General features: G+C 52.0%; 4 protein-coding genes and 1 long non-coding RNA gene across 13 annotated transcripts; 3 read left to right on the forward strand and 2 right to left on the reverse strand.

The window, feature by feature from the left end:
• Positions 1 to 6496: 6496 nt before the first annotated feature.
• LOC144724668 (uncharacterized) lies at positions 6497 to 42112 on the reverse strand. 2 transcript variants are annotated; one of them, XM_078603969.1, is made up of 14 exons: positions 41929 to 42112; positions 34393 to 34473; positions 32810 to 32864; positions 31044 to 31138; positions 25951 to 26046; positions 24318 to 24425; positions 22566 to 22651; positions 21875 to 21950; positions 21392 to 21486; positions 19157 to 19715; positions 18327 to 18458; positions 12358 to 13296; positions 10475 to 10576; positions 6497 to 9636 (listed from the first exon to the last, which is right to left on the reverse strand). In XM_078603969.1, exons 1-14 carry the CDS (start codon positions 42001 to 42003, stop codon positions 9526 to 9528), a joined length of 2610 nt encoding a protein of 869 aa, XP_078460095.1. In that variant the 5' UTR covers positions 42004 to 42112; the 3' UTR covers positions 6497 to 9525. The 2 variants fall into 2 exon arrangements, with proteins under 2 accessions (XP_078460095.1, XP_078460094.1); XM_078603968.1 differs by having other exon boundaries at positions 12358 to 13299.
• Positions 24326 to 47590, forward strand: LOC144724669 (uncharacterized). The gene is made up of 3 exons (XR_013586552.1): positions 24326 to 24470; positions 45103 to 45203; positions 46118 to 47590. It is a non-coding gene; the product is annotated as an uncharacterized LOC144724669 (long non-coding RNA).
• A 5097-nt stretch (positions 47591 to 52687) lies between these two features.
• On the forward strand, positions 52688 to 76569 carry LOC144724672 (uncharacterized). 4 transcript variants are annotated; one of them, XR_013586553.1, is made up of 11 exons: positions 52688 to 53264; positions 56760 to 56851; positions 57885 to 58074; positions 59933 to 60021; positions 62216 to 62618; positions 63966 to 64243; positions 65373 to 65900; positions 66446 to 66548; positions 67857 to 68100; positions 69074 to 69807; positions 73109 to 76569. XR_013586553.1 is itself a non-coding variant. In XM_078603975.1 (10 exons), exons 2-10 carry the CDS (start codon positions 56807 to 56809, stop codon positions 69732 to 69734), a joined length of 2541 nt encoding a protein of 846 aa, XP_078460101.1. In that variant the 5' UTR covers positions 52688 to 53264; positions 56760 to 56806; the 3' UTR covers positions 69735 to 72276. The 4 variants fall into 4 exon arrangements, 3 of the variants coding, with proteins under 3 accessions (XP_078460101.1, XP_078460103.1, XP_078460102.1); XM_078603975.1 differs by lacking the exon at positions 73109 to 76569 and having other exon boundaries at positions 69074 to 72276; XM_078603977.1 differs by lacking the exon at positions 73109 to 76569 and having other exon boundaries at positions 52689 to 53264; positions 65373 to 65660; positions 69074 to 72276.
• Positions 76205 to 97381, forward strand: LOC144724670 (uncharacterized). 5 transcript variants are annotated; one of them, XM_078603970.1, is made up of 16 exons: positions 76205 to 78746; positions 80518 to 80562; positions 81240 to 81953; positions 82716 to 82898; positions 83469 to 83614; positions 84913 to 85083; positions 85512 to 85701; positions 86933 to 86989; positions 87414 to 87515; positions 89040 to 89117; positions 89952 to 90068; positions 90911 to 91042; positions 92362 to 92555; positions 92653 to 92909; positions 94192 to 94498; positions 94993 to 97381. In XM_078603970.1, exons 1-16 carry the CDS (start codon positions 77167 to 77169, stop codon positions 96012 to 96014), a joined length of 5295 nt encoding a protein of 1764 aa, XP_078460096.1. In that variant the 5' UTR covers positions 76205 to 77166; the 3' UTR covers positions 96015 to 97381. The 5 variants fall into 5 exon arrangements, with proteins under 5 accessions (XP_078460096.1, XP_078460097.1, XP_078460098.1 ...); XM_078603971.1 differs by having other exon boundaries at positions 83469 to 83608; XM_078603972.1 differs by having other exon boundaries at positions 81255 to 81953.
• A 16367-nt stretch (positions 97382 to 113748) lies between these two features.
• LOC144724673 (tubulin alpha-1A chain-like) lies at positions 113749 to 125694 on the reverse strand. Its single transcript, XM_078603978.1, has 6 exons — positions 125544 to 125694; positions 120575 to 120797; positions 118989 to 119137; positions 117131 to 117283; positions 115843 to 116534; positions 113749 to 114013 (listed from the first exon to the last, which is right to left on the reverse strand). Exons 1-6 carry the CDS (start codon positions 125544 to 125546, stop codon positions 113878 to 113880), a joined length of 1356 nt encoding a protein of 451 aa, XP_078460104.1. The 5' UTR covers positions 125547 to 125694; the 3' UTR covers positions 113749 to 113877.
• Between the last annotated feature and the right edge of the window lie 6440 nt (positions 125695 to 132134).

Consider the following 132134-nt stretch of genomic DNA (forward strand, 5'->3'; position numbering starts at 1 on the left):
ACGGGCACACGCGGGGGGGGTGCGTGGGTGGGTGGCCAGCGCCACGCCCGGCCGTCTTTGTCTCCCGAGTGGCGATGCTTTTTTTTTTTTACGCATCGCACCAGGTACTCATTTGAGGCTGAGTCGATCTAGGGGAGGCCCAGGACCGGTTCAAATGTTTGGCCACTGCTATTGGTCGCGAGCGGGAATCGAACTCGGGGTCTCGCCGGGTTCGTAGCACGTCGCGCGAAAGCGTCGCGCCACCGCTCCCCAGCACTTTGTTTGTATCACAACCACGACGACCACCACCAGAGCCACCAATCACCACCAAATTATCAGCTGCACCGCCACCACCGCCATCTCCAAGTTCACCACCACCACCACTACCAGTGAGCACCTCTCCCCCAGCTCCCACCACCAACCACAACAACCAATGCAACCACAACTCCTGCGTTCCATTCAGCCGCAACAACTTCGCCTGTTCCCCTCCGGCCAAAGGCACCTCCGCTGCCCGTGAAGATGAGTGGCCGCTAAACGCGCCGCGGAACGAGATGCCACATTGGCATCACGGACACAGCCAACCTCCGCCCCCCCCCCCCCCGGGGGCTGTCTGTATGGATGAGGGTTAATGGTGCACGATACCAGCGGTTGTCAACATCGGCCTCTGTGTAGGAGGAGGCTCGTGAAGGACGCTGCTGCTGCTGCTGGGCAGTTGGAGGCAGTCGCCCCTCCAGCAACAACGGAGGGCAGCAGAGGAGCGACGCTCACAACAACGAGCTGGGCGCAGGGCGTATAAAGCACAGCTAAGTTGGCACAGTAGGGGGTATGTGTGGTGCATCGGCCAGTCATCTCAATCAGCCTACCCATGGCACCTGCTGGGTCTGTCGCGTGGCCACCTGCCAGCGGGCATTCGACACTTCACGTGGCCTTAAAGTGCACATAGCCTGGCACAAGCGCCGTGGTTACATTACCGCAAACTTAGTGGCGAATGGCGGTTGTTGTTGTTGGTGGTGGTGGTGCACGGTGCTGTGTGCTGCGAGGGTGGGGGGTTAGGGTGCTGGGGGGATTGTTAGGGGGCTGGGGAAGAGTACGGTGGCGAGATGTTAACTCCCTCGCCTGGTATGCAGGAGGTCATGGGTTTGATCCCGACTCTGACGCCTGCTGTATATATGGAGTTTGTGTCTCTCTCGCTCTCTCCCCGTGGTCACCGTGGATTTTTCTCCGGGTCCTCCGGTTTTCCCCTCCACATTTGGAACCAACATCACGCGTTTAGAGTTTTTGGTTACTGCTATACATTTCCGCGTGATAAGCACACTTCGTTGAAATAGCATTTGTGGCCAAGTTGCTTCTTACCTGGTAAAATAAAATCATTGAGTTTACGTAATTTAGGTGATGAGAGGGGCGTGGGAGTGCAGGGTCATTCAACATCATCAGCAGCAGCATCAGCAGTATCAACATCAGCAACAGCAGAACCCGCGGGAGGAATTGGCCGCGCAGATAAAAGCATGAGCCCACTCTATTGACCATTGACCCCGTCGGCTACTAACCCGTCAGGTGACCCATTGATATAACAAGTTGGACCACCACCTCCTACCATTGGCTAAGTCATCAATGTACATCGTACAAGATTCACCACCAACCCATTAAAATACAATTCGCCCATCAGATAACGAAAGCATTACAATGACAGATCAACCGTAACCTGGGCAATATTTTGGTTCGTTAATCCACCGCTGGACGAAGGCCCTATCCCCGCGCCGTGCGGGACGTGGGGATTATTATGTTTTTGTCATACTTCACCACTCTGGTCAGTACGGATCGGTGAAGAATCGGAGCATAAAACGATTGATTTTGCTACACGAACCCTCTGCTGCCCATAAAGTTCACCTGCAGCAGCCGATAGCACCTGCGATACACGGCTAGTCGCCTGTGCAAGCCCGGTCCAATCACCTGGAATGTATTCGTATGCTGTACGGGATCTCAGAAGATAAGCAGGCGTTTGAGCCTGCAAATTATAATTCAGCGAAGCCACGGGCCACTAAATTAAGGTACCGATTTCTGTTCGAGATAAGCCACCAAACTATAGGAATCGACGTGGGGCTTCGGTTGAAGTAACCCCCCCAAACTCGGACCCAAACAACTCACCATCCAGCCACGTTTAACCAAACATTCAAGCGCTCACCCACCCAACCGGCCATCCAACCATTCACCAAACCAACCGCTCAGACATTGAATCACTCAATTAACCAGCCAGCCACACTAAATCAACCCAATAACCTACCAGCAAGCTACTCACCCACCCAACCAGTAAAACAACCCACCACTCACCCAGCCAACCAACCACTCACCCACCCAACCCACCACTCACCCACCAAACCAACCACTCACCCACCAAACCAACCACTCACCCACCCACCCAGCCACTCAGCCACCAAACCAGCCACTCACCCACCCAACCACTCACCCAAACAACCACTAAAATAACCAACCACTCACCCACCCAACCACTCAACCACCAAACCAACCACTCACCCACCCACCCAACCACTCATCCACCCACCCAACCACTCACCCAACCAATCACTCACCCACCGAACCACTCACCCAACCAACCACTCACCCACCCAACCACTCACCCAACCAATCACTCACCCACCGAACCACTCACCCACCCAACCACTCACCCACCCAACCACTCACCCAAACAACCAGTCAGCCAACAACGAATTCATCCAGCCACCCCACCCATCTCAACCGTCAACCAGCCACTCGCCCGTCCACCACCGGCATACATCGACTCGCTCTCCGATCCGACGACTTTTCTCCCATCCACCTCCCCCTTTCACACGAACCCCTCGACCCAACCCGACCCAGTCCTAGCCGAGCCGAGCCGAGCCACGCTAGAGCCAAACCGAGTCGCGCTAGAGCCGAGCCGAGCCACGCTAGAGCCGAGCCGTGCTAGAGTCGAGCCGAGCCGAGCCGAGCCGTGCTAGAGTCGAGCCAATCCGAGCCGCGCTAGAGCCGAGCCGAGCGGAGCCGCGCTAGAGCCGAGCCGTGCTAGAGTCGAGCCGAGCCGATCCGAGCCGCGCTAGAGCCGAGCCGAGCCGCGCTAGAGCCGAGCCGAGCCGTGCTAGAGTCGAGCCAATCCGAGCCGTGCTAGAGCCGAGCCGAGCCGCGCTAGAGCCGAGCCGAGCCGCGCTAGGGCTTCACCTGGCGAAGCGGCCGGTGCCGGACGTGCACCTGCGAAGAGCGCCCAGAGCCCGATGAGTGCTCCCCTTGTCCACCTCATCACGACTCCTCCACCTCCTCCTCTTCTTCACCTGATGATGCTCGTCTGACTGGCAGTGGTGATGCTGCTGCTGCTGCTTGTTGCTGATGCTGCTTGCTGATGATGGTAATGCAGATGATGATAATACTGCTCGCGCAACTGAAGGTAATGCTGATGATGATGCTGCTGCTCTTTTATGCCGATGCTACTGCTGCTGGTGATGTGATGTTGGTATTGCTACTGCTGATGCTACTGATTCTGATGCTACTGCTGCTGATGCTAAGGCTGCTGCTGCTACTGACGATGACACCGACGCTGCCGCTGATGATGCAGCAGCTGATGCCGATTCCGCTGACAATGGAGCGATTATTGCCTAGACGGGGTGGAGCGAGAGCGCCTATTGTTTGCTGGACGGTGATGGTGGTGGTGGGGGCACTGTGATGCTGTCGATGTGGTCGACGATGGAGGTGAACGTATGCTCTGCCCTGTTTGTGTGTCTCTCTCTCTCTCCTCCTCCTCCTCTCTGAGAGCACAGAGAGCAGCCGCCGGGAGAGACAGCGGAGAAATGGGAGACGGAGTGGAGTGGTGGGGGGGGGGTTGGTTTGGAGGAGGGGGGGAGGGGTAGCGATGGTGATGATGTTGGGGGCTGGGATGGGAGTGGGGAGCCGAGAGGTCCGGAGAGGTGGGGGGGGCACTGGGTGGGGATGGCGTGAAATTGAGGATGACGGCATCGGAGTGTTATGTGACGCCCCTGCCTCTGGTGATGTCATAGTTCAGTGGTTGCACTCTGTGTGGTGACGTCATGGTTCTCAATGCTCGAGTCAATATTCACAGCGCCAGAGCAGCATGCCGTGGTGTGTGTGTGTATGTCACGTTGAACTTCTTTCGCACCGGTAGTTACGATGCAGGTGAGACTCGCCGAGTCTCAGGGCTCGCTTTCAGGAGACTCCTGCGCCATTGGGGTGTCTAGCCAATGTTTGTGGGGGTTTTTTTTAATGTAACAGCAGTGCCGCATTAAGTTAGTGCGGGGCCTGTAACATATGTTATAAAGGGGCCCTACAATTTAAAAAAGCACTAATATTAAAACACAAATTTTGAAATTTACATAATAAAGTAATTGTATTTTGTCATTTTGCTGTACAGCCGGATAATACGACCAATCGCTAACCTTAAACACCCAGCCGTTCATAAAAGTTGAAGGCGGTATAGTACTATAGTAATAGAGCAAGTGCAGAATCACTGAACCGGAATTGATAGCTTGAAAGCATTTAGCGCGGGGGCCCGGAGCATATGTAGCTACTACACATGTAGCTGCTACATTATTGCCTAGACGGGGTAGCTGCTACATGTGTAGTTACTACACGTGTTGTAGCTACTACATGTGTAGCTACTACATATGTAGCTACTTGTGCTACTGGGATAATGCGGCACTGCGTGTAACGGCTCGGACGACGATGTGATCGGAGCCACTTGATTGGGACACGGCCACGACACGGGGCCCTTGGGCTACGTCCTTGCCTGCAGCTCGTCACCTCCCCCCCCAGCCCCCCCCCCAATCTGGAACCTACTTGTCCTTGTGTGTTGTTTTTCTTCCTTAGCCCAATCCCAGCCGTTCCCCTCTAAGAGACCCGCTCTGTTTTCCGCTTAACCGCGTTCTAAACGTATTCCTCCAATCCCTTTAAAAGTCTGCCTACCGACCAATCACCGCGGAGGCGCCTTTCGACTAAATCGGAGACCTTTGTTAATTTTCAAAAATTTATTTGAAAATAGCCTATTGGATTTTGGGGTAATTTTTCAGTCATTGCATTCGCACCAGAGTGCGAACCCGGTGACCCAAGTTCGATTCCCGCTCACGGCCTACACCAGTGATGATTATCTGAACCGGTCCCGGTCCTGGGCCTCCCCTAGGTCGACTCGGCCTCAAATGAGTACCTGGTGCGGTGTGTAAACATCGCCACTGGGGAGACAAAGGCGGTCGGGCGTGGTGCTGGCCACCCACCCCCTCGTGCGCCGTGCCGGCCTTCATATGTGCTGCTCGCTAACAGCACTTGCCCCTACAGTCTGTTACAGTCTGTTACAGTCGGTCACAGGCTATACGGGGGATCTTTGTCTTTGGTGTGCAAACGTTTGCACTTGTTCCGGTGTGGAACACGAGCAGCGGAGTTGAGAGCGATCACCTCCAGCTGCGACCGGGACAGCACCGAGTCTCAACCCACAGGGCCGTTCCATCGTGGGGGGCTCTTCAAGCAAGGTTCCGCGTTGTTGGCATTCGGCGGCTGACGGCGAGTAGCCGAGTGGATGATGATGATGAAAACATCGGGTGTTCTGGGCGGGCTATAAAGCTGCAAGGTGGCTCGCAAAAGCACACGAATGCCAAAAACCAAAGTGCAAACCACCAACATGCACGCTTGTCAATAACAGCGTGGCCTTCAGAGGAGAGCAGATAAATCATCGGCGACGTCCGGGGGGGGGCAATGTGTGCCTGCTGTACTGCCAACGCCGCAGCGTCGCCAAATCGTTTGGCTAAAATTTGCAGCCCAGCGTTTGGTGGCATTGTTACCCCGCCCCGCTCTCCCCCCACCCCCCCCCCCAATATTATCCGTCCATCTTCGTCGAGACTCCGGCCCGACTCTGGCGCGAGTGAGCCGACTCAAAGCCACGCGCGCGAACTAGAGTCGGGTCCGAGCCATACGGCGCCAGTCAGCTCCGTCTATGAGCCTCCTCCTCCTCCGTCTTTGGGAGCTGCTGAGCGGCCAGAGCGGAACCCGAGCCACTCTTTAGAGGTCACGCCCGAGCCACTCTTTAGAGGTCACGCCGAAGCCACTCTTTAGAGCCACTCTTTAGAGGTCACGCCCGAGCCACTCTTTAGAGGTCACGCCCGAGCCACTCTTTAGAGGTCACGCCGAAGCCACTCTTTAGAGGTCACGCCAGAGCCACTCTTTAGAGGTCACGCCCGAGCCACTCGTTAAAGGTCACGCCCGAGCCACACTTTAGAGGTCACGCCCGAGCTACTCTTTAGAGGTCACGCCGAAGCCACTCTTTAGAGGTCACGTCGGTGCCACTCTTTAGAGGTCACGCCCGAGCCACTCTTTAGAGGTCACGCCCGAGCCGAGAGCTGTGTCTTAAGAACGCGGCCCAGATCCAAAACTCAGGTGTTCGGATCTAGGGAGCCGGTCAGAGTCATGGGTGTGACTCGACTCTGTGACGTTGTAACGGCATTTTTTTTTTAAATCAAACGCACAAAAACAATTGACGCTTGGTTTTATTATTATTTATATTTAAAAAAAATTGCATTAAAATGGTTGTTCATTATTATTGCCGATGGAAAGAGTTCGTCGCAAATCAAAACATTTCACATTTCAAGAAAATGTTGACGTTCATTTGTTGTTAAGGTTTTGAGTGGAAGTCGCCAAATGTCCACTGCAGTCCGAGGCACCATCGCTGATCGGCATCTTCACATTGAACTCCCGCGACCACACCAATCATCACCACCACCATCACTTTGGTCGTCATCATCATCATCATCACTCGTATTAATCATCACTACCAACAATCGTGTTAATCGTTAGTTGTATAATCAACATCTCTTACATTGGTAATCGTCATGAGCATCACGATCATCATAATCATGTCATTATTGCTATCTTGTTAGTAATCACCACGATCATGTCATCATCTAACATTGGACATCTTTGTGATCACCATCACCACGATCATGTCATCATGATCTCACATTGGTCATCATCATCGTCGTCGCCACCACGACATCGTTCTCATATTGTCACCATCGTCATCACCACCGTCACCTTTATAATCAGTAGTCAGTAACTCAAGGGAATGAGGCGTTGCTAGCTCAGCAGAATCACTGAACACGAGGAGGATGAGACTCATAGCCGGGCCTCACCGCGTGTTGGGGTAGGGGGGGGCAAAGACCACCCCCTCCCTTCCCCACCCAACCCCTCCCTCCCTCTATGCTGCTGTGCCCCCTGGCGGCAGAGCGGATAAGAGTCGTCGAACACGAATTCACATTCGCCACCCAGCGGCGTGGATTTAGGGTTGTTGGATCAAGGGGTTAAGATTGGGATAATGCGGGAACGGGGGTTCGTGCGAGGGTGACGGTTCGGACCATGTGATGATCAGGGCTGGTACAAGGGTTCGCCGTTAGAGCGAGGGTTTGGGTTATTTGGGTTGGGTTTTTGGGTGAGAGTTTAAATTATGGTTAAATTACGGACATGATTAGCGCAGATGGTTATGTGTAAGGACTGCAGTTATGATTTGGGAAATGGCTACGATTGGGGAATATTGTTTAGAGAGAGAATGAGGGTTTATGGTTAAAGTAAATATTTGAGTTAGGGTTATGATTACCGTTGCTATTCGGATTTGGATGAGACGGACGGTTAGGTTTCGGGTTAAGCTGAGGATTTAGGTTTAGGGTGGGCATTGGGCAGCATTCTGCTTTGTCGGTGACCCGGAGCCAATGGTGGAAATTCCACAGTACTTTGGCAGGGTTCGTTGTCACCATAAGACGTCTTATTCATTGCGAGCACATTTATTAATACTTCCAGTTTTCGCGACCAAGCACAGCCGTTCCCCATAAAATACAAATTTAAAAAAACAATACATTTTACATTAAACTATAACCTGACAATCACATTCATGACAATCATATTTCGTGAGTACAATCCCAGGCCACTAATCAACTTCCCCCCCTACCACCATTACTGCACTCCCCTCCCATGCAGCCTCCCATGTACCTAACGAATGCCAGCACGGCGCGCGAGGCGATGGTGTGATCGGAATCGCTGCTGGCCACCTTTGTCTCCCCAGGTGCTGATGTTCCAGACGCCTCGCCAGGCGCTCATTGAAGGCTGGAGTTGACTTGCAGGAGACCCGGGGATAAGTTGAGACGTCGCTCGTGACTAATATTGTCCGAGGGCGGGATTTCGAACTCGGGCGTTCTGCTTTTTTTTTCGCACAGCTTGCAAAGCGCTGCACCGCCAGGGCTTCAATTTAGGCGGAAAATATTTCCACACCCGTCGGACCACCGCCAATATTCACCATCTCCCTGGCTGCTAGTCACGTGCCACTTACTCCAGTCAACGAGCTGCCCGGGTAACATTCGGTGAGAAATTATGCACTGGCTCCACCTCTACCACCAAACAGAAACCATCAGGCATACGGATAGGCGGAGAGGCGGAGAGGGGAGAGAGGGGATGGAGAGAGGCATGGAGATACAAGGGGGAGACGTGGGAGTTGGGGAGGGAAATGGAGAGAGACAGGGGGAGATGAAGAGAGACAGGGCGAGATGAAGAGAGACAGGGCGAGATGGAGAGAGACAGGGGGAGATGGAGAGAGACAGGGGGAGATGGAGAGAGACAGGGGGAGATGGAGAGAGACAGGGGGAGATGGAGAGAGACAGGGGGAGATGAAGAGAGACAGGGCGAGATGGAGAGAGACAGGGGGAGATGGAGAGAGACAGGGGGAGATGGAGAGAGACAGGGGGAGATGAAGAGAGACAGGGCGAGATGGAGAGAGACAGGGGGAGATGGAGAGAGACAGGGCGAGATGGAGAGAGACAGGGGGAGATGAAGAGAGACAGGACGAGATGGAGAGAGACAGGGCGAGATGGAGAGAGACAGGGGGAGATGGAGAGAGACAGGGGAAGATGAAGAGAGACAGGGGGAGATGGAGAGAGACAGGGGGAGATGAAGAGAGACAGGGGGAGATGGAGAGAGACAGGGGGAGATGAAGAGAGACAGGGAGAGATGGAGAGAGACAGGGGGAGATGGAAAGAGACAGGGGGAGATGGAGAGAGACAGGGGGAGATGAAGAGAGACAGGGGGAGATGGAGAGAGACAGGGGAAGATGAAGAGAGGCAGGGGGAGATGAAGAGAGACAGGGCGAGATGAAGAGAGACAAGGGGAGATGGAGAGAGACAGGGGGAGATGGAGAGAGACAGGGGGAGATGAAGAGAGACAGGGGGAGATGAAGAGAGACCGGGGGAGATGGAGAGAGACAGGGGAAGATGAAGAGAGGCAGGGGGAGATGAAGAGAGACAGGGGGAGATGGAGAGAGACAGGGGGAGATGGAGAGAGACAGGGGGAGATGGAGAGAGACAGGGGGAGATGGAGAGAGACAGGAGGAGATGGAGAGAGACAGGGCGAGATGGAGAGAGACAGGGCGAGATGGAGAGAGACAGGAGGAGATGGAGAGAGACAGGGGGAGATGGAGAGAGACAGGGGGAGATGGAGAGAGACAGGGGAACGAGGTGGATGGGCTCAGGGCAAAATGTGAGTGGTGAAGTTTTGTGGGAAGACCCCGGAGTGGCCGAGCACGGTTCGATGCTGGGTCCAGGCCGCCTCCCGCATGCCCAGCAGCCAGCCGTCGTCCTGCAGGGGTCACGGGTCATGCGAGGTCATGGTCATGAGAGGTCAGTGGTTACAATCGTTTTTTTAATTTTTTACCAGGTAAGTTCCCGCTAAGCCACGTAGCTCTCTTTCAGAAGCGACCCCGGCCACCACAAATGATAGCTCAACGAAGTGGCTCATCACGCGGAGAACGTATAAGCAGCCAAATACCGTAAGCACGTATTTCCAAACGCGTGTGTTCTCTGACCGAGCGATCCCAGGTGTGTACGTGCGCGCTCACACGCAAGCTCAGGTGTGTACACTCCGCCGCAGACGAGTTAACGACGTGGACCCAAAATGCTCCCCGGTGGGCACACGAGTATTTTTCACGTCCGCGTTCGTAATCTTCCCGCGTTCGTAATCTTCCCAGCCGTACCGCCGCTTCAACAGCCGCGTCACCACAGCAATGCCCGGCTGGTGCGTTCCCCGCGTTATTATTGCTTTTGTTTAATTATTATAATTTAATACGAATTTTCTTTTTCCCAGGAAAGGCTCGTCGCGTCCCAGCGTTTTCTGTGCGCCGTTTGCCCCCCAATTGAGCGATCGGCGAGCAACTCGGAAGAGATGTAACGGCGGCACACGAAGGCCCGCACTATTTGCCGAATGACGCTGCGCTTTGTAGGGGGACGGGAGCATGTTCGCACGGTTGGCGCCACGCAGCGGCTATTCACCAGGGCGGCCTGCCAATGCCTGCCTCTGCACCTCCACGTGGCTGTGTGCCCGTGCGGGACTTACCGCGTGTGTGCCTGGGTGGGCGTGGGCCCCTCCCCCACCCCCTCCACCCATGGGCCCTCCCCCCCCTCGTGTGTGAGCTGCCCACCTGCTCGTGGCCGTGCGTGTAGTCGAGCACCAGGAGGACGTCACCCTCCAGGAAGCTCAGCTCGTCCGTGTCGGCGGCCTCGTAGTCGTGGCTCGCGCACACCTGGCGCAGGTGAGGGCAGCGGGCAGGGCCAGGAGAGTATAAGGGGAGAGTGTTGTGTGAGAGTGTGAGAGAGTGTGTGAGAGTGTGAGAGTGTGTGAGAGTGTGTGAGAGTGTGTGAGAGTGTGAGTGTGAGAGTGTGTGAGTGTGTGTGAGTGTGTGAGAGTGTGTGAGAGTGTGAGAGTGTGTGAGTGTGTGTGAGTGTGTGAGAGTGTGTGAGAGTGTGTGAGAGTGTGTGAGAGTGTGTGAGTGTGTGTGAGTGTGTGAGTGTGTGTGAGTGTGTGAGAGTGTGTGAGAGTGTGTGAGAGTGTGTGAGTGTGTGAGAGTGTGTGAGAGTGTGTGAGAGTGAGAGAGTGTGTGAGAGTGTGTGAGAGTGTGAGAGTGTGTGAGAGTGTGTGAGAGTGTGAGTGTGAGAGTGTGTGAGTGTGTGTGAGTGTGTGAGAGTGTGTGAGAGTGTGAGAGTGTGTGAGTGTGTGTGAGTGTGTGAGAGTGTGTGAGAGTGTGTGAGTGTGTGAGAGTGTGTGAGTGTGTGTGAGTGTGTGTGAGTGTGTGAGAGTGTGTGAGAGTGTGTGAGAGTGTGTGAGTGTGTGAGAGTGTGTGAGAGTGTGTGAGAGTGAGAGAGTGTGTGAGAGAGTGTGTGAGTGTGTGAGAGTGTGTGAGTGTGTGTGACCGTGTGAGAGCGTGTGAGAGTGTGTGAGTGTGTGTGAGTGTGTGAGTTTGTGTGAGTTTGTGTCGGGCGTGGTGCTGGCCACCTACCCCCTCGTGTGCCACCGGGCCGGCCTTCATAGGTGCTACTCGCAAACAGCACTTGCCCCAACAGTCTGTTGAGGCTAAATGGGCGATCTTTGTCTTTGTGGTGCTGGCCACCCCTCCCCCCTACCCTAGTGTGCCGTGCCGGCCTTCATAGGTGCTGCTACTCGTTAACAGCACTTGCCCCAACAGTCTGTTGAGACTATACAGGGGATCTTTGTGTTTGGGGAGCGGTGGTGCAGCGGTTAGCATGCTGCGCTATGAACCCGGTTACCCGAGTTAATTTCCCGCTCACTGCTCCCAACACCAGTGACAATTGAATCCTTCCTGGGCCTCCCCAAGGTCGACTCAGCCTCAAATTAGTACCTGGTGCGGTGTGGAAAACATCGCCGCTAGGGAGACAAAAGCGGCCGGGCGTAGTGTTAGCCACCCACCCCCTCGTGTGGAGTGCCTGCCTTAATAGGTGCTCGCTAACAGCACTTGCCCCAAAAGTCTGTTAAGGCTACACGGGGGATCTTTCTGTGCGTGGAGTGGTTGTTGAGAGCGCACTGCGCTACGGTGTCCGGCGACCTCGGTTTGATTCTCAGTGCCACGGCGAACATCAGCGGTGACATCTGAACCAGTCCCGGGCCTCCCCCTAGCTCGACTCAGCCTCAAATGAACACCTGGTGCGGTGTGTCAACATCGTCAAAGCATCCCCCTGCTGTGATGTGCAAGACGTCAGTACCCGGGCATGATGCTCGCCGCACATCCAACCACGGGACCACCCCTACCACCTTAATAGGCGCTCGCTAATCTCGCCAGGGCCATACCACGTGGAGTGCGCGCGAGACCTCAGAAGCTGTAGCCAAGGGGGTGGCCCAGCCTGGACATCGCTTGGATGAGCGACCAGCAGGGGGCAGTGCAGAAACAGAAATTGTTGCAGCGCTTTATTGTACTGCACTCCTATGCTCTCCCGCCTAACAGCCCACCACTGATCGGCGTGGTGAAGTATAGTCAAATAACCCTTGGGGGGGGGGGGGGGGGTGGAATACCTTGAAAAGATATCCGGGTGGCAAGCTGAGATTCGCGGCATCTCCTTTCCTCTCGCTGGTGACATCGCCATCACCTCCACCCGTGTCTCCGTCGCTCCCTCCTCTGTGCTGCCCTTGATCGGGATCCCGAGCGGCGTCATCTTGAACCCCGACCGTCGTCGCTTGGAAATCCGCGGAAGCCGCCTCTGCGACGGCCACGGAAGTGGGGGCCGCGGCGCTCGGCGCGCCCTCGGAAGCCGTGCCGGCCAACCTCGAGAAATCCCCGGAAGCTTCTTGAGCCACAACGTCTTGCCCGGGGACATCATCGGCAGCTGTTTTAGCCACGCTGCCTCGTCCCGGGATATCGTCGGAAGCCGCACTGGGGACACGGGGCTCTGAAGTTGCACCGGTCGCTTCGGAAGCATCCACGGAAAGCGGTTTAGGTTCTCCAGAGACATCCTGGGAAGCAGATTTATCTTGGAGAGAGACATCCTCCGAAGCCGATTTAGTTTCTCCAGACAAATCCTCGGAATCCGCGGGGGTGACGACAGAGAAATCCGTGGAAGCAGGTCTATCTTCCCCAGAGACATCCGTGGAAGCAGGTCCATGTTCCCCAGAGACATCCGTGGAAGCAGGCCCATCTTCCCCAGAGAAATCCGTGGAAGCAGGTCTATCTTCCCCAGAGACATCCGTGGAAGCAGGTCCAACTTCCCCAGAAACATCCGTGGAAGCAGGCCCATGTTCCCCAGAGACATCCGCGGAAGCAGGCCCATGTTGCCCAGAGAAATCCGTGGAAGCAGGCCCATGTTCCCCAGACACATCCGTGGAAGCAGATCCATCTTCCCCAAAGACATCCGCGGAAGCCAATTTCGGCCCTCTGCATTCATCCGCGGATGCTGCGTTTGCGTTCTCCGCTCCGTTGTGCGTGGCGTTGGGCGCGTTGGGTCTGGTCGCGTCTCCCTGCTAACCGCACGACAGCAGCAACAACAACAAACGCAAGATCACGAGCTGATGCAGAACGTTAGAACTGTTACCGTACTTACAGATCGTGCCGCCACGTCAGTCAGGCTCAGCCCCGAACCTGTGGCCCGGTGTCAAGAGAGCGATGGCAAATATTTCCCCGCTCGAGTCTCAGGGCTCCTTATCAGGAGGATGTTGCCACATCGTTTGGCCAGGAATGCCATTAATGGGAGTTGGAGGAACCAGGCAGACAGCCCCAGCACGCATACGATGCGGAGTGGGGGGTAACGTGCAAAGCTCCGTACAGATGGATTCAGGAATTGCTGTACCGCCATCTACTGGCCACCTCGCAGGCCTGTGTTCAGGAGGAGGAGGGTGGTGGTGGTCGTGGTGTCATCTCCGCCTCAACAAAGGGCGTGTGCACGTACTTGAAAATGGCAGCAACATTTACAACAACGCAACAACCACAACAACACTTACAACAACCACAACATTTACCACCACAACAACAGACTGGTCAACGTGATTGCCATCATGTAATATGGATTGTCATCATCATTACTATCACATTGGTTATCATAATTATTGTCTTCATCGTTATGAAATCATGACAATATTGTCATCATCACTATCATATTGTCATCACCGTCATCACTACAATTTCATTTTCACGTATGCACCGTATGTTGAACTTCTTTCGCACCGTACGTGGCCAACCGTGCTAATCGAAGGACATTTTTGCGTCATCATCGCCATCGCTATCGGAGCCGCATTCGCGCTCGGACGCCGCTTACCCAGAGTGACTTCACCGACGACCGAATCGGTGCGAGCTGCAGTTCACAGCCACAACGCAGCCCCCTCTCGTACCACCCCCCCACCACCCCCCCACCATCCCCCCACCACCCCAGGTCACGACCGCCACGAACTATCGCCGATCCGGCCGCGTGGCGCTGCAGACGATTTTCCCTTTGCGGTTTCATTAGTCGGGTGAAGCGGCCTTCCGCTATCGACAATGGGACCCCCCACCCCCCCCCCGGGTCTTATCGCATCGCCGCAGGCGCATCAGCGCGCACCCGCCGGGAGACACGGGGCTTGGGCCATGACGGTTCAGTGGCTTCTGAGCAGACGCGCCGCGTACACTCCTAATACACAGGTGCAGACAAAGATCCCCCGCGCAGCCTCGGCAGACTGCTGGGGCAAGTGCTGTCGGCGAGAAGCACCTACGACGGCCGGCACGGCACACGTGGGGGTGCTACGCCCGGCAGGCGATGTTCTACTCCACACCGTGCCGGGTACTCATTTGAGGCTGAGTCGACCTAGAGGAGGCCAGTACCGGTTCAGATAATCGTCACCGGTGTTTGCCGCGAGCGGGTTTGTAGCGCCCTGGGCTAACCGCTACATTTCCGCTCCCTACAGCCAGACACACATACACGATATAGAGACAAAGATCCCCCGTATAGCCTCAACAGACACTGGGGCAAGTGCTGTTCGCGAGTAGCACCTATGACGGTGAACATGGCACACGAAGGGGGGCCAGCACCACGCCCGGCCGCCTTTGTCTCCCCAATACTGCTGCTTATGCACAGCACCAGCTACTAATTTGAGGCCGAGTCGACCTAGAGGAGGCCAGTACCGGTTCAGATAATCGTCACCGGTGTTTGCCGCGAGCGGGTTTGTAGCGCCCTGGGCTAACCGCTACATTTCCGCTCCCTACAGCCAGACACACATACACGATATAGAGACAAAGATCCCCCGTATAGCCTCAACAGACACTGGGGCAAGTGCTGTTCGCGAGTAGCACCTATGACGGTGAACATGGCACACGAAGGGGGGCCAGCACCACGCCCGGCCGCCTTTGTCTCCCCAATACTGCTGCTTATGCACAGCACCAGCTACTAATTTGAGGCCGAGTCGACCTAGGGGGAGGCCCAGGACCGGTTCAGATAATCGTCACTGGTGTTGGCCATGAATCGGGCTCGTAGCACAGCGCGCTAACCGCTGCACTACCGCTCCCCCGCAGATGGAGAAACGCACACAAACACTGAATCGTGTGAAGAGACGCACAGATATCCACAGAGACCCATCAACAAAAAACGAGCACACACGCGGACCCAGTCGCGGACACACACCCGCACTTAAAGAAGCACAATATGAGTTACACACACAGAGTCACACACACAACAGAGTACAATAGAGTCACACACACAATAGAGTACAATAGAGTTACACACACAATAGAGTCACACACACAATAGAGATATACAATAGAGTTACACACACAATAGAGACACACAATAGAGTTACACACACAATAGAGTTACACAATAGTTGCACAATAGTCACACACACAATCGAGTTACACATAGCGCCGGATTAAGGCGCGGGGGGCTTTAGGGGCCGAAGCCCAGGGACCCCCCGCCAGCTGGAGGGGCCTCCAGAGATTCAGTGAAAAGTTATTTCATCTGTGAATGCCGAATTTTATTTGTTGTTAGCCTTGTAAAAAATCTATTTTACTTTTCTTTTGAAAATATTACTGCGGGGCCCTCACAGTGCCTGTAACCCAGGGGCCTACACAATCTTAATCCGGCCCTGACTACACACACAGAGTAGAGTTACGCACAATAGTGTCACACACACAACAGAGTTACACACGCAGACGGAAACAAAGATCCCCCGTATAGCCTTTAACAGACTGTTGGGTCAAGTGCTGTTAAGCGAATGGCATCCTACGAAGGCTACCGGCACGGACACACCAGCCCTTGCAGGCCAGCACCACGGCCGATGTTTACCACACACCACACCAGGTACAGGTACTGATTTGAGGCAGAGTCGACCTAGGGGAGGGCCAGGACCCGTTCTTACGACGACGACGATGATGACCGATGAGGCTTATCCCGTCACCCGCAGGGAATTGAGCAAAAGCATCGGACGTGAAAATGTTGCGGGCGGAACGAAACGTGAAAGGGTGACACCACCGGCCTATATAACACGATCCACTTTCCTGTGATGATTATATTCTTCTTATTGCAACCGCGGCGCAAGAGTCAAATTGCCGGCGCCTCGCTCTGCCGCTCGAGCAAGCTAATGAGAGTAGCAACAAAAAATATGTAAGTCACCGTTCATCGACACCTTCTTTAAATAATCACGGTCACAACAGCAACACTAATAGCAATCTCGGCAACTGTGGACTCACAATGATGACAACCACACGCATCATCCTTCATTATCCAGCAGTGGATTGACATCACGCGTTTTACATTTAAATAAGTAATCGTGTCCGGGGGTGTTTGTAGTAATTGAGGATTTGGCAGAGCAATGGACGAACCCTGCTGGCAGATTAACCCGGAGTTTCTTATCGGACTCGCTCAGCCGAACGTGGGCCCCGGCTGCGCTTTTCTTTTTTCTCGCTTGGACACGGGGAGCGGTGGCGCAACGGTTGGGCACACCGCACCACTAATCCCAGCCATCGCCACCAGAGCTCACGTTCCCTGCGGCTGCAGCGGACGGGAGCAATCGGCTCAATCGGAGACATCACAGTCGTTCCCACACCTCCACAAGGGTGGAGTTGGTGTGTGCCTGTGCGTGCGCGGGCAGCGCTAGTCTCGTGTGCCACAGCGGCCTTCATAGGTGCTGGCTAACAGCACTTGCCCAAACAGTCTGTAAAGGCTTCACTGGGGATCTTTATCTTGTGTTTGTGTGGGAGCGGTGGTGTAGCGGTTAGCGCGCTGGCAATACGAATCTGGCGACCCGGGTTCGATTCCCGCTCACGGCCAACACCGGTGACGATTATTTGAACCGGTCCTGGGCCTCCCCTAGGTGGACTCGGCCTCAAATGAATATGCGGTGTGTAAACATCGCCACTGGGGAGACAAAGGCGGCCGGGCGTGGTGCTGGCCACCCACGCCCCTCGTGTGCCATGCCGGCCTTCATAGGTGCTGGCTAACAGCACTTGCCCTAACAATCTGTAAAGGCTACACGGGGGATCTTTGTCTGTGTCTTGTGTGTGCACGTCGCGACCGAAACCGCAGTCCCTGGAGGCGAGAGGCGTTTCCTGTTTTGTTGGCTCCAACTTTGTTTCTTGTTCAAAATACTGTAGCGCTTGCAACAGCAAGAGTAATAATATTAATAATACATTAACACAACAAACGAACACACAACATTCAAGAGAAGTGCCTGTTGGCGCTCGCTCCGTGATTTGCAATTTGCATCTTCGGGGACAAATCACGATCAATGTGTCACCGTGGCCCTCGCTGTCGATGTTACCGCTAGACTATTGTTTTATTTTACCAGTGAAGGCGCCGCTGAGGTCTACACAGCCACATGTGATAGCTCAACGAGGAGGCTTATCGCGTGGAAATTGACAGCAGCCAAATAATGCAAAGGCACGTTTCTGAGTGTGGAGGGGGGAAAAACCGGAGAACCTGGAGAAAAACAAGCCACACGCGACCCACGGGGAGAATATGCAAACTCCAAATATACAGGTGTCAGGATCGGCATCTAGCCCACGGCCTCCTGTGTTCATAATCAAGGTTTCTGGGTGAGATCGCATAAGTATAAATGTGTCGTAACGACGTTTCGCTGGTCATTACATCGAGTGATTGCATCCAGCATCATCAGGCGAATCTGGCAAATCGCCCGATGATGCTGGATGTCATTACCAGCGAAACGTCGTACTCCTCAAATTGTAAATGTCGTGGATTTATTCTCCAACACACCGGTGGGCTGTAGTAGCAACTAATTGGCGCGTTGTTTACGTGACAAACCTTACTAGCAATGTCGGGTGGTGGAGGGTTACGACACATTTATACTTACGCGATCTACCCCAAAAACCTAAATTATGAATAATATTAGTCGCGAAAGCCTACCACGTGCTAAACCGACCTCCCTCCTGCACACCAGGCGAGGTAGTTAACATCTCGCCACCGCGAGACTGCTCCGGCCGCTTTGCCCCGATCGCACCTCCCAACGCACCGCGGCCGTGCGCTCACCGCTGACAAAGTCCGCGGTGTGTGGTGAGGGTGAGCACTCACCGGGTGAGCGGCGGCGGCGGCGGCGGCGGCGGCCTCCCCGTTGGGCGCCCCCCCCCAGGCAGCGTCGCCCGCGCCGTGCACCACCAGGGATCTCCTGGGCGGGGGTCGTGCTGGAGGGGTCTTCTTATCCCCCTGCCACACGCGCGCGGTGTGGAGGGCGCAGCGTCGCAAAGCCGAACGTCGCAATATCCGCCCCCCCCCCGGCAGTTAACCGCACGGCGCACACCGTGGTTTGTCCGCCGTGTGACTCTCATCCCGACGGCGTTACGTTTCCGCTCGCTAAAATATTGAGCCGACTTGCACCTGCGCCGCACTCTTTCCGGCACCGCTCGCTCTCACGTTACATCCGCGCCGTTTCATTTTAATTTGACGACCGTTAAATACTTGAGCGTTGTGCGAATATTCCTTAAGGACTCTGTGACTCATTCTCCGCAAAATATCGATGTTGTTGCTGCTGCTGCTGAGCTCACGCACCACGGATCTCCCGCATAAAAATACCCCAGGCAACTGGCTCAATGGGACCATTATTCGTGTAACAAATCAAAATAAACTTCATTCCCACACACACACACGTAGGAAGGTGTTCCTCATCTCGCGAATATATCAGAACCGCTCCTGGGCCTCCCCTAGGTCGACTCAGCCTCAAATGAGTACCTGGGGCAGTGTGTAAACATCGCAACTGGGGAGACAAAGGAGACCGGGGGTGGTGTTGGCCACCCACCCCCTCGTGTGCCGTGGAGGCCTTCATAGATGCTCGCTATCAGCACTTGCCCCAACAGACCGTTGGGGCTATACGGGGGATCTTTGTCTTTGTTGATTTTTTTTTTTACCTGGATGACTGTCGATGATGTGGACCACCTTGGACGAGGAACGGGAATGGCTGCGGGGGGCTCCGTCGTGGGGGTCTCCATCGGGGTCTCTGTGGGGGTCTCTGTAGGGGTCTCTGTGGGGGTCTCTGTGGGGGTCTCTGTGGGGGTCTCTGTGGGGGTCTCTGTGGGGGTCTCTGTGGGGGTCTCTGTGGGGGTCTCTGTAGGGGGCACGATGGGGGTCCCTGTGGGGGTCTCTGTGGGGGGCATCGTGTGGGGCCGTGTGGGGGGTCGTGTGGGGGTTCCTGTGGGGGTCCCTGTGGGGGTATCTGTAGGGGGCACGATGGGGGTCCCTGTGGGAGTCTCTGCGGGGGGCATCGTGTGGGGCCGTGTGGGGGGCCGTGTGGGGGTCTCTGTGGGGGTCCCTGCGGGGGTCTCTGTGGGGGTCCCTGTGGGGGTCCCAGTGGGGGTTGCTGTGGACGTGTCTCTGTGAGAGGGGTTCCGCTGGGGACGCAGCGGGGGGGTCTGCCCCCCAGGACTCAGGGCTTCCTTCAGGGATCCCTGAGACCTCCTGTTGGATTCCCTGTGCACAACAACAACATCAACAGCATCAACAACATCATCAGCATCATCATCAGCATCATCAGCATCAGCATCAACAACATCATCGCATCATCAGCATCAACATCATCATTAGCATCATCATCAGCAGCATCAACAGCATCAACAACATCATCATCAGCATCATCATCATCAGCATCAACAGCATCAACAACGTCATTGCATCATCAGCATCAACATCAGCATCAGCATCATGAACAACATCATCAGCATCAATAGCATCAACAACATCATCAGCATCAGGATCACTCCACCGCCTAAATAGCAGCAGCAGCACCTCGGTTTGGCTAACCATCAAACAAAGACGGTGGTCACCGCATCGCGCAGCTCTTTCAGATGCGCTTCCGCGGCCGTCTGGAACGCTCTTCCTTCCGATATTAGGAAGCCACTTGGGCTTTGCACTTTTAAATAATCTAGACCGAAAATGTATTTCTTCAGAACTGCATTAAGTGTTTAGTTTGTTGTCCTTCCCCCGCACCTCCGATTAGCACGGTTGGCTACGTCCGACGCGGTATAAGTCCAACACACAATACACGCACCCTCATTACGATTCCATTGTAGGAGTATCATCGTCATTATTGGATTCCCGAACCATCATACCCCATCATCATCCACCGCTGTGGACTCCGCTCCATTGCATCATCATCACTCATCACTCAATTGTAATCATAACCAACATCTCAATACATTTGTAGATAACACTGTGGGGGCCGTAAAAGGAATATATCTGTGCGTTCTGTATACACGAAGGCAGTGTTTTTTGACGAATGTGTTGCGTTGCTGTTGTTAACTGTGCTTGTGTACCACCACCGACGTAGCAGCAGCAATCACGAAATACGTTATCATCGTCGTTATCAGCGGTCATCATCGTCTGTGACACACCACCATCGTCCATCACTCAATATCCTAATCATCCACAACATCAACAATGTCAATAGCAGCAGCAGCAGCACACATATCAGCATCGTCAACCACCGGATCAATATCTGTCTGTGAGGGCACGGGGGGGGGGTCTATCAGTGAGTCACTGTGCTCCTGTGTGTATGTGTTGGTGTGTGTTGGTGTGTGTGTGTGTTGGTGTGTGTGTGTGTGTTGGTGTGTGTGTGTTGGTGTGTGTGTTGGTGTGTGTGTGTTGGTGTGTGTGTGTTGGTGTGTGTGTGTTGGTGTGTGTGTGTTGGTGTGTGTGTTGGTGTGTGTGTGTTGATGTGTGTGTTGGTGTGTGTGTGTGTTGGTGTGTGTGTGTGTTGGTGTGTATGTGTTGGTGTGTGTGTGTTGGTGTGTTGGTGTGTGTGTGTTGGTGTGTGTGTGTGTGTGTTGGTGTGTGTGTGTTGGTGTGTGTGTTGGTGTGTGTGTGTGTTGGTGTGTGTGTGTTGGTGTGTGTGTGTGTTGGTGTGTGTGTGTGTTGGTGTGTGTGTGTGTTGGTGTGTGTTGGTGTGTTGGTGTGTGTTGGTGTGTGTGTGTGTTGGTGTGTGTGTGTTGGTGTGTGTGTTGGTGTGTGTTGGTGTGTGTGTTGGTGTGTGTGTGTGTTGGTGTGTGTGTGTGTTGGTGTGTGTGTGTTGGTGTGTGTTGGTGTGTGTGTTGGTGTGTGTGTTGGTGTGTGTGTGTGTGTTGGTGTGTGTGTTGGTGTGTGTGCATTACCCTGAGGGTGCAGGGCGAGGCGGGCGCGTGTTGACTTGTGACACGTGGTGCTGACGACACGCCTTGTGCATCACCTCGTACAGCTGCTTACTCAGCTACAAAGACAAAAACAAAGATCCCCCCTGTAACCTTTTAACAGACTGTTGGGGCAAGAGCAACTTTGACAAACTGAGCTAAACACACACACAACCACGGACACACACACACAGAGACACACACATGGACACAACCACGGACACACACACACGGAAATATACAAAGAAATGCATGCACAGACGCACAGATACAGACAGCGATGAGCACAATCATACTCAGAGTGCAGGGATGATGAAGATGATGCAATGGAGTGACAGGTGATGATTATTTATGTACTATGATGATGACTATAAAATGGTATTAATATTAGGCAATAGAGTGATGGCGATGGTGATTACAGTGATGACAACGATGACGATGATTATGATGCGGATGATTGCCTCCTACCTTGCTCAGCTCTGTATACACATTCTCTTCCACTCCAGCCATGCTTTGCAGAGTGTTCACGTACACACTGACACGACTGCAAAGACAAAGGCAAACACCCCCCCCGTGTAGCCTTAACAGACTGTTGGGGCAAGTGCTGTGAGCGTGCCGACATCGCACGCGAGGAGGTGGGTGGCCAGCACCACCCCAGCCGCCTTTGTCTCCTTAGTGGCATACAACAACAACAACCGCCATTCGCCACTAAGTGTTGGTGATGTCACCACAGTGCTTGTGCCAGGCTATGTGCACGTTAAGACCACGTGAAGTGTCAAACGCCCGCTGGCAGGAGGTCACACGGGACAGACCCAGATGCCACGGCTCGACTGACTGAGATGACTGAGATGACTGGCTGATGCACCACCTGTGCCCCCTACTGTGCCAACTTGCTGTGCTTTAACCACCCGGCGCTCCGCTCGTTGTGAGCGTCGCTCCTCCGCCCTCCGTTGTTGCTGGAGGGCAACTGCCTCCAACTGCCCAGTAGCAGCGTCCTTCACGAGCCTCTTCCACAGAGGCCGATCTTGACACCGCTGGTACCAGTCATCGGCAAGTTAGTGGCACACACACACACACGCGCGTATGCGGGCGGGAACGGGAAAGGGGTCGTAGGGTCACAGCGCGTCAGGGAGAGGATGATCGTGGCGGTTGTGCCCACCTGGTAAACAACGCCGGCAGCTCGTCCTGGAGCTCCGAGTTGATCTCCTCGAAGACTCGCTGGGTCTTCTGCAAGTCCTCCTCAGCCTGGAACGAGCAACAGCAGTGCAACTCGTCACGAGGGTCAAGGCAAAGGGCGCAGCCCTGCAACTGCTCGCTTGAGCAGCGGCTGGCGGAAGAGCGTCCCGCTTGGAGGCAGCTCTGGAGATCCCCCTCCAGACGGCACTTTGGCCTGCTCCTCCAGACATTTTTGAAGAGGTGGGAGTTACCCACACTTTACCCCACTGCACGCGGCCGGCCGATCGAGTGTTGGTTGAACCCAATTACACGCTGCGTGGATGGGGGGGGGGTATTTAATGAACTTGCACCATCGTGCTGTTAGCGAGCACCTATTAAGGCCGGCACGGCGCACGAGGGCGTGAGTGGCCAGCACCACGCCCAGCCGCTTTTGTCCCGCAATCCTGATGTTCACTCATTTAAGGCCGAATCGACCTAGGGGAGGCGCAGGACCGGTTCAGATAATCGTCACTGGTGTTGGTGGCCGTGAGCGGGAATCGAACCCGGGTCACGGGGTATGTCGCGCGGCGCACTCGCCGCTGCATCGCTGCACTACCGCTCCCCCTGCGTCATACACGGACAGACGCACAGAACACCAGGAACTTGTGAATGTCGTGGCATGCCGTGGTCTATCTCGTGTCTATCTCGTGTCTACCCCCTGTGAATGCGACACATGGCACCAGATGCACATCTTGCCAAAGCTGCCAACGATTAGCACGGTTGGCTACGTACAGTGCGAAAGAAGTTCAACATACATACAAAGTCCATCTCCTTGGCATTTTAGACAAACATATCCCTGTCTGTTTATATGTTCGTACAATCGGCAACCTACATCTGTTTAATGTTGCTGTACCTCAACTTATTATTGTGCTATTATCGGCCTGCAAATAATCCGCCGCGAGCCAACTTACACTTACAGGGACTATTAGTATTTAACACCGATTTATATTTTATCGCAAGGTGTTTAATTTCTCACGCGAAACAGTTGACTTTGTTGTGTTTCACTATTCGCCTCATTGCTGCAACTTTAAATCGCTCTCCTTCTTGTCACTTCTTTGACCCAGGGTCGCTTCACTCGAACGCGACCCCTCCCGGCCATGCGTCCTTACCTGGCGATGCGAATAAAACGCAAAACCTAAAACTGACCTCGCTCGTTCGCTCGCTCACTCACTCTCTCGCCGTCTCGACCGTTGACCCACTCACCCACCAACGGCGATGTCATCGTCGGCGCCGGTGGCGGTTAGAGTCGCGCCGGCAAGCTTTGCGAATGCCTTTATTTGTTCATAATGAAGGTTTCTTGGGTTGGATCGTGTAATATTAAACGTGCCGTTAACCCCGCCACCACGCGACACAATTAGTAAGGTTTGTCACATGTAAAAAAAAGTGCGAGTTAGTTACTACTTCAGCACACCGGTGTGTTGGAGAGTAAACCCGCAAGATTTACAATTTTACTCTCCAACACATCGGTGTGCTGAACTAGTAAGTAATTGGCACGTTTTGTTTACGTGACAAAGCTTACTAATGGGCCGTGCCGGGCGGTAGTGGGTTAACGACATATTTACATTTACCTGACCTAACCCCAAAAAAAAATACCTTTATCACAAATAATATTGTTTCGCGAAAGCCTACTGCGTGTTAAACCGTTTTGTTTGTTCGTAAATGTTTCACCGAGGCGCCCCCTCCCCCCCCCCCCCACCTTAGATATCTTGGCTTCGTCGCGCTTCTTGCCGGCCTGCAGGGCCTGCAGGTGATGCCGGGCCCCGTCCACATCCACCAGCTTGCGCGCCCGTTTCGACATCCTGGCCTAAGCCGCACGCAAACACCGAGGGAGACGCCCGTGCCAAGCCCGGTAAGCCAGCCCCCTCTAACCGGCCAAACGGAAGCTGCTTTGAGCGTGCGGTGGCTGGGCACGCGCGACACGTGACCCAGCCAACGCAGCCTCGCCCGCCGGAGGAGCTCGCCGATGGGACGGTGTCCAGATCGTTGGAGAATCTGCGAGCTCCTCGTGCGGTAATCCAGTCTGGTTTAACCCAGGATGTCTCCAGCCGCCACACGGGTTCCTCAAAAAGGGTGTCGCGCATTTCGCAAGCGCAGATAAGAGAGGGCATAATTGTTGCCGAATAATTTCGGAGCTTCGCCACACAGCTTCCTCATCGGCGTTGCAGTGTCGCCGGCGAGACGGTGCCGCCCCGCCGATTGAGAAAAAGACAAAACCGGCGCTGGGTGATGGGCTCACTGCCCATGTATGGGGAAACTCCACCACCCCCCTCTCTACAAGCACACTCCGTTACTCATGGAGAGCCGAGGGGTCGGAATGTCGAATGCCACAAAGTGTCCAGCCAGGTGATTTGTTTTGGTGGGGCTGGTGGTAAGGGTCCATCTCTTAGCGGTGCACTCCAGGTTCGGAAAACAAAGTCTGCAACGGCTTTTCAGAGCGAGCAGTAATTTACCGGCTCATCAGCACACATAGGACGGTTCATCAGTAAGGGAGCCATCCTGCGACTGCACCCGGGCATCGATCAGCCTCCCACTGTACCCGTGCCAGATGGAAATTCCATTGGCAGAGCCATGGAAAGCTTCTTTAACTGTGGTTGGAAAAAAACAAGTTAAATAGTCCAGGGGCCAGAGGACATCCTTGTCGCACCCCAAGGCAAACAGAGAATGGCTCCGACTCCCAGAAGAAAATCAATGATCATGCGCAGCACTCACTCACGCACACATTCTCACACATACAGCCATACACACGTGCTGCCTCTCTCTCGCTCTCACACATACACACACACACAAAGACAAAGATTCCATGTATAGCCTTAGCAGACTGTTGGAGCAAGTGCTGTTTGCGAGTATCTATGGAAACCAGCACGGCACACGAGGGGGTGGGTGGGTGGCCAACACCACGGCCGGCCGCCTTTGTCTCCCTAGCGGTGATGTTTACGCACCGCATCAGGTACTAATTTGAGGCTGAGTCGACCTAGGGGGAAGACCATGACCGGTTGAGATAATCATCACCGACGTTGGTCGTGGTGTGGTGGTGGTGCGCTAACCGCTGCACCACCGCTCCCAGCGCACCGCCTGATGTGGAGGGACAGATACTCTAAACTATTTTTTTATTTTACCGGGTAAAGGCCCACCGAGCTATATAGATTTTTTTTTTCAGAAGCGACCAGTAGCCAACACTCTTAAACAAACTCTCTCTAGATGAGTGAGGGCAGCATAGCGTGTATCCACTCATAGTCATCATTACGCAACTAGAGTTCATGCATTGCTCGATACGACGCGAGGGAGAAGCGGTGGGAAGGCCGCGGGCGCACATGGACAAGGCTTGGCACCTTGACGTCGCCGAAGGGAGCCTGGTGGGTCTCCAGAGCGGGCAGGGTCTGGTCCCAGAGCTTCTGGTGGTAGTCCTCCCATAGCAGCTCCGTGGTCTGCGCGCAGAGACGAGATCATCGTCATAATCATCGTCATCGTCACCATCGCTGATGGGTTTTTTTGTTTGGTCAATACAGACGGGATTCCTTGCAAAAGGTCGAACATCTTAACACAACCGGTTTTACTGGTAGGAACCCACTGGTTCCACCAGCCCACAGGGGATTATTGTGTCTGTCCGTCCGTCGTGCAGGGAGGGGCTGGATGGGGAGGGAGGGGCTTGGTGGGGAGGGGAGGGTGGGGAGGGGCTGGCTGGCTGGGGAGGGTGGGGCTGGGTGGGGAGGGGAGGGGAGGGTGGAGAGGGGCTGGGTGGGGAGGGTGGAGAGGGGCTAGGTGGGGAGGGTGGGGAGGGGCTGGGTGGGGAGGGTGGGGCTAGGTGGGGGGTGGGAGGGCTGGGGCTGGGTGGGGAGGGGCTGGTCACCCTGTGGTGCCCTTATAAAACTCAACGTTTAACCTACTCACGCCGGCTTGTGCCCGCCCTCACAGTCGGGCATATTTGCGGAATACACCACGCCACCATTGACCCTGATCATTGACCGAGCAACCCAACGTTCCTACCAGCTCCCTCCGCAGGAATGTGTTATTGCCAGAAAGGATAAAACCTATTCTTATATCGTCAATCTTGATTTGTTCAAGGCTAGCCTATCGCTAATCTCAGAGAGGATAAGACTGCTCCGTTTTGAACTTGATCATTTAGCGGGTTCAGCAGTTCCACTGCTGGATTATTTTTTCCGCCTGAGGACGACCCGCTTGTGTTGCGATCGAAACGTCGTGGTGTTTTTCTAGCCACGTGACTTTACCGAAAGAACCAAAGAGGATGTTCTTATATTGTCGTCGGTCATCGTCGTCATCGTCCTTATCGTCGCCATGCCCTGGCTATCACCGCGGGGTGTATTCAACGTACGAACATGACGCGCCGTCCGCTTAATAACCAGGCTACAGTCTACATTATAGACTGCCAGTACACTCACTCTGATTAAAAACCAGGCTACAGTCTACATTATAGACTGCCAGTACACTCACTCTGATTAAGAACCAGGCTACAGTCTACATTATAGACTGCCAGTACACTCACTCTGATTAAAAACCAGGCTACAGTCTACATTATAGACTGCCAGTACACTCACTCTGATTAAAAACCAGGCTACAGTCTACATTATAGACTGCCAGTACACTCACTCTGATTAAGAACCAGGCTACAGTCTACATTATAGACTGCCAGTACACTCACTCTGATTAAGAACCAGGCTACAGTCTACATTATAGACTGCCAGTACACTCACTCTGATTAAGAACCAGGCTACAGTCTACATTATAGACTGCCAGTACACTCACTCTGATTAAGAACCAGGCTACAGTCTACATTATAGACTGCCAGTACACTCACTCTGATTAAGAACCAGGCTACAGTCTACATTATAGACTGCCAGTACACTCACTCTGATTAAGAACCAGGCTACAGTCTACATTATAGACTGCCAGTACACTCACTCTGATTAAGAACCAGGCTACAGTCTACATTATAGACTGCCAGTACACTCACTCTGATTAAGAACCAGGCTACAGTCTACATTATAGACTGCCAGTACACTCACTCTGATTAAGAACCAGGCTACAGTCTACATTATAGACTGCCAGTACACTCACTCTGATTAAGAACCAGGCTACAGTCTACATTATAGACTGCCAGTACACTCACTCTGATTAAGAACCAGGCTACAGTCTACATTATAGACTGCCAGTACACTCACTCTGATTAAGAACCAGGCTACAGTCTACAATATAGACTGCCAGTACACTCACTCTGATTAAGAACCAGGCTACAGTCTACATTATAGACTGCCAGTACACTCACTCTGATTAAGAACCAGGCTACAGTCTACATTATAGACTGCCAGTACACTCACTCTGATTAAGAACCAGGCTACAGTCTACATTATAGACTGCCAGTACACTCACTCTGATTAAGAACCAGGCTACAGTCTACATTATAGACTGCCAGTACACTCACTCTGATTAAGAACCAGGCTACAGTCTACATTATAGACTGCCAGTACACTCACTCTGATTAAGAACCAGGCTACAGTCTACATTATAGACTGCCAGTACACTCACTCTGATTAAGAACCAGGCTACAGTCTACATTATAGACTGCCAGTACACTCACTCTGATTAAGAACCAGGCTACAGTCTACATTATAGACTGCCAGTACACTCACTCTGATTAAGAACCAGGCTACAGTCTACATTATAGACTGCCAGTACACTCACTCTGATTAAGAACCAGGCTACAGTCTACATTATAGACTGCCAGTACACTCACTCTGATTAAGAACCAGGCTACAGTCTACATTATAGACTGCCAGTACACTCACTCTGATTAAGAACCAGGCTACAGTCTACATTATAGACTGCCAGTACACTCACTCTGATTAAGAACCAGGCTACAGTCTACATTATAGACTGCCAGTACACTCACTCTGATTAAGAACCAGGCTACAGTCTACATTATAGACTGCCAGTACACTCACTCTGATTAAGAACCAGGCTACAGTCTACATTATAGACTGCCAGTACACTCACTCTGATTAAGAACCAGGCTACAGTCTACATTATAGACTGCCAGTACACTCACTCTGATTAAGAACCAGGCTACAGTCTACATTATAGACTGCCAGTACACTCACTCTGATTAAGAACCAGGCTACAGTCTACATTATAGACTGCCAGTACACTCACTCTGATTAAGAACCAGGCTACAGTCTACATTATAGACTGCCAGTACACTCACTCTGATTAAGAACCAGGCTACAGTCTACATTATAGACTGCCAGTACACTCACTCTGATTAAGAACCAGGCTACAGTCTACATTATAGACTGCCAGTACACTCACTCTGATTAAGAACCAGGCTACAGTCTACATTATAGACTGCCAGTACACTCACTCTGATTAAGAACCAGGCTACAGTCTACATTATAGACTGCCAGTACACTCACTCTGATTAAGAACCAGGCTACAGTCTACATTATAGACTGCCAGTACACTCACTCTGATTAAGAACCAGGCTACAGTCTACATTATAGACTGCCAGTACACTCACTCTGATTAAGAACCAGGCTACAGTCTACATTATAGACTGCCAGTACACTCACTCTGATTAAGAACCAGGCTACAGTCTACATTATAGACTGCCAGTACACTCACTCTGATTAAGAACCAGGCTACAGTCTACATTATAGACTGCCAGTACACTCACTCTGATTAAGAACCAGGCTACAGTCTACATTATAGACTGCCAGTACACTCACTCTGATTAAGAACCAGGCTACAGTCTACATTATAGACTGCCAGTACACTCACTCTGATTAAGAACCAGGCTACAGTCTACATTATAGACTGCCAGTACACTCACTCTGATTAAGAACCAGGCTACAGTCTACATTATAGACTGCCAGTACACTCACTCTGATTAAGAACCAGGCTACAGTCTACATTATAGACTGCCAGTACACTCACTCTGATTAAGAACCAGGCTACAGTCTACATTATAGACTGCCAGTACACTCACTCTGATTAAGAACCAGGCTACAGTCTACATTATAGACTGCCAGTACACTCACTCTGATTAAGAACCAGGCTACAGTCTACATTATAGACTGCCAGTACACTCACTCTGATTAAGAACCAGGCTACAGTCTACATTATAGACTGCCAGTACACTCACTCTGATTAAGAACCAGGCTACAGTCTACATTATAGACTGCCAGTACACTCACTCTGATTAAGAACCAGGCTACAGTCTACATTATAGACTGCCAGTACACTCACTCTGATTAAGAACCAGGCTACAGTCTACATTATAGACTGCCAGTACACTCACTCTGATTAAGAACCAGGCTACAGTCTACATTATAGACTGCCAGTACACTCACTCTGATTAAGAACCAGGCTACAGTCTACATTATAGACTGCCAGTACACTCACTCTGATTAAGAACCAGGCTACAGTCTACATTATAGACTGCCAGTACACTCACTCTGATTAAGAACCAGGCTACAGTCTACATTATAGACTGCCAGTACACTCACTCTGATTAAGAACCAGGTTACAGTCTACATTATAGACTGCCAGTACACTCACTCTGATTAAGAACCAGGCTACAGTCTACATTATAGACTGCCAGTACACTCACTCTGATTAAGAACCAGGCTACAGTCTACATTATAGACTGCCAGTACACTCACTCTGATTAAGAACCAGGCTACAGTCTACATTATAGACTGCCAGTACACTCACTCTGATTAAGAACCAGGCTACAGTCTACATTATAGACTGCCAGTACACTCACTCTGATTAAGAAGGCTACAGTTTACATTAATTTTTTTTATTTACTGTATTTATTTTTTTATTATCTATGTGACTTTACCGAAAGAACCAAAGAACATGAATTCCTGCAGTCACGAAAGTTTTAAGTCAAAAGACAGAAATGTAACCCAGGTTACCGGATTCATAGCGCAATGCGCCAGCTACCACACTGGCACTGTTTAAAAAAATGAACAGCATTTGAGGTATGTGCAATGTCAAAGGAACGGACTTTACAAGATAAACTTTTGCTCTTCGAAACACAAATTCTGGGAACCTCATGGCAGGGCACGTAAACAACTTGGACATTTGTAACAGGAAAGTGCTGAAGGTTAGCGACCGAGTAAAAGATTGAGAGTGGTGGTGGTGGTGGTGATACTGTAAGAGCGGTCCTTGAGGCGTGTGTCATCTGTAACAAGGCGAAGTAGACCTTAATCCAGATGAGAGTGGTGGCTGAAAGAGTGCAAGATCGAACCTTCAAAGGTCAAGCGTCAACGTGACAACAAGCACGGCATCCGGCCGAAGGAAGCAAGCAACTGCGGGGCGCGGTGACATCATCATTGGAATGGCCGCGATGACCTTTTGACCTTGACCTGATGAATTTGCTCAAGTGGCGGTGCGCTCCGCATACCTCGGCGATCCTGCTGAGTGTTTCCCGCTCGGGCCAATCCTCCTCGCTCAGCAGCAGCAGCGACTCCCAGAGACGGCCGCTCGATTCGTGCAGAGCTGCGCGCACATCGCACACACGCACGCGGACCGTCGACTTGCACGGAGACTCATCGACTTGGACAGAGACCCCTCGACTTGCAAAGAAGCCCATCGACTTGGATAGAGACCCATCGACTTGCATAGCGACTCATCGACTTGCATAGAGACCTATCGACTTGCAAAGAAGCCCATCGACTTGCATAAAGACCCATCGACTCGCATCGAGGCTCATCAACTTTCACAGAGACCCATCGACTTGCACAGAGACCCATCGACTTGCAAAGAAGCCCATCGACTCGCATGGAGACTCATCGACTTGCACAGAGACCCATCGACTTGCATAGAGACCTATCGACTTGCACAGAGACCTATCGACTTGCACAAACCCATCGATTTGCATAGAGACCCATTGATTTGCACAGAGACTCACAGACTTATATAGAAACCCAAATACCCCTCTTCCACTGGCACATCCGAACCGAGCCAGTGCAGCATCCTCACGGGACGGGTTTTGCCGTGCTGAGCCTGAGCCAAAACAGTGTGATGCTGGCCTCGCCAAGAAATCGGATTCTGGATCGGGGGGGGGGGCAAGCAGGGCCAGGGTGCGGTGCTGATGTCGCGTTCGCTTAGCGTGCCGCCAGTCGGTAAAACTCGAACGCTTTGATGGAAAGGCGTCGATTGCATCAACAGTGAACCCTAAGAATCCCCGCCTGGCTCGTTGCGAGCTCCTTGTAAAAGTGAAACAGCGATTTCCTCTGTTCGCTGTGACTTTTGCAGACCAGCGATGACTGCCTGGCTGCGTGAGAACCCCACTCACAGAGGCGTTGGTGTGCGTGTGCTTGTGTGTTGCCACGGTGGGGGGCACAGGTGGTGCATCTGCCAGTCATCTCGGTCAGTCAACCCATGGCACCTGGGTCTGTCCCATGACGTCCTGCCAACTGGCGTTCGACACTTCACGTGGCCTCAAAGTGCACCTAGCCTGGCACAGGCGCCGTGGTGACGTCACCGCCATTTAGTGGCGAGTGGCGTTGGTTGTTGTTGTGTTATGGGGAACACCTGGTGCGGTGTGTAAACATCGCCACTAGGGAGACAAAGGCGGCCTTCACAGGTACTCGCTAACAGCACTTGCCCCAAAAGTCTGCATGAGCTCAACGGCCACTCCCGGTGACGATTATCTGAACCGGTCCTCGGCACCCCCTAGGTCGACTCAGCCTCAAATGAGTGCCGAGTGTAGTGTTTGATCATCAACACTGGAGAGACAAAGGAGGCCGGGCGTGGTGCTAGCCACCAACAACCTCGTGTGCCCATGTACCAGGCCTTCATAGGTCCCTGTTGAAGGCTACGTGAGGGGGGTGGGAATCTGTGCATTTGTTCGTGAATGCGAGCTGCCCCGAGTCATGGAGGCGAAGCAGGCTTGAGCCGCATGGGGGCGAGTGCTCGGGGTATGGTGTGGCATCCCAAACGGATTCCATTGCCGTGCAGAGTTTTGCGAGCAGTTTTTTTTTCGCTTACTTATCCGGGCACTCCGGTTTCTTCCCATATGAGGCCACACAATTGATAACGGAATTGAGCAAACAGGGGAATGCAGGACCCTCGCGAGAGAAAGAGAGAGAGTCTTCAGACTCAGTAGATACATTGAGGGCATTGTGATTATTATTATGATGCCGGTCATGTGTTTCATCATCTCACCTTTGATAGAGGCCAGGTAAGCCCGGAGGTCCCTGCTCAGTCTGCTGCTCTCTGTCTGCAATGGACCACAGCATCAGGACGTGCTCATAAAATGTCCTCTTGCCTGGAAACTCGGAGAAATTGCTTGTGTACGTATTCCCGTGTGTGTACGTATTCCCGTGTGTGTACGTTTGTGTGTCTTTGTGGGGGGTGAGGGAGGGGGTAGTGCAGCGGTTAGCACCCTGCACTACGAACCCGGCGTCCTGAGTTTGATTCTCACTCACGGCCAACACCCAGTGACGATTATCTGAACCGGTCCTGGGCCTCATCTAGATCGACTCAGCCTCAAATGAGTGCCTGGTGCGGTGTGTAAACATCGCCACTAGAGAGACTAAGGCGGCCGGGCGTGGTGCTGGCCACGCACCCCCTCGTGTGCCGTGCCGGCCTTCATAGGTGCCCGCTAGCAGCACTTGCCATAACAGTCTGTTCGAGGTTATTCTAGAGATCTTCTGTTTGTGTGTGTGTGTGCATGCGAGCAGTTAGTGCGCTGTGCTACGTACAAACCCACAGACCCACATTTGTTTCCTGGCCATGGCCATTGCTAACATCGGTGACCCTCAATCAGCAGTGGATCACCAAATGGTTGGTACGGCACTTGTCCATGTGCAGTGACATAGACTCGGTCACGTAGCAGCATAGTGCTGGCTGCTCGCAGGGAAGGGGATCTGCAGCTTACAGCAGCCCTGGCTGACAGCAGGTCACGTGATAGACCAGAGAGGGGTCTAGGGGAAGGGTCACGGAAGGGGCACATCGAGAACCCGCTGGTAGGTTCCAGAAGAGGGCGTGGCCGGGGGCGGAGCCAGCAGGCCACGCTGGCAGTATAAGAGGGGCCCCGGGAGGGGAGCTCGGGGCTGTCGTGTGGAGTGGGGGGATCCCCGTCGTGCTGCCGGAGTCTTCACCATCTCTGTGTCGTCAGTCAGGCAGTCTACCAGCTGTCCTGACTGAGAGCCGTAGTTACCAAGTGTTACTGTCAGGCCATGCTAATAAACAAGAGTGCCTCCTACTCTTAGTGTTTCTGAGTCAGTCACTACGCATGCGACCAGCTCAACGTCTCCGCCCATTCGATGCCACCATTGTTGACATTCATCACAACGCTCAAGGTAGTCTTTTGAGGCTGAGTTTACCTAGGCGAGGCTCAGACACATTGACAACAGTCGCCGTTGATCACGAAGTCACGGAGATGTCACGACGGCGTTGTGCCAGGCTAGGTACACTTTGAAGCCATTGTGTGAATTATCAAAGGCTCGCTGGCAGGAGGTCACGGGACAAACCCAGGTGCCATGGGTTGACTGACTGGGATGACTGCCAAATGCACCGCCTGGGCTCCCCACTGTGCCAACTTTCCGCCTTTTAGCCGCCCGGCGCTCCGCTCGTTGTTGTGAGCGCCGCTTCTCTGCCCTCCGTTGTTGCCGGAGGGCGGCTGCCTCCGACCGCTCGGCAGCAGCGTCCTTCACGAGCCTCCTCCACAGAGGCCAATGTTGTCTGACACCGCCGGTGCCGGCCATCGGCGAGTCCCAATCACGCACTCACACACACACGGTTACCTGTTGTTGTGCAAAGTTCTGTGCCAGCTGCTCAAACTGCTCGTCCCTGGTCTCGTCGGCCTTGCCAAGTCTTTGTAAAACCTTCCACCGGGGGGGGGGGGGGGGGGGTGAAACATGATAGGTTATTAGGAGAGTGGTGACTGAGAGCCACGATTGAGAGATTTATGCTCGAAAGGCGTGCACCAGGGGTGATTGAGTGGTGGTGAGATGTGGAGTGGTGGTGGCACGCGGAGTGGTGGTGGATGGAGTGATGTGGTACAGGAGGACGTGGAGCTGAGTGGACTTGCCAATGACTTGTACAAGCGGTGTCAAGATCGGCCTTTGTGGAAGAGGCTCGTGAAGGATGCTACTGGGCAGTTGGAGGCAGTCGACCTCCAACAACAATGGAGGGCGAAGGAGCGACGCTCACAACAACGTGCGGAGCGCCGGGTGGCTAAAGTACAGCAAGTTGGCACAGTAGGGGGCACAGGTGGTGCATCAGCCAGTCGTCTCAATCAGTCAACCCTTGGCACCTGGGTCTGCCCCGTGACTTCCTACCAGCGGGCGTTCGACACTACACTTCACGTGGCCTCAAGGTGCACATGGCCTGGCACAAGCGTCGTGGTGACGTCACCGCCACTTAGTGGCGAATGGCGGTTGGTGGTGGATGTGGTGGTGGATGTGGTGGTGGATGTGGTGGTGGATGTGGTGGTGGTGGTTAATAGTGAGTAATGGTGGTACAATGTGCAGCGGTGGCGAGTGGCGTGGTTGGTAAGTGGCGAATGATGCGAACTGGGTGGCGAGTGGTGGTGAGTGATGTCAGACAGTTGGTGACATCATCGGCTGTGGATTGTGAGCGGTGCTGTTAGTGGTTAGCACAATCCACGGGTGGCAAATATATAACCCGAGTTGTGAGTTATAAGCGTCAGACGCTGGCGAACATCGGTTGCGGCTAGTGTGGGCAGTGAGCGGTGAGCAGTGGCCCTGGCGTCCAGTGCTGTTTGCTGTGGTCACGACAGGTGGTGGTACGATAACCACTGCGGCCTGCAACACAGTCTACAATTGTGGCGCCACGGTGGCTAGGAGATGTTAACTACCTCGCCTGGTATGCAGGAGGTCGTGGGTTCGAGCCAGACCCTGACGCCTGCTGTGTATTTGGAGTTTGCGTGTCTCTCTCTCTCTCATCATCATCACGGTGGCTAGGAGATGTTAACTGCCTCGTCTGGTATGCAGGAGGTCGTGGGTTCGATCCAGATCCTGACACATGCTGTATATTTGGAGTTTGCGTTTCTCTCTCTCTCATCATCATCACGGTGGCTAGGAGATGTTAACTGCCTCGTCTGGTATGCAGGAGGTCGTGGGTTCGATCCCGACCCTGACGCCTGCTGTATATTTGGAGTTTGCGTGTCTCTCTCTCTCATCATCATCACGGTGGCTAGGAGATGTTAACTACCTCGCCTGGTATGCAGGAGGTCGTGGGTTCGATCCCGACCCTGACGCCTGCTGTGTATTTGGAGTTTGCGTGTCTCTCTCTCTCATCATCATCACGGTGGCTAGGAGATGTTAACTACCTCGCCTGGTATGCAGGAGGTCGTGGGTTCGATCCCGACCCTGACGCCTGCTGTATATTTGGAGTTTGCGTGTCTCTCTCTCTCTCATCATCATCACGGTGGCTAGGAGATGTTAACTACCTCGCCTGGTATGCAGGAGGTCGTGGGTTCGATCCCGACCCTGACGCCTGCTGTATATTTGGAGTTTGCGTGTCTCTCTCTCATCATCATCACGGTGGCTATGAGATGTTAACTACCTCGCCTGGTATGCAGGAGGTCGTGGGTTCGATCCCGACCCTGACGCCTGCTGTGTATTTGGAGTTTGCGTGTCTCTCTCTCTCATCATCATCACGGTGGCTAGGAGATGTTAACTACCTCGCCTGGTATGCAGGAGGTCGTGGGTTCGATCCCGACCCTGACGCCTGCTGTATATTTGGAGTTTGCGTGTCTCTCTCTCTCATCATCATCACGGTGGCTAGGAGATGTTAACTACCTCGCCTGGTATGCAGGAGGTCGTGGGTTCGATCCCGACCCTGACGCCTGCTGTATATTTGGAGTTTGCGTGTCTCTCTCTCATCATCATCACGGTGGCTATGAGATGTTAACTACCTCGCCTGGTATGCAGGAGGTCGTGGGTTCGATCCCGACCCTGACGCCTGCTGTATATTTGGAGTTTGCGTGTCTCTCTCTCATAATCATCATCACGGTGGCTAGGAGATGTTAACTACCTCGCCTGGTATGCAGGAGGTCGTGGGTTCGAGCCAGACCCTGACGCCTGCTGTGTATTTGGAGTTTGCGTGTCTCTCTCTCTCATCATCATCACGGTCGCTAGGAGATGTTAACTACCTCGCCTGGTATGCAGGAGGTCGTGGGTTCGATCCAAACCCTGACGCTTTCTGTATATTCAGAGTTTGCGTGTCTCTCTCTCATCATCATCACGGTGGCTAGGAGATGTTAACTACCTCGCCTGGTATGCTGGAGGTCGTGGGTTAGATCCAGACCCTGACACCTGCTGCTGTATATTTGGAGTTTGCATGTTTCTCTCCCCGTGCTCACGTGGATTTTTCTCCGGGTCTTCCGATTATTCTCTCCACATTTTGAAACACGCGTTTAGAGCAATCCGGCTGCTATAAATTTCCACGTGATAAGCCACTCCGTTGAGCCATCACTTGTGGTGGCCAGGTCGCTTCTGAAAAAGAGCTACATAGCTCAGTGGGCCTTACCTGATAAAATAAAAACATTAAAAGTTAAGTTTAGTGCTTTGCTCAGGCCCTTTCCTCACGCAGGAATGTGTGTGTGTGTTTTCTGGCCTTGAACCACCGCTCTTATTAAATCCTCCACCCCATGCGGTGTGCCGGGCCGTGCTGACTCGGCTAGTTGGAACGACCGACTCAAAAATGAAGATAACAAACGCCCATTGTTGATGCCCACTCCCAACGACTTTGGCCGTCTGAATCATCATTTATCGTCACGACCCACATCGTTCGGCGGCCCATATCGCGACCGCCCACAGCATCACGGGAGGCAGGGTGCAGCAGGGTGAGCATTTAAAGATAATCGCCCGGCAAGGGAGTGACGACCCAATCCCGCACCGCTTTGAGACACGAAACGTAGCGTCGGCAACACGCCGCGGGCAAACGAGAATTAACAAAATTGAAGAAATAAAACTGAAGGTGGGCTGGTAATTGAGAGACTACACTCTCTCTCGTTTGAATCGAGCAACTTTGAAATTTGTGCATTTCAGGATTGTGGTGGTGGGGGGGGGGTTGCTAAAACGCAACGCAATAAGAACACAACGACATAACAACGACGATAAACACCACCGCTCCATCAACCAAATAATCGCCGGCCCGCGAACGAACCGCGGTGCAGTGAAAGAATGTGTGAGTTGACTCGCTGCCAAGTCGGCAAAATTCATGGCATGCGGATAGCCACAGGGCCAGCAAGCTCTGACCCCCCCTCTCTCCCTCCCCATCTCTCCCTCTCTCCCACTCTCCCTCCCCATCTCTCCCTCTCGCCCACTCTCCCTCCTCATCTCTCCCTCTCGCCCACTCTCGCTTGTCATCTCCACCACTCTCCATCCCCATCTTCCGCTACCTCTCCCACTCTCCCTCCGCATCCCTCTATCTCTCCCCACTCTCTCCCTTCCAATCGCTCCCACTCACCCCTCCCCATCTCTCCCTCTCGCCCACTCTCCCTCCCTATCTCTCCTTCTCGCCCACTCTCGCTTGTCATCTCCACCACTCTCCATCCCCATCTTCCGCTACCTCTCCCACTCTCCCTCCGCATCCCTCCATCTCTCCCCACTCTCTCCCTTCCAATCGCTCCCACTCACCCCTCCCCATCTCTCCCTCTCGCCCACTCTCCCTCCCCATCTCTCCTTCTCGCCCACTCTCGCTTGTCATCTCCACCACTCTCCATCCCCATCTTCCGCTACCTCTCCCACTCTCCCTCCGCATCCCTCCATCTCTCCCCACTCTCTCCCTTCCAATCGCTCCCACTCACCCCTCCCCATCTCTCTCTCTCTCTCTCCATCCCCACCCCCCTCTCTCTCGCTCTCTGGGCGCAGTGTTTTTGCTTTGGTACTGCCAGAAGCCAGAAGCTAGGGCCCCATCCTTTCGTGTCAATCACGCCCATTCGCCACGCTCGCCTCTGAATGGTTTATTTATTATTATTTTTAGGGAGAGGCGCCCGGAACAAGGAATTTATTTACGAGAAATTCAAGTTACAGTTCTGTCCAGTGGACTGCGAAAAGACTTGCCCCACCCCCGTGTCATAAGAATGTGGAATTTCCAGAACGTACATACAGGTAAAGCAACAGTTGTTGCCCGATCTGATGGAATACGAATATACTTGCCAACGTCGTAGGAATGTGGAATTGCTACAAACGTTACTGCATGGAATTCAGCACCTTTTCATGTCTCATGGACTTTGAAAAATACTGGCTCTGTCATAGGAATGTGGAATTTCCAGCAATGGCTTAGGGCGGCCAACGTAGATTATTTACCCTCCCTCCCACGCCGCCCGTTTAAGCTGGGAGACAATTACAATACTTAAAGGCGCTGCCCTGCAATTGCGTCCTCACATCACTGGCGGTGGAAGGGCCTCCATCAGAGGGCGCTCGAGAGGGCTCCTTGGGGAGATATTTGGCCTACTCTTTCGCGTTGGGCAGGTGTCTTGGAAGAGGTCGTAGTTACCCACACTTTGCCGCACCACACGCGGCGTGCCGATCGACTGACTGTGGCGGTTCTCCCATTCATGCCGCTCATTCGACTGCCGCGCCGGGAAATCGAACAGGCACCCCCTCGTTTAAAAAGAAAAATACATTTATATAGGCGACATTTCGGGCTATAGCCCTTATTCCTTGTACATTTTTAAACAGGAATCGGAAAAATATATGTAGCTTTGGCTGATGAAAAAAGTTGTGATGCATTGTTCTGTCTCTCTGGGCGATCCAGCTAAGTAAGGGTGGTGGTTGGTGAGCCATCTCTTTTTGGAGTTGTGTAATGGAAATTCCACGTGTCTCTGGGCGGGGACAGTAGGCCCAGCCTGACCACAATGCTCCATGAACTAGACGCGGAAACAGAAGCACATTTACACACACACAGGATGTGTGACCACCCAATGACATCACAATCATACAATGACAACGTTGATGACACACACACCCCACATATCTATACAAAATGCATAGACGTGTGTGTGTGTGCGTCCACATGTACACATGATTCCTACATATGCCCATCGTATACGTGCTAGCAACCATATATACAAACCCCCCTCGCCCCCTCCAACACACACACCAACACACACAAACGCAAAGATAGCCTTAACAGACTGTAGAGGCAAGTGCTGTTAGCAAGCACTTATGAAGGCCGGACGGGTACACGAGGGGGTGGGTGGCCAGCACCACGCCCAACCGCCTTTGTCTCCCCAGTGGCGATGTTTACACACCGCACCAGGTACTAATTTTGAGGCTGAGTCGACCTCGGGGAGGCCCAGTTCCAGTTCAGATATTCGTCGCTGTTATTGGTCGTGAGTGGGAATGAAACTCGGGTCACCGGGTTCGAAGCGCAGTGCGCACTGATACACAAAGACAAAGATCCTCCATATAGCCTTGAACTGTTATCTTTGAAATGTTGGGGCAAGTACTGTTAGCGAGCACCTATGAAGGCCAGCACGGCACAAGAGGGGATGGGTGGCCAGCACCACGCCCGGCCGCCTTTGTCTCCCGAGTGGCGATGTCTATGCACCACACCTGCTTACTCATTTGAGGCTGAGTCAACCTAGGGGAGGAGGCCCATGACCGGTTCAGATATAATCGAACTCGGGTCGCCGGGTTCGTAGCGCAGCGCGCTAACCACTACACTACCGCTCCCCACACACACAAACACACATACACCGCCACCACACACACACACAAAACAAGCAAACTCACAAACACACAGAGACACACGTAAACACACTGTTGCCCTCACCTATACATACCCAAACAAACACACACACACACGTGTATCTGTCCAAACTACACCCACACACACAACATGAGGACAAAGTCCCCCATAGAGCCCACAAAGACTGTTGGGCCAAGTGTTAGTTAAGATCGGAACGGGGCACGAGACGGTGGCGTGGTTGCCACCGCGCTCGGCCGCCTTTGTCTCCCCGGTGCTGATGTGTTCACGCCGCAGCAGGTAACTCGTTTGAGGTCGAATCGATCTAAGGGAGGCCCAGAACTGGTTCAGAATTCAACTCAGGCGCGCTGTGTTGGTCGGCAGCACAGCTGACTCCTGGCGCGCCACCCGCCCCCGTCCAAGCTTTAATCTCTCACAAGCACCCGAGTCACATTCACACATTCACACGTACGTGTGTGTGTGTGTGCAATCAACTAGTCACGAACTCAACCACCCACATACCCTTCAACTACCCATACACACACACAGCAGGGAGCAGTTTTTACTTGCATTCACCAACCCATGCAGAGGCACCCACAACCACTTACCCAACTTATCCATGCCCTTACCCACTAATCCACCTACCACTCAACTATCGACCCATCCAACTATCTGCCCATCCAACTATCTGCCCATTCAACTATCTCCCATCCAACTATCGACCCATCCAACTATCTGCCCATCCAACTATCTGCCCATCCAACTATCTGCCCATTCAACTATCGACCCATCCAAATATCTACCCATCCAACTATCTACCCATCCAACTATTTGCCCATCCAACTATCTACCCATCCAACTATCTGCCCATCCAACTATCTCCCATCCAACTATCGACCCATCCAACTATCTGCCCATCCAACTATCGACCCATCCAACTATCTGCCCATCCAACTATCTCCCATCCAACTATCAACCCATCCAACTATCTGCCCATCCAACTATCGACCCATCCAACTATCTGCCCATCCAACTATCTACCCATCCAAATATCTACCCATCCAACTATCTGCCCATCCAACTATCTACCCATCCAACTATCTGCCCATCCAACTATCTGCCCATCCAACTATCTGCCCATCCAACTATCTGCCCATCCAACTATCTACCCATCCAAATATCTACCCATCCAACTATCTGCCAATCCAACTATCTGCCCATTCAACTATCGACCCATCCAACTATCGACCCATCCAACTATCTGCCCATCCAACTATCTACCCATACAACTATCTACCCATCCAACTATCTGCCCATCCAACTATCTGCCCATCCAACTATCTGCCCATCCAACTATCTGCCCATCCAACTATCTACCCATCCAAATATCTACCCATCCAACTATCTGCCCATCCAACTATCTGCCCATTCAACTATCGACCCATCCAACTATCGACCCATCCAACTATCTACCCATACAACTATCGACCCATACAACTATCTACCCCATCCACTTACCCAGCTACCCATTCATCCGTCCAACCACACATCCACCCACCTAACCACCCACCCACCCAGCTAATCCACAAACTCGGCGGCGACCCACCGTCGCCTACCTTCTCGTGAGCACGACTCCAGTGCTTGTGCACGTTCCTGGCGAAGAGAGCAGCGCGCGGGGACCCCTCCGCCATGGCGAGCAGACGCGCCGCTGAGACAGCTGCTGCTGCTGAAGCTGCTCGCCTCTGCCGCCTGCGCTAGAGAAGAGGGGGAGGCGTCTTGGTGGTGGGATGGGTGGACCGTGGGGAGGGCGGTGGAGGCAGGAACAGCGTTTCCTCGAAACGGCCAACACCACCACGAACCACACACGCTCCTCCCCACGCGTGCACTCACACCCCCTCGAACGATGCTGCTACTTCCTCCCAATCACCCTCCACTTCCACCAGCCACTACCAACCCTCCACTTCCACCCTCCACTGCCACCACCACCACCATACCCACCAGCCACTACCACCGCTAGAACCACCCACCAACACCTCACCCACCACCTTATCCACCCACCATCATCACACTCACCACCATATCCACCCACCACTATACCCACCAACACCCCACCCACCACCATATCCACCCACCACCATACCCACCCACCACCATACCCACCCACCACCATACCCACCCACCAACACTCCACCCACCACCATACTCACCCACCAACACCCCACCCACCACTATACCCACCAACACCCCATCCACCAACACCCCACCCATCACCATATCCACCCACCACCATATCCACCCACCACCATATCCACCCACCACCATACCCACCCACCAACACTCCACCCACCACCATACCCACCCACCAACACTCCACCCACCAACACCCCACCCACCAACATCACACCCACCACCATACCCACCACCATACCCACCAACACCCCACCCATCACCATATCCACCCACCACCATATCCACCCACCACCATACCCACCCACCAACACTCCACCACCATACCCACCCACCAACACTCCACCCACCACCATACTCACCCACCAACACCCCACCCACCACTATACCCACCAACACCCCATCCACCAACACTCCACCCACCACCATACCCACCCACCATCATCACACTCACCACCATACCCACCCACCGACACCCCACCCACCACCATACCCACCCACCAACACCCCACCCACCACCATACCCACCCACCAACACCCCACCCACTACCATACCCACCCACCAACCCTCCACCCGCCCACCACCATACCCACCACCATACCCACCAACACCCCACCCACCAACACTCCACCCACCCATCACCATACCCACCCACCAACACCCCACCCACCACCATACCCACCCACCAACACCCCACCCACCACCATACCCACCAACACCCCACCCACCACCATACCCACCCACCAACACCCCACCCACCACCATACCCACCCACCAACACCCCACCCACCACCATTCCCACCCACCAACACCCCACCCACTACCATATCCACCCACCAACACTTCACCCACCAGCATATCCACCCACCAACACTCCAGACACCACTATACCCTCCCACCGTTCTGTGTGGAGTGTGTTTGTTGTGTGGAGTGTGTATGTTGTGTGGAGTGTGTATGTGTGAAGTCTGTATGTTGTATGGAGTATGTTGTGTGGAATGTGTATGTTCTGTGTGGAGTGTGTATGTGTGTATGTTCTGTGTGGAGTGTGTATGTATGTATGTTCTTCCGCTGTTCTGCAAACCCGGCGACCCGAGTTCGATTCTGGCTCACGACCAATAACAGTGAACCGTTACTGGACTTCCCCTTGGACGACTCATCGATGCGTGAACATCGCCACGAGGGAGACAAAGGCGGCCGGGCGTGGTACCGGCCACCCACCCCTCTTGTTCCGTGCCGGCCTTCATAGGCGCTACTCGCTAACAGCACTTTCCCCAAGAGTATGTGAAGGCTATACGGGGAATCTTTGCCTTTGTTGAATGTGTATGTTCTCTCCCTGTTCTGCGTGAGTTTCCACCGGGTTCCCCGGTTTCCTCTTATAGCAAAAAAACCCAATGTGACGGATGTTTGGTCAATAGAAGTGCAGAACTAAATACTCAGATTACTCATCTGGAATTGTACATCGCAACGTCTCCTCGCCCTCCTCCTCCTGCGAGACCTTGGCAGGAGCCTCCTGACAAAGAGCCTTGAGACTCAGCGAGGCTTTCTTGAGAGAGAAAAAAACGACGTGTAAGCAAATAACTAAAGATATATATGATACAAACGGGTAAATGTTTAACTCTCGTTTATTATAACCATATTTTTAGTTCACCGTCTTAACCAAATGGGGTACAGTGTTATATGTGCCATACAAAAAAAGATAAAGGAGCAGCCCTGCAAATTGACTTGGTCACCCCAAGCCAATTAGCACGGCTGGCTACGTACGGAGCGAAATAATTTCAACATACATGAAAATGAAATGATAGTGATGATGGTGATGATGGTGGTGATAATATGATAGTGATGACAATATTATTGTTATGGCAATATGATTCCATGATGATGACGTCACCACGACGCTTGTGCCAGGCTATGTGCACCTTGAGGCCACGTGAACGCCCGCTGGCAGGAGGTCACGGGGCAGACCCAGGTGCCACGGCTCGACTGACTGAGATGACCAATTCGATAGTAATGACACCTACGTTGACCAGTATAGACGGCTATGACACACCCACTCGCGGAAGCCATAGATAACTCTTGTGGAGGGTAATTTGGCCTACTCTTCCACGTTGGTCAGACGTCTTGGACGAGGTGTGAGCAGGGCCGGATTAAGCTAGTGCGGGACCCGTGGCATATGTTATTAATGTGCCCTACAAACACGTAAATATGAAAACACACACATTTTTAACTTGCCTATTAAAGTAATTGTATTTTTTTCATTTGCTATACAGCCAGATAATACGACAAATCGCTAACCTTAAACACCCAGGTCGTTCAAAAAGTTGAAGATGGTATAGTACTATAGTAATAGAGCAAGTGCAGAATCACTGAACCGGAATTTATAGCTTGAAAGCATTTAGCGCGGGGCCCTTGAAAGTGCGGGGTCCGTAGCATTTGTAGCTACTTGTGCTACAAGGGTCATCCGGTACTGCGTGTGAGTGCCCACACTTTAGCCCATCGCACGAGACGTGCTGATCGACGTTACCGTGATGTCACCACGCTTCGGTATGTTGCTGGGGGGAGACAAAGGCGGAAGTGTTAAGGACAATGGCCGTGTTTTCAACAGGCGCGCGCCGGGAGATAGAACCGGTGGACCTCTGTGTCGTGTGCCAACCATTAACAACAACACCACGGAATCAGCCAATGTGCCGCTCCTTTATAATCAAGGTAAGGCACATGCACCGCCCGTTTGTCGATCCACTGCTGGATGAAAGCCTAATGTCGGATCGTGGAGGGCACAACGGTGGCTCGGAGATGTTAACTCCCTCGCCTGGTGTGCAGGAAGTCGTGGGTTCGAACCCGACCGTGACGCCTGCTGCTGTATATTTGGAGTTTGCGTGTCTCTCTCTGCCCGTGGTCGCGCGGTTTTTTTTCTCCGGATCCTCTGGTTTTTCCCTCCACATTTAGAAAATGCGTTTAGAGTTTTTGACTACAATACATTTCCGCACGAACACATTCCTACGGAGGGAGCTGGTAGGAACGTTGAGTTGCTCGGTCAATGGCCAGGGTCAACGGCGGCGTGGTGTATTCCGCAAATATGGCCGACTGTGAGGGCGGGCACAAGCCGGCGTGAGTAGGTTAAACGTTGAGTTTTATAAGGGCACCACGAGGTGACCAGCCCCTCCCCACCCAGCCCCACCCCTCCCACCCCCCACCCAGCCCTCCCCACCCTCCCCACCCAGCCCCTCCCCACCCTCCCCACCCAGCCCCTCCCCTCCCTCCCCACCCAGCCCCTCCCCACCCTCCCCACCCAGCCCCTCCCTCCCCACCCAGCCCCTCCCTGCACGACGGACGGACGGACACAAGAATCCCCTGTGGGCTGGTGTAACCAGGAGGTTCCTACCAGTATAAGCCATTCCTTGAGCTGTCATTTGGGGTGGCCAGGTCGCTTCTGAAAAAAATCTACGTAGCTCGGTGGGGCCTTAGCTGCTAACATTTTTATTTTTTTAATAAACCGTTGCATCCCTTTTGCAGCGTGGGTCGGTGGCTGTTGTTTTGTCAGGCGAGGGGAGGGAAACGTTTCGATTTCATTGCCATTGAGGAAAGGGAAATGCGTGACATTTTCCGTTTGTCACCAGCAGGCGTCACTGGAGGCGAAATTTAACAGCCCCCAGGACGGACGTAACGCTTCGAAGAACAACAACAGAATTTTTACTTTTTTTTACTTTTAAACAACTTTTATTGCCGACAGCAGCAACAGCACTGGAAGCGATTCCGATACGAAATATACAGTCACCAGCAAACAAATAACAAACGCTGTACATCCACGCTTTGTGGCGCTAAATGCGCCGCGCTCAACACAAAAGAAAAGTCACGTGGTGGTGGTCACAGAAGGCTCAACGCACTCGTCAATAACACGATCCAAGCTCCAACCTGCTCAGCTTCCGAAATGGAGACGAGATCGGGTGCATATTCGGTCATGTGGACGACATTTTCAGAATAAATCAATTTTATAACAGTTCTTTCGTTTCTCAGTCCGCTTGCATGTTGAGTAGAGTGGTCCAGACCTTCTTTCCCTGGCGACAGACTACTACACTATACACTACTACACAATACACTACACTATTATACACTACTACATCATACACAACTATACACAGACCCTAGCTCTTCCTGGGGAATTCCCAGGCGTTCCCAGGCCAGTTTACATTGCAGTATACATTACAGTAGACCTCGAAAATCAGATAAAGCCTCCCATAAAACACGTGACCTTTGTGGCCACTCCGACTGAATCCCTCTCCCCGCCGCCCACTGTGAAAACAGTCGCTGCTCTCCCTGACCCTGTGCTCCCATTTCTCTATTCCTTTTCCATCATTTTCCTCTCATTTCCCATTCGTTCTCTTCTCTCTTCCCCACAACCGCCCCCATACATTGCATCCTTGACTCTACGACCTTGCCGTGGCGTGCCACTGCTACAAAGTTGCGAGCGATTGCAACCAACATTCCCAAAACCCATTCGATATCGCGCATTCTGAACCGGCACGAAACATGATTACACTGTATTTATGATTGTGCATTCGCTAACATTGTTGCAGAAGTCAAGGCGCAATTGGTGACCTTGATTAGACGCTCTCAGCGCGGATGTATTGTGATTGGAACGCCGAGCATGTAATTGCCTACTTGCTTCGTCAAATGTGTTGTCGTTCACCAATTGCAATTAAAGTTCACCACGGTATCCGCCACTAATGAGCTATGAAACACAAGGCGGTGTGAGTGCTGCCACGATGGTTATAATCTCGTAATTTATATTTTATTTTTCTACCCAGCAAAGGATCCCCGTGTACCTCAGGAGGGTGCGAAAACGTTGGGATGTTTGGCTAATTCCATTCAGGGTTGTGTTGCAGAGAAAATGTAACAAATACACATGCGAAAGAATAATTTACATACATTCGCAATTCCACTGCTGGATGAAGGTCACACCCGGACGCCTTGCAGTGCGAATAATGAAACCAACTTGAACACGATTTTGATTTAAAGCTTTCGTGACTGCAGGGATTCATACTCTTGGTTCTTTCGGTAAAGTCACGTAGAAGGGAAATAATAAAGTAATAATAAAAAGAAGAATAAAATAAAATATTGTTTTATATTTTTATTATTTTTCCGCCTGAGACGACCGCTTTTGTTGCGATCGAAACGTCGTGATATTTTTTTTTTCATTTTTTTTTCTACCTACGTGACTTTACCGAAAGAACCAAAGAGTATGTATGTAATTAGTACTTATGTAGTGACATAGCGCTGTTGGACAGCAGCAGCGACTGCACGTGGGCACTTAGCGCACACGCCGCTGAGCATACACGCGGGTGTGCCGGCAGGGCGGAGGAACTGGGGCAAGGGTCACGGTAGACCTCGTGGGGAAGCCCCTGGAACCCTCTGGAGGCTAGGGCGGAGCCAAGCCGCGCCGAGGAGAATAAAAGCAGCGGAGAGCAAGAGCTCCGGGCTGCCGGTTCTGGGAGTGGACTCGTCTCGTCGTCGTCACCGCACTCGTCGCTGCCGCCTTCGCCCGGGCATTGCGCGGCCGGACAGTGGTTGGCTGTCCCGGTCGACGCCGTCGGTGCAATGCGGGCAGCGTCGTGTCGGGGACGGGTCATGCGGCAGCGGGGTCGTGTGTGAGAGAGAGGGGGGGGGGGGGGGGGCCGAGTGGTGGCGTGAGCTCGGCAACAACGGCAACGAATAAAGAGGGCAGAGCGGTGCCCAGAGTTCGCAAACGGGTTTTGATTCCTTACCCATACCCGGCCACACCAGGGTCGCAAATGGGTACCCATACCCGTACCCGGCCTACCCGTACCCGGCTGGGTACGGGTACCCGTTCCCTACCCGTACCCGTACCCTACCCGAAATGAGTGACAAACGGTTACTCACCAGTGACTCACGGCCTACCCGTACCCGGATGCACCAGGGTCGCAAACGGGTACCCGTACCCGTACCTGGCCGGGTAGCTGGGTATCGGGTAGGGTACGGGTATCGGGTACCCGGTTGCGACCTCTGGCGGTGCCTTCCTGCAACCACCTCGTCTCCGGCTGATTGTGTGTGCGATGTACGCCACCTGCATGCACAGACGACACTACACTTATATACGTCATTTTGTATTTATTTGAGTGACTTGCTTACCTTAACTACTGTTTGTTGTTGCAACTTGCTGACCCACCACCTACCGGACATCTATGCAAAAGAGCTTCATAGCTCATCGGATTCCTCCAGTCTCATTCAAATATATGTCGATCCTCTGCTGGAAAAAGGCCTCTGGGACCGTCCATAAATGATGTCACGCGATTTTGGCCGATTTTTGACCCCCCCTCCCCCCCTCGTCGCACGGCATCACAAAAAGTCAGACCCCCCTCAAATATGACGTCACAAAGCTCTGCCCCCCCCCCCCCCCTTAAAACCATATTTCCATTTTAAAAATAAAACATGCTTCAAATCACTTTTAACTATTGTCATTGTATTTAATGTGGCGCTGCACTCTGATGTTGTAGAAGAAAACATGTATTAAACAGGTGTTGGAAAGCTGAAATTTAGCATAAAATTCACTTGAGAAGATTCATCGTCTAACTAAAACTGCAGATGTTCAGAATATTATATTGAAATTCTCTTACAATTATCAAATATTAAAAGTAATTATGACTATAAAAAATACTTGAAACTTTGTAGTAAGCAAAATGGAGAGTCCAATTATAACAATCACATTTTCATTCCACAGAATGAAACGCCCTGGTAGAATCATTAGAATCAAAATGTTTAATAACAATCATTCAAAAAATGTACAAAATGTATGCTTCTCCATTCTCCCATGGAGAAGCAAAATGCTCCTTCATGGAATAAAAAATACAATTATTTTTTTGCGCGTAAAATACTAAATCGTGCACACGATATACTGAATCGTGAGCGGTTTACACATTCTTTTTTAAAATTTCCATAAGGGAACTCCGTAGTTAAATCAAAGATCCTAAATGGTTCAATTCAGTCACTCCTTGTTCATAGTCAAGTTCAAGTTCATTTATTAGGTATAGCCCTGTGAGCCATTCAGCTCTTGAATCGGGTGCAACCGCAACAAACAAAAAACAAAAACATGAACAAAAAACATCTTAAAGTGAATATGTGACTAAGTGCAAACAGAAAATCCAAGAAAAGACAGCAAAATATTGCAGAAAAAACACCGTACACCAACGCTGTGTGCAAAAATCCCAGTGGGATGCAAGTCAAACAACAACAACCACAAGACAGCTTAGATTAAGGCCATCAGTCTAACTCTGTACTACAACAAACAAACATGGCTAAACCAATACACTTTTCGAAATCACCAAAATAAAGCCATGAAAGCAATGAAAAAGCAATCATAGGAACTGTGACAGAATTTTCACAATAAATGGCATAGACAATGGCGAAAAGAAACCTGACGCCATTTTCTAGGTACAAAGAACAAAAATTTCACGGAGGAATAATTAATCATGGAGGACGCGTTAGCTATTGGACGCTTGCCGAATGACGTATATTTAGTAGGTACTCCATGATTATCCCTCCATGCTCAAAAATGGCCGTTTGATATCTTAGTGTTGTTATAACAATTATATTTAATTAAGTAGAACGTGTTGTTTATATTTCTTTAAAGTTGCGCATTTTTACGTGACGTCACGTTTCTCAAACCCCCCTCGTCACACATCGTCACAAATGTCTGACCCTCCCTCCCCCCTAGGTGAGTGACGTCATTTATGGACGGCCCCTCTCCCCACACGGTGTCGTTCATCAAGAGTTTGTTTCACCATACTCAAGCACGCGGGATTAGGTTGGCAGGCGAGTGGTTAGCACTGATGTTAGCAGTGGCCCGGATTCGAACTCAAGATTTTCCGAGTACGTAGTGCAGTGCACTAACCACTGCGCCACCGCTCCCCCTAAATACTGGACACATAAGATTAGGATGTGCAAGTTGATTTGCTGATTAAGTGTTTAGGAATTATTTAATACTGATTCAACCCATGTATATGTATGAGGATGAGCTCATGTATTTATAAGCATAATTTTACATATAATGTATATGCATTATATGTTAATGTTCTTAATACTTCAATACAGCCCAATGCAATTATGGTAATATCTTACTAGTGCCTTGTGCAGTACACTACTGTAGTTCGCATCAGTAGCAGCTATGATTTATTCTATCCACTGCTGTGTTCTCAGGTGAGCTGGATGAAGACTATATTTTTTGTAGCCAAAACATTGATCCATATTGAACCTATATTTAACCTATAGTGAACCTCAATTGAACCTATATTGAGCATACAACATAAAACAATGGGGTTTTTGTAGCCAAAACTTTGATCCATATTTATTCTCGGGTTCAGCCAAGTGGTAGTTTTATGCCATAATTATCGTAATCCAACCTTCCACCACCTGCCAAGACTGTCAAGATTACAATATTATTATTTATACGTGGCTAATGTATTGATAATCAAATTCCCACCATGCCATCAACCAATTACCAAAAAATTAGTAATTTAGACATTTATTTGTAGCTTGGGCCTTCTGTCTGAGACCTTACAACCATTCACTGGCAAGACCACCTCAGCTGTACTTAACTCAGCTCACTTGGTATCGTTAATTAAGGACATCTCACTATCTCCAGGTGATTTGCTCGATAGTTTTCGATGTAGCCTCTTTGTTTACCAAAGTTCCTGTGCCTTACACCATTGCAATCATTGAAGACTTGGTCCAACATCGACTGAATGCTGATGTACCAGCCCTGAAGAGACACTGCCTCACCAACACTTACTTCACCTGGAATGGAACTTTGTACAAACAAGTTGAAGATACCCCAATGGGTTCTCCCTTATCTCCAGTTGTAGCCAATGTTTTCATGTAAAAATTTGAGACAGATGCCATCCAGGCATCCACCCTACGTCCGTCCTTGTGGAAGAGGTACATAGATGACACGTTCGTCATTTGGCCACATGGCCGACCAGCTCTGAACCAATTCCTCAACCACATCAATTCCATACACTGAGCCATCAAATTAACCATGGAGGTAGAAAAGGATGGCAAGCTACCATTCTTGAATGTTTTAATCAAAAGGAGACCAGATGGCTTAATGGGACACTGTGTCTACAGGAAAGCCACCCATACGGATGCATATCTAAAACCTGACTCCTACCACGATCCTTCCCAGAAAAATTCCCTCATCAAAACTCTACACCATAGAGCTCAATGTATTGACGACTACCATCACCTAGCGAGTGAACTGAAACACGTACACCAAGCTCTCAAGATGAATGGATATTCAGACTGCACAATCCGTAAAGCTCTCACCCCAACCGTTGGGAAAGAACCATCTGAGGACCGAATCAAAACCATCACCTTGCCATACAGAGCAGGGGGTTACCAAAAAGATCTCCAAAATCATGACCAAACACAAGATCCAGGTTCGATTTAACACAGTACATAAAATTCGCGATCTGATCCCATCTGTGAAGGATGTGATCCCTGACATGCAATACCCCGGCGTCTACAAACTAAGCTGTGTCTGCGGCAGTAGTTACATTGGGGAAACTAAGCGACATGTCTCGGACCGTGTTCGTGAACATAAGGCAGATATGAAACACGGCAGGACCAATACCTCGGCCGTGGCTGATCATTGTTTTAATGCGGTGGGCTCACACGAAATTGATTTCTCTAAGACGAAGGTACTTTGAAAACCCACTGGCTATCAACAAAGATTCGTTCATGAAGCCATCCACACATAACAGACACAACTTCAATCGAGAAGATGGGTAAAAACTGAGCAATCATTGGAAGGATAGTATCAACCAATTTAAGTCATAACTGGCTGTGACGTTCCCATCCAACCACCTTCTGATGTCAGTTGTTATTTTCGGCCCTCTGATTTCACATTAACAGGTTAAATTTTCCACACTAACACAGCCACCGAGCTCGACGTTGCTGCTCTGCGATCTACCATTAACATGCTAATTTCTCACATTTACATAGCCACCTCTGCGCCCTTGTCGTGGTCACCCTCCGATCTCCCATTAACATGCTAATTTATCACATTAACATCGCAACCTTCGCGACCTCGTGGGGGCCGCTCTCCGATCTTACATTAACATGCTAATTTCTCACATTAACATAACTAGCCCCGCCCATTTCTTTTATGACCCATGGGCTACACCCATTTTAACCTTTAAAACATTCTTCATCAGCTTTCCCCTTCTTTTTTTCCTGATGACGATCGCTTGTGTTGTGATGGAAACGTCTTAGTTTTTTTTCTTATTTTTTTGTTATTTTCTTTCAACCTATTTACGTGACTTTACCGAAAGACCCAAAGAATATGAATTCCTGCAGTCGCGAAAGCTTCAAGTCTAGGGTTATGAATCCTCACACATAAAGAAAAAAGTCTTGCGTAGTCGTCCCTATCGGTAAAAAGTTGTGGAGCTCCCAGGATGCGGGGAAGCACCACCACCAACCACCCCGTCTCGTCTCAACGCTGTCTCCCCGCTCACTCGAGTGATGAGCGGCGGTGTTGTGGGGGGTAGCCCAACCGCTCGCTCGCTCGCTCTATTTAAAGAGGAGATAATACGAATCGAGGTGGGGTGGTTGAGAGAGAAGTGGGGGGAGAGAGAGAGAGAAAAACCCCAACGCGGCGGAGGAGCGAAGACGGGAAGAGAGCGAGCGACATTTAACAACAACAAACCGCACGCGGACATCGAACGGGGCTACCGACGAGTGGCGAAACACAACAAGGTGGGGTGAGGGGGGGGTAAAGAAGACGAAAATAAAAAAGCGCGCGCTGTCGGGATTTATGAAAAATGATAATTCTGTTATCTTATTAACATAATTTATCAATGTATGAAGCGCCTCGGCACGTTAATTGTGCCGCCGCGTATTTCCGGTAGAATGGGGCCCAGGTCTCCTCGGGCCCCCATGCGTCGCCTGGCGGTCGCTGCCGCTCTTGGAGCAGCATCCTCCGGCGGAGCGGTCAGGCAAGGCGCCGGCCTTTGCCGATTCCGCGAACCCCCACCCCCACGGCTAAGTGTGGTCTTGCCCGTTGAGGCGCGCCGTGTCCGGCCGGGGTGCTCAGGAAAGGGTCGGGGGTTGGGCTCGCGAGAACGAATTGGCCCGGCCTTGTTTATGTAGCGTGCAACCCGGGGAATATATTTGTTAATTGCTTTGCGATTTGTTATGAATGTCGATGCTATTTGAGCATTTGTATGCGGTGTTTTAGATTCACGTGTTGTTTTGATAGCTTGATCGAAGTTTGTGGATTTTTGAGCGGGATTATGGAGCCGATGGCTCAACGAGCGGCCTAGAAGCAAGTGAATATTTTGGGTGATGTTTATTTAGAATTAACGGTTAAATAATGTAATGGTTCTACGAAATTAAGACATTTCTGAAGGTATACCACAGTATGTAATATCACCGTTTGCATTGGTATCCGCGCAGCTGCAAGATGTTTTGCACTGTCGCATTGTTTATTCGGTAAAACTCGCGCCTTCGCAAAACAAGCGAATGCTTTTTTTTAAAGACATTGTTTTTAAGTAATTTATTCTCATCCGTTGCATACGTTTCACAGTTTACAACGCTGTAGTGTTGGCAATAAAGGCGCAACATGTGGCAATATAATCATTATTGGCTAAATATATCTATTACCTACACAGTACAGTATTGTACGTCACTGTATTGGATTTTTAAAATTGCCAGTTCATGAGTGAAACAGACCTCGTTATTATGATATAAAGGCTCAGTAGTGACGAATTTCCTCTCAATATCTGACGAAACAGGCTTCGATAGCGTTTGTTTATTGGCACTTCAACGAATCGACATGTGCGGCGTGTGTTAAGCAATCAGCAATTAGCAAGCGGCACAAATGCCTTACAATTTATATCAGTAAAAAAAAAATCTGTATTCTGCAAGTGGCAAACCCCGGAGGCCGATTCGAAACAAAAACGACTTGAGTGCCTTTGCACGTTGTTTAAGACAAGAGTTGCCGGGGTTGAGTGGTGTTTAGTCAAATTACTTCCCCCACCACTCCAATGTTGTTGCGAGAATTGAGGAGCCCATTTGGGATTTACTGCAGCTCTGTGAGATTTGTTCTCGTGATCACATCAAGACTATTAATGGTCTTTAAATATATATATACAGATTTTTGTTTGTTTCAGCTATGACTGATGCACAATGCCATTTTTCAGAAATGTTAAGTTGGGAGATTGACACTTCTGCCCCTTTCACTGTGCGCGGTGACATGTCCTAGCGAAATTATACAGGTGTGTCACGGTTAGAACCCAGCGACCGCCCTGATAATTATTACAGCAAGGGTGCAATAGTCAAAACAATACGCGCCGTCTACTTTATTACAGTGGACGCTAAGTCCTTGACTTCATTCGCAAAAGTTAGGCCATTGTGTGCCGCCGTCAGGGTGCGAACGTGAACATTTACCTGCAAAATACTCAATTTGGATTTTACGGTAACATTGCCCTCGACTGCAACAACTGCTCCCAGACTATGTCTGTGAACCGTAGCACCATTTCAGTGATAGCCTTGCATGATTGGAGTGGTGCGAATACCGTCTGTGCACGTGATCTCGTGATTGATTTGATCAGCCTCATTTGATTTTCAAGTTCACGATCAAGTGAAGCTCAAAGCAGTTTGTGCAAAACGTATGTTATTCGGTCATGAAAATGAGCTTTATTGGTCAGAATTGTATCAAAACTCTGGCACGTATAAATGTCTTTGTAAACGTGACAATCTTGTTAGATGGAGGTGGGTTAATGACAATAACAAAACGACCACGTGGCCTAACCAAAAAAACAAATATGTAAGTTTAACACGTAGGCTTTCGCAATCAATATCCATAATATATTATTTTAATGGTTATGTCGGGGCCCAATTTACATTTCAAGTCAAATAAAGTCAATCTGTGCACAGACTAAAACAAGCCTCATCTATAATAGAGGTATGTTGGGTTATATCGCGTAAATATAAATGTGTCGTTAAACCCGACACCACCCGGCACAGCCAATGAGTAAGGTTTGACACGTAAAAAAACATGCTAATTTGTTACTAGTACAGCACACTGGAGTGTTGGAGATTATACCCACAACATTTATAACTCGAGTACGACGTTTCGCCAATAATTACAACTAGCATCATCAGGCGACAGCCAGAATTGTGGAGAAATCCTCCTGTTTAGTTCTGAGAGGGATAAATGTGATGACGTCAATCATTTAGCTAATCGGTTATGAAGGCCGGGGGGGGGGGCAATGCCATTTAGAGAAATATTTGTTTTACCATTCTGATAGCTACAGGCTTATTGCTTCTTGGAAGCGAATTATCAAGTAATACACTGTTTAACTGCATTAGCTGTGAGCAGACAATAACAGGTATTGTGATTTATTGCACCCAAAAACGGTAGGATGTGCATGTATGGCGTGCATGCATAATGTGCATGCATAATGTATGTACATCGCGCATGCGCGGTGTGCATGTACATTATGTAAATTGATTACCATATGAATAACCCAACCAGTAAAGGATATGCATTGTAATTTATATGCATACATTAACCCCCCCCCCCTTCTGACCTTCGCACCTGATTGGCTCACAAGTGACAGCATCACATTTATCCCTCTTAGACCGAAAGAGGAATTGTAAATGTTGTGGCTTTACTCTCTAACACACCGATGTGCTGTACTAGTAGCGAATTGGCATGTTTTGTTTACGTGACAAACCTGACTAATTGGCTGTCGGGTGGTGGCGGATTTAACAACACAATTATATTTACGTGATCTAACACACAACACCTCGATTATGGATAACATTTGGAACATCGCATTGGCGAATATGGATCATTGCAAATGAAAAAGCAATGTAAACTCAGTGTCTACAACATCTACATGACATTCAAAGGTGGGTGTAAAATATAATGCCACAGCATAATAAGCAGGCATGTGAGGCAAAACAACAAGTCAAAACCGGCTCAGTAGCGTACGCGCGAAGGTACTAATCCTAAGAGTCTGCAACCACACTGTTGATGAACCTCAACAAGCCGAAACCAATTCAGACTTGGATGCTGCCTAGAAGCACTAGTCCAGAAGACCCATAGACTGATGTAAAATGTTCCGTGATATATTGGTGATGCTGCTCCAACCGTCGTCCGTGAACCCTATTTCCTCCGAGGCCCTTGCCTGTGTATTACTGTGTTAATAACACCGAGGTTGTGTTTGTTTGTCTGGTGTACAGGGAGTCTGCTTGGTGGCCTCAGCAAACAGTGGGGCCTCAGTCTGACAATGGAGCTGCTTGCAGGTGTCACCATAGCCGATCATGGTGGGCGGGTGAGTGTCCGCGCACAATTGATAAAAACATTTTTCATACAATCGGTATTTGCAACATTCTTATAGCTTAAGGCTGTCGCGAAGTTGCTATGTTTCACAGTCAGCAGTAGTATTACAGTGGGGGCGATGTTGCTGTGTAATCCAAATTTTATTAATTTGCAGGTAATTTGGTAAATTTGGATCGTGACGCCAGCACACAATGACTTCACGAGATCTCTATTGTCCACCGTGAAGCAGATGGTCCATATTTTACGGGTAATATACCCTCATTAATAACTAGGGCGGCCAGTCAGATTTAATCTCCAAAGCTCGGCAGCGAGTAGTGAGTGTTGCTGGGCCACTTGACCTCCCCAAAAATTGTCGTCGAAGGTTGGATTCAGACCCCTGGACGTGCAGAGTACAGTAGATTAGCACTCCATCGCCTTAACCACTCGGCCACCTCGTCTGCATATTCTCAGATTAACGTGATCCATTGTAATTTATATGACTACATTAACCCCCCTTTAATCTATTTAAAACTCTCCGATCTTACATTAACATGCTAATTTATTACATTAACATCACTAGCCCCCCCCCTTCGTTTATATGCCTTGGGCTACACCCATTTTAAACCTTTAAAACAGACTGCCTTAATCAGTTTTCCCCCTCTTTTTTTACTCCTGATGACGATCACGTGTGTTGTGATCGAAACGTCGTAGTTTTTTGTTTATTTTATTTTATTAATTTGAACCTATCTACGTGGCTTTACCAAAAGACCCAAAGAATACTGTAGTAACTAATTAGCACGTTTTGTTTACGTGACGAACCTTACTAATTGGCTGTGTCGGGTGGTGGTGGGTTTAGCGACACATTTATATTTTCGCGATCTAACCTAAAAAACACATTTATCATGGATAATATTGGTCGCGAAAGCTTTCGTGTTACATTCACATGGCATGCTGATGGCAGGAGTACAATATACGCTTTGATATTTCGCCATTGCTCTTTGCCAAACTTCTCGCGTAGTGAAAGTGACACTCGGTGACCCTGGCAGGAGGTGCTGATGTGCGGAGATCAGTCGGACCCCGTGGCTCAGACGTTTGGGGACGACGTGACGGACGGCGAGAAGGACGCAGGGGACATGACCATGGAGGTGGTCGAGGAGGAGGCGGGCGCCATCGAGACGGAGGAAGCGCACGGTCCAGTGGACGGCGGAGACACGACGATGTTGATGAGTAAAGAAGGTATGGAAGCTCTTACGACAATGCACTTGTAAGCCAACTAGGGTTTCCACTTTGGAGGGGGGTAAAAACGGGACGTGTCATGGGAAGAAGAATACCTCACAATACCAAACGAGGGCAGAACTACATTTAAATGCGTTGTCTTGAGTGGTGCATTATTATGCAGCTGACAAAAAGTGGGATATTCAATGTCTTGGGAACAATTATAGATTGTCTAGGACAGCCACATTAATATGAGGACGTACTGGGAAAACCAGGACAAGTGGAAACCTTAAAGCTAACTCTACTTTTAAACAGGATAGTTTCACAATTATGCAGCTTGGTTGGCTTCTGCAAATAATTTTGTTGCAAGGTCTGGATATGAGGTAGTCAACTCACATTTCCAGGGTGAAGACGGAGGGATTTCCCTGATTAAAAAAATCACTGATAATGTAGAACACATAAAGTAGCTGATAAAAAAACACATACAGTACTAAAAACACACATAATGTAACTCATATTGGCCAAACATCCCAATGCTGAAGAATTACCTGCAAATGCATTGAAATTACACACAACTACATCACCTTAAACTGTGAAAACTGGGCAGGACCCTCCTGAAAAAAAGTCTTGAGACTCGGTGAGGCTTTTCAGGGTAGAGAAGCATAATCATAAAATAATTTTTGCGTATTATTGCTTACCTCTGTAGAATGAATGGTGGTTAAGTCATGGAATGTCTCATCCGTTTGTAGTGCTTCTTAAAGTAATTGAGTCACGAGTTATGAGTAACTATTACTAGGAGTGTGCATAAATAGGGCACGCATCAGCGTGAAATACCTTAATTTATATTTTTCATTTATTTATTCGCATGGATGATTAATTCGCAACCGCATAAATCTACCCACGGATAACCGAGCACGAGCTGTAGCTTGACATGTGGCGATGCATTCGCCAGGTGAGGTATGCCGTGCATCTGTCTTAAGATGCTGCTCACTGCTGCGTTGCCACACTCCACTCCCTCTTGTTGAGTGGAGCTTAAGCTGAGCCTCAATTAAAATCATCATCTTCATCATCATCTTCTTACACTCTATCTTTTTGGCGAGCCTTGCTGCCCAGCCTCACCCTGTTATCATTATCCCATTATTGATGTGGCTGTCTAATGGGTTTCGTGCGCGATGGGTTTTGTCCTCGTTGTGCAATTAAGAGGTAAGCATCTGGGTAATTACAGAACAGTGGCCGGAAATGTGATAATTACAAATGAGTGGACGACCGAATGAATTCCTTTTATTGGGATAATTACGTCTTGATTCATGAGAGCGATAAAAATTAAATAAAAAATACTCTTATTTGTATGCGGTTTCAAGCCGCTTCAATGTAATTTGTTGGTTTGTTTGCGCAAGCACGTGTGATGGGATGCCACAGTCCAGAGCACCCGCTAAAGTGGAAATGGCTTCATGAAGCTGCTGTGCTAATGAGACCATGCATGACCTCGGAAAATTTTACAGGTGAACTCTAATTTCTTCAAAATTAAGTGATGACCGAATCCATTTCCATTCCTTTTTGGAGATATTATGCCATGGCCTGCTTCCAACAGAAAATAGTATAAACGCATGCGGCAAGGGGCATTAACTTCCTGTTATCTCGTACGGCGGGAAGGTGATCAATGACGTTTCTACGTTCATGGTGGCGTGGATGAGCCAGTGGACAGCATCAGGCTGAATCTCTTTGCAGCGAATGATCGAAGCAGGCAGTGACGTTACTTTGGTACATGCTTTAAGATTGCCGACTGTAGTTGGACTGTGCGCTCGTATACATTTTTCATCAAGTGTAGGAGACGTGAGGCAAGTGTGGTGATTGTGCATTTGTACGTGTGTTTTGGCAGAGTCTCAGGGAAACCTACAGGAAGCCACCAGAGCTGTCGTCGAGATTGGCAAGGCAAACCACGTGCCTGGAAATGCAGGCGCAACACAGGTGTGAGCGGCGAGCGTGTCAGCCGTGTGCATGTGTGTGCCCCAGAACGGGGAGCGGTGGCCCACCTGTTCACGTGTGTGCACTATGATCCTCACATTCTGCGCACGTTTCCTGGCCATGGATAACATCAGCGGCGAGTGATATATAAACATTTCCTGGCCCTCTTCTAGGTTGATTTGGCATTAAATGAGTACTTGATCCCTGTGTCTATTCATTAGTGTTGGTTGCAATGCTGGCCACATTTCACCTCATCGTGTGCGGTGCTCCCCAACAGCACTTGTCGCAACACGTTGTAAGTTTAAACACGGGATCATCACATTTTTGGACCCGCCTGTGTGTTTCTGTCTCACCAGGCGAGTTTGCCAGTGATTGTATGGCGACAATCACGAGTAAGATCCTCCCTTGGGACAACCTTGTCTTAAGGAGATTACTTGGCGGGTGTGTGTTGAGTCACCATCAGTAACGGAGACCAATGTGCTTGAGCATGTGTTGTTCCGGTTCAGTTGCTCCCGCGGTTTATTTGCTAGCCTGATACAAGGTGCTCTATAATCTTGATCACGCTTGTTGAAAAAAATATGAAAAATAACAGACAGCCGTTTATCAATCCAACAGTGAAGGCCTCCCCTCTAGACAAAGTCGATTATGCAAGTGTGTTTATATGCTATCATTCACCGTACTGGTCAGTGCAAGTTGATGGAGAGTTAGGACCCAGGACCAGTTCAGATATCGTTCACTGCTGATGTGAACTGTGATAAGGAATTAAATTCAGGTGACTCTGGGTTCACAGTGCAGTGCTCTATCCACTACATCTCCATCGCAAAATTACTTTTAAAGTTTATGTAATCCTACGCTGAACTTCCACAATATTTTTGCAGGTGTTGCCCTAACCTCTTTAAATGCAAAAATGACTGCGCATGAACCGCAATTGTCAGGTGTGACTAATTGCAATTTACACTTTCTGAGAACATCAGTGGTCCGCAATTACTTGATCTCATTATTGCGAGGGGGGTCGCTATCACACCTGTTGCACATTGTCAAGCAGCTGAATCTGCGGCTCATTATATTTTTACTGGCAAGGTGAGAAAATAATTACACTCAGTTGTACCGATATATCCCCATAATAGAGGTTTTTTTTGGGTCAGATCACGTAAATATAAATGTGGCGTTAAAACCCGCCACCACCCATAACGATAAATAATACTGCCCTTAATCCAATACATATTTATCGACTCTCAACTATTTTTCACAAGGGTCCTGCATTGGGATTGTTTAGCCAATTCTTTTAAGGAGTGTTTGGTATGTGTTAGGAAACCGGAGTGCCCAGCGAATAATTTACCATGCATAAGAGAGGATTAACATTCATAGCTCAACATAAATGACCGAATTTACTGCTGTACAGCCGTCTCCTGGATGCCTTCTGTCCCTTGTACAGCGTGTGGTATTCTCCCATCCAAACACTAACCAGGCTGAAAATCCTACTTGGCTTCCATGGTCCGGATTACAATCATCGTAATTCTCTCCGATGTGTTTACCGGTTGTATTGCACGTTATTCGGCACGATGGCCGACGTTTTGCTCGACGTGCTGATGTGAGCTTCTTTGGAAAAAATGATTAGAGTAGCATTTCTGGCTGCTGCTGGTGGTGTTGCTGGTGTGCCCTGTTCTTGAGGCTGTTCGGCTTAGCTTTATGACATGAAGCCGGTTAATTGAGCGAAACGTCGGGCATCATGCCGAACAACGTGTGATACACAACCCGAGCACACGCCACGGAGCAATACAGCTCAATCCCAAACACCTACACAGCGATATCATAGTAATGCTGTGGTGGCGAGATGTTACCTACCTCGCCTGGTATACAGGAGGTCATGGGTTCGATCACGACCCTGACACCTGTTTAGTTGGAGTTTGCATGTCTCCCTCCCCGCGGTCACATGGTTTTTCTCCGAGTCTTCCGGTTTCCCCCCCCCCACATTTAGAATCAACATGTGTTTAAGAGTATTTGGCTGCTATAAATATCCACGTGATAAGCCAGTTCATTGGGCTATCATTTGTGACCAGGTCGCTTCTGAAGAAAGAGCTACATAGCTCAGTGGGCCTTAGCTGGTAAAACATAGTCTAGTTTTATAGTTTAACATGGTCGTTGCTCACTCGTTTTCATTGTTCGCTGCCATCGTCGTTTGCGTTTGTGCCGACAGATAATTTTGAGTCAGGCGCTGGGCCAAACGCTGGGGCAGACGGTGTCTGCAGGGATGATGGCCCAGCCTGGAGGTCAGCCCTTCCTTATCCCCATCAGCCTGGCAGGGCAGCTGGGTGGCTCCCAGCAGAGCCTGCTGTTCACGCTCCCATCCGGGGGGCTCGGCGATGCCGCGACAGCAGGAGGCGGAGCAGTTGGCGGCACGAGTGGCGGCGGTGGTGCTGCACCCATGTGGTGGCAGCTGCTGGGTGCCGGGGGATCCGGTGTTCAGGGTGCCTTGATGGGCACCGGCAACGCCGGCGGTTTGGCGGCCAGTGCGCTGAATCTGGCCGGGATTCAGACGCTGGGGATGACAACGGGTGGGGGAGGGGGGCTGGTGGTGCTGCCCCTACAAACGCTGCAGGGTGCGTGCGTTTGTTTTTGTTGTTTAGATAACTCAATTCAGTCCGTTGTCCAACAAGCTGGTACAAGCCCATCCTACGTACAGGGTGATTTAGTTATTTTGCTAAGCTGCTTTTATCTTTAAAACTATCAAGAACCCTGAAGCCCGATTAGGGTTCATCCTCAACTGACCGATCAATTATTTACATTGGGTTCTTGAAAATCAAGCTTTGTCCACCAGATGGGACAACCACTCATTGAGATTACCACAGGGAACCATTTCATTACAGATTTTGTGACGTAGGTAAAAAATTACAGGTATATGCAATCAAAACCAAACGTCCCTGGTTACTCTGAGTAAAAAAGAGTCCTTTATTATAAAAGCCCGGCGTTCCGTTTGTCCGTCCTTTTGCCCGTCAACTAAATTACAAGAGCCTTTCAGAAGGCCTGAATCAAAAAGCTATAGAAAGTGGACCCCTCGACAGATGTCGGGGTACAAAGTTTATCCAAAAATTGTCGACCGCCCCCAAAATGTTTTTTTTTTATTTTGTAGGCAAATATAACTACACACCCTACGTATAATAGAGTCCTGATTTCTTTTGTAGGCAGGAGCTATAGTAAGGCCCGCCGCAATTCTGGTTACTTAAATAAACACTGTGATGGGTAATTGGGTCAAAAAACGTACGTTTCTACGGGTAAAGATTAGAATGTCGTGGGGTAGTGGTTCGTGCACTGCGCTACAAAGCCAACAAACTGAGTTAAATTCCAAGCCACGGCTCACGTCAATGGCAAGGGACATCTGAGCTCGTCCTGGGAACCCCACCTCACTGCCCCCGCCCCCTTCACCAGCATGGTGAAGTATGGTCAACCCCCATGACCAACATGGTGTGGAGAAGCCTTTGTCCAGCATTGGACTGAAAGGTTTGTTCATTATATTTAATAACTCCTTTCGTTTATTGAGGCAAGACTGAATCTGAAGATGTCTGTTATAGTCCTTACACTGGGATGTTTGGACAATTCAATGAGCGAGTGTTTCAAATGCGAGAGGGAACCGTGGAAAGCCAGAGCAATTGACGTCACACAGTTGGATGGGTTGCACAAATCTACTTGCTCTGCTGCCACATGCTGGCCACTTCGCTGCCCAACACGTATGGGAGTTTCACAAACGCGCACATGATCCGCCATTTGATTAGCACGGTTAGCTACGTACGGTTGCGAAATAAGTTTAACTTACATACGCACAACCGGGGGCTTCCACAATAAGGGATTACGGGCATGCGCCGCTGCTAGCGGGACGATTATCATTGATGTCAAGTTACTCCTCTCGGCTGTCTCCCAACGCCATCTGCTGTTCGTTGTCGCCACTACAGCTCCGACCATCGTCGGCTCGCAGATGCAGCAGGTGCAGCAGATGCAGCAGGTGCAACAGTTCCATCAGGTGCAACAAATGCAGCAGGTGCAGCATGTGCAGCAAGTGCAGCATGTGCAGCAAGTGCAGCATGTGCAGCATGTGCAGCAAGTGCAGCAAGTGCAAGCTGTTCAACAGGTGCAAGCCGTGCAACAGGTGATGGCACAGCAGGCCTGCCCCAAGCAGACTGCGCAAAAGGGCCCAGCACTGCCCACCGCCAGCCGCACAGGCCCCCTACAAGTAAGTGGACTTGCATAGCAGGTGGATATTGTGCTCAGAGGAGACTTCATCATCACCAGCCATGGTCAGTCCGCTGCTGGTTGAACGCCTCTGCAGGCCACCACCATCTCCCATCTCGCGGATCTGACTTGTGTTCGTGACTCGTCGCGTGAATTTTGTGCGCATTGTAAATCTGACATTTGTGATGCCGGGATAATATCAGCGGCGAGTAATATCAGAATCGGTCATGGGCCTCGCCTCATCAATTCAGCCCAACGTGTACTTTGTGTGGTCTACAAACATCAGCACTGGAGAGACAAAGGCAGCCGGGTGTAGTATGGGCCAGACCACTCCCTTGTGCATGCAGTGTGCGTCAGCAGCATTTTCCCCAAGTCTGTTAATTATAAATTATTCATTCAAAACGAAGGTTTTCCTAGCCAGTGCAATGATTCAAGTTTGTTTTTTGGGTTCTGCCACAGTAGTTTTATGCCCACATTCTTGTTCACCCGACAAGATTGCCGCGTTTACAAAGACGTCATTATTATTTTTACGTGGCCGATGTATTGACGATCAAATTCTGACCGATTTGAAGCTCCTTCTCGCTGTTGGCTTATGACTTTCCTTGACTGAATTTTACGTCGACGTATGGCGACATTTCGCTCAGATTGCTCTTGCACTTCACCAGGGAGAGAATTCGTGCTTCGAGTGAGAGGCTGCTGCATCCGGCTGTACTCAGGTACTAGCCGTGACGTAACCAACTACCAGAGAATGAGTCATTTCCATTTGTAAATTGGACCTGGCTACTTTTAACGTCAATTATTTCACACAACTGCAAAGAAATCCATTTCATAAATGGCGTTTACTTAATATCTTCGTAAACATGTCAATCTTTTTGAGTGGTGGAGGGTTAATAACAAAAGCTTGGGCATGAAACTACTACGGATATTTTATGAGTTTTAAATTTGAATACCTGGGATACATTGCTTTATTTTAAACTAAAAGTCTTGTATTTCACAAACTGTATTGAGCATTCATGTAAATGTATTTTATGTGAAGGACTCTGAGACACCTTTACTGATGCGAACTTCGCTATGCAAATAAAGATTGGTTTATTCGTAACGACTGCACGGGGATCTTTGTCTCTTTGCAGCAGGCAGTGAGCATCATCCCGCTCATGAGCTTGCCTCCCCAGACGACCCCACAGCCGGTGCCGGCACCGCCAGCACCCTGCCAACTGCAGACGGCCACGCCGCAGATCGTCACCAACGCCCAGGGTCAGGTGGTCGGCGTCCTCATCGGCAACCAGCTCATGCCCATCGCCGGTCCCGGCACTCAGCTGATACAGCCCACGTCTCACTTCCTCCCCATGGACCCCGGCGGACAGCTCTATGCCACCACGGCCGCCGCCAACTCCACGCCGGCGCCCGCAAGCAACCAGGTGGCGACGCCGAAGTACAGCGTCGTCGGCAACCAGTTGATAACGGCGGGCGAGCAGCTGCTGGAGGGTGTGAGCTCGCCGACGCAGATAGCCCTGTCGCCGGTAAAGGTGGCGCAGAAGGCGGGCGGCTGCGCGAGCGTGACGTCGCCTCTGAAGATTGTCACGGCGTCGCCGGTTGGCGCGGCGGAGAAGCCGGCCAAGGCCATTAGGAACGTCCCTATACTCAAGCGCAGCAAGCAGGTAGCGGATGTCGGGTCCATTGCGGGCAGGGGTGGGAATATTTATCTCGCAGCGTGCCAATGAGCGGTAACTTGCTGACGATTGCGCTTTCAAGTGACGGCAACAGAAACGCCAGCGGAGTCTTATGGTCAAACGACGCCACGGTGAATCGCGCTCGCATGCATTCGTGTGTGAGTGTTTTATCTGCTAGATACTAAAAAATTATAGTTAACCGTATTTTGTCAATCATCTACTGGATGAAGGCTTCCCCGACGAGATGGTACACATGGAACAGGTAGTAAAAACTAAACAATCATATAAAAGAGGTTTACATTAGAAACAGTACAGAGGAGACAGGACAGACAGACAGGGACAAAATAATCTATTCTTGAAACTAATTCATCCCAACGTTGTGGGTGGTCAATCTTTGCATGGATGAATAATGTGTAAGAGCTTGATTCATATTTCACCAGTGGAGACCGGTAGACACGGTGATGGTGACCAGACATCATTGTCTCCCATGTGGAAACCTCCCCTACACCACCCCCGCTGCCCCATCCCTGCAGACGGCGCAGTGCAGCTTGCTCCTTGCGCAGCCCAACGGAATCACCCCCACCCAGACGGCTGGCCAGGGGGCGCCAGCAGTCATCAGCGTGAACCTCTCTGCCGGTTGGTGCACATCTTGACATTTTGCTTTTACTGCATTCTTCCAACTCTCCCCTCTCATCTCACTCTACTCTCCTCCACGGTGGCGAGATGTTAACTACCTCACCTGGTGATAATTGTTTTTTTACCCTTTTATCTGGCAACAAAACTGACACCTTTTTTACAAGGAGTCATGTTTGCATTGACCACAATACCTGCGTTCGGAATGCAAACAAAAAACACAACTCTGATAATGTATGCACTGTCCTTGAAATTGATTGGTCCACACCCGAGACAGCAATACAAAAAACACGATTGGAGTCCAAGATATAGGAAAGGAAAACAAATCGATGTAAAGCTTTCATGACTGCAGGGGGTTCTTTCGGTAAAGTCACGTAGAAGGGAAATAATAAAATAATAAAATTAAAACATAAAATACAATTCTCACGATGTTACGTGACTTTACCGAAAGAACCAAGAAGATGAAAACAAATCGCTTAAGAAAATATATAAATAAAACTGAGGTATGAGACTTATTTTTCAGTTAAGAATCAAACCCAGGGCCTTGTTGCTGTGAGGCACGAGTGTTACCACTGTGCCACCCTGCCGCCCCAATATCAACGATGGGAGTTCAAATCCCGGTTGCGGGTGAACTCGGGGCCCTTCATCCCCCGATGTTTTGTACAGCCTTGTGTCAATCCACTGCTGGACGAAGGCTTCTCCACACCGGGTCATTCAAGGAAGTTCTTTGACCATACTTCACCATGCTGGTCAGTGTGGACGGGTGAAGTTATGGCGCCTCAGGACCAGTTCAGATGTCACTCGCCACTGGTGTTAGCCGCGGCCGGGAACTCCGTTTTAGAGGCTTAAAGCGAAGTGCGCCAACCTGTTGTGCCACCACTCCACCTCGGCTATAAATTATATTGATTTTAAATTAGGTTGAAGTTAGCTTCATGACAGAAATCTTGCTTGATATTGGTTTGATTAACTATTTTATATATGTGGAAACACAGAAAGGCATTGTCCTTCTGTATTCTCTTACTTAATATTCTCTGTAGCAATGCATAATGAGTTGGTTCATCATCAGTTTTTCGGATCAGGCCACGTAACGATCTAGCCAAGACCCTCCGCCGCCCGACAATGGCCAAACAACTTGAATTGGTCACGTGTACAAGCGTTTCAACGTGCCAATTCCCATCGTTTGAGCTTCAGACGGTAAATCGGACGTAAAATTCTGACAGCCAAATGTAAAGAATAAGAAACGGCGTTGTGCTTCAGGCATTAAATGGGGGTGTTTTCTGGGTATCCTGCGAACGTCGGTTTCTGCATCAGCGGAAGAGCGCCCGGGCAGTGGCGTCGGCCTCGGCAGCGGCGCCTGCGGTGCCGGCGGCGGCGGCGGCGGCGCTAGCGGCGGCGGAGTTCTGGACCTGAGCGAGGCCGTGGACCTGGAAGAGATCCGCGAGTTCGCCAAGGTGTTCAAGCTGCGCCGCCTGGCGCTGGGCCTCACGCAGACGCAGGTGGGGCAAGCGCTGAGCGCCGCCGAGGGGCCCGCCTACAGCCAGTCGGCCATCTGCAGGTACGCGGCGAAAACCAGGAGCGCTCGCCGTCTCGTTTAGTCATTTTTGGCCGTGCAAACGTTTATAGTCGTCGATAAACATGAAAGGGAGGTTTAAATGTTTCATTGCTTTTTTTATGCTTTAATATCATCGTCGTCCATGATCAATCCGCTTCCAGATGAAGCCCTTCCTCGAGTAGATAACATCACTCACAGTTATGCAATGTAACGTTCTTCCATATGTGGCATTAGACGTTTTGGTTTTGCGAATCATGAATGTCGACATGAAGCCAGAAGTGCCATTATTGCACGGGATGTGCTTCTCCTCGTGAGGACATCCACTGTCCTCAAATCTCACTCCACCACATCCTTCCATCTCACCATCATTCTTAGCTTTATCTACTTCCGCCCCCTGCATCACAAAGCTTCAGTTTGAACTCCATACGTTGCCTCCAAGCGCCCACCCCGTTCCTCACATCGTTGCCTCCCAGCCACAGCCCGCCCACACACTCACCATGGCCCCTCCCCTCCCTCCATCCCCCGCGACTATATAATTCCTCGTCACAGCCATCTCTTAGACACACTTAAGCGGTTGTGCTTTCGCTACGTTGTCCCCACCTGAAGAAGGATGCTTGTCTTACGCCCGAAACGTCGTGATTTAATTTAGTTTTCATTTATTTTATTTTTACCTACGTGACTTTAACGAAAAAACCAAAGAGTATTCTGCTCCTAATCTCCATAGCCCTTCTACTCTATGGATGTAAGTTTAGGCATTTATATTCATAATGGATGTGTGGCTTGGCTACACGGCAGTTCTCTAATCCATTTGTTCCTCTTTTCCATTTCTCAATGTAATTCCAAAACATTTTTCGTTTTTGTCACGACTTGTTTTGTTAATGACCACGTTTCTGAACCGTGTACATCACTCGTGTTAGATAATAACTTGCAAAAAACTATTCTCGGGTGCCTATCCCGCCCGCTGATCCCTCGGCAGGTTTGAGAAGCTGGACCTGACGCCCAAGAGCGCGCAGAAGATGCGCCCCATCTTGGAGCGTTGGATGGGCGAGGCGGAGGCGCGGCACCGCATGGGCACGCATACGCTCACCGACTTCATCGGCAGCGAGCCGTCCAAGCGGCGCAAGCGGCGCACGTCCTTCACGCAGGAGGCGCTCGCCATCCTCAACACGCACTTCGACGTGGGCATGCACCCGACGAGCGCCGAGATGACGCAGATCGCCGAGCAGCTGGGCTACGACCGCGAGGTCGTGCGCATCTGGTTTTGCAACAAGCGCCAGGCGCTCAAGAACACCATCAAGCAGATCAAGCACCACCAGCACATCCAGCAGAGTTTCGCCGCCAGCGCGCAGGCAGTGGCTGTTAGTGCCGCAGCCCCCGCGACCTCCGTCGTCACTGCCACCACCGCGGCCATGGACACGTCCAACGTAGAGCAGGTCTTGGTGATGGTGCAGGCAGAACATGACGCCGGCGATGCCACCGCCGACACCGCCGACACCAAGGCCGGCGCGGGGCGTGGTACGAACGAGACAGAAACGTTGGGGGACGCAAGCGCGATGGAGGGGCCCGTGGATGGCGGCGGTGCTGGTGAGGAGGTCTCGGCCGAAGCTCTGATGAGGGCGCTGGGCAAGGTGGTGTGAGAGGGCGAGGAGCGCTGACGCGGTGTGGCAGCAGCATGGCTTCCGTGTTCTGGCGCTCGCCGCTCCACCACTGGCGAGTTCAACTCGTGTTACCGGGCGGTGCCGCGTTTAGTCTGTTTTTAAACAGGAACTAGTGAGAAGTGGTGTGTGCCATTTCCCACACCACTGTTGTCTGTTTTTCGGAAAGTATTTTAATTCCAGGAAACATTGCCTTGAAGCGTGCCCATTACAGTGAAAAAGAGGTGGAAAGAGGGGTGGAAGGGCAAAGAAACTGTACGGTTACTTTTTGGCAACACAGAACTTGTGGAGGAATGACAATTCTGCCAAATCAAGGGGCAGGAGATAGCTACAGAAAGCGATCGCACCTCTGTAAACGCGTCTGCGATTCTGGACTTCACTGCTTATCACTACTGCCGATACAATCGTATAACATCAGTGCCTGGTTGTTGTGGTTATGTTAGAAGAGTTAATGAGTTAATGATGACGTCACCCTGCTGCTGCTCTATATAAGAGTGGGAGACACAGCAGAGCCACACCATTGTGGCGAATTGCCCGATGATGCTGGTTGCAATTACCGGCGAAACGTCGTACTCAAATTGTAAATGTTGTGGTTTCGCGCTTCAACACACCGGTGGGCTAAAGCAGTGAACTAATTTGTCTTTTGTCAACGTGACACTTTTTTTACTGATTGGCCGTGTCGGGTGGTGGAGGGTTACGACACATTTATACTGGTAGGAACGAAGTGGACCAGACCACCAATAGATTATATCGTCCGACCGTTTGTCCGTCCGTCCGTCCGCGTCCGTTTGTCCGTCCGTCCGTCCGCGTCCGTTTGTCCGTCCGTCCGCGTCCGTTTGTCCGTCCGTCCGTCCGCGTCCGTTTGTCCGTCCGTCCGCGTCCGTTTGTCCGTCCGTCCGTCCGCGTCCGTTTGTCCGTCCGTCCGACAAGATGGCCGCCCGCTCCCCCTGCGCGTGTGTGTGCGTGTGTATGCGCGTGTGTGTGCGTGTCTGTGTGTGCGTGCGTGTGTGTATATGTGTGACTGTGTGCGTGTGTGTGCGTGCGTGTGTGCGTGTCCGGCCCACTCGAGCGGCGTGATGAATGGGCGCTATTGGGCTTCGGATCGTTATTCACGGCGAACTGGAAGCGTAGCAACACAACTTCATTACGTGTGCGTGTGCGTGCGTGCATGTATGTGTGTGTGCGTGCGGTGTGTGTGCGTGTGTGTGTGCGTGTGTACGTTTATGCGCGTGTGTGCGCGTGTGCGTGTGTGTGCGGTCGATATCCCTGTACCGGTATTAGTATTATTCCTACCAGCCCACCCCGCAGGGTCCTGTTAAATAACGCGATCTAAACCCAAAAACGTTGATTATGAATTAGACATTTTACTCTGCAATTGCCCCCATTGCTTGCCGAGCAGTCTGTTAAGGCACCCACAGTGGTTTTGTTTTGAGTAAAATGATTTAGCAGTTTCAGCATTAAGCCCCGTAAGAGCACTGTTTCAAAACTCGTCTCTGCAGATTGTAACTTTTTAAAACGAGCTACTTAAAAAACATGTTAGTAGGCTGTTCCTCGGAGGCGTTCTCAGCCCACGTTGCAATGACTTCCAGCTATAACATTTAATCAACTTGCTCATTGCGTCATTAACACTAAACCACCGTAAGTGTTTGCAGGTTTTATTCGTCGCGTGTTCGTTCTACTATAAAGCGATCAGCCACACAGGGTCATTAGCTTCGTAGAAGCGACATTGAATCCCTGTAGGAGACGCGTGGCTTCAGCCCAATTGTGTGTGCACTGTTGGTAACCTGAACTACCCCAATGCACGCTACCACACCTGCACCTTGTTCCAAGCGTGCTGGCTGTCAACAGGTGCTGTGTGCCTGGATTATGACCTCTGCGTGTATCTGACCACGGTTGTGAACGGCTTTCATGACCGCGTTTTTGCGATTCGGCATTGAAAGCCCCACATTCCCCACCCTCGAGCCCTCTACTGCCCCGCTGAGTGTAGCTCAGAGCACTGTCAGTTATATGTATATAGCAACACGTGTTTCAGAGAGGTAAACTTAAGTTTCAACCATCATGCTGACTTAAGAAAGATAAGGGAGCTTTTGCAGGGCATATCACTCGACAGAATGTTGACTGGTGGCCGAGGCTAAACGGGAGAGTGACACCCAAAAGGGAGGGATCCGAAACGCTGGCCGTGAGAAAGTCGACTGTTGTGAAAATGGAGCAATGAAACCATCTCATATCATGAGACCACGAGAGAGGGCCGTGGTTTTGGGAAGGCCTCGATCCGGCAGTGGAAAGATCAGGATTGCCGATGGCAAAAAAAACAATTAAAACCGCACTTTTCTTTGGGTGGCTGTTTGGTAACGTGGAGGTACGGTGCCAAGGGTTCAAGTGAAGGGCCCACCATTAACCACCAGTAGCTGACGATGATAGCGTCTGCTCTTTAAATAGCTCAACCATTATCAATGTCTACTAAGGTTATTCAGACCACTGAGCATGGTAAAAATTCAAGCTCGAGAGCGAATAAAAAATATCGGGGGGGGGTGGGGGGGGGTTCTGCCGTGCGATGAACATTTCTGTGCAGCGGGGGGGGGGGGGGGCATGTGGGACTATTTCCCCACGTGTGTGGATGATAAAGGTCGTAGAGATCTCAGAAGCTGTTCTGCGGTTTTCAACAGGCCGTTCGCTAACATGGGACGACGGGACGGAACTGCGAATTCCAAATGGGCACCTTGCCTTGTGCTGCCGTGACGTCGACAACACAATCGCAATAAAATTGTGAAAATGATGAATAGGGAACAACTTATTTTTTAAGTTGAAAAAAAAATTGAGAGGGGTTTACTTATTTTTGTGGGTTTTTTTTTTTTTACAAGTATACAGGAGGCTTACCCGTCGTCCCGAACGGGACGCGGTATGTTCACCCGTGATACACGTGGTACACCTAAAACGTGCTCTATTTAACCACGTGATAGTCCATTGAGGTTATTACAATTTTATATGGGTCATATCACTAACCAAGCATTACCATGGTTTGTTTTAATTCTATGTACAATACACTAGCACTGCCCGGGCAATTGCACGGGATACACGGCCAGAGTGGAGGTGGGGGGGACAGCTGTTGGGATGCATGCGACGTCATCACGCAGATGTGCAACGCCAGCCAGCAAAACTTGTTTCCAGTACAACTCTGGATCTTAAATTAACGGGGATGTGTCAATCAATTTCTGGATGAGGGCCTTGCAACACGGTGCGGGTCAATGGGGGTTGTTTGACCACAACTTCACCACACTGGTCAGTACGGGTTCGTCGTGATGGGGGTGTGGTATCAGGCCTGTTTCTAATGTCACTCGATCCACTGCTTTTCGCAGGGGCCGGGAACTTCGACTCGGGATAGCCAGATGCGGAGCCCAGGGCGCTAATCACTGCAACCACTACTCTGCCCACCGCATCCGAATATGTAATTCGAAAAAAAAAGTTTTTTTACACCCGCGGTTCAATGCGTGCATTGTGAGCGTTATTGATATTCTTCGATGTATCATAATTTACCAGCAATTACTGAGCAGATGTGGCAATAATAAAATAGAACCACGTGCAGTCAGGCTTGGTATAAGAGTGAACTCTCGTCTTATTGATGAGGCACATTTTAAAGGAGCAGTACGGTTTAAATGGGGGGGTTATGTTTGCAGTAACAAGGCCCACAGTGATGTCTACTGCTGTACAAATACAAATTGTGCTTTTAAATATAAAACAAGGTTCTCAAATGGGCGTTGACCGGTGCCCAACGTTATCGATCCTACACCAGTGTGGAAGTTCCACATTCACATGACGTGAGATTGTCTGTGTAAAGGCGCAGCTCTGCAATTGCTTGCTCACCCCTCTTGAACAAGACGGCCCTTCTCGGGTTAACAAGACTAACCCTCATAATTGTGATGGCATTGTTACGTTCTCGTGGCAAAGACTCAGTCGACCCCAAGTTGCCAATGTTTACCTCCCATCCAAATAACCGGAATTCCATGATCATGTGGCAAGGCTCAGCCCATCCTTAGCTACCATTGGTTGACCTCCCAAGTGGTGAAAACTCCACGTTACTATGGCAGAGGTCAGTTGATCCTAAACCACGAAAAAATCGCTCGCCTGGTGGGGTGCTATTTTAACTACCGCGACGGGGATGGTGGTGATGATGGGCGACTGATGGCTGATATCCGGCGTGTATACAGTGCGTGTACTGTGCCTGCGGGTGACGTCATTTCCCACTGTACAGTGCTCGGGGTCGACCACGTGGCTGCCTGTTTATCATGCTCGTTTTTATTTAACTTTAAATTAACGGCGCGATTTAACTCTACACGAGATTTAGTGTATGTTATTATTTTATTTCTTACGCGTTTACAATTATAGGAGTAATAATAAAAAAAAAGATTTGTATACAACAGCTGTGCGTTCCTTGCAATAGCTATGAAATGACTGCGTGTACACGTCAATCCACGACTGCACGGTAGCCTCCCCACGCCACCCCCATCATGCGGGGTTATTTGACCATACTTCACTACCTCTGGCCACACAATGCGGGGCCGGATAAGCAAGCACTTGTAGTTGGGGTTTTGTTACACTGCCCCCTGCTGCCCAGAGACCCATGTGACGCACACTGGAACGCATGACGGGGGGTGATGGAAGTTGAGCGAGTCGGGGTCAGATTTGCAAGTTTGTTATTTTGCTCACCCGGCGCTGATAATGGGGCTACGACCCATTATGCAATGTGCCAGTAACGTTGTACAATGTAGCTGCTAATACAAGTGAGTTTGTGTTTGTAATATTTTGGTTTATTGACAGATTTGAAAACTTTAGTAAAAAAAGTGGAATTATCGGTTCAGTCTCCAGCTCTTAATAACTCTTACCTCTGGTCTCTCTGTGTATGTTGTGTGAAGGGTCATTGCCCGAAGCGTCGCCTATTACACAATGTTCATTTTCAATTCAGTGTTATTGACGAATATCTTAGATGTCCTAATCAAAAAGAGACCAGATGGCTCAATGGGCCATTCTGTCTACAGGAAAGTAGCCCATAATGACGCATACCTAAAACCTGATTCCCACCACCATCCATCCCAGAAGTCCCTCATCAAATTGCGACACCATAGAGCTCAATGTATCTCCGACCATGAACACCTAGCCAGTGAACTCAAACACGTACACCAAGCCATCAAGGCGAATGGATACTCCGACTACACAATCCGCAAAGCCATCACCCCGACCGTGAGTAAGGAGCCATCTGAGGATCCAATCAAAACCATCACCTTGCCATACATAGCAGGGGTAACCAAAAATATTTCCAAAATCATGAACAAACACAAGATCCAGGTCCGATTTAACACAGGACATTAAATTAGTGATCTGATCCCATCTGTGAAGGACAAGATTCCTGACATGCAATACCCCGGCGTCGACAAACTAAGCTGTGCCTGCGGCAGTGGTTACATTGGGGAAACTAAGCGACATGTCTCGGACCGTGTTCGTGAACACAAGGCAGATTTGATCAAGGTAGGACCAATACCTCAGCCGTGGCTGATCATTATTTTAATGCGGCTGGCTCACACGAAATTTATTTCTCTAAGACGATGGTACTTTGCAAGCCTACTGGCTATCAACCAAGATTCGTTCATGAAGCCATCCACATATACAGACACAATTTCAACCGAGAGGATGGTTATGAACTCGGCAATCATTGGAAAGATGTCATCAACCACTTTGGGTCATGGCTTGATTTCTTGTCAACCTCCACCATCAGCAGTGTGGGTACGTGGAGAAAGGTGCAATGATTGCCTGGCGGCCCTTTGATTGTTGACCCGCTGCGTTGGCATTGCTTTCTCCTACATTAACATTAGCTGCCCTGCCCATGCTGCTGACACACTCGAAACCTTTATCAACAGTTTGCCTTTTGAGGCTAACCCATTTTCCTGATGACGACCGCTTGTGTTGCGATCAAAACGTCGTGGTTTGTTTTTATTACTGAAAGAACCAGAATAAGTCTACATTATAGACTGCCAGTACGCTCACTCAGGTTAATAACCAGGCTACAGTCTACATTATAGACTACCAGTACGCTCACTCAGGTTAATAACCAGGCTACAGTCTACATTATATACTGCCAGTACACTCCGATTAACAACCAGGCTACAATCTACATTAGTGGTTTAATTTTTTTGTTATTTTTATTCACTTTATTTTTATATCTACGTGACTTTACCAAAAGAACCAAATAATGAACATTTTGGGTTTATCGAATACAATGTAAACTACCAAGCCACACCCACTTATATAAACATCCTCGCGAGGACACGCCCCCTCATTAGCATAACGCCCCCCCTATACAAGGCCTCGCCCATTCCAACACTCAGCACTGCGAAGGGGCCCGCCCCCTCCCCCTAATTGAATATTCATGAGGCACGAAGGAAACGCTCCGTTTGACCCCGCCCACCGGCTTCCGGTTTTGCTTAGTAAACGGCAAGGAGCCGGGGCGTCCATTTTCTGGTGCAAAGCTCAGGGAGCCGCATCCCAACAACAAAAATCCACAGCCATCCTCAATCGCGCAGCCTCGGCTCGAGCCCCGCCGTCCGCCAAAACATAGCCCGACCGATAATTAACCCTCCTGAACGAATATGGACCAAATAATTGGACGCGAACATAAAAACTTTTCTTTCCAAAAAAAGTGATGACCGTCAATGTAAAATGGAGCCCGATCATGAGCTGTAGGCATGAAGGACGACATGGCTTCGGGAAGCCAAGTGAACGCCCATTAATACTACTTGTAATATACTATTAAATACTTTAAAACAAAGAGAGATTAAAAAGAGAATAAACTTAACTAGGGCCGCTTCGTCTGTCTGCCTTCGTCACTGCGTGTCGTTCAGACTGGGGTGGGCAGGCAGAGGCAGTCACTACTTGGAGCAATAACAAAAATATACAACTTGTAAATAGAATTATAATAGTAGCAACAATAGTACAAAGTGAGTAGGAGAAGCGGGACACTTCCTCCTCGTGTCTGGTTGTCTGATTTAAATCCCTTGTTAAAGTAGCGCCAAGTTTCTCTTCTATTTTTTTTCCTATCCCGGCCCGTGCTGAGGGCCCACTACTGCAGTCCTCTGGTCGAACTTAACCAACAAACTGCGGAGTTAGAAAACCTTTCAGCTAGCAGCAGTGAAACAAAGACGACTTTAATTGTGTGGGGGAGGAGGTGTGTAACCACAGCGTAATTTAAGAGTTAGTTATAGCTTAAGGTGAAGAAGAGGAGAGAGGGGGGGGATGTGTCGGCAGTGGGCCGCCCTCTGCCTCCTGACCTGAGTGCGGCGCAAGAAAAGGCGACGCAGGCCCCCGACGAGGAGGATAACAACAACAACATCATTACAAAGGCGGCCACAGACATCACGTAAACGCCATGCCGAGCTCCGAGGTTCAGCAGCAGCAGCAGAGGAGAACTCGCAGCCCGGGGCAATCGAGGGCCCGGGAGAGGAGGGGGGCCGAGAGGTCCCAGGGCCGCGACCCGGGCTCTGGGGCCGATGGCTGCGGGCAGGAGACCTCGTCAGATGGAGGTGGTGGTGGAGGACGTCGCTCCGGGACAACCAGGCCGACGACATCGTCGTCCTCCTCCTCCTCGAAGCACAAGCGGCAACGTCGGAAAGAGTCGAAGGAAAAGCAGAGGCAGAAGCAGCTGCAGTTGCTGCAGCATCAGCAGCACCATCATCAGCAGGAGGTGCTGCGCAGGGTCGAGGTGAGCGGTAAGGTGTCCCTCGGCAGGGCCGTGTCTCTCGTCGAGTACGACGAGATCACGTCGCCTTCCGAGGGACAGTCTCGCAGTCCCTCACCAGCATCCTTGCCACCGCCACCACTTCCTGCTGCTTCGTCTTCTTGCTCAGCTGCTGCTTCTGGTGCCGCCGCCGCCGCGAAACGTTCTGAGAAGACCAAAGAGAGGCACCGGTCGAGCCGGCAGGACCGGGAGCACGCCCGGCGCAAGGAGCGGGACGCCGCCAAATCGAAGCACCGGGAACGAACCAAGGACGGTGGTGGTGGTGATGTTGTTGTTGTTGCTGCTGCCACTGCTGCTGGTGCTCCTGGTGGTGGTGGCAGCAGCAGCAGCAAGGAGTCGAGGAGACACGACAGGGAGCGCGAGAGTAGCGCCATCAGCAGGTCCAGGCACCAAGAGAGGGCCTCCGCCAAGAACGCCGAGCAGCAGCAGGACGTGGTTGTCACCCCCGCCCCGATGGCCACCACCACCGCCAGCACCTCGTCGTCATCCTCGTGTTCCAAGGCCGAAAGGAACAAGGAGAAGGAGGCCGCTGCCTCGGCGGCGTCTTCCAGACATTCGAGATCAGCAGCAGCGGCGGTGGCATCGTCATCATCCGCAGCGGCGGCTTCTGCTGCTGCTGCTGCCGCCGAACACGAGGACAACAACGGCAGGCCCAGGCAGTCGTCTTCGTCCGGCAAGAGGGACAAGGAGAAGGAGGAGAAGCGAGAGGAGAAACCGTCCAGGAGCGGCCGCGACAAACGTGCCAAGAGCAAGGAGCCAAAGCCTCCTCCTCCTCCTCAGAAGCCCGAGCGTGAGTCTCGCAAGAGCCACCGCAGCAACAAGGAGGCCCCCAAAGCCTACAGGACATCTCCTAGCCCCCCTCCACAGAGGCACAGGTCTCCGAGTAACCCCAGGAGGAGCCCCTACCGCTCCTACTTCAGCGGAAACTACAACAACTACAGCCCGCCCGGCTCCAACGACGTGTACAGCTCCAAGCGGCGCTCCTCCAGCCCCTACTACAACAACAGGTTGGACAGCAGCCCGTACAGCAGGAGCTACCAGAGCCCCTTCAGCAAGAGGGCCCGCTCGCCGAGCCCCTACGGTGCCAGCAGCAGCAGCAAGAAGAGGTCCCCTCGCTACAGCAGGAGGAGCAGTCCCTACGAGTACGGGGGGGGCAGGTCGCCGAGCCCCTACAAGAGACGGAACGATGACAGCCCCGGATCGGACACTAGGTAATGTCATCCATCGTGCGTGCCTCGAGATGATGAGGGGGGTGGGGAGTTGAGTTTAAGCCATTGCGTGATGATTTGGTGTAAATTGGTCATGCCCATGGCTTGTGGATTTGAGTTTGTGAGAGAGTAATCGATTGTTAGAACCAGGTAGAGAGAGTTTCTTGCTGATTGGAGATGCGAGGTGGTGAGTGTTTTAAGTTATTCGTTATGTAATAGCACAGGACCACACCGTTTGCAATGTCCATTCTACCGTCAGGGAGGAGGGGAATTTGAGAGCGTGGGATTAAGCCATCGTGTTCCTGGTTGTGCATTGTAATACAGCCGCCAGAGCTATAGTGCACGAGGTTGATGTCCAGCGGTGCCTTGAGGAAGGATGTCGATTGGAGAGAAGAGGGGAGCAAACCGAGGTGTACAAGTAGGACATGAGCATTTAAATACAGAAAAACTGAGAGCCCTTTAAGAAAGTGTCATTTTCAAGACAGGACTGGTCACAATTTGTAGCATCAACAAAATAGTAATAACGAAACCAAATTGAAATGCAATTTAATATGTATTGAGGTTCATAATCAAATCTCGTGTAGCCCCATTTAAAGTAAGTCAATGGGGGGAAACACATACACGTGAGGCTAATTTTATGCAACTGGCCACTGCTGCTTCCACTGCTGCTGCTGCTAGTATAACATGTCATTAACCCTGGTATCACGAGATAAAAATGTGGCATTTCCTATCGAGCACCAGATTCTATCCAGTTCAGGCCACGGTTGTCATATACGTGGTCATTGCAGCTACATTATTCGCGTCCCATGTAATCCGCAGAAATCAAATTGAGACCAATACTTTTATGTGTACGATGGAGAAGACTTTCGTTGCTGTGGGTTAGTTGACGGCCTTCAAACAGTCGTGGCAAGGGGATTCACACGCTCAAGGAAGAAAAGTTAATAAGCCAGTCGCCCCCCCACCCCGTCGCCACTGTATGCTACTGAATTGGTATTTAATGGCAGCTGATGTAGCTTCCTGCTAGTGAATATGTCTGGCGTGTCACCAAACCGAGGTTCTACTGACGCTTTGTCAGTTGTGACATTTATTTCGTTAACGTTTTTAATGTGAATATGATGTGCGGAATATTTTTGTTTTTACTTGGGATCATGGCAATAGAGGTAAGATAAGCACTCAGGAAGTGACGGTACAGCAGGAGATAATTGAATCCATCCATACGGAGCTTCTTGTGGTTACCCGCCCTAATGTACACGATATTTGTTTTTCTCCGGGTATTGCAGTTTTTCTTCGACACTAAGTCAAACATTAATGCATTTGACCAACTACACTAAAGCAGTACCGTCGTCAAAGTATTGAGACTCGGACTTTTCTGGATAAACAAATCACATTAGTGTAAAGTAATGTCTTGTGTCATTCGACCTTGCACAACCACTTACAGAAGTTGGTTTATTTAGGAATTTCATATTTTTTCATTTAGGCCTCAGGCTTCGTGTAACCTTCAATTTGGTTTTGTGGCCTTTCTCCAACATTCACTTGACCAGAGTGATGGTTTAATTTGTAGTGAGCTGACATTTTAATTGCCTGGGTTTATAAAAGACAGTGTGAGGTAATACTCTATTGATGATGATAATAATTAAAGACTATTTGAATGTAATTACTGATCATTGTTTTTTGCGTAAATTAACCATGCTATTTTACAGCCATTTTTCAATACCCAAGCCATGTTGGTCAATGGGGGTTGTTTGACCATATTTCACCACTCTGGTCAGTGCAGGTTGGTGAAGGGGGTGCCCAGGACCGGGTCAGAGAGCAAACACAAGTAAGAGACATTGACTGTTAAGAAATATAAGTGGGCTTGGGCAGGCGACGTCACTTGGAAGAGACGATGGCCAGTGGTTGAGGCTTAATGACAGTGGAAGCCTCAGGAAAAAATACATGCCTGAGAGGCCGTCTGCCAGCGAGGAGATGGCGTGCTATCAGCTCATGCGCAGGAGCTGTGCTGATGATGTTAGATGGAAGGACCGTGAGAGATGGTGACGGTACAGGAAGGCCTTTATCCATCAGTGGACATATCAAGGCTGATGATTAGTTTTGATAATCCACGATGATTAGTTTTCAAAACCTGAACTTTATAATGAAAATCAACCTCGCAGTGTGCCTAAAGAAGAACGTATTTAAACATTTAATATTATCTGCCTGGCATAGAGATTATAAAAATGGGCATGACTCCCAAGATTTTAAAAAGAGGTTAACAGCCCTGCAATTGCGTGCTCACACCACTGTTGGCCTCCACTAGAGGGAGCTCTAAGGAGCCCTTGTCCCTTATAGTGAGGATTTTCACCTCATATACGTTAGCCAGACAGCACTTATGTGAGCAAATGAGCTAATAGATATCCAGCGACGATTGAAACTTCACGTGCGCTTTTAAGGACCAGCCCTGCCGTTTAGTGCATTGCAAGTGCGTAACCCCAGTGTGTTGTGCTGTAATGGTGGTAGATATGTGAATTCCAGGTACCGGCGCTCTGCGCTGTCTCGGAGCCGCAGCCCCTACCACCAGCGCCGGTCGCGCTCCCGCAGCTCGTCCCGCCGCTCGCGCTCACGCAGCCGCCACTCCAGCTATTCCCCACCGCCGCGCCGCACCATCATCACCACCAGCCTCATCTCGGAGCTCAGCAAGAACAAGAAGCCGAGCGCGCCCAGGTTGACGAAACCTGCCGCCGCTGCCACCGCTGCCACCGCAAAGGAAACCGCCAGGGACTCAAACGCCAGGGAACGCCACGAGGAGGTGAAGCCTGTGAAGACCGAGAGGCATTCGCCCGATCCAGGCGTGAAGCAGCCGGCGCACAATGAGAAACCAGCGCCCAAGCAGCAACCCCCGCCACCGCTGCCACAGGAATCGCCATCGAAACCTGACAAAGAAGCGGCGGTCTTGACCAAGAGCGAGGTGCAGCCACCGCTGCCACCTCTGCCACCGGCTGTACCAAGCCAGGATGTGGCCAAGACTGTGAAATCTGAGCCGACGGCGCCAGTGCCAACGCCAACGCCGGAGCGGACAGAGAAGGAGAAAGTGAAGGCGAAGGAGGGCAAGGAGAAAGAGAAGGTGGCACAACCAGCATGGGCCAACAAGGACAAGGTGCTCACCATGCCGACGTACACCCTACCGCCGCTGCCGATGCCACCCATGTTGCCTGAAGATACGGCCAGGGACAGGTGCGTGGCCCATATTTCGTTTGCATGTGTGTGTGCGTGTGCGTGCTTGCATGGGTGGTGAGAATATAGACGTTATATAAGTTGTATGTGATGCAATTTGAACTCTTGGAATTCCAGATGTTTATTTTGTAAATCTTTTTTTAAACAAACTTGATCCAGGATTGGGAAGGCCACAGTCCGATGGTAGGTGTACAGCATGTTGGTATTACATAGGTTATTAGGTTGTCTCTGCCTTTAATTCTGATGACCACATGGGTTGTCTTGGTGGGTAAGAGCTAATGCCATGTTAGACCAAGTAAGCACGACCAGGATCCTTAATTCGCATCTAGTTTTCAACCACCCGTGATTAAACTAGCCTTTCAAGTGTTGCAAATTGATGGGTTTGGGTCCGCCAACAATCGCTGAACACTAAAAAATAACCCATCACATTCGGTTTTCACTTTGGCATATTTTAACTCTTGAGTTTTTTTTTATGAATTAATACGTGAAGAACATCCTTTTTTAAAGCGTAGAAATACAGCCGTATAAGTGACTTTGGAAGTGGCTCTGTCACGTCGCATTACAGTGTCATTCTCTAACACGTGATGGTCTACTGCGAGGGTTGCGAATGAAACTTTCCATGTCTCATGATGTCACACCAATTGTACAATTGAAATGGAATGTAGTTGTGGGGAACACACAAAACGGTACTGCGAAGTAAAATGCCTTGTTTATCAACCTGCTGATTTTTATGTTTGTGCCACCGATTTCGGTACGTTGCAGCCCGCTCGAGTCACGGCCCAGGAAACCGCCGAAAAAGGAGAGCGACAGTAAACCGCGCCGCCTTCTCACCGATCTCCCGCTACCACCCGAGCTGCCCGGTGGGGACTGCTCGCCAGCGCTCACCAAAACTCCGCCGGGAGAAAGGACACCGCCCGTACAGACGCCCACTCGCCGCAGGCCCAAGTGCGGTTTTATTCCGTGGTGTTTGCCGTGTACAGATTTGCGAGATGTGTCAAAGTGCAGTCGATGTAGCGTGAACGGGGGATTTTATTGTTAATGGAAGGCAAAGATGGCTTTGTTGGAAGTCACGATCCAGAAAACAAACCTTTTTGTCTTGTAGGACAGCTTGGAAAAACTAACGAAGGTTTAGTTTAACGATGTATCAATTCATTGATGACAAACGATTCTTAAAGTTGAGGTCTCAGACATACAATTGTGCGTGTTTTATGATAATACTTAACCGCACTGGTTAGTGCATGTTGAAGGCAGGGAGCATAGATCTGGCAGCAAATAAGTACAATACAACAATGTATTTTGCTGCACATCTCTCTCAGCTGCTCGCAACAGCCCCTCAATTTGTGCATGGTAGTCACCCATCTCGGCACTGTCCAGGCTCATTCCTGCTCAAGTCTCTTGTGATCTCATGAGGTCTGTTGCGCTCCGGGTGATTCTGTATGTAGTAGGCTTGTGCTATTTACTGAAACGTAATGGCAAGCGTGACGCAGAATCGCTCGGGGTCTGTGCCGTGCGCAGGATCTGCGGCCCGCGTTACGGGGAGATCAAGGGCACGGAGGCCGACTGGGGCAAGCGCTGCGTTGATAAATTCGACATCATTGGCATCATCGGGGAAGGTACCTATGGGCAGGTGTACAAGGCCAAAGACAAAGACACAGGTAAAGGTAATTATCGGTCCACTCGCATCGTACTTCTCACTCTCACGCAGTCCATACATACGCCTTTCTCTTTACACTTTGCACCCCTGTGGCTTTGGGAATTAATCATTTAAATTGTTGCTGGATTATACACACACAATACAATATGATGACAAGTTATAGGCAGTAGCGGCTATATACACGCCTGTAATCCAGGACTTAGAGGTGGGTGTCGGTCGATCATGCTCCCTTACCATGAGGCATCTAGCTGCCATACCCTGGCTTGTCAGGAGATTGCAGTACAACAAATGTGGCCCCACCTGTTCCATCTGTAGGGGGTATAGTGTTGCCCCCTCGCACACGTGGGTAACCTTCCGGATGCTCCGGTTTCCTCCCACATGTACATGCTAATATGTTGGCCGATAACTCTTTAACATATAGAGAGGACCACAGAGTTTGTTGGGAAATGGTGGCCAGCTCACCACGTGGCCACCTTTCCCCAATGTCTGGCACCTCGTGCCTCCTGAGTAGTTATCTCGCTTTGAGAGTGAGCGAATACTTTGCGGCTCATTTCAAGTTGAAATAATTATTGTCTCTAACTTTACTTTGTTATATAATACATGCGTTCTTCTTCATATCTTTCAATGCCATTCCTAGCATGCTTCTTTGCGCATGCATCAGTTTTTTTCCATCTTTTTATCGAAGTCCATTTTTGTGACATTTTTGGGGATAACCTAAAATTAAGTTTACGTAAGGGTTATGGATCAGCTAAGCAAATAGTAAAAAGAATGACACCCTTCATGAAAACATAAATGTTGAATCACCTTACAAAACATGTACGACAAAAGCAAACCGTGACTACTATCTTAAACAATTAAATTGTGATAAAACTGTTTGTGAGAAGGTTTGGTGTAACGATGGCAGCCCACCTCACCGTTTTTTCTCAAGGCAGGATAATTGGCCATTTTAAGTGCATGCGTCTATGGAGTGATTGTGATTTAATTAGGTATGAACTTTCCTTAAAAGCTGCACACTTCATTAAGCATTTACAAATATCCCCTTAACTTTGGGTAACAAGCCACCATTTTTTATATGCTGTACTATTATAAAATGGCAGTTTATCATAGTTTAAACAATATCCAGGAAAGATTCGCTAAATATCAATTTTCATCTCAAGTTCAGCTTTACAAAAGCATCAACCTGCTCCCGCCTCTGTAGTTCACCTCGTATGAAAAGAGATGGAGACACGTGAAAACATACGTGGTGTAAACCGCCGAGGGGGCCGCGTGTCTTATCGTTTCTTCACACCCCCCCCCCCCCCTCAGGCGAGCTCGTAGCGCTGAAGAAAGTTCGCCTGGACAACGAGAAAGAAGGCTTCCCCATCACGGCCATCCGCGAGATCAAGATCTTGCGGCAGCTCAACCATCGCAGCATCATCAACATGAAGGAGATTGTCACAGATAAGGAGGATGCCATCGACTTCAAGAAGGACAAGGGTAAGATTGTCGCATGGCTCGGGGCCGGCCAGGTTGTATTATATGTATGCTGAACTTCTTTCGCACCGTACGTGGCCAACCGTGCTAATCGGAGGAGCTGGATAACAAACTAAAAGCTACTGATTAATACCATGTTGGAGCCACGTGCCAGCATCATAGAGACCACCCTGGGTATGAAACTGGGTTTTCAGACACCCTGTGATTAAACCGGGTTTTCGAGTGTTGAGTTGATCTTCTCATAACGATCACCCATCGTTGTCACATAGCCATGCTTTGGTCCGAAGCAGATAATCGTAAGTCATTATGCTTCGTCCGCTCATCATCGATGACTAAGATTTAAAAAAAAGCTTTGTTGAATAATTATTATTGTCACTAATTGCGTGAAACAAAATTAATTATGTTTGCTTGTGCGCTGCCTCTTGCGGCAGGCGCCTTCTACCTGGTGTTTGACTACATGGACCATGATTTGATGGGCCTGCTCGAGTCCGGGCTGGTGTCCTTCAGTGAAGATCATATTAAGTCCTTCATGAAGCAGCTCATGGAAGGCCTCGACTACTGCCACCGCAAGAACTTCTTGCACCGTGACATCAAGTGCTCCAACATCCTGCTCAACAATCGGTAACGCTCCCTATGCCTGCCTCCCCAGCGTCATCACCTTTGTTTAAATTATTCTGCAGCTCCTTGATTTGCAAAGTGCTTTCGAGATGCAGTCGTTTGAATGTTTATCTATGAGGGGGGGGTGGGGGAGGGGTTGCAGTTGGATTTTGCGAGATAGATTGACCACCAATTTGCTGGAGTACAATTGCAACGACCAAATCACGATGAATCCAACCGCTCTAGTCAGATCTTGAAAGCCTGGATAATACATTTAAGTAATCGTTTAACGCGGTAGATGTGTTCCTGAAAAGTTTCTCGTCAAATTAAAAATGCGTGAAGTGCAAACATTTTCCCCGTAAATAATATAACGAAAAAGTTTGGCAAGATACGGTGTAGTCACACACCACACAGTAAGATGGCCGGGCCAAATAACTGAGGGTATGCGGCCACATGACTGTATCATTCCACTTACTGTACAATACCCTCAGCTGCGCAATTCAAGACAGTAGTTTGTCGTCGACCGCTCAAAAACCGCGTTATAACGGGCGCTTTACGCTTAGTGCCAAAAGTATTCCCTCGTGGAAGAACCACGTTCTCGCAAAAATTAATTGTGTGAAAACCACGCGTTCAGGGGTGACTTGCTGTGTTGGGGTGGGGGCCTCCACCGTGTGAAGCAGGTAGGCTGCAGAGTTACGTGGTGGACAGTAGATGGCAGTGCTGCCGTAATACAGAAGACGCCCGACTTGCGTACATCCATAAATCACGTAAAAATGTCAAAACGGTATGCGTAAATGTTGGCATTTGTTACGTAAGCGCAAATAGTAAATAATTACATAGTATTACTTGTTATTGTTTTAGATTTTTTTGGTATACACACACCAAATCATGCAATTGCCTGCAGACTAGAGTACCTGTAGGATTCTAGATTTGAAGCTTTCGTGACTGCAAGGATTCATATTCTTAGGTTTTTTCGGTAAAGTCACATACAGCTATCGTGCTGTGACGGTTCCACCTGAAGACGGAAGCTTGTGTTGCCTCCGAAACGTCGTGATTTTTATTTTTATTTTACTTTTATTAATTTTAATTTTTTACCTACGTGACTTTACCGAAAAAACCTAAGAATATGAATACTTGTAGGATTCTTAGGATTAAGTGTTAATTCTCAAGTCTCGGAAAGCCAGACTAAGACACCTTTCGGAATCTTTAGCGTTTGCTTCTGCGCACCGTCTAAATGTTTTGCTGTGTCTTTCAGGGGCCACATCAAGCTCGCAGACTTCGGATTAGCGCGATTGTACAGCTCGGAAGAGAGGTACGTTCTGCGGGGGCCTACGCACGTTGCATTAAGGGTTCGCTTCTTGTTTCTTCACGTATTTTTTTCGTTCACGTCAACCTATGCAGTTAGCATTCCTTTTTTAGGAAGATGCGACCCAAAATGAGGGTTTTGTAGCAGTAAGAGTTGGTTATTCCTGTAACAGGATTACATACCATCCTGCTAATGAGGCTAAATTCTACAATGAATCAGGGTGCTAATGGGATATATTGACAGTGCATTGGTAAGATGAAACTTGAATTACATTTTAAATATAAAGCTTAACTGGTTTCAATTTGATTAAGTTTTGAAGATTTAGATCTGGTTTTATTGGTTGTGGGCATTGAGCCATTGTCTCATTCCGTGCATTTTCTCTCGCGTTGCTTCTGTACCTATGGTGCGCGTACGTACGTCTTTCCTCTAGCCGGCCGTACACCAACAAGGTGATCACACTGTGGTACCGACCGCCGGAGCTTCTCTTGGGCGAGGAGCGCTATGGCCCAGCCATCGATGTGTGGAGCTGCGGGTAAGCACGGGAGAGGTCTCTACGTGTGTGTGTGCAGAGCGGAATGGTGGATAGCAACAGTGTAGTGATCAGCGCACTGCTATGACTGGTTACCAGAGTTAAAATCTCACTCGCAGCCACTCAGCCTTAAATAAGTAACTGGTGCAGTGCATAAACACTAGCACCGGAGAGACGTGTGGCCGGGGTATGATGTTGGCCACCCACCAGCACCCTCTTGTGCCATGCCAAGCTCAGTAGGTGCTCTCTTAACAGCATTTTGCTTTCTTTTTTAACCTACGTAAAGTCACGTAGGTTAAAAAAGAAAGCAAATAAATTAAATCACGACGTTTCGGAGGCAACGCAAGCTTCCATCTTCAGGTGAAACCGTCACAGCAAAATTACTGTATCAAGTGACGGTTTCACCTGAAACGTCGTGAATTCATTTATTGGTTTTCTTTTTTAACCTTTGTGACTTTACCGAAAAAACCAAAGAGTATGAATCCTTGCAGTCACGAAAGCTTCAACTCTAGAAATATTCGGGGGATCTTTGTGTGAAGTGGTCTGGCGCAGGGAGTGCGCGGGGCCCTCCCTTAACACGGCCCTGCCGCGCCCTTCCGAAACAGGCGCTCGTTTAAAAACCACTGTCCATCTTTGGACGTGGACGAGCCAAAAGTAGTTGCAGTAGCGGTGTCTCTCAATGGTTAAGAAGCAAGTAAAAACACAGCAATACAAACATGTGAAATTGAAACCTTTACATCCAAAGACAAATCCCCCTACCCAAGCACTGCTAGGTTGGCCCAATCGTGTTAACGCGTTTTTTTTTTCTGGCACCGTTTAGAGTTTAGTGTCGTGATGGCTGCCTCAAGGTGGCAGCACAGACCTCCAACATCCATGTGGAACAGTGATGTTCCATTCTTCCCTTGACCACTTGTTAGTGCGGCTTTCATTAGCCGACATGTTTTTAATCACAAGAGATATGGAGTGTGCATTGTGAACGGTCTGTAAATGATTTGGAACGGGTGTGAGATATTTGTTGTTCTTTGCTAAGATATATTATGGTTGTTTTAGCATTAGAAAGGCGTTGGTAAAATATTAAACGTGAGCTGGTGATGCTGCACTTCCAGTGCTGCACACGCACAATTAGCACATTGGTCAATAAGACTGTAAAAATATATTTAGGCGATGGTTTGGGCAATGGCCCTGCTTCCTTTCACATATCTAGAGAGGTAGAGTGAACAATAAAGTTAAATGTGTTGTGTTTCATTGGTAAAATATTGATGTTAATGAAATTAAGTCGAAGTTGAAAGAATGGTCTTGCTCAATCAAGCAATGGGTTAGCACTCAATCACCTTTGGTTGCCCTGAACCATGGATATAAATTAATCATTCTCTTGGTACGGGACCAGTCTAGCGGTACTCCTTGAATCGACCCCAGAGTGAAACTACCTCCATATCTCCGCCCAGTCATATGGTAAAATTAAGCTTTTGGTGAAATTGATGTGGTGTTGACTAGTTTGAGGTGGCGTGCGTGTGTGGTGCCTTACAGCTGCATCCTGGGAGAGTTGTTCACCAGGAAGCCCATCTTCCAGGCCAACCAGGAGATGGCACAGTTGGAGCTCATCAGGTCTGTACCTTACCAGACCTAACACTGGCCACTCACCCCTTACCCCCCACTCAAGTCTAGCCCAGTCTGTAGCTCAATGCTGCATCTCTGTCACCGATTCTTCCTCCCACACAAGCAGCTCATTCTTGCCAGCCATCTGCAATTTGAATATTCTGCGCTGTCCTCCTACAACCCACTAAGCCTGCCGTAACTCCTCTGGCGAGTTGCATAACTGTTGTTATGCAACTCAGCTCTTGAAGCAAGCAATGTTGTGTTTTATTACTTAGAACTAGTGTAATATATCTACACCAGTATGCACCTCCTTGGAGGACGTAGTCACTTATTGACCTAGGTCATCTTTGTAAAATAAGAGTCATTATTGGTTCACGCTGCGTAAAAGAAAAGTAACTAACTAAGAAAACACTTAATTCTTTGGTTCTTTTGGTATAAAACACTTAACTGTTAATTCACAGCTGTTTGCTCTTAGTGCATATCTGAAGCTGTCCTACTCAAGTCTGAAGCTTTATCGATGAGTTAAAAAGACCCTTTAACATTTCTGCCATCACTAGGAGAGTTGCGCTGTTGTGATGTCACGGTGGTGTGATCTTGCAAAATTGAGCTACAATCAAGTTTCATAAAACACGTGAGATGTTGATTTGGATTCTTAGCGGTTCTAACTTCATGGGTACTCTTACCTATGTGTAGTGCTTTGTTCACTTGTGCTTCATAACTCCAGTGGTCTCTAGGGACTCATATTGTACTTGTGTTTGGCGCTATATCAAGTCATAAATTATGATGATGATTCTACCTCCCTTGGTTCATCTGGAATTACGCTTGCGGGGATTTTTTTGGCAGCCGCCTGTGTGGGACACCGTGCCCTGCCGTGTGGCCCGACGTCATCAAGCTGCCCTACTTCCACACCATGAAGCCCAAGAAGCAGTACCGGCGCCGGCTGCGCGAGGAGTTCTCAATGTGAGCAGTGAGCGCGGGCCGCATCACCGTTGTGGCCGCTACGATGGTGGTGATGTTCCGTAAAATCGTCAACTCTCAATAAAGAGACGTGAAAACGATGTTCACGTTGGAATACAGGTACGGCGGTTAGCGAGGTGAGATTGGTAGCGAGGTGAGAGCGGTAGCGCGTGAAGCGCTCGTGAGCTTTGATTCCCATCAACAGCTAACATCAGTGAGTTAATCGTGTGCCCCATCACCTAATTTCACCAAACCCGCACTGACCGTTGTGGTGAGTTATGGTCAAACAATCCCAATGACTGACCGTGTGGAGAGGCCTTCATCCAGTAGTCGATTGGCACAAGGACTGTACATTGTGTGTTTGTTGTACAGTTATTTTTTGCATTACATGGAAATTTGGAATAGTATGTGGCAGTAAAATTGTACAAGTATCGGTCATATTTTCTCTTTAATCGCATGAAAGTACATTTGACTCGTTGTCAAAATTGTAGGGTCAATTATCCAACTACCCCCAACACCTTACCAGGACTGCTGGATACAAAGATGCGTTCCAAACGTTTTACGTTATTTTGTACATGCGTTTGAGGGTTTCTTGGCACACATGAATCTATTAACAAAAATAGACATTCCGTTGAAGTCCTGGCTTTCCAGCTTGTAACTAATCCCATTCTGAGACAAACACGTTTGGCGCATCTACACGCGTTTGAATGTGCGTTAAGCGCTGTGGTGATAACACCATTTTATACGGTTGTGCTTTTTGTATAGTAAGGTGCACTTAGTCTGGCACAAGTGCCACACGCGTGTGCATTCCCTGGAGTTTTATCGCCATGTGTGTGTACCCCCAGGCTCCCGACGGCCGCCCTGGACCTGTTTGATCACATGCTGGCGCTCGACCCCAGCAAACGGTGCACCGCAGAGCAGGCCCTCCAGAGCGACTTCCTGCGTGACATCGACCCCTACAAGATGCCCCCGCCCGAGTGAGCCACACCGCTTACAAACACACGGCGGACATTGATGGGTTAGATCGCGTTATTTATGAATGTGTCGTAACCCTCCACCACCCGACACGGCCAATCAGTAAAAAATGTGTCACATTGACAAAAGACAAATAGTTCACTGCTTTAGCCCACCGGTGTGTTGAAGAGTGAATCCACAACATTTACAATTCAAATACTTGAATGGTAAATGTTTACAAGAGGTTTATTTTAATAAAAAATCATGCATGCATTATTATCTCTGTTTAACACGTAGGCTTTCGCGACCAATATTATTCATAATCAACGTTTTTGGGTTTAGATCGCGTTATTTATAAATGTGTCGTAACCCTCCACCACCCGACACGGCCAATCAGTAAAAAAGTGTCACGTTTACAAAAGACAAATTAGTTCACTGCTTTAGCCCACCGGTGTGTTGAAGCGCAAAACCACAACATTTACAATTTGAGTACGACGTTTCGCTGGTAATTGCATCCAGCATCATCGGGCAATTCGCCAGAATGGTGAAAATCATGCTGGATGCAATTACCAGCGAAACGTCGTGCTCAAATTGTAAATGTAGTGGTTTTGCGCTTCAACACACCGGTGGGCTAAAGCAGTGAACTAATTTGTCTTTTGTCAACGTGACACTTTTTTACTGATTGGCCGTGTCGGGTGGTGGAGGGTTACGACACATTTATAAATAACGCGATCTAAACCCAAAAACGTTGATTATGGATTATTATCTCTATTCGCCCATAACAGAGACACAAGTTAACTGTCGTAAAGATGATCCAATATGAACCAAAGTGCAGTGTGTGATATTGTGTTGCTATTCGGGACATACTCCATTGAAAACCGACCACATCGAAGAAAGGATTGCCTCGGACTTGGAGACAAGGTAGAGTAAAGGGGGTGATTTGCTAATGTGCAGAAGAGTTTAGCCTGAATTCTACTCGCCGGCTTCCATACTGCTACTGAAATACTTCTGAGGACAAACGCGTGTTGGAAAGTGTTGCATACTCCATGCCTTATGCATGCTTTTTTTTTACTATTCGGAGGAAATATCTCCATGCTTTAACTAAAATATGTATTCTCTGTGTTGGGCATCGGTTGAGATGCCTTCAAATGTAACTGTCATGAAATTATGTATATGTTGGTTATATGTATTTTTACAATTGAAATTTTAAATATCTTGGAAGTGGAGTGTTGGGTTGCTATGCAGGACCAGCAACCATCCGGTTCAGCCAATCTCGCCTCACCTCATAAAATCCTTTCCCCTGTATACTTACCCCCCTCCTCCCCGCCTTGCGCTGCGCCAGCTTGCCGCTGTGGCAGGACTGCCACGAGCTGTGGAGCAAGAAGAGGCGACGGCAGAAGCAGGCGGGCGGCGTGGAGGAAGCTGTGGCGCCGAAGTTGACGCGCAAGGACGGCCTGGGCGGTGGCACGGCGGACGAGAGCCGCAACAGCACGCCACAGAAACAGCCGGCGCCGCCCAACGACTCGGGCCTAGCCGGTAAGAAGTCTCCTCCCGGCTGTGATCCTTCTCGTCGTTAGACAAACAGCGCTTGTCCCAACAGCCCGCATCTGTGTATGCGTGCGTTTGAGTGCAGCAGGACAACCGCAGCAGTTGTCCGCCGCCGAGCTGGCCATCCTCGTGAACCTGCTGCAGTCGCAGGCGACGCTCAGCCTGGCGCACCTGGCGCAGGCGTTGAACATCCAGGTGACGGCCGAGATGCGTCAGCTGCTCAGCGGGCTCACGCTGCCGCTGGGGCTGTTGGGCGCCGTCGTGAGGCAGCAGCAGCAGAACAGCGGCGGGAGTCAAGGGGAGGCACCACGGCCACCGCAGCCACCACCGGTGGCAGCACAGGTAGCGGCATTTGTTCTGTGAATCGTCAAAGTGCCCATGAGAATCTGTGATCTGTTTGAACATTGACTTATCATATTCTAAGGTTTTTTCGGTAAGTCACGTAGGTAAAAATTAAAAATTAATAAAAGTAAAATAAAAATCACGACGTTTCGTAGGCAACACAAGCTTCCGTCTTCAGGTGGAACCGTCACAGCACCTGAAGACGGAAGCTTGTGTTGCCTCCGAAACGTCGTGATTTTTATTTAATTTTTATTTTACTTTTATCAATTTTTATTTTTTACCTACGTGACTTTACCGAAAAAACCTAAGAATATTAATCCTTGCAGTCACGAAAACTTCAAATCTAGAATTGACTTATCAGTTGCCCACTAGGAAGAGCAGCAATCCGATGTGGAAACTTTTGTTTAAAATTGCATTGTCCCGAAAATACTCACAATCGGAAAGTTGCAACTCAATCTAAGTTTCATTTGGCCAATCATCTTGCCTCTCAAGGTCGATAAAAATGAGTACTACTATGTGGGAAGTTAATAACAGTTGTCCTCTGGATAAAATCAGCCACGCCATAAGAATATGGAGTTTCACCATTGGCTCAGGGCTGTAAATGGGAAGAATCAAGCTACCCAAATACTCATTGGAGTGGAGCTAAGCCTAATTATGTGACATTTATGTGAGTTGTCTCGTGTGTCATGAGGGATGTTTAAAAGAAGATGACACCCACAATAAAAAAAAAGTACCCCGTAGATACACACCTAGGCGATATCACTAATGGAGGTTCACATCTGCATTTTGATAGCCTAAAATATACTTGACTATGATAGCTTGAAAATTAAGAGGTTGCTTTATCTTATTTTTAGATTTGAAGCTTTCGTGACTGCAAGGATTCATACTCTTAGTTCTTTCGGTAAAGTCACGTAGGTAAAAAATGAAATTAAAATTAATAATATTGTTTTATTTTTATTACTTTTAATTTCATTTTTTACCTACGTGACTTTACCGAAAGAACTAAGAGTATGCTTTATCTTACTCTATCAGGGCCCACACCCTACCGATGAGACTCAGTGAAGTTTAAACAAGTCCAGGGTTTGCTTTGCATTTGTATACAATGCTGTTGGGATATTAAATCTAATACACGTGTGTGTGTGGGCATTGGGCCTTCACATCGCCTTGGTTTGCTTTGTCCCGTAAACGACACGACATTGAAGCGTCACGCAACACTCGTCCGTTGCGGACTTAACACTCCACCGAGTTATAACATCCACCTGTCTTGACCGTCTGTTCACAGGCGCCGAGTAACTCTCAGCCCCCGGCATCTGGCGGCCACGATGGCGATGCGGCCCAGAACGTGGTGGCGCTGCTGCTGGCTCAGCTGCTGCAGGGCGCGGGGGGGCAGGAGGCCGGGGGGCAGCAGCAGGGAGGACTGGGTGGGAACAACCCTCTCCCAACGCCGACGGCGGAGCAGCCCAAGCCCCCACCACCGCTGCCCACCACTCCCTCCACGCCCGTCACCGTGGCGCAGTCCAACTCTGTTCCGATGCGAGCGGCGGAGGAGGCGTATCCACGACAATCGTACCAGCACAAACCGGACTCAGGTGCCCGTACCATGTGTTTTTCTTTATTATCACAGGTTGCTGAGTGCAATAGCAAAGGTCCAAGATGCCAAGAGGCCTGGACATCACTTTCTGCTGCTGTTAGCCATGGTCAGGAATCAAACTCGGGTTGCCAGGTTCATATCAGTGTGCCAACTGATGTCACCGCTCCACTCCCGTCCCATACAGAATACCAGGGATGTAGTGAATTCAATGAAAGCTGTCTCGGGTGTGGACCAATCAACTTCAAGGACAGTGCACATTGTCAGAGTTATGTTTTTTGTTTGCATTATGACTGCAGGTATTGTGGTCTATGCAAACATGACTCGTAAAAAAGGTGTCAGTTTTGTTGCCAGATAGAAGGGTAAAAAAAAAACAATTATCAATTCAATGAATTTTCAATATGGGGTCGCGATTCGATTCAGAATGGATATTCTTTTGTATCGTCGGTCCCGTATGTTCTGTCACACGACCTTCCTGTGTTTCCCCCGACCCAGGCTCTGATGGCTTCTCTGCCCGCTCGTCCGCCGAGCTCTCCAACGTGTCCCCGTCTCCTCCGGATGAGCAGCATCAACCGGCGCTGCCTCCTCTACCGCCGTCGTCAGCGCCGCACACGCCGCTGCACCGACCGCGCACCCCGCAAACTCAGCCGCAGCAGCAACAGCAGCAGCAGCGCATCCTACCCCCAAACCAACGCCCGCCAGAGCCCCCTGAACCACCGCCCTCCTCCTCGTCCGATGCCGACTTTTCCGGCACCGGCCAGGACTTCCGGGAAGACAGCGACGGCAGGCCGCCTCTACCGGGCGACCCAAACGCCGGCGTGAAGGCGGCGCTGATGCAGCTCCTGGTGCAGCACCGGCAGCAACAGCAGGGTGACGGCAGCGGCGGCGCCGAGGACTACGACTACGACTGCCGGCGCCAGCTGCCGTCCGACGTGTTTGGCGGCGGCGGCGGCGCCGTCGGGAGCTCCTACTCCAACGAGGGTTACCGCAGCGCGGACCGCTACGGCGGCTCGGATCACTACTCCGCCGCGGCGGAGGGCTACGGCTCTGAACGCTCGCGCCACCGCATCGACAGCCTGGGCTCGACGGCGGGCGGCGGCGGTGCGGGCGGCGGGGCCTACTCGGACCCCTACCCCCCCGGAGCGGCCGCCTCCAGCTTCCTGTCCGGCGGGCAAGCCCTGCAGCAGTTCCTCGGCGATCAGGACCTGAGGTTCGAGTTCGGCCATCGGCCTTCGGCAGAATCGGCTCTGCGGAGCGCCGGGAAGCCCCACGTGTACAGCGACGGCCCGGCGTATGGGGCCGGCGGCGGCGGCACGAACTCTACGGCCATCGGCGGCGCGGGGCAGCCGGCGGGAGCGACGGTGAACGCTTCGGGACTTGCGCACACGCCTCCTGGAAATGCCGCCGCCGGCGTGCCGGCACCGGCATCCTGGGGCTCACCGAAAACGGGCATTGGCTTCTCGCACCCGGCTTACGGATCGGACGGGAACCGTAACCGGGGTGGATACCCCTACTAGCGCCCCGGGGACAAGACAGGATTGGAACAGAGGGAGTGATGAGGGGCCAGCCCAGCTGTCTTGCTTGCCTGCCTGCTCCATCGCTCTCTCACATCCGCGGAGAGAAATGCCCCCCGGCACAGTGCTGTCCTGGCTGCATTGAATGTAGATCCTTTGCCAGGAGTGTCTCTAGGGCGAGGAGAAAGTTGCCCCCACCCGGAATCTGTTGTTGTGAGTTCTGTACGATAAAAGGAAGTTACATTTAAACGTAAAAGGACGTTGTGTGAACATACGTTTCGGTAAACTCAACCGCCGTTTAAATTGTTTTTTTTGTTTGCTCTTTTGTTATAGTATGGATTTTAATTTCGTTTTTGTACACAATATGAATTCAATACGAATAAATTTAATACCTAATGCATAAAAAGAATACGGAAAAGCTTAAAGTACGGTAATTATTAACTGAATTGAAGCGCACGTAATTATTCCGTAAAGAGCTGAACTGAACATTGTTACACAACTGATGTGACGACGTCCCCTGAAATGGGGTGGGCGGCTTCGACATGAGACTGTCCGTGACCTTTCGTCCTTCTGCCACAAGGCCAGCAGGCTCCTTTGGCGCGTGCGTCCGCCAATCTTCACTTGTCCGCCATCCTCGCTACAACAAGCGGTGGCTCCAGTGTACGTCACCGCCAATCCAGAGCCTCCACGTCCCCTCCATCCCTCCTGCTCCCCTCCCCCCGTGTAGTCTCACGCGACGCTCTCGATATGTGAATGGTTTCGGGACGAGAGAGGCGGCCAGAATATACCCAGGCATTGCTGCTGTAACGGGGGACTGCCCGTCGAATCGCGCGCGTGTGACGCCTTTTGCGAATGCTCGATCGATCGAACGAATGACCGAATGATCATCGGACGAACGAAAAATAATGCACTGTCCTTGTTTAAGGTGAACCTCGTTGGGGGGGTTGGGATGGGGGGGGGCGGGTAAGCGTGGTGGTCGGCGTATGAGGCCACGGACTCTGGCGTCGGGCTTCCGCCGCACATATCCCCTCGCCAAGGGGTCTGTGCAAGGGTCGGGGGGGGGGGTGTCCCCTGTGAACCCCTGATTTGGGATCCAGGGCGCAGTTGTGCTGCACTGGGCAAGAAAAGCAAAATTCCCTGTAAAGTCCCTTCTCGTGTGCTGTTTATTACGATATTTTTACCGCAACAAGGAACTGGAGGGTGGGTGGAGGGGTTTTTGGTGGCCGTCGTTTCCATGTTCCAGATTTGACCGATGAGCGCTCCTGTGAGCGTCTAGGCATTTAGGGGCTGCCCAGCCTCGCCACGGAGCGTTTACTGCGAAGTGTGACGCAAAGAAACACAAATAAACTTGTATGGGAGGGCTGTCTGCACACCCGTTGTTCGTCTCCATGTGTGCGCCTGTTTGTGGATGTGTGTCGGTGGTGTGGGGATCGGTAGTCCGCCCTGAACCCGGCGACCCGAGTTGAATTCCCCACTCAAGGCCACCAACACCGGTGACGATTATCTGAACCGGTTCTGGGCCTCCCTCCTAGGTCGACTCGGCCTCAAATGAGTACCTGGTGTGGTGTGTAAACATCGCCACTCGGGAGGCAAAGGCGTTTGGGCGTGTTGCAGGCCACTCCCTAGTGTGCCATGCCGGCCTTCATAGGTGCTCTCGCTAAGCACTTGTGCTAACAGTCTGTTAAAGGCTATACGGGAGATCTGTGTAGTTAATGCACTGGGCTACAAACATGCAGACTTAAGTTCAATTCCCAGCCTGGTGCAGTTTGTACACCTCATTCACGTGGGGAATAAATTTGGATCATTGGAGTGGTATTCAACACCACTGCCCTTCCTGTGCTTTGCCCGCCTTTGCGGGTGCTTGCCAACCGCACTTTAGAAGCTTGAAGATAATGTTTTCGTGGGTAAATTACCATTTTACTGGTAGGAACCACCTGGTTCCACCAGCCCACAGGAGATGATTGTGTCCGTCCGGCGTGCATCAAAAAATGGGAGGGGTGGGGCTGGGTGGAGAGGGGAGGGGCTGGGTGGGGAGGGTGGGGCTGGGTGGGGAGGGGCTGGTCACCCCGTGGTGCCCTTTTAAAACTGAACGTTTAACCTACTCACGCCGGCTTGTGCCCGCCCTCAGTCAGGCATATTTGCGGAATACACCACGCCGCCGTTGACCCTGGCCATTGACCGAGCAACCCAACGTTCCTACCAGCTCCCTCCGCAGGAATGTGTTCCCATTCACTATTTGAGGATAAGGAAAATTTGTTCTCTTGGTAAGTGGTGAAAGTCTTCTCGGAAGGAGACATTTGATGAATAAATATACAGGGTGCTTCAAACATTTTTAACACTTGTGAGAATTTGCAACAATCCCGCAAGAAATGTGCCTCCGGGCTCTGGAGACCACCTTAGGAAGATTCCAGGCACGTGTTGACAACGATGACGAACAAGTGGAGACTGACTTTTTGGACCTATTAACATCATATTTGTTATGTGGCAGAGTTATCCGTTATGTTTGCATTAAAAACGATAGTCCGATGTAACTGTTAATATTTGTTTGAAGCACCCTGTACTGTATATGTATTATCTGGGCTGGGAATCGTAAGTCCACCTGGCACGAGCACTTGGTATGATGTATGTGGTCGACGACGGTAGCCCCTCGTTTGTACGATTTCGGCCACGACACATCATCATTGTCACATGGTAGCCCCGAGTAGGAGGCGCTCACCTTGGCGGCACTTTCCTCAACAGCCGGTGTGTCACGCCGTGGCACGAGGGACGATTTTGAGTTTCTCCACCAAACCCACCCGCACTCAAATCTCAAGTGGAAAGGCTGCACAGGCCAGGTGGCATGTGGTTGAAGTTCAAAATATCCCGAGGGTTGGTGAATAACTGCCACAAAAGGATACAAAAAATAATGAACAGGATGCCATACTGTCGACGGTTTTTGTCCGTTACCTTAAGACGGTGCCTTTTTAACTATTTTGTAGGCTTTTATTTTTCGATTTAAAGCTTTCGTGACTGCAGGGATTCATCTTCTTGGTTCTTGCGGTAAAGTCACGTAGAAGGGAAATAATAAAATAAACATAAATTTATTTTATTTTATTATTTTTATTATTGTATTATTTCCCTGCTACGTGACTTTACCGAAAGAACCAAGAAGATATGTTGTAGGCCTCAAGTGATTTCCTGCTCGAATGCGATCGATGGCGGTGCTCAACAGCAACATCCAGTGGTGTATATTCTACATTCCTCTGGTGGGAGCGATTATATCCACAGGACGACCAATCTTGACTTCCCCACAAAGTGGTTTACTCATTTTTACCAACCCCAGTCGATATGTGCAATACCCAAATCCAATTTCTTTCGTATGATTAGGAAAGTAAAAACATAAAAACACGGAAATGCATGCAGGTGGGTATAGGGGACCCTCCTGGGAAATTATCAGAACATTTTTCATATTCAACTCTTACCGCTGGATATTAAACCCAATGTCCATTTTACTTTTTGTCCAAAAGCTGATGCCAAGACACTGACATGCAGCTCCTCTGCGATTGTTTTCCCCAACTCGCATCTAGTGTGTAACCGATTCGCCAGCGTTTTCCCGACTTTGGAGGTTGCGCGTCGGGTCGAGACGAGTTGTGGCGATGGCGCCGGCGGTGCCGTTATCGGTGTCTGGAGGAGAGACTGCGCTCGCAAACACGAGCCTCTCCAACTGAACCATCGCTTAAAAGTAGCCCCCCCCCCCCCCTCTTGATATGCATATTATTTTGTCAAGGCGCTCTTTTCCCCCCTTCCAACCTAGCTTATATATATGCTCCAAGCACGTGTGCTGTTTCATTCAGACGCTGTCGCCTCGACAGACCTGGTTTTCACCTGAGGACGGCTGCTTGCGTTGTGGCCGAAACGTTGTGAGAATTGTTTTATTATGTTTTATTTTTATTATTTTATTACTTCCTTCTACGTGACTTTACCGAAAGAACCAAGAAGATAGCCCCCCCCCTTCTGAATCGCAGAGCCTTTGCAGGTTCAAGTCTCCTCCATCTGGGAAGGGTGTGTCAGATGGACCCACGAGAGGGCTTCCACGGGGGAGACCAGACGGTTGCAATGAAATGAAGAGCGATCATTGAAGGCTGTCAAATTGCAGCTCGTTCTGATCGCAGCTGCTTGACCTCTGAACCCATGGCCAATCGACGCGACGTGCGGTTGCCACGGTGGCTAGGAGATGTTAACTACCTCGCCTGGTACACAGGAGGTCGTGGATTCGATCCCGACCCTGACGCCTGTTGCTGTATATTTGGAGGTTGCGTGTCTCTCTCATCATCATCACGGTGGCTAGGAGATGTTAACTACCTCGCGTGGTATACAGGAGGTCGTGGATTCGATCCCGACCTTGACGCCTGCTGTGTATTTTGAGTTTGCATTGTTCTTCCTGTGGTCGCGTGGATTTTTATTCGGGTCCTCCGGTTTTTCCCCTCCATAATTAGAAACAAACTCCTGCTTTAAATTCCCACGTGATAAGCCACTTTGTTGAGCTATAATTTGTGGCCATGTCGCTTCTAAAATAATAACCATATAACTCGGCGGGTCTTACCTGGCAAAATAAACATTTTCGTTTATACTAGTTTAATGCATTACACAGCCCTCCCTATCAGGGTCACAATGCTCTTGCCTTCGTTTTTCATTAACAGAAAAGGAAAAACACATGCCACCTGATATTACTCCAAACGTCATGCAAACGAGTGGACGGGAAAGCGATTGAAAATGGAGAGACGAATCGCCCTTGGCTAGGTCACTCGGAGCATTTCGTGAGACGCGGGCGGGAGACCGGGAGGCACGGGTAGAGGAGAGACACGCAAGGACAGACGGAGATTTGTTGAGACACTGGAGCGACGCATGGGGAGACACGAGGAGAGAGACACTTCTCGAGACCCAATGCCATAGACTAGCACAGAGAAACGTTGACTCACATCGAGACCCGCTGAGAAACTGGAATGCCCTGGTAGTAGCTTCAGTATCATCACCGCTTTCTCCACCACACGGACGCTCGAAGCCCACGTAGCTTCGCAGGAGAACTGGTCTGGTGGCGCCCAGCACTTTATGCATCATCATCACCATCACCCACTGCTATTGTGATCCAATTATTATTAATTCGCCCGGAGCCCAGGACCGGCACAACATTATCACCACAAGTTGACTTTGTCCTCCCAAATACCAATTAGTGCCATCGACTCGTTGGACTCGTGTATAGTTAGAAACCCATACACTCACACGGAGCACCATACACTCACACAGAGACCCATAGACTGGCACACGTAACAACAGTGTCAATCAACTGGATCGTATTGTGTCGTGCACATGGGTCAGTTCCAACGAGGTTGCATGCGATGCGTCATCATCAGCAGCCATGGTCAGTCCACTGCTGGATGAAAGCCTCCCTCCCCCCAACCTCCACCATCTCCCACGATCCTGCTATGTGATTTTAATTCTCCAGGACTGCCGTTGCGTGCGGGGGAACGAGTGTGATGCTGCTTGCCACGTGGCCTCACGAGAGCGTCGATGAGACATCGAACGTGAGATTTGAAAACAACGCTGACATGGCAGTGCTGCACAAACACAGCTTATTTTAAGAACACATTCCTCGTTAATAATGCAGAGTGTGCGTGCGAAGAGAGATTGATTTATGGGGAGGATGATTCCGAGGCGTGGGGAACCACAGACAACTATTTCCCAAGTTCTGGTGTCCTATATCTGGATGTTTGTGATCACCTCCATGAATGCAACGGTTGTGCGTCCTGTGGTTACCAGGGTTGTCAGCTGTCCCGTATTTTTCCCGGATTGTCCTCGTGTTGTTGGGGGAAGTCGCCGCCGCTGTGCTCGGAATTCTGCCAGTCTTCCCAGGACATTAAAAGTCCCGGTTTTTAACCAGTTGTGTTAACAACAAGTCACAATACGACTAAAAATACACCACTCGCCGAAGGCTATGCTTTTGACATGCGGGTCCCCCCTCTTTCAGTAATATGAGATGTTGAACTTGAATCACACACACACACAGAGGCAACAACGCGTGTTATCTAGTAAAGGGAATAGACTTTATTAAGCACCAATTGAGGTTTTTTTTTTATTTTAAAATAAACTGAAATTCCTCAACAAATATACCCATACATAGTTTCAGGGGAGCTTGTTTTTGTATCTTAAAAAAGCGTGATATATATTATGTCAATCATTAAATATTGCATATATTAATACGTTATACGTTGACATGAATAGCACTTAAAACAGGATAACGTAAGTTATGATAGAGACCTGGCAGCGAAGGTTTAACGCCACGGCGGTTTTATTGAGTTGAGATGCAACTACCAGAGTCACAGAACCTGCCCACCACTCACCACCAGTCACAAAACCTCTCCACCACTCACCACCACCACCAGAGTCACAGAACCTGTCCACCACTCACCACCACCAGTCACAGAACCTGTCCACCACTCACCACTCACCACCATCAGAGTCACAGAACCTGTCCACCACCATCAGCGTGGACGTCGTCCGCTTTCCGTCACGAGCATCATCAAAACTCCATCGCTCACCGCAACCGGTTATCCAACGACCCCTTCTCGCATCAGCACGACCACGCACCACTCACGCCTCTTCAACACCACCACCACCCCCACCACCACCCCCACCACCACCACCACCCCCACCACCACCCCCACACTTCCCATTTCTACCCACGCTGCACCAACCAGAACCAGCCCCCCCCCCCCATCACTTACCAGTCCTGGTTGGAATCCCCTCGCATCGTCTCTTTTCCAAGCTCGCATCACCTCGTTCAAGAGACGCACGAGCTCTGATCTATTCACGATCTATTCACGATCTATTCACGATCTATTCACGATCTATTCACGACTGTAACCGTGCTCATTTGTTGCTGGAAGTTTGGCGTTCTGTGTCTTTGGTCCCGTGCCCAGCAACCGGCGTCCATGCATTAGAAGAATACAAAAAGGAAAAACACTGAGCTGGAATAGCGCGGTTTAACACGTAGCAGGACTTTCGCGAACAATATCATCCATAATATATAAATATATAAAAGTGTACAGCGCACACCGGTGTTGCTGTACTCGTGACGAATTGGCCACGTTCTGTTTACGTGACAACCCTTAATAGTTGGCTGTGTCGGGTGGTGGCGGGTTTAACGACACGTTTATTTAAAACCTCTATTATGAATTTATGCAATATAACCCAAAAAAACCTCTATTATGGATGCCATATTACTGACAACCTAAGGGGCCGTCCATAAATGAAGTCACTCGATTTTGGACGATTTTGACCCCCCCCCCCCCCCCTTCGTCACACGGAGTCACAAAAAGTCAGACCCCCCCTCAAATATGACGTCACAAAGCTCTGCCCCCCCCCCAAAAAAAAACATGCCTCAAATCGCTTTAAACTTTTGTCATTGTAGTGCGTATTTAATGTGGCGCTGAACTCTGTGGTAGGAGAAAACATTTATTTAAAAGTCTATTGAATTAAGTAGAACGTGTTATCTACATTTATTTAAACTTGCGCATTTTTACGTGACGTCACATTTCTCAAACCCCCCCCCCCTCGTCACACATTGTCACAACAAATGTCTGACCCCCCCCCCCCCCCCCCAGGTGCGTGACGTCATTTACGGACGGCCCCCTAAGTTAAAATCCGGGTGTCAGCCAGCTGTGATTGACACCGTGTTCTCAAGCAGCCTGCGTCGTCACCGACTCACACGCGGCCGCCTCTAACCCAGCGCTGTGGAGGCAGCAGCCGGCGTTGGTCGATCACCGCACAGATGGTGCTTGCGCAACTCCCTTCCCCTTGGGCCACGAGGACGTGCCAGTACCCTGCCTGGCTCGCCAAAGGAGGGCAGTACAAACAGCTGGACCGGTTGCCATCTGTTTCCGTCTGTAGGGGGATTGAGCGTTGCCCCCTCTCGCGCGTGCGGGGTTTCTCCGGGTGCTCCGCTTTCATCCCCACGTTGTAGAATAATAATAATAATAATGAACACAACTCGTCGTTAATTTGTCTTTAAAAGATCTGAACATAACAAAACCGCAATGCAGCACCAGGACCCTTCTTCCAAAATAGTCCTACGGCTCAGCGTGGCTTCTCTGGGTAAACCAGTAATTTATCATCTTTTCCTTTTAGATTTGAAGCTTTCGTGACTGCAAGGATTCATACTCTTAGGTTTTTTTTCCGGTAAAGTCACGTAGGTAAAAAATAAAAAGTTAATAAAAGTAATAATGGAAATAAAATAAAATAATAAATCACGACGTTTCAGTAATTTTAGCTGTGACGGTCCCACCTGATGACGGAGACTTGTGTTGCCTCCGAAACGTCGTGATTTATTATTTTATTTTATTTCCATTATTACTTTTATTAATTTATCATCATCATCATCGCCGTCAAGAGTCCCGAAGAGACCTAAACAGAGACACGTCGACTCAGGGCGGACAATCCAAACGCTCGCGTAACACCGCGGCTCTTGATACATTTGTATAGTGGGAGCAAGTGAGGTCATCGGCAGGAAAGAGCTGGATGACGTCATAGGGTGACGTCATGTCACCCAGAGAAGAGGGGTACTTAAGGGGGGGGGGGGGGTCGTTGTGTGGAGCCGAGAGGACACGGACGACACGAAGGACGCGCCGCGTGGCACCGGACCCTCATCCGGGGTCGACCAGTGGGGAGCTTGGGTCAGGAGTTAAGCGGGTCACGGCACGGTCCACGCGAAGGACCACGTGTAGAAGCGTCTACCTCTGGCGTCATCCGGTGACTCTGTACGCGAGTGTAGCAGTTAATAAACTGGCAATAGCCCTTACAGAGAATCTACGTGATGAGTTTACACCTCGACACGTTTATTACACCCTCCTGCAACCCCGTCGGACGCGTCGACGCGCCGACCCTAGGCGCACCCGCACGCCTCCGCCACCGTGTCGGGCACGTTCCTCTTCACCACGTGCTCGCCGTCGTCGTAGTAGAGCAGCGACATGGCGCCGAGGCGCGTGGGCACGCAGCAGGCGGGCTGCGAGTTCGCGGGCAGCAAGCCCCTGAGGCGGTACTGGTTGACGAGGACGCTGTGGAACGACGCGGCCGTGCCCGGGGTGCCCGCGGCGTGCGGCGGGCACGCGCCGCGGCAGAAGTTGGCGAAGTAGCCGTCGGGTACGAGGATCCAGTCGTGCCAGCCGATCTTCTTGAAGTCCACGTAGAAGCGCTGCAGGCAGCAGCGCCCCTCGCTGGCCTCGCAGGCCGAGTCGCCGCCGTCGTGGCGACGGACTCGACTGGACGACCACGAGGACGAGGAGGAGGAGGGGGAGGAGGCGGCTGAGTCACCGCGAGATCCGCGCATCACCAGGAAGGGTCGCTGGCCAAGGTCCTGAAATGGCTCCTGCTGCTGCTGCTGCTGCCCCCCGGCGTTCTGTTCGCCGTGCCGCCCTGTCGCGCCTCGCCCCTCGAGCCGCTGCCCTGCATCAGCTCGCTTTCGACGCCGCTGCTGCTGCCCCGGATTTCGCGACGTGTTCTGCGCGGACCTCGCCCCGTGGGCCCGCTCCAAGCGGCGCCATTGAGCGCGCTGCCCGACGACACCGCTAGCACCGCCACCACCTCCGCCATCGTCATCACCACCATCGTCATCACCGCCATCGCCGCAGCCGTCCTTCGCAATCACCAGGGCGAGGGTTCCCTCCCCACGGCGCAGAGCGGAGCGCACCGGTCGAGTCAGACGCACGCGAACCCAGCGGCTCGGGTTCGACACCCGTACCCGGACCTTCCAGGGTGTGCGCCCCGTAGCCTCCCCGCTGCCGTTGACACCGCCAGCGCCGCCAGCGCCACCGGAGGTGACTGGTGGGGACGAGATGGTGACGGTGCAGTGGCCGAGGCCATTGACGTCCGCCGCGGCTGCCGCCACGTGGAGCCACAGACGCGCCCTGCTCACATGCAGCCCTTCCTCGAGTGGCAGAGAGAACAGCAGAATGTGGCCCGTGGCGTCTGTGGGGAGAGGAGGATAGGAGGCAAACCTCGTCGCGATTTCACCTCGTCGTGATCTCACCTGGGCCCAATCTCACCTCGTTACGAGGCACACCTCGTCAAGTAGCTACTCCACATGTAGTAGTTACTACACATGTAGCAGCTATTACACATGTAGCTACACATGTAACAGGTATTACACATGTAGCAGCTACACATGTAGTAGCTACATATGCTACGGGCCCGCACTTTCAAGGGCCCCGCGCTAAATGCTTTCAAGCGATCAATTCCGGTTCAGTGATTCTGCACTTGCTCTATTACTATAGTACTATACCGCCTTCAACTTTTATGACTGGGTTCTTAAGGTTAGCGATTTGTCGTATTATCTGGCAGTATAGCAAATGAAAAAATACAAATACTTTACTCTGCAAGTTACAAATTTGATTGTAATATTCATGTTTAATTTTATTTAGGGTCCCTTTATAACACACGCTACAGGCCCCGCACTAGCTTAACCCGGGAACTGATTGCACCCGCTCTGCCATACGAGAGTAACGTTACTTCTCAGAGACGGAGTTCAGCCAAATTAAGTGCCCAACTTGAGCCAAGTAAGCTTTAGCCAGAGCTCAGTCTGTGGAACTCTCTGTAGTCGATATCAACATTCAGTCTATCGGGCTCTGTGTACGTCATCGGCGACTCTGCTAAGCCCATCAAACTCGCCATGCTCTCGTCACAGGTGGCTGATATCTGGGTGCGGACTCAGGTTATCAGTCTGGTTGGAAGCTCAGCGTTCTAATTATATATTTATATATTGATATATGCCAATGGAAGTTTCTGGGCACGGGGCCCAATGGCTCAAAAACGCCAAGCGACCAGCAACAAACGTTGTTTAATTGAGCAAGTTTGTTTTAAGGAGCTTGAAGGAAACGACGAAGGAAGGGAATTGCAAAGTGGAGCAGTGCCAGAGAAGAAGCAGAAAGAGCAGTGAGGCGACCTGCGTGAGTGTGGTGAGTGAGTGGGTGAGTGAGCGGGTGGGTGAGTGAGTGAGTGAGCGGGTGGGTGAGTGAGTGGGTGAGCAGGCGGGTGAGTGAGTTGGGCGGGTGAGTGAGTGAGCGGGTGGGTGAGTGAGTGAGCGGGTGGGTGAGTGAGTGAGTGAGCGGGTGGGTGAGTGAATGGGTGAGCGGGCGGGTGAGTGAGTTGGGCGGGCGAGTGAGTGAGTGAGTGAGTGAGTGAGTGAGTGAGTGAGTGAGTGAGCGGGTGGGTGAGTAAGCGGGTGAGTGAGCGGGTGGGTGAGTGAGCGGGTGGGTGAGTGAGTTGGGCTGGTGAGTGAGTGAGCGGGTGGGTGAGTGAGTGAGCGGGTGAGTGAGTGAGTGAGTGAGCGGGTGGGTGAGTGAGTGAGTGAGCGGGTGGGTGAGTGAATGGGTGAGCGGGCGGGTGAGTGAGTTGGGCGGGCGAGTGAGTGAGTGAGTGAGTGAGTGAGCGGGTGGGTGAGTGAGCGGGTGAGTGAGCGGGTGGGTGAGTGAGCGGGTGGGTGAGTGAGTTGGGCTGGTGAGTGAGTGAGCGGGTGGGTGAGTGAGTGAGCGGGTGAGTGAGTGAGTGAGCGGGTGGGTGAGTGAGTGAGTGAGTGAGCGGGTGGGTGAGTGAGTGGGTGAGCGGGTGGGTGAGTGAGTTGGGCGGGTGAGTGAGTTGGGCGGGTGAGTGGGTGAGCGGGTGAGTGAGTGAGTGAGTGAGCGGGTGAGTGAGTGAGTGAGTGAGCGGGTGGGTGGGTGAGTGAGTGGGTGAGCGGGCGGGTGAGCGAGTTGGGCGGGTGAGTGAGTTGGGCGGGTGAGTGGGTGAGCGGGTGGGTGAGTGAGTGAGTGAGCGAGTGGGTGAGTGAGTGAGTGAGTGAGCGGGTGGGTGAGTGGGTGAGCGGGCGGGTGAGTGAGTTGGGCGGGTGAGTGAGTGGGTGGGTGAGTGAGTGAGCGGGTGGGTGAGTAAGTGAGTGAGCGGGTGGGTGAGTGATCGGGTGGGCGGGTGAGTGAGTGGGTGGGTGAGTGAGTGAGTGAGTGAGCGGGTGGGTGAGTGAGTGAGTGAGTGAGCGGGTGGGTGAGTGAGCGGGTGGGTGAGTGAGTGAGCGGGTGGGTGAGTGAATGGGTGAGCGGGTGGGTGAGTGAGTGGGTGAGCGGGCGGGTGAGTGAGTTGGGCGGGTGAGTGAGTGAGCGGGTGAGTGAGCGGGTGGGTGAGTGAGTGAGCGAGTGAGTGAGCGGGTGGGTGAGTGAATGGGTGAGCGGATGGGTGAGTGAGTAAGTTGCTGGATTAGCGAGTGAGTGAGTCAGTAGTTGTGACCTGCAGTGTGGTGGTAGTGCTTCTTTCGCGCCATACGCAGCCAACCGCGCTAATCGGATGTGCGGGGTAAGGACGACAAACTAAACACAAGAAGCAGTTCTCAAGAAATGAGTCGTTCAACACAGTGTGTAGCGTAATCAGAGCCACATTCATGGGAACTGTAGCCACGGTAGTAGCGATAGAAGACATCCGATCCACCCAAAGCATTCTCAATAACGCTGTCACCATCTCTCTCAGCCACCGACTCACTCACAAACTCACTCCCTCTGTCACTCACCCTCTCAGTCACAGACTGACTCACAAACTCACTCCGTCACTCACTCTCTCAGCCACCCACTCTCTCACAAACTCACTCCCTCACTCCGCCACTCACTCTCTCAGTCACCGACTCACTCACAAACTCACTCCGCCACTCACACTCTCAGTCACCGACTCACTCACAAACTCACTCCCTCTGTCACTCACTCTCTCATTCACCGACTCACTCAAAAACTCACTCCCTCACTCCGTCACTCACTCTCTCAGTCACCGACTCACTCACAAACTCACTCCCTCACTCCGCCACTCACTCTCTCAGCCACCGACTCACTCACAAACTCACTCCCTCTGTCACTCACTCTCTCAGTCACCGACTCTCTCACAAACTCATTCCCTCACTCCGCCACTCACTCGCTCACCCTTGCACCAATTCTCTCAACCCACCGACAAACTCACTCGCCGCATCTCTCCCCGCTCACCACCTCTCCCGCACTCCGGAGCGCAATCTCCCACCCACGACCTCGCCGTCTCCACCGCACTCTCTCGCCCCTCCTACCTCTCTGTGCAAACCGCACGAGCCGCACCTCCTCCTCCACCTCCTCGTCTCTCCGACGCCGCGCGCTCCTCTCCGCCTCCTCCATCACCGCTCGGAGCGCGATCCGCGGCAGCGGGGCCCTGGGGCCCCCCGCGAGGCCCCCCGTGGCGAAGGAGTCCCCGAAGGAGCGGGGCCTCTCCTTGAGATTCAGGGTGCTCAGGATGTGCCTCTTCGCCGCCTCCATCAGCACCTCCTCGTCCCACGCCGTCCGCGCGGCCGGCGACTTCGAGGCGCACGCCGACGAGGAGTTCATCACGAAGCCGCCGCCGCCGACGACGACGAGGAGGAGGAGGGGGAGGAGGAGGAGGGAGGTCATGCTCGACAGTGTCCGGAGCTCACGCACCCCGCGCTCGGAGGGGATAGGAGTGGCACGAGAGGGGCCGTGGTGGAGGTGGAGGTGGTGTGAGTCTGGAGACACGGGCAAGGAACTTTCCAGAGTGGTGCACCTCTCTTGTTTAAACTCCCCCCGCCGCCCCGGCTCCTCGCTGGGAACCCCTCTAGCCCTGTGCACGCAATAGCCACGCTGTGGACACCTAAGGGGTAGCAGATGTCGGGAGAGTTCCAGCGGATAGGGGTTGTCTGGCTCCCAATCCCCCTGACTGTGGACCCCCCCACCCCACACCTCCACACACCTCGCGATGTTTTGACAGAACCCCTCCGCGTCCACCCGACCCCGGTGCGACGACGACGATGATGATGACAATGAATGATGATGATGATGACGATGATGATGACGACGAAGATGGTGATGATGATGACGACGATGATGATGACAATGATGATGATGATGACGATGACGACGAAGATGGTGATGATGATGACGACGATGATGATGATGATGACAATGATGATGATGACGACGACGATGATGATGATGATGACCTGGTGGGTAACTCGGCGTCTGTGATGCGTGGGCGGCGTGGGGGTGGCACGCGCCGGGGGGGAGGGGGAGGGGGTCGAGGGGAGGAGGCGGTTTGAAGGTCGTTGGTTAAAGTCAGCAGCAGCTGATGATGATGATGATGTTGATGATGATGTTGATGATGATTGTTATCGTTGTTAAAACAGAGTCAGCGTCTTCATTTATCCTGTCAAGCACTGTCGTTGTCATCTTTCGCATCGTTTTTAAAATAAATTTTACAATTGGCCCACTGGTGCTGCGCTTAGAATTGTCATCGTGACCATCGCTATCATCACGATCCCCGTGTCCCTATCATTGTCATCCTCGCTAGAGGCCAGCGAAATCCATTGTTCGTCTGTGTGGTAGCGGTGCCGTGTGTGGTGATGTTGCGTGCGATGATGATGTGTGTGATGATGTTACGTGTAATGTCGATGTGTGTGCGATGGTGATGTTACGTGTGATGTTGATGTTACGTGTAGTGTTGATGTGTGATGATGATGTTACGTGTGGTGTTGATGTGTGTGATGGTGGTCTGTGATGATGTTGATGTTACGTGTGGTGTTGATGTGTGTGATGATGATGTTACGTGTGGTGTTGATGTGTGTGATGGCGTTACGTGTGATGTTGATGTTACGTGTGGTGCTGATGTGTGATGATGATGTTACGTGTGATGTTGATGTGTGTGATGGTGGTCTGTGATGATGTTGATGCTACGTGTGGTGTTGATGTGTGTGATGACGTTACGTGTGGTGTGATGTGTGATGATGATGTTAAGTGTGGTGTTGATGTGTGTGATGATGTTACGTGTGGTGTTGATGTGTGTGATGATGATGTTACGTGTGGTGTTGATGTGGGTGATGGTGGTCTGTGATGATGATGATGTTACGTGTGGTGTTGATGCTACGTGTGGTGTTGTGTGATGATGATGATGTGACGTGTGGTGTTGATGTGTGTGATGATGTTAAGTGTGGTGTTGATGTGGGTGGGTGACTGCTGCTGTGTGTGTTGTGGTGATGACGCTCCGTCCGTTGGTGGTGTGTCACGTGTGGTGTGTACGTGGGCGGCTGTGGACGATGCTGGTTGAACTTCTTTCGCACCGTACGTCGCCGACCGTGCTAATCGGAGGTGCGGGTTCCGATGCGATGTGATCACGGTGTGTGTGGTGATGCCGTGTGAGTATGTCAGCGAGATTGGCGACAGCATCGCGCAAGATAAAACTAAAATGCTCAACTATAAACTCGTTTTCTATTTTACCAGGTAAGGTATTCACCGAGCTCCTGGGCTCTCTTTCGGAAGCCACAAATGATGGCTCAACGAAGGTGGCTCATCGTGTGGAAATGTACAGCAGTCAAATACTCGAAACGCGTGATGTTGCTTTTACACATGGAGAGGAAAACCCGGAGGACCCGGAGAAAAATCCACGCGATCACGGGGAGAGAAAGAGACGCGCAGACTCCAAATATACAGCAGCAAGCATCGTCAGGGTCGGGATCGAACCAACGACATCCGTCATAGCAGGCGAGGTAGTTAACATCTCCTAGTCACCGTTATGATGATGAGAGAGAGAGACACGCAAACTCCAAATTTCCAGCAGGCATCGTCAGGGTCGGAATCGAACCAACGATCTCCTGCACACCGGGCGAGGTAGTTAACATCGTGGTGTTGGAGGTGGCGTGGTGGTGGAGGTGGCGTGGTGGTGTTGGAGGTGGCGTGGTGGTGGTGGAGGTGGCGTGGTGGTGGAGGTGACGTGTTGGTGGAGGGAGCGTGGTGGTAGAGGTGGCGTGGTGGTGGAGGTGACGTGTTGGTGGAGGGAGCGTGGTGGTGGAGGTGACGTGGTGGTGGAGGCGGCGTGGTGGTGGCGTGGTGGTGGAGGCGGCGTGGTGGTGGAGGTGGCGTGGTGGTGGAGTCGGCGTGGTCGTGGAGGCGGCGTGGTGGTGGAGGCGGCGTGGTGGTGGAGGTGGCGTGGTGGTGGTGGTAGCCTGTTGCATTTCGGTTCAAACGCCACGTGGAACGACGGCGCGATGGAGAGTTGAGTGCGGCTATGAAAAAATAAGAATCAGCTGTTCCCTCTCTTGCAATAAAACGGGAGTCGTGTTGGGATGTTCAGACACCAACTGGAAACCTTTGTTTTGCAAGTTATCAAGTTACTGCATTAACCGCACACGGTACTTGCGGTGAACATGCAAACAAAACATGCTCCGATGATAACGATGGCATCGTTTTTGAAATCGATCGGTCTACACCAGAGAAAACAACGGCCTTGTTTAGGGTCTCGTCTCACCGGTGTCAGCCCAGAGAACAACGCCAAAAAGGCGAACAGCAACAAAGACAATGCCACACGTATCAAGAGCACTTACAGCTCGGAGGGTGGGCGGGGGGGCGGGTGTGAGCAGATTACAAAATGAGACTTTTTTTTATATACTGCCAAAAAAAGGGTCCCATTTTGAGTGCGGGTGATGGGATAGTCGCGGGCGCCCTCTCGCGGTGAGTGCGAGCGCCCTGCCGACGAATCCACCCCGGCTTGGACCAGGCTGCACTGTGCCAGAAGCTCACAAAATCCTTGAAAGATCTCGACACGTTCCGTCTAGTGAGCTCCTCCGCCGGGTGAGGGGCACGTAGCCCGCGTGGCCCAGCCACCGCGTGCCCAAAGCAGCTTCTGTTTGGCCGCATAGAGGAGGGTGGGTGGGGGGGCTAAACGGGCACGACGTATTTACACCATTGGAACCTCATTTGCCAGTAAAACATTTAATTGTTTTTTTACCCTTTTATCTGGCAACAAAACTGACACCTTTTTTTACAAGGAATCATGTTTGCATAGACCACAATACCCGCCTTTTGGCGTCATGTGGTCCAACACCATGTGAGACTAAGGAAAGCTGTCTCGGGTGTGGACCAATCAATTTTAAGGACAGTGCGTACATTATCAGAGTTGTGTTTTTTGTTTGCATTACGACTGCAGGTATTGTGGTCTATGCAAACATGACTCCTTGTAAAAAAACGGTGTCAGTTTTGTTGCCAAATAAAAGGGTAAAAAAAACAATTATCGGGCACGACGCAGTCTGGAGAAGAGATGGAGCTGATGCGGTACAGGAGGATGTGGAGCTGAGCGGACTTGCCGAAGACTGGCACCGGCGGTGTCAAGATCGGCCTCTGTGGGGATGCAGGTGGAGCATCTGCCAGTCATCTCAGTCAACCCATGGCACCTGGGTCTGTCCTGTGACCTCCTGTCAGTGAGCCTTCGACACTTCACGTGGCCTCAAAGTGCACCTGGCCTGGTACAGGGATGTTTGGCCCGATATCAGTGACATTGTATGGGGGTTTTTTTAAGCGATGGGAGGAAACACAGACCAGGGGGAGAGGGAACACACACACACTCCACGCAGAAAGGCACCCCGGTCGGGAATCAATCCCAGGCCCTTCTCGATGTGCGGTGCGAGTGTAAGCACCACGCCAGCCTGTCGCCATGGCTTCCTTCCTTCTGCCAGATCCCTCGTCGTCGAGCTCGAGCGAAAATAACTGAAAACTAATTTCTTTAGAATTGCTTTTTGCGTGCGTTTAGTTTGTTGTCCTTCCCCCGCACCTCCGATTATCAAGGTTGGCTACGTGCGGTGCGAAAGAAGTTCAACGTACACGCACACAAAACAGGACAAGACTCACAAATCAGGCACGCGTGGACAGAGCGATTTGCTGATTTAAGATGCTCCTTTATTAGAACTTTTATTTGACTCTCGCGAAACTCTCATCACCAGATTCGTCTACAGAGCAAACTGCGTCGACGGCATGCGAGGCGGCCATTGTGCGGCGAGGTGGACTCAGAACTCCTCCCCCTCCTCCTCGCCCTCTCCCTCCACCGAGTCCACGCCCACCTCCTCGTAGTCCTTCTCCAGCGCGGCCAGATCCTCGCGGGCCTCCGAGAACTCGCCCTCCTCCATGCCCTCGCCCACGTACCTGCGGGCAACAGAGTCGTCAACGGCATCGTCGGCATCGTCAAGGTCATCGGTATCGTTGTCATCGTCGGCATCGTCATCGGCGGCATCGTCATCGGTATCGTTGTCGGCGTCATCGTCAACGTCATCGTCGGCATCGTCAACGTCATCATCGGCATCGTCATCGTCGTCAACACCATCAGCATCATCGGCGCGACCGCCAAAATCAGTGGTGGCGGTAAGATCGTCGTCATTGTCATCATCGCCGTCACATGATGACCAACAGCAGCATCAGTCATAGCATCGGCGCAATGATCTCTCGGCAGCATCAGTGTCATCATCGTCGTTAGTAGCAGCGTCGTCATCATCGTCGTCATTATCTTTACCATGCGGCAGCATCACCAGGCACGGCATTAGAAACCCCAACCCACACCGTCTTCGTCCGTCAGCGGTGGGACTCACGCCACCGTCACAGCGGGGCCCAACCGCTCTCCAGATCTCGCATGCAACCGGATTGCCCGCAACCCAATAACCCGCAACCGGATTGCCCGCAACCCAATAACCCGCAACCAGATTGCCCGCAACCCAATAACCCGCAAGCAGATTGCCCGCAACCCAATAACCCGCAACCGGATTGCCCGCAACCCAATAACCCGCAAGCAGATTGCCCGCAACCCAATAACCCGCAAGCAGATTGCCCGCAACCCAATAACCCGCAACCAGATTGCCCGCAACCCAATAACCCGCAACCAGATTGCCTGCAACCCAATAACCCGCAACCGGATTGCCCGCAACCCAATAACCCGCAACTGGATTGCCCGCAACCCAATAACCCGCAACCAGATTGCCCGCAACCCAATAACCCGCAAGCAGATTGCCCGCAACCCAATAACCCGCAACCGGATTGCCCGCAACCCAATAACCCGCAACCAGATTGCCCGCAACCCAATAACCCGCAACCAGATTGCCCGCAACCCAATAACCCGCAACCGGATTGCCCGCAACCCAATAACCCGCAACCGGATTGCCCGCAACCCAATAACCCGCAAGCAGATTGCCCGCAACCCAATAACCCGCAACCAGATTGCCTGCAACCCAATAACCCGCAACCAGATTGCCCGCAACCCAATAACCCGCAACCAGATTGCCCGCAACCCAATAACCCGCAACCGGATTGCCCGCAACCCAATAACCCGCAACCAGATTGCCTGCAACCCAATAACCCGCAACCAGATTGCCCGCAACCCAATAACCCGCAACCAGATTGCCTGCAACCCAATAACCCGCAACCAGATTGCCTGCAACCCAATAACCCGCAACCAGATTGCCCGCAACCCAATAACCCGCAACCAGATTGCCCGCAACCCAATAACCCGCAACCCGATTGCCTGCAACCCAATAACCCGCAACCCGATTGCCTGCAACCCAATAACCCGCAACCAGATTGCCCGCAACCCAATAACCCGCAACCAGATTGCCTGCAACCCAATAACCCGCAAGCGGATTGCCCGCAACCCAATAACCCGCAACCCGATTGCCTGCAACCCAATAACCCGCAACCAGATTGCCTGCAACCCAATAACCCGCAACCAGATTGCCTGCAACCCAATAACCCGCAACCAGATTGCCCGCAACACAATAACCCGCAAGCGGATTGCCCGCAACCCACGGACGTGCGTGCACGAGCGGGCGAGATCAGGAGAGAGCGATTCTGTTGCGCAGCCGACGGGCTCAGGTGTGCGCGGAGCCAACTCGTTGCGGTGGTGATGGTGCACTGTCTACACCTGTGTACACGGTCGACTGATACCACAACAACAACAACAACGGCGGCAGCGGCGGCAAGGCACGTACCAGTGGACGAAGGCGCGCTTGGCGTACATGAGGTCGAACTTGTGGTCCAGGCGAGCCCAGGCCTCGGCGATGGCCGTCGTGTTGCTGAGCATGCAGACGGCGCGCTGCACCTTGGCCAGGTCCCCGCCCGGCACCACGGTGGGCGGCTGGTAGTTGATGCCCACCTTGAAGCCCGTGGGGCACCAGTCGACGAACTGGATGCTGCGCTTGGTCTTGATGGCGGCGATGGCGGCATTGACGTCCTTGGGCACGACGTCGCCGCGGTACAGCATGCAGCAGGCCATGTACTTGCCGTGCCGCGGGTCGCACTTCACCATCTGGTTGGCGGGCTCGAAGCAGGCGTTGGTGATCTCGCCGACGGACAGCTGCTCGTGGTAGGCCTTCTCGGCCGAGATGACGGGCGCGTAGGTCGCCAGCGGGAAGTGGATGCGCGGGTAGGGCACCAGGTTGGTCTGGAACTCGGTGAGGTCGACGTTGAGGGCGCCGTCGAAGCGCAGCGAGGCGGTGATGGACGACACGATCTGGCCGATGAGGCGGTTGAGGTTGGTGTAGGTGGGGCGCTCGATGTCCAGGTTGCGACGGCAGATGTCGTAGATGGCCTCGTTGTCGACCATGAAGGCGCAGTCCGAGTGCTCCAGCGTCGTGTGGGTGGTGAGGATGGAGTTGTAGGGCTCCACCACGGCGGTGGACACCTGGGGGGGTGGGGGCCGGGGGAGCGACGCGCCGAGTCGGTGAGCGGTTTTCACGATCGTGCCGGGGGGGGGGGGGCGCCGTCGCTGATGCGTTCTTGTTTTACTCTGCAGCGGTCGTCGGCCAAAAACTAGATGAGAGGACGTCAGCCCAGGAGAGACGGAGCGGTGACACCAGGGGTGGATTATTACTTATTATAATGATCATTTAATGTTGTTATTACACCGTTGGATTGTGAGAGAATGGCGACTGCTTGGGGAGGCCGCCTCTGATAATGATGACGACGACGACGACGATCGTGACGACGATCGCACAAAGACGGTCACCACGTCGCAAACTTACGAGTGCGCTTCTGCGGCCGTCTGGAACGTGCTTCCTTCCGAATTTAGAAAGCCACTGGAGCTATGCACTTTTAAATCTCCATTGAAAACTAATTTCTTCATCGCTTTTGTTTATTAGTTTGTTGTCCTTTAGCTCGGTTGGCTACGTACGGCGGCGCGAAAGAAGTTCAACGTACAGTACATACATACGGTCTGTTAAGGCTATGTGGAAAATCTTTGGTGTTGGGGCGTGGGGGGGGGGCAGGGAGGGTGGCCACCTGGGGGGCCGGGTAGATGGAGAACTCGAGCTTGGACTTCTTGCCGTAGTCGACCGAGAGGCGCTCCATGAGCAGCGAGGTGAAGCCCGAGCCCGTGCCGCCGCCGAAGCTGTGGAAGATCAGGAAGCCCTGCAGCCCCGTGCACTGATCCGCCTGGGGCGGGGGGGAGGTGAGAGGGGGGGTGGAGAGGAGGGAGCGGCGAGCGAGGGAGCATTAGGATGACACCGAGGTCTTCGCGAAGCTGGGGATTGTGAGTGGAGTTTTTCTGCAGCTGCTCTGGTTTCCTCCTCCCTCCCAGCTTAAATAGACGCTCCAAGCCTGGGGTGTGTCATTCAGACGCTGTCTTCTCGACAGACCTGTTCTTCACCTGAGGACGGCTGCTTGCGTTGTGGCCGAAACGTCGTGAGAATAATTTTATTATGTTTTATTTTTATTATGTTATTATTTCCATTCTACGTGACTTTACCGAAAGAACCAAGAAGATGCTCTGGTTTCCTTCGATACAAAGGTGGCCCCCGCCCACTCCCCATGTCCGTTCGCAGGCTCTTGCACCCAGTGAGGCCGACTGATCAGGTCCTGCGGTGGTTCTCCACGCGCCGACATTTAGCGCGGCGTCAGCAAGGCACTTGTTCCGTTACTCGGTAGTTGGTGCGTCCTGTCCTGTCGCCGCGCCGTACGACATTTATCCTGCACGGTATCCGTGCCGCAGCCTGCGCTTCCCCCTCAAAGGCCCTGGTGCCCCCTCACCCCCCCCCCTCCCCCCAAAGAAGGATTGAGAGCCGCTCGTTACACTGGGGCGCTGTTGTCAATGGGCGCCTGTGTGTGGGGCCTTGTGAAACGGGGCTCCGAATGCGAGGTCATGGCCATGAAAAGGGCGATGATTTGGAGGCTTCATTGTTTAGGCAATGGAGGGCTGCCTCATTCGGACAATCTCCCACCCACCCACTGCCCAGCTGCCCCCCCCCCCATCCCCCATCTCCCCCCCTGCCCCCACAAACTCCCACACTAATCCCTGCAGTTCTCCCTGCGCCCCCCCCCACTCCTCTCTCTCCGCCCCCGCCTGCTCTCCGGCGGTCGGTCGTCAGCTCGCGTGAGTGGCCAGCGAGTCGGAGCGAGACGACAGAACGCTCATCGCCGCGATCGCGGAGGAGGGCGCCGCCGCCTGCCGCGTCTCCCGTTGCGGGGGGCGCCGATGCTGCTGCTGCCACTGCTGCCGCTGCCGCTGCTGCCGCTGCCGCTGCTGCCCCTGCCGCTGCTGCCCCTGCCGCTGCTGCCGCTGCCGCCGCTGCCGCTGCCGCCGCTGCCGCTGCTGCCGCTGCCGCCGCTGCCGCCGCTGCCGCCGCTGCCGCTGCTGCCACTGCTGCTGCTGCCGCTGCTGCTGCTGCTGCCACTGCTGCTGCTGCTGCTGCCGCTGCTGCTGCTGTGCGCGGTCCCAATTCGGGAAATTTTGCGGCGTAATTTTTCGTCTGTCCTTGCGCGCTCCGCAGCGGTGTGTTCGGGAGCTATCGACGCCAATGTGCTGCTGCTGCTGCTGGCCACAACGAGAGGGCCTGGGAGAGCGAGAGAGTCCCCCCCCCCCCCTACGCCCCCACTAAGGTCCCCCCCACCCCCTGCCCACCCCCCCCCCCCGATTACGGGGTTTCCGCGTCGCCTTCAGACGCCACCACCGTCGCCGTCGTCCGGCGCGATCAGTTGAGCCGAATGGGATATCATCGTCGCATTTCGCGTCGGCGTTGTGTTTTCAACTTCTCCCGAATGAACGCTTTGAATAGGTGGAGACTTGGGAGGTGATGACTCCTCCACTCCCCCTCCCCCCCACGCCCCCCCCCCCATGCCCCCCCACGCCCCCCCTGCTCACCAGCTTGCGGATGCGGTCGAGCACCAGGTCGACGATCTCCTTGCCGATGGTGTAGTGGCCGCGCGCGTAGTTGTTGGCGGCGTCCTCCTTGCCCGTGATCAGCTGCTCGGGGTGGAAGAGCTGGCGGTACGTTCCCGTGCGCACCTCGTCTGTAGAAGAGGTGGCGGGGGGGGAGGGGGCGTGACAAGGGGGGTTGGGGGGAGGGGGTGAGACAGGTTTGCACCTGGCACCGTTTTTTTTTCCACTGCCGCACCCGAGCCGAGCCAGAAGAAAAACTGACGACGCCCACGTGCGTGCACGTACGTGCGCACGTCATCGGAACGGGAAAAAGGGTTGATTGGCCGCCACAGCGCGCCGCTTAGCCTCTCAACAACCACCGTGGGGTTCCAAGTCGTGTTTTTTTTTTTTCGCACTGCGGCCGTTTGCTAAGCCGGAACAGAACCGCGACGACGCGACGCGCTGCTGGCCTGGGCAGGAGGGCATCAGAATCTAACTCGGGGTGGCCAAAGCAGGGCCGGGCGCGGGTCTGACGACGCCTCCGTTGCGTCTCGACGACCAACGGTAGGCCGTGAGCCTCACGCGGCCGCACCGCGCCGTCCCGCCTGCACCTTGACGTGAGCGAGCCGCGCCGAGACGTAGCCCAACTCAAGTTTAGTTGTCTAACAACAAATAGACGCGAGCTGGGGCCTAGATTCTCGCTGGATATTTTGAGACTCGGCCAGGGGGCATGCGACTCGTATGCGTGTACGTACGTTTATATTCGTTCGCGCCGTACGTAGCCACCGCGATAGAGAGGTGTTCTGGATGCCACCGTGTGCCCGTGTGCGAAAACCCTTTCCCGGGTCACCAACCCGGACAGAAATTCCGTTTAACAAACACAAAATCCCACCGCACATCACTCGACCGGGATTGTACCGAGCGTCGGTGAATCGCATCATCCGCGACCACCACCAACCATTCCATTCCTCGCCCCGAGGTGCCCGTGCCATCGGTCCGTGGTCTCTCCGCTGCCAGCTTGTCTGGCTTGTTATTTTTCAACCCTTTCCCCCGTTCCGCAACATCTGCAAGTTGCACGGTAAGGAGGTGGGGGGGTGGGGGGTGCCGTTCGCCGCTGAACGCGCGAGAGGTTAACTTTAGAGAGGCGTAGTAGCGCCGTTGTTTTTCACGGCGTTGTTACTCACCGCAGAGAGCCGTAGCGACACGACCGCCGCACTCTACGATAGCCGGCGCCAAACTGTGCCACCACGAGCCCTCCCCCGCATTGGCCCTTTATACTTCTGATTCCGTTCGGAATCTATTCCGTTCCGACGACGCACACGCGCGCGTAATCGGAACGTTATCGGAAAGAAAAAGGAATGCCTTGCATGTCCGTGCACGTATGTCGTTGGCACGTACGTGCACGCACGTGAATGTAGGTGCATGTACGTCATCGGCACGCAGGTGCACGTACGTCATCGGCATGTACGTCATCGGCACGTACGTCATCGGCACGTACGTCATCGGCACATACATACACGTACGTACACGTAGGTGCACGTGCGTCATCGGGACAGGGGAGAAGGGTTGATCGCCGCTTAGCCGCTCACCGACCACCGTGGGCTCCAGGTCGACAAAGACGGCGCGCGGCACGTGCTTGCCAGCGCCCGTCTCGCTGAAGAAGGTGTTGAAGGAGTCGTCGCCGCCGCCGATGGTCTTGTCGCTCGGCATCTGCCCGTCGGGCTGGATGCCGTGCTCCAGGCAGTAGAGCTCCCAGCATGCATTGCCGATCTGCACGCCGGCCTGGCCCACGTGGATGGAGATGCACTCGCGCTGCGCGGGGAGAGGAGGGGGGGAGAGGAGGGGGGAGGAGGGGAGGGGGAGAGGGGAGGAGGGGGAGGAGAGGAGGGGGAGGAGAGGAGGGGGGGGAGAGGAGGGGGGGAGGGGAGGGGGGGAGAGAGGAGGGGGGGAGAGGAGGGGGGGAGAGGAGGGGGGGAGAGGAGGGGGGAGAGGAGGGGGGGAGAGGAGGGGGGGAGAGGAGGGGGGGAGAGGAGGGGGGGAGAGGAGGGGGGAGGAGAGGAGGGGGGGAGGGGAGGGGGGGAGAGGAGGGGGGGAGAGGAGGGGGGGGAGGGGAGGGGGGGGAGAGAGGAGGGGGGGAGAGGAGGGGGGGAGAGGAGGGGGGGAGAGGAGGGGGGAGAGGAGGGGGGGAGAGGAGGGGGGGAGAGGAGGGGGGGAGAGGAGGGGGGGAGAGGAGGGGGGAGGAGAGGAGGGGGGGAGGGGAGGGGGGGAGAGGAGGGGGGGAGAGGAGGGGGGGAGAGGAGGGGGGGAGGGGAGGGGGGGAGAGAGGAGGGGGGGAGAGGAGGGGGGGAGAGGAGGGGGGGGAGAGGAGGGGGGGGAGAGGAGGGGGGGAGAGGAGGGGGGAGGAGAGGAGGGGGGGAGAGGAGGGGGGGAGAGGAGGGGGGGAGAGGAGGGGGGGAGGAGAGGAGGGGGGGGAGAGGAGGGGGGGAGAGGAGGGGGGGAGAGGAGGGGGGAGGAGAGGAGGGGGGGAGAGGAGGGGGGGGAGAGGAGGGGGGGAGAGGAGGGGGGAGGAGAGGAGGGGGGGAGAGGAGGGGGGGGGGAGAGGAGGGGGGGGAGAGGAGGGGGGGAGAGGAGGGGGGAGGAGAGGAGGGGGGGAGAGGAGGGGGGGAGAGGAGGGGGGGAGAGGAGGGGGGGAGAGGAGGGGGGGAGAGGAGGGGGGGAGAGGAGGGGGGGAGAGGAGGGGGAGAGGGGAGGGGGGGAGAGGAGGGGGGGAGAGGAGGGGGGGAGAGGAGGGGGGGGAGAGGAGGGGGGGGAGAGGAGGGGGGGAGAGGAGGGGGGGAGAGGAGGGGGGGAGAGGAGGGGGGGAGAGGAGGGGGGAGAGGAGGGGGGGAGAGGAGGGGGGGAGAGGAGGGGGGGAGAGGAGGGGGGGAGAGGAGGGGGGGAGAGGAGGGGGGGAGAGGAGGGGGGGAGAGGAGGGGGGGAGAGGAGGGGGGGAGGGGAGGGGGGGAGGGGAGGGGGGGAGAGGAGGGGGGGGAGAGGAGGGGGGGAGAGGAGGGGGGGAGAGGAGGGGGGGAGAGGAGGGGGGGAGAGGAGGGGGGGAGAGGAGGGGGGGAGAGGAGGGGGGGAGAGGAGGGGGGGAGAGGAGGGGGGGAGAGGAGGGGGGGAGAGGAGGGGGGGAGAGGAGGGGGGGAGAGGAGGGGGGGAGGGGAGGGGGGGAGAGGAGGGGGGGAGAGGAGGGGGGGAGAGGAGGGGGGGAGAGGAGGGGGGGAGAGGAGGGGGGGAGAGGAGGGGGGGAGGGGAGGGGGGGAGAGGAGGGGGGGAGAGGAGGGGGGGAGAGGAGGGGGGGAGAGGAGGGGGGAGAGGAGGGGGGGAGAGGAGGGGGGGAGAGGAGGGGGGAGGAGAGGAGGGGGGGAGAGGAGGGGGGGAGAGGAGGGGGGGAGAGGAGGGGGGGAGAGGAGGGGGGGAGAGGAGGGGGGGAGAGGAGGGGGGGAGAGGAGGGGGGGAGAGGAGGGGGGGGAGAGGAGGGGGGAGGAGGGGAGGGGGAGAGGGGAGGGGGGAGGAGGGGAGGGGGAGAGGGGAGGGGGGGAGGAGGGGAGGGGGAGAGGGGAGGAGAGACACGAAGGTGATGATTAGAGGGTGGCGACGCAGCGGTAACCCTGGTGCCTCGCAGCGACATGCCGCCGGGTTCGGCTCCCGACTCGGACCGCCACACTGTGCGGAGTTGGCGTGTTCTCTCTCGCTCTCTCTCTCTATCCAAGTTTCCGCAATGGATTTCCTCCGGGTTCTCCGGTTTCCTGCCATAGTTAAAAAAGAAACTAAAGCCCTGTAACGATGTGGCCGGTATTTCCCACTGCTGATAAGCGCCACTGCAAATTCCTCTATTTGGATCGCACGCAGCAGCAAGGAGGCCCCCTTTGGCAAACGTTTAGCGGCACTCTCCTGAAAGAGAGTTGCGAATCGGTGAGGCCTTCCTGGCTACACGAGCGGAATAACACCGCCAACAACAACAACAAATAAATTAATATTAAAGGAGTGAATCAATGAGGCATTCATGAATGGAGTTGGTTAAACGTCCCCAATGTAGGACCGCAGAACTTGGACAATGTTAATGGCGCCGGCTTTGGCTGCATCCCACGAACGATCGATTGCCTGTGCATCCCCCTCGCGCCTCCGCGTTACAAATCCTACAGCGGCGTTTGGATATACAGGGCGCTGAAAAAAATGTTAACACTTACATGGGACTATAGTTGTTAACGGAAAAAGAACGGATAATAAATACACTGCAACACGGTAACAAATGTCATGTTAATAGCTTCAAAAAGTCAGTCTCCACTTGTTCGCCATCGTTGTCAACGCGTGCCCTGGAATCTTCTCCAGGTGGTCTCCAGGCACATTTCTCGTGGTGTTGTTTTGTTAACATTGTTTTGAAGCACCCTGTATGTTGTATACACGTAGATATATCTTCAACAATATTTGTCAATGACACCACCGGAAAGCGAATGGAAGGGCCGTTGCCCGAAACGTCGCCCACTGTTTTATCCGTATATGGCCAAAGTGTTATTGACAGAGAATGCGTTGATTTTTTTAAATGTATTAGTTGTGCTTGTGTACCGCTGCCAACGCAGCAGCGGCATCATCGTCACGAAGTGATTTGCATAATTAATCAGGCTGGAAATCAAGCAGCCGCGTAACTGGGCAGGTAGGCAGACTGGCGGGTGGAAAGTCAGTCACTGGATCGGGCAATCAGCCGAGCGGGCGGGCAGTCAGCGGGCCGAACAGGTAAGCCGCCGTGCAGTCAACCGATTGTGCAGTCAAAGAGTCGGTCACACGAGGTGAGTTGAGCTAAAGGCGCAGCCCTGCAAGCGCTCGCTCGCGCCACTGCTGGCCGAAGGGCCTCCGCCCACCAGAAGGGAGCTCTGTTCTAGAAAGCCTCTCGAGTGAATCACAGAGGCGGTGAAGGTGGCATTAATTCCGTGCAACGATTAGCGCGTCGGGCATGCACGCACGGATGATGCAGTCAGTCAGGCATGCGGCGAAGCAGTCAGGCATGGATGCAGTCAGGCATGCGGTGGAAGAGGCACTCAATCCCGAAGGCAATCAGGCATCGACTCAGGTTTGTGGTCTACGATTTGTGTTGCGGAGCCGGCGAGGAACCATTGAGATCTACTCGACAGGAAACCCGATCCGTGCCACAACAGATGCTCAATGTCGGGGATGGGGCTGGAGAGGGAGGGGGGGCGATGCAAGAATGGAGGGAGGGGTTTGGTAGCCAGAAAGAGCGGGGAGATGAGTGAATGGGAGATGCAGCGGGCCAAGGGGAGAGAGGGAGGAGTGTGGAGGGAGATGGTGGGAGGGGTGGGACAGATACAGGCAACGAGAGAGAGGGGGGGGGAGACTACAAAGGGAGGGGCGAGAGCGTTGACGGGGGAGCGGGAGGAGATAGCGGGGAGAGAATGGGAGGGAGGGGAGGGGAGAGAGTGGACGAGAGAGAGAGGTGCGAGAGTGAGGGGAGGGCGCAGGGAGGGAGGGAGTGTGCGAGCGAGGGGCGTAATTGAGAGGGAGGGAGGGAGGATGATTGGGTGGGGAGTGTGAGAGAGGGGGGTGGGAGGGAGTGAGGGAGCCAGACCCCCACACCTCCCCCCCCCAGCAATGACGCAGGAGATGTAAATCTGGGAGGGGCCCGAGGAGATGATGGGAGGATGAATGGAGGGGAGGGGGCGATGGGGCTGAGCCCCTGGACACAATGGAAATTCTCGACGACTCGGAACTGTGCGCATCGAGTCACTGACAACGCGACGGGCGGAGCGACGACTCGGATCGGATCTCGCAGCTTCTATCGAACGGGGATCTGCGCGGCTCGTGGTGCTACGTCCAGAAGAGTTTTGTTTTAATATTTAACAACAACAAAAAGAGATCGATTCGCGACTCCCCCGGGCCGTCACTTTGCGTGCGCCTCCGGTACGAGGGTGTTCTGAGACGTGGGTCACAGCGCGCGTGATTCACTGGCCCCAACAGTCGTCGCTGTGCTTTTTGCGAGCACCTATTAAAGGCCCGCGCGGCCCACGACGCGTGGATGTGGTCAGCCACCATGCCCCCGACCGCCTTTGTCTCCTCGGTGGTGATGCCGGGTTTTTTTGTTTTCACACCGAAACCCATTTAAGGCCGAGTCGACCTAAGGGGAGGCCCAGAACCGGTTCACGATAACACTCGTTCGCTGATGTTGGCTGTGGCCGAGAATCGAACTCGGGTCAACGGGATCGTAGCGCAGTGCGTCATTCACTGCGCCATCGCTCCGCGCACAACGATAAAGACAAAGATCACCCGTGTAGGCGACGTAGGCTGTTGGGGCAAGTGCCGTTCGCGAGCAACCCGTTAGCGAACAGCAAAAGGGCCAAGACGCATACGCGCACACTAAGACACACACACCATCATCATGGTATAAATACAACAACTGCCTCAGCGATAATTCGTAACGTTAACACAAATAAAAAAATTTTTTTTACAAAAAACCCAATACAATCGTCGCTTCCGTTATCCGCCGTCGCATCTCGCCATCCCTACCATGTTGACGTCGGCGGTCGGCTAGAGTGTGCCTTGGGGGGAGAGACAAAGACGGCCGAGTCGGAGGGAGGAGGAGAAGGTGGTGGTTGACAGTCTGCGCCGAGCGCTCACGGAAGGCGCGATGTGCCGATGGTGAGTGGGACGAGACTGGGGGGCCGAGGGAGCGGTGGGGCCTTTAAATACTGGGGGCGCGGGGGTGGGAGGCGTGGGTGGGTGGGTGGGGGGACTTTCGTGCGGCGCGTGCGTCTCGTTGTGCCGCGCGCTGCGCGAGACGCATCAGCGGGTGGCGAGCGAGCGCATTGGACGGGGCCGCCGTTCTCGCGGGGTAGGGGGCCCATGGGTGAGGAGGAGGGAGGGAGGATGGATGGATGGGTGTGGAAGGATTTGGGGGGTGGCAAGGGAGATGATGGTACAAGGAAGAGGGGGGACGAGATGGAGGTTGCTGGTGGTGGAGGAGGAGAATTGGATGTCGGGAGATTTTGGAGGATGATGCTGCCGGATGATATGGAGGATGAGAGGAAGATTCGAGGAGGATGGGGATGCAGAACGAAGGATGCGGAAAGAGGTGGGGGGGGGGCAGGATTGGGGAGGAGGATGGGGAAGAATGGGGGGTGGGGGTGGAAGGAGGAGTTGGTAGATGCGATGGTGGAGGATGGGGGAGAAGGATAAGATGGATGAGATGGAATATGATGGGGGGAGGGGGAGAAGATGTGAGCATGAGAGGATGGGAGGGAGGAGAATGGCGGAGATTTAGATGAAGGAGGATGGGGGAAGATGGGGGGGGGAGGATGGGAGGATGGGATTGTGATGCAGGTTGGAGGATGGTATGGAGGGTGGTGGAGAGGATGGGGGAGGATCGGGAAGATTGAGGGGGGGGGGGGTTAACGAATGTTATTTATTTAACAAATATTTCACCGGCGTAATTTATTGATATGGAACATCTCATTTGCACGGATGTCCAGGGCATGGATGGGAGGATGGCATGATGGACGCTGGGAGGGGGGGGGATAATGGAGGGCGAGGTGGGGGTGCGGAGAGGATGGGAGGATGGGGGAGGGGATGCGGCAAGATTTATGGGGCGGCCATTATTTTGTGGCAGCAGAGTGGAGCAAGGATGGGAGAGGTGAAAACGAGGATGGTGGAGAATGAGTGAGAGGAGACGATGGGAGGATGGGGGGGGGGGCAATGCGGCAGGGATGTGGGGACAGGTGGCGGGGGGGAGAGCTGTCATTGTTTCTATTCGTGTGGAAGAAGGCGGGGTGGGTGCGCTTATTGTTGAGAATTCGTTCTGAATTCGCGATGCCTGCGGTCACGCGGGGATTCTCATTTTAACATTTGACGCAACAAAAACATCGTCACCATACAGCTCCCCGACCCAGCCCCTCGCCTCACTCCCTCCCTCTTCCTCCGCTAAGCCCTCGCCACGGCAGAACGATGCTGGAGATGTCATTTTGGTTCATTTACGCACGACCAGATTAAGCGATGGCGCAGCCGTGCACTCTGACCCGGCGACCTCAGTTCGATTCCCGACCACGGTTAACATCAGTGGCGAGTGGTATCTGAACGCACCCCCCCCCCCAGCCCCCACTCCAGCTTCACCAACCGGCACTGACCCAACGTGGTGAAGTATGGTCAAACAACCCCCCCCCACTTCCCATGACCGGAACGGACTCGGCATTCCTTCATCCAGCAGTGGATTGACCAACAGGGCTTCACATGGACACCTGTACACTACTCAAAATACATCTACTACGTTAGGGCATAATACATGGTTGCTGTTAAAAACCTTGTTGGTGTACTGCATAAAATTTTATTTTTTACCAGGTAAGGCCCTACTGAGCTATATCGTTTTTTTTAGAAGCGACCTGGCCACAAATCATTGCTAAACGAAGTGGCTTGTCACGTGGGAATTCAGCCAAATAATCTAAACGCGTGTTGTTGATTCTACATGTATAGGGAAAATCTGGAGGACCCGGAGACAAATCCAGGCGACCACAGGGAGAGACACGCAAACTCAAAATAGACATCAGACCTCCTGCATACCAGGCGAGGTCGTTAACATCTCGCTACCGTGGCGCCCCTGGTATTTGTGAGTGCTGGTGTTTATGGGGTGCTGGTGAGCGGCTGGGTGAGTGATGGTGTATATAGGGTGATGGTGAGTGGCTGGGTGAGTGATGGTGTATATGGGGAGGTGGTGAGTGGCTGGGTGAGTGATGGTGTATATGGGGAAGTGGTGAGTGGCTGGGTGAGTGATGGTGTATATAGGGTGATGGTGAGTGGCTGGGTGAGTGATGGTGTATATGGGGAGGTGGTGAGTGGCTGGGTGAGTGATGGTGTATATGGGGAAGTGGTGAGTGGCTGGGTGAGTGATGGTGTATATAGGGTGATGGCGAGTGGCTGGGTGAGTGATGGTGTATATGGGGAGGTGGTGAGTGGCTGGGTGAGTGATGGTGTATATGGGGAAGTGGTGAGTGGCTGGGTGAGTACTGGTGTATCTGGGGTGCTGGTGAGTGGCTGGGTGAGTGATGGTGTATATGGTGAGCTGGTGAGTGGATGGGTGAGTACTGGTGTATATGGGGAGGTGGTGAGTGGCTGGGTGAGTGATGGTGTATATGGGGTGATGGTGAGTGGTTGGGTGAGTGATGGTGTTTATGGGGTGCTGGTGAGTGGCTGGGTGAGTGTCTCTATATATGGGGTGATGGTGAGTGGCTGGGTGAGTGCTGGTGTATATGGGGTGATGGTGAGTGGCTGGGTGAGTGATGGTGTATATGGGGTGCTGGTGAGTGGCTGGGTGAGTGATGGTGTTTATGAGATGCTGGTGAGTGGCTGGGTGAGTGAGTGCTGGTGTATATGGTGTTATGATTAGTGGATGGGTGAATACTACACATACTGGTTACATGGTGTGCTGGTGAGTGGCTGGGTGAGCGCCACCGGGTTCTCTGCTGCGATTGTGCCGAGTGGAGCATCTGGCGAGGGCCGGACCACAGCCGAGGAGACCGCGCGGTGACGTTGGGGGGAGAGGAGGCAGGGGGTGGGATGGGGGAGGCTGCGAAGATGTCACCAACCTCCCACCACCACCAACCAACCTCCCATCACCACCACCAACCAACCACCTCCACCGCAATCGTCCACACACTGCACACTGCCACGTGCATTTGCGAGCAAGAAGAACGCCGGTGGGAGTTTGTTGTTGTTGCAACCCCCGTGTCCATTTCGTAACATGTACAATATTTGTATGGTGTTGTCAACAACAACAAGAACAATATAAACCGATATCCATATTGGCTCAGCGCTGGGCGGATTCCGCCTTTGTTTGGTGATAGGTGACGTCACCCCCCTTGACCCCCACCTCATCCCCTAACCGCAGCACCACCCCGTCAACAACAAAGACAAAGGTCCCCTTCACGCTGTTCGCTGCCGGAGGCTGTTTGCGAGCACCTATTAAGGCGCTCGCAAACAGGCGGGCAAACGGGACGCACGTGACGTCTCACGCGCTCGCGCCGTGCGCTCATTTCACACCGAGTCGACCTACGCGTAGGGGGCCGTTCATAAATGACGTCACACCTAGGGGGCGGGGGTCAGACATTTGTGACGATGTGTGACAAGGGGGGTTTGAGAAATGTGACGTCACATCAAAATGCGCAACTTTAAATAAATATAGACAACACGTTCTACTTAATTAAATAGACTTTTAAATAAATGTTTTCTCCTACAACATCAGAATGCAGCGCCACATTAAATACGCACTACAATGACAATAGTTTAAAGCGATTTGAAGCATGTTTTATTTATTTGGGGGGGGGGAGCTTTGTGACGTCATATTTGAGGGGGGGGGGTCTGACTTTTTGTGACGCCGTGTGACGAAGGGGGGGGGGGGGTCAAAAATCGTCCAAAATCGCGTGACGTCATTTATGGACGGCCCTTAGGTTCAGACATCACATTCGCCCGCTGATGTTCCTTAAGCGTAGCCGGTGGGGGATGCGAACTCAGGTTTGGCAGGTTCGCCGGCGTGCTGCGCTCACCGATTCGTCACCAAAGACAACTACAAAAGTCCCCCGTACAGGCACACACACTCTCTACGGGCAAGTGCTGTTCGGCGAGCACCTATGAAGGCTGTCACGGCGCACGAAGACGGATGGGTGATCGACACCACGCCCGGCCGCCTTTGTCTCCCCAGTGCCGATGCTTACACACCGCACCGGGTACTCATTTGAGGCTGAGTCGACCCAAGGGAGGCCCCGGGACCGGTTCATGTTTCCGCCACTGATATTGGTCGCGAGCGGGAATGGAACTCGGTTCGCCGGGTTACCAGCGCAGTGCGCTAACCGCTGCGTCACCCCTCCTCACTGACACAACGCACAACCACCACCATCATCATCGCCACCACCACCATCATCACCACCACCACCATCATCACCACCACCATCATCACCACCATCATCACCATCACCACCACCACCATCACCACCACCATCATCACCACCACCACCATCATCACCACCACCATCATCACCACCATCATCACCATCACCACCACCACCATCACCACCACCATCATCACCACCATCATCACCACCACCATCATCACCATCACCACCATCATCACCGCCCCGAACCCTCACCGCTCCGCCTACGCATCTTCCACCCCCCCCACTGCCATCCTCCACCAGCCCCCACCACCACAGACAAAGGTCCCCCGTGTAGCCTTAACAGACTGTTGGAGCAAGTGCTGTTAACGAGCACCTATGAAGGCCGGCACGGCACACGAGGGGGTGGGTGGCCAGCACCACGCCGGACCGCCTTTGTCTCCCCAGTGGCGATGTTTACACACACAGCAGCAGGTACTCATTTGAGGCTGAATCGACCTAGAGGACGCCCAAAACCGGTTCAGATAATCGTCACCGGTGCTGACCGTGAGCGGGGTAACCGGGTTCGCAGCTCAGCGCGCTAATCGCTGCACCACCGCTCCCGCCTCCCTCATCCCCCGCTCACAACTGCTGTCACCTGCTTGTGTCGGGAAACAGCATGGACAGCAGAGGTCACTCACTCATTCACTCCATCGCTCTGTCCTTCACTCCCTTCATTCCTGATTAATTCACTCCCTCTCTACTTCCTTCCATTGCTGACTCGTTCATTCCCTCAGTTCATCACTCCCTCCATTCCTTACTCGTTCATTCCATCACTTAATCCTTCACTCCTTTATTTCGTATTCATTCGCTCTTTCAGTCTTTTACTCCCTTCATTCCTTGTTCATTCCCTCGCTCAGTCCTTCACTCAGTCCTTCACTTCTCCACAGCCCCCCACCCCTTCATCATTTCACTCTCTTTCTCTCCCTCCCTCTCAATCCCTCCCCTCTCACTCCCTCTCAATCCCTGCCTCTCCCTGCCTCTCCCTCCCTCTCAATCCCTCCCTGCCTCTCTCAATCCCTCCCCTCTCCCTCCCTCTCAAACCCTCCCCTCTCCCTCCCTCTCGATCCCTCCCTCTCCCTCCCTCTCAATCCCTCCCTCTCCCTCCCTCTCTTTTTTTTCGTTCATCATTTCGTAATTTTTATTATTTTATTTTTCTCCCTCCCTCTCCCTCCCTCTCAATCCCTCTCCCTCCCTCTCAATCCCACCCTCTCCCTCCCTCTCAATCCCTCTCCCTCCCTCTCAATCCCTCTCCCTCCCTCTCAATCCCTCTCCCTCCCTCTCAATCCCTCTCCCTCCCTCTCAATCCCACCCTCTCCCTCCCTCTCAATCCCTCTCCCTCCCTCTCAATCCCTCTCCCTCCCTCTCAATCCCTGCCTCTCCCTCCCTCTCACTCCCTCCCCTCTCCCCCTGGTGGTAGGGGGGGGGCTCTGAACGTTGGGTGGGGCGGTCTCGTTGCCGTGACAACGCAATCAGTATGCGTGCTGCGTGCGCGGTGGAGGCAGGAGATAAAGACAAAGATGCCCTCCCCTCCCGTATAGCCTTCACTGACTCTTAGGTCAAGTGCTTTGGGCGAGCATTTACGAAGGCCAATGTGGTTGGGCAGTAACACCACGCTCGGCCGCCTTTGTCTCCCCAGTGCTTAAGCCATTCCTGTCAACCCATACGGTTTTACTCCATATTCTTGTACAGGGAAATAGTGTGTTCGGGCCCATACGGCGCACAGCCGTTTCAATACGGGCAAAAACTGTTTCTGTCTATTTGTTTGTGTCTCTCCCTTGCGATGGGACTTTGTGGGATGAACGTTGAGATGGATCAGGGGCACGGGGTGAACCAATACCTGTCTGAATTGGTCTGTAATAAGTTAGGGCACCGATAAGGAGTTGACAGGTATGTTAAGTTCACACCGCACCAATTACTCATGAAAGACTGAGTCGACCCCGGGTGTGCTCAGGACCGGTTTGGATATTCACCGCTGCGTGTTGGCGATGGGCGGTGAATCGCAGCGCTAACCGCTGCACCACCGCTCCCCCAAATGCACCAGCAACATCTCGCTATCCCACCCCACACACTACCAGAACGCCACCACACCACACACACTACCAGAACACTACTACACACACTACCAGAACACCACCACAGCCACGGACTATACCACCACCCCACACACTACCAGAACACCACC

Source organism: Lampetra planeri, chromosome 21, assembly GCF_965212315.1.
Source record: "Lampetra planeri chromosome 21, kcLamPlan1.2.h2, whole genome shotgun sequence".
Taxonomy (NCBI): domain Eukaryota; kingdom Metazoa; phylum Chordata; class Hyperoartia; order Petromyzontiformes; family Petromyzontidae; genus Lampetra; species Lampetra planeri.

Bases quoted from the DNA above. Each gene is read 5' to 3' on its own strand.
- LOC144724668 (XM_078603968.1), bottom strand. From the start codon at position 42,003: ATGGCGGAGGGGTCCCCGCGCGCTGCTCTCTTCGCCAGGAACGTGCAC. The intron at 22,652-24,317 runs GTGGGGGGGGGG...TGCTCGTTCCAG, and splicing joins ACGAAGCCAAGATATCTAAG to GCTGAGGAGGACTTGCAGAA. The intron at 9,637-10,474 runs GTGGGCAGCTCA...TGACCCCTGCAG, and splicing joins ACACGCACGGCCACGAGCAG to GACGACGGCTGGCTGCTGGG.
- LOC144724670 (XM_078603970.1), top strand. From the start codon at position 77,167: ATGCCGAGCTCCGAGGTTCAGCAGCAGCAGCAGAGGAGAACTCGCAGC. The intron at 85,084-85,511 runs GTAAGATTGTCG...CTCTTGCGGCAG, and splicing joins CGACTTCAAGAAGGACAAGG to GCGCCTTCTACCTGGTGTTT. The intron at 94,499-94,992 runs GTGCCCGTACCA...CCCCCGACCCAG, and splicing joins CCAGCACAAACCGGACTCAG to GCTCTGATGGCTTCTCTGCC.
- LOC144724673 (XM_078603978.1), bottom strand. The intron at 117,284-118,988 runs GTGAGCAGGGGG...CCCCCGCCCCAG, and splicing joins TCGACCGCATCCGCAAGCTG to GCGGATCAGTGCACGGGGCT. The intron at 116,535-117,130 runs GTGGCCACCCTC...CCACCCCCCCAG, and splicing joins CCATCTACCCGGCCCCCCAG to GTGTCCACCGCCGTGGTGGA.
- LOC144724672 (XM_078603975.1), top strand. From the start codon at position 56,807: ATGGAGCTGCTTGCAGGTGTCACCATAGCCGATCATGGTGGGCGG. The intron at 62,619-63,965 runs GTGCGTGCGTTT...TCGCCACTACAG, and splicing joins GCCCCTACAAACGCTGCAGG to CTCCGACCATCGTCGGCTCG. The intron at 65,901-66,445 runs GTAGCGGATGTC...CCATCCCTGCAG, and splicing joins TACTCAAGCGCAGCAAGCAG to ACGGCGCAGTGCAGCTTGCT.